Source organism: Nilaparvata lugens, chromosome X (genome assembly GCF_014356525.2).
Source record: "Nilaparvata lugens isolate BPH chromosome X, ASM1435652v1, whole genome shotgun sequence".
Lineage (NCBI taxonomy): Eukaryota > Metazoa > Arthropoda > Insecta > Hemiptera > Delphacidae > Nilaparvata > Nilaparvata lugens.
This window is the reverse complement of record NC_052518.1, coordinates 86201679-86314178: the sequence shown is the minus strand read 5'-3', so window position 1 is coordinate 86314178 and position 112500 is coordinate 86201679. Positions and strand designations below refer to the sequence as shown.

Sequence of the window (112500 nt, the reverse complement as noted above, 5' to 3'; positions counted from 1 at the left end):
TACCGTCTTCCAAACATGTTTGAACAGGTCTAATAATTGAATAATAAAAAATAAAATAAATTAAATTAAATAAATTAAATAATTATTTAATAATTGAATAATATTAAATAATAATTTAATTTAATTATTTTATTTTTTATTATTTAATATTATTCAATTATTAAATAATTATTTAATCTATTTAATTTAATTTATTTTATTTTTTATTATTTAATATTATTCAATTATGAAATAATTATTTAATTTATTTAATTTAATTTATTATTAAATAATTTCAAACAAAAAATAATTATTTAATAATTGAATAATATTAAATAATAAAAAATAAAATAAAGTAAATTAAATAAATTAAATAATTTTTTAATAATTGAATAATATTAAATAATAAAAAATAAAATAAATTAAATTAAATAAATTATTATTTAATATTTAGACCTGTTCAAACATGTTTGGAAGACGGTATACAAAAAACCGTGGGAACTGGATTTTTTGATGCTGATAAAATTACTATAAATACCGGGCTCATTCCAACAGAAATTTCAGTCACGTTGGGGTAGTGGTGGAGATAACATCTCATATAACAAGATTTTTCTACACTAGACTGAATGCTACAACAATTCTTCATTGTGAGGTGTGACCTAGTTCAATGTAAGTATGAATGACCTTCAGATCAAGTTACAAAAAAGTTCTCTAATCACCGGGATTCGAACCTGAGACTCCAGATTGGTAAGCCGCAATGCTATCAACTAAGCCACTAAACAAGATTTGAAATTAATTGATCAAAACGAACTCATAAGTTTGTTATCACAAGAATAGATACTGTAATGATATTATTCACAACTTCACTAATCAGTAATAATTTATCATTATTATGTGGTAGATTACCAAGAGCTACTTTTAAGTAATGTAGATATTTTAAATGAATCTCCTAAAATGCATTGTGAATTTGATATTGTTTTCATAAATTTAAAAACTTTATTATTGGCTCAACTAATTGCTTGTTATTGCATAGCTTGTTATTAAATAATATTTCTATTGTAAGTTCAATCTAATTAATAAATAAAATGATTTAAATTGATGGATTTAGTGATAGCAAACTAATGAGATTGTTTATTACCAAGCATGTTTCCGCGGTCTGATACATATGGGGCCCCAGGTTCGAGTCCCCACAGTATGAATAGTTTTTTGACTCTTTGAAACAACTTTTGAATTTTGTTGAACAAAACTACTCATCAAAATCCAAACTGAACTTGATTTTCTTGGTAGGAAAGATCTTTATAACCTTAGATTTAAGCAGGAAAGATTATTGTTTTATAATTTTCTAAATTAAGCTCAGTACCTTTTTACAGGTTTTTTATTAATTTGAAAATGAATTTCAACAAAATAAATTGTATTATTGATTGAATTACAAATCTGAGCATTTTTCAGTTCCAGTTTATAATTTATTTTAGAAGGAATGTTGGACATTACATAGGTGTTAAAAAATTCTCTTATCAGGTGGATTCAACATTATATTCATACCAAAATTTGAATTTATTTTTTGAAGTGGGAGGGAAATCATGAAGTAAGTTTGGATCAGTTAAATACATCCATTGTTTCATATTATTAAGATCAACATTCTTTGGTAGATAATAAGAACCGAATTTTTTTGCTAAACTAACGATATTCTGTAATATATTAATTAATTCTTCAGCCTCTTGATTTCTACTTGATTTCTCTTGTTTTCTACTCAAATGACATCCAAATTTATCAATACTCATGTTTTTTTATTATACTTCATGTTTGTATATGAATTTTTCATCAAACCATGCTCTAAAGAACCAGGGTTGTGCTGTTTCAGCAGCATACTTTTCATACTTTGATAATAATTGTGGGTCTGACATTGCTTTGAATTGTTCATTATCATTAAGATCAATTTCTGGGATATTATGAGCAACTAATGGGATGAATTGTTTAATCCTTATAAAATTCTGAATCAAATTTCTAATTTCAACATTAATATTATTATTATTCTTATTCTTTTGCAACCCACACCCTTTGTAGGGTTTCAGAAACAACCCACACCCTTTGTAGGGTCTCAGAAACAACCCACCACCAAATTTAGTCTTGGCATTCAATAAGTTTGTTACCAAGTATGCTGATGAGCGCTCTCCAAGGCTAGCATCAGGTGATTTGACTCTTTCCCAAGCCAGGGCAGCTAGTTTCTTATCAGCTTCTGTTCTATTCTGATTAGGATTGCTATAAGCTATATCATGTTCCCGGCATGCATCATCAAGTTTATTTATTCCTTTATCACCTCTCTTCAATCTTTTTTCAAGTTCAACAGGTAGTAAGTCAATTGCTTTGTTCAATATAGATCCGATTATTCCAGATCCAGACACAACCTTCTTCCGTTTTATTTTCTTCAACAATGGTATTTTCTTCTTGATCATTTTTATTAAGTACATTTTTTCAACATGTATATATTTATTTATTCATCTATTTATTGATTGATTCATACAGTATCAAATCTTTGTTAATCTCCAATCTCTGATCTCTGCTTGAAGAAATCTGAGATCTCCAATAACTAAAGATGTCATATCTTACTTAATATTCATTATAATATCTTGATAAATGATATGTTTATCGATTTGTTATTAAATTTACTAAAAAAAGTTATTCCTGTATTTTTTTATAACATCAACAGGTTCTTCATTATTTTTGTAATAAAAAAACTAGGTTCACATTTTCATACAAGTGGGGATCATCATTGACCTTGACCTTGACCTTGAATTTGACCTTGAATTTGACCTTGATCTTGACCTTTAATTTGACTTGACTTCTCACTCTCTCCCTTAGTTTTACTTGCAGTAGATATTTTATCCAAGTGGGGATCATCATTGACCTTGACCTTGAATTTGAATTTGAGTTTTGGTTGTATACCTAGTGGGAAATAATAATGGTATTAGGCCACACCTCTTAGGAAGGGGGAAATTTAATTAGGCCACACCTTTTAGGGGTGTGGGGGTGGGAATTGAATTAGGACACACCCCCCCCTAATAAAAATATTTTCCTCAGTGTTTAATAGAAATTCTTGCTGTAAACATCTCCTCCCTGGTCTATAAATACAGGGCTCATTCCAACAGAGAATTCAGTCGGGGCGGGGTGGTGGTTGAGATAACATCTCTCAACCTTGACCTTGAATTCAACCTTAACCTTGAATTCGACCTTGACCTTGAATTCGACCTTGACCTTGACCTTGGTGTTAAATTGATGCTCAATCGGCACAAATACCCTACTTGTGTGTGTGTGTGTGTGTGTGTGTGTGTGTGTGTGTGGTGTGTGTGTGTGTGTGAGTGTATGTGTGTCTGTGTACACGATATCTCATCTCCCAATTGAAGGAATGACTTGAAATTTGGAACTTGAGGTCCTTACACTATAAGGATCTGACACGAATGGAGCAGAGAAAGGTGAAATCACGGATTTCATTTGCCAAACAGCTTGCCACATGCACAACCATTTTATCGGTCTTATCATTTTCACTGATTTCTACAAGTGCATCATAAATTTCTTCAATTTGATATCTTAGAGGAGTGATTGCGTTTATCCTGCTTTCCCATCTCGTTGTAGTAGACAAAGGTTTCAATGTAAGGCTGGAAACATGCTTTTTTAGAATAGCCCAATGAAGAGTAGATGCTGAGAAAAAATTGTAAATTTTTCCTACTAAAGAAAAGAAGGAGACTGCGAATTGAGAAGCATTGGCTGCATCGTTTACCACTAAGTTTAGTGAGTGGCTGGAACAAGGGACATAAAATGCTCTGGGATTCATTTCCAAAATTCGGTTTTGAACACCCAAGTTCTTCCCCTTCATATTTGCACTGTTGTCATATCCTTGCCCTCTCATATTCTCCAATGATAGACCTAACTCTTCAAGTTTTTATAAAATAACTTCTGTGAGTCCCAAGCCACTGCTATCCAGAACAGGCACAAAGCCAAGGAAATGTTCCCTGATTGCAACATTTGGTGAACTAGAATCCAAATCAACAAAGCGTGCTATAATCGTCATCTGTTCCACTCCGGAAATATCAGGTGTGCAATCTAAAATGATACTGTAATACTTGGCAGATTTCAAAGAGTTTAAAATGTTTTTTTCGACTTGGTCATGAAGGAGCTGAATAATTTCATTTTGAATGTGTTTTCCAAGTAATGATGCTGCTTGTTACTACCACTTGTCGTTCTTCTAATGTGTTCTTGCAGAACAGAATCAAATTTTCCAAATAGCTCAACAAGCTTAAGGAAATTGCCATTGCTCGGGCAAAAGAATTGATCGGAGTCTCCCCTCAAAGGCAGACATTGTTGCGCCAAAAACTGTATTATAGAGATCGGTCTTTCAATCACATTTTTCCAATGATGAGTCTCTGAATTCATGATTTTTTGTGTTTCTTCGTCTATGATTTTCCCCGACACTAGTCTCATTGCAAGTTCTGACCTCTTTTTCTGTGATTGTAGATGAGCTGGAGACTTTGCATGGCTTACAAAGCTTCAGTCATGTGTTCCCAATTATTATATCCATTTCCGGTGAAGTGAATTTTCACATTGGAAAATAATTTGCAGCAAAACAATATACCGAGTTGTTTGACTTAGAATAAACTAACCACTTTCTCTCCACAGTTTCACCATTACACATTTTATAACTGTAGTAGTTAGTAGTAAATCTACAATTTGATTCATCTTTGGGGCACAATTGAGTCTCTGCAACTGTTAGTTTTGGTGGGGTGCTCTTGTTATCAATGTTGTTCTAGCAAAATCATTTAGGTTTTCGGGCCATGTAGCTGGATCATGATCAATAAAATCAGTGTTAACTGTAAGTCCTGTGCCAGTAGTATTGTCTTCAGGTTCAGGAGTGAATGTTGATCGTAGATCTACGACAAAATTGTTGGGTTCAGTGGAGGAGGCAGCAGACGTCGATGCTGATGGTAGGCCTATGAAAATATTGTTGGATTCAGTGGGGAAGGCAGTAGACGCAGCAGATGTGGATGCTGATGGTAGGCCTATGAAAATATTGTTGGACTCAGTGGGGGCGGCAGTAGACGTCAGTGCTGATGGTAGGCTTACACCCAAGTAACAGATGTTGGTTGTAGAGGAAGAAGCAGACGTCGATGCTGGAGATCGGTCCAGTTGGTTATCATTAGATTCCGAAGAAGTAGTGGAAGTTGAGGGATGACCTAGGTGACTGTTGTTGGATTCCAGGGAAGTGGCAGTAGACATATACTTACGCTCTGTACTATTTTCATTACAGTCTAAAGGCTTTAAAAACTTATCTAGAGAAAACTTGAGTTTTTTGCCTTCAACTTTCTCTGCTCTCTTTTTCCTATACTGGCTACCAGAGAGTCGTTTTCTCCCGTCCATGATTTATTTTTGCCTACACAAAACAGATATTTTTAAACTATATTTATGTAACACAAAGATTCTCATTCAGCTAATAACAAGGCCATTATATATATTCCTATTACTAGAAGTAAAATTTAATAGTATTTTCGTACAAGTGACACTCAATTTGCTAAGCTTGGGAAGCAAATTTGGAAATGGGAACACACGCACACGGCAGCACACATGAGACAGGGGCACATGGTATACGGAAACTAAATTTTTTTTGACACCGACTGAGCTGAAGTTATTTGAAATTTGAAACTATAAAAACTAAATAGACTGTAAAAGACTATAAATAAACTGACTTAATCACTGAAATCACTGTAAATAGACAATCACTATTTCACTGACAAGACAACTGTCAAAAGGCCACGGCCTATGCATCTAAAGAAACTCAATGACTGACTGACGACTCTAGCGTCAATTATTGCAACACAGCACTTTGTGGTAATTAAGTGGCGTGTCTCGCTGTAGAACTGCTCCTATCTAATGTGCATCGGTAGTATCTGTTTGAGTAACACATTCATTGGAATAGTTTATTACCTTCGGTAGGTTAGAGGGTTAGGTTTTCTTGGTTTGGGGATTGCAATATACTGGAAGGGGTTGGGGTCCTGGTTAAGGTATGTTTATTAATGTTTCAAAGGTAGAAGTGTAGGTTAGGAGGTTAGGTTTTTGCTTTAAAAATTTCAATAATTTTTTCTTTCAATGGCAATAACAGTTATCACAGTGAACGGAACTGCTCCAACAAATCCGTTACAGTACCAGCACATGCGCATACTCCTCTATACTAGAGGAGCAATCCTACAGCGAGACGCACGTTGGGGGAACCCCGGAGGGGAAGGCAGTGAAATTATATATTATAATCAAATTTTGATTATAAAATGTAAATCAATGCTTGCATTATCGTTTATATTCTTGGGCTTGTTGTTTGGGCAAAATTTAATACATATTATTTCACTATTCACATTTAATATTATGAATTTATTATTTGATTTCATAAATTGGGATAGAAAGGGTTAAAAATTTTCCATTCCTTAAAGAAATTTGCTGCCCCAAAAATCTGCCGCCCAGTCCGCCCACCCCTGGGGTCGGGCCTGCGTAAAACAGTAGCAGAATGACAGTGAGCTCACAGTCCAATAAACAGACTGTGAATGAATAAAGAACACGGAACACTGTTCTGTATTCATTGCATGTGGTGAGCATTGTATGGGTGACTTCTTTTTTGACAGATTAAAGGTGGGCACGTCAATAATTGCCTGTAGTAGATTTGTTTAGAGTAATTTTTTTTCATTTTTCGAATATATCTCTGAAACTATGCATCTTATGAACATTTGTATTTTGTGAAAAATTGAAGCTTACAAAATTACCAACAAGTTTTGTCCTTTACATTTTTTCCACTTATTACTTACATGCAAATATCTTGGAAACAATGTGTTCTATTGACATAATCAACTACATAAAAATGAAGCTTAATAAATTTCCTACAAGTTTTGTATGGTAGAGGTTTTCGATAAATCCTATACTCTTCGAGATATTTATGTTCTACAGTGATGCATTTTCCAAAAAACAGTCTCTCTTCCATATTTTCGCTCTTTCAAGTCTTATAACATTTCAACAATTGATGAAACAAGAATGTGCTAATTACGAGATTGTAGAGCATTCAATTATCTCTCATTTCATGCATGATTCCACTATTTCACGCATTCCCATACGACTGTTGCAGCAGTTTTAGTTTTGAGTGTCAATCTCAAGATTTGCAAGTGACTTTCTATGAATATCACACTATTCTGACATCATAAATTAGTAGTGTGCTTCAGTATGAACATTCATATTGAGTACCTATTGGAACGTCTGCGGAACAAAACACAGGGGGTGTTTCTAAACTTCCTATCAAACAAGGAGCATTGATATCATTCACGAGGTATGATGACATTCAACCAAGCTGCTCTATAGTGAGATTCACTCTAAAATGTCAGCATTAGTGGAGCGTGACGAGCTTCGATGTTATTTATTAGGTACGCTGACACACAACCAAGCAGCTTTACACTAGCAATACTGACTGTTAGAAGTGAACTACCCTTCAGAGTACCCGAGTCGGTCAGAATTGACTGAATGGGAAGCATTGATGTTATTCATGAGGATTGCTGACAGTTGAAAGTGGATCTTCTCACAGTAAGTGGCTAGCCTCTTCAAGAGGCTTCAAGGGCCAAGAACATTTTCAGGCCAGTCTACAACAATCAATTAGTTATGGAAGCCTGCAACTGTGAATAGATTTTTTCATTGGGGGTGAGTTCTTTCATGAAAGACTTACTATTTGGAATACCTTCTTTTTCGAGGGGAAGTGGTCTGGTGGTAAAGTGGGGGAAGAGAGAGATTGCATTGCAAGCTTCACTACACTCAGCGCTACGAGTGTCAAACTCCCGAACTATGCTCCTCCAACGCCAAGGAAGGAAGCCATTCAATTGTTCTTAAGAGGCTATGCTTCCTGTAACGCGAGAAAAGCGCGACGGTAACGCAGCTGAAATTCTGCCCGTATAGTTGGGGCTTTAGTACGAGTATTTGAAGCATATCACTTCTTATTGAAATTTTGTCTTCATTCTAACTCTATTGTTTTCTTTGAGGCACGATTGTGAACAGCTACCAGTATGCCTATCAATAAAAAATGACCAATGATTTGGATTTTGTGTATTCTAAACTTTTAACCACAATAATAGATAACTTTTTATATAACTGAGCGTCAGTATACTTTTCTCTGCAAATGAATAGAAGCAGATTCCATCATATAAGTATTAGAATGAAAATATAAGTGAGCCAGTACCAAATTTAAGTGCTGGTATCAGTGAGTGGTGCTGTGAAAATGAGCTCTAAACAGAACTACTCCCACTTAGACCAGCCGAGCGAGTACTGTATCAATAGTAATAGTTCCATTAGAAGTTATGAGTAGGCCTATAATATTCTCACTGTGCCGTAAACGGATATACTAATCAAAACTTAAACTTGCACTTGGACATTATCATAATTTGCGACCTGCTCCCACTGGATGCGTTCACTTAGGCCTATACGTCGTACAAAACAATTTACGAGTCATAATAGAAAGTATTCAAATTTAGTAACAAAAATAACAATAACCCTACAAAAACAAGCCATTAGGTATTAATGTTGATATATTAAAAAGTAACTTACGATATCATGTGAGTGAGTACTGTACGAATTAGTTATCATTTTGGCAATGTCTTGCTATGCTTCCACATTCATGTCAAATGAAATGAAATGAAATTTATTTCCAAAAAACATTACAAACAAAGAAAAAGAAAAACAATAAGTTAACTTACTTACAGCATTTGCATGCATATATATTACAAGTTGATGTTGAATGTAGGTATAAGGTTACTAAAAAGAAAGAAACATAGCTGCCAGAATAATTACTATGTCTATTCTAAATAATTATGGGTAATATTTAATGGAAAATGATACCTGCATAGTACCTGTGCGGGCGCAGGTATTTATTGAAAAATCAAAACAAAAACACAAAGAAAATTACAAACTAGTTGATATTATCGCTAATGTACTTGAAGCAAAATATTAGTAGAAACTTTCCAGAGCTGAGGTGAGAGAGAATATTTATTGTTTATTGTTTTTGAAGGGATGGATTCAAGGATCCAAAGGTTCAAAGAACCCCACACATCAACCGAAGCTTATTGTGTTCCCAAGTAGTATGATGTTAGTTAGACAAACCAATACTTGTGTTCTTTACAAGCACCAGGATGGAGTTTTTCCCTATACTAGCATCCCATTCATCACCCGGTAGCTTGTTGCAATCCAGTGTGATATGCTTGGCAGTCTCTTCAGACTGATTAGTCCTCGTGACCTACGTGAGTTCCACTCCTGGCCTACTTTGAAGGTCCTTCCTCTGAGGAAGGGGTGGCCAAGTTGCCTCTAGGGCGCCCGGCCACTCTTGACTCAGCCTCTTGACCCACATTTGTGCCTGGAGTTTCACCCATCTCTGGTCTCTTGGGTTTGCTCTTTTCACCCCTCCGAAACTTCACAGGGTCAGAAGCCTCACCTCACCTCTCCCAAGTAGTTTTGCCTAAATGGCCGTCCTTCTTCGAGCAGTTGTGAGGTTTGGTCTCTCCACCCAAAACTCGTGACCTACGTGAGTTCCACTCCTGGCTTCTTTGTAGGTCCTTCCGCTGAAGGAGGGATCGCCAAATTGCCTCTAGGACACCTGGGCACCCTCGACTTAGCCTCTTGACCTACATTTGTGCCTGGAGTTTCACCCATCTCTGGTCTGTTAGGTTTTCTGTTTGCCCCTCCGAAACTCTGCAGGGTCAGAAGCCTCACCTCTCCCAAAAAGTTTTGCCTGAATGGCCGCCCTTCTCTGAGCAGTGGTGAGTTTTGGTCTCTCCACCCACAAAATCGTGACCTATGTGAGTTCCACTCCTGGCTTCTTTATAGATCCTTCCGCTGAAGGTGGGGCCACCAAATTGCCTCTAGGGCACCTGGCCACCCTCGACTTAGCCTCTTGACCTACATTTGTGCCTGAAGTTTCACCCATCTCTGGTCTCTTGGTTTTTTCTTTTTGCCCCTCCGAAACTGCCCTGATGGGGCAGATCCCGTGAGTTTGAAGGCAAGGCAACTTCTGGAGTTGCCTTGATGTCCATTTTAGTTGCCTCCTACGACAAGCATGGATAGTGTGGGTGAATTCTGGTTTTCAACACATTCTTGAGTTCCATGATCAACTCAAAGCTCCTCCAACCCACAGGGGGGGGGGGCAAGAATATGTAAGGAAGAGAGCAAGATATGAATTTACAACAAGCGTTAGACTAGATGAACAACAAAGTTAACATATTAATTGAATTGTAATGTTATGGATATGAATAGTATTGAATTCATGTTAATGGTTTTGCAATTACCAACGATGAGAATTATATTTACACTACATTGCTACTGTACTATGATTATGAACGAATTAACTGAATTAAGATGCTGGCTTTATGATTCAGAGGCCTGGATTCAAATCCCGGCCCGGGCAAGATATTTATCTCAGGCCACTCCCGTGTTTCGGATGGAAACGTTAACCGTCGGTCCCGGCTGCCTAAAAAGCAGTCGTTGGGTCATGTCAGAGGCCCTGAAATTGATCAGTTACGACCTGCAAACTCTGACACCAGACCTGAGCCAGCCAGGTCACTCGATATTATTATTATAACTGAATAACTAAAAACAAAGAAACATGAAAAGGCATACTACAAAACTAAACCAACAGAACAAACAAATCAATTGATGATAAGTTACTCAAGCAATCAAATAGGTGCCAACTGTTTTTAATTGTAAGCAAGTAGTTCAAGATCTTTAGATTCAAGACTAGGGAGACTATTCAAATTCAAAATTATTTATTCCACACTCATAAATACATATACATAGAACAAACAAAGCTCAACATGACAATAAAATCCAACCAAAGAGTAATAATAATAAACGGTAAGTGAAAAAACCACTGGCATAAGATGACTCTTGTTCGCCAGTGGGAGTAGGGGATGAAATTATAATACGCTTAACCTGATTTAAATTGATTTAGCACAGAAGCAAATATTTATACAGAATAGTAAATTATGAAACGAAGAATCGAAACAACAAAAAAAAAAAATTAAAAATTCTCTCGAGTATCTTAATATACTATATAACTATGGTACTCTCTTATTCATAGATATAGTGATTCATAAATACAGTGTAAACAGGGTATATAGAACGCATTTCATGGTGAATGGGAAGAGGGAAAATCATAATATTCTTTTAAAAACCAAAAAAAAAATCACAAAACATTTAAATTGAAAATAAAAAATTCTGGCAAATCGTAATTCCCATATGAAAAAAATAAAAAAATATTCAAATTGGAATAAAAATTCTGGCAAATTGTAATACTTATAAAAAAAAACACAAAATATTCAAATTGAATAAAAATCTTGGCAAATCGCAATTCCTATACAAAAAAATCACAAAATATTCAAATCAAAATGAAAATTCTGGCAAATCCAATCTCTTATGTTATTAGGGACAGTTTTGATAAATGGAAATTCAATGAGATCTGAAGGTAATTTATTAATTATTTTTGGTGCTATATAAATAAGCTGCTTATGGATGATTGTCAGATCTGAGTCATAACATTTATATTTATTTATATTGTATCTGGTTCGTTGATGTTCATTATTAATTTATTTTAAAAAATATATTTTCCCTACAGTTACCTTGAAAAGTGGCCATTCCTGTACTGATTACAGAAAGCAACGAATCACTTTTCTGCTCTAGTGTGCAAAGTATTACTTTGCATACTCCAGATTTGCAACATGGCAACACAAAATAGTTGGTGGGTTATATGGAGGATTAGTGCACAAAAACAAAAATTAAGTTGGTAACAATGACTGTGGTTAGATTTAGATAAGAATCATTTCAATTATAATATAATTATTATAATTAATATTATTAATATTATAATTATAATTATAATCATAAAACCTGGCAAGCCTTGTGATGATGTTAAGAGTTACCGTCCAATTGCTCTGCTCAGTGTCAGCTATAAATTGCTTGAAAGGCTTATCTATAATAGGATCAGCCCAAAAATACTGGAACATGTTCCAATTCAACGAGCAGGATTTTGGCAAAACTGGAACTGCACAGACCAGGTTCTTGCATTGACAACACATATTGAAGCGGGTTTCCAGAAAGGCTTGAAGACGTCTGTTGCCTTTGTGGACCTGAGTGCTGCATACGACACAGTGTGGAGAGAGTGCCTCATATTTAAACTCCTACAGGTCCTGCAAAGTCTAAAAATCATTCAATTGATCAATAAAATTCTGAAGAACAGGAATTTCAGGGTTCTCATGGATGATAGGCTGAGCAGGAGAAGAGTATTGAACAATGGATTGCCACAGGGATCTATCTTATCCCCCCTTCTTTTCAATCTGTACACAGCTGATTTGCCAAATATCAAATCAAGAGTATTTGTGTATGCGGATGACATTGCTATAGCCATTCAGGACAGGAGTATGGAAAAAACAGCAAGCAGCCTGACTCAAGACTTGTCTTTCCTCTCAGCATACTTCCACAAGTGGAGGCTCCAGCCCAACATGAGGAAAACGGAGGTTTGCTGCTTTCATCTGAATAATAAGGAGGAAAGTGTGAAGTTGAAGGTAAAATTTGATGATGCTCAAATGCAACACAATTTTTTGCCCAAGTACCTGGGAGTTACGCTTGACCGCACTCTATCCTATAAACAACATATCCAAAATGTTGCTGAGAAACTGAAAACAAGAAATAACATAATTCAAAAACTTTGTGGCACTACTTGGGGTGCTTCGGCCACAACTTTGTGCTGTTCTGCTGTGGGTTTGGTGTATCCAACCGCTGAATATTGTGCTGCTGTATGGTTAAATAGTGCCCATGTGAATAGAGTAAATGCGCAACTGAACCACACTATGCATTTAATCACTGGGACAATTAGAAGCACCCCCATATACTGGCTTCTAGTTCTCAGCAATATTGCTCCACCGGGGCTCTTGATCTTCTGCTCTTGTACATGAATACAAAAAGATAAAGAGTAACAGGGCACTTCCAATCCATAGAGATCTTCTGGATTTGGGTGATCAGTTCATTGGTTGAAGTCAAGGCATCCTCCCATGCGCATGGCAGAGCAACTGAGCGATGAAAATTTTTCCATGAGAGCAAGCTGGGAGGAAGAGTGGATGGAAAAAACCCCCCTCAGCATCTGCTTTAGGTACTCAGTTGGTGTATATGTGGCTGGATTTGAACTGCCAAGACGGACATGGGCGGCCCTCAACAGGGTTAGGACTGGCCACGGGAGATGCGGGGCCTCTCTTAATGACTGGGGCAGTTTACCTTCCCCTGCTTGTGATTGTGGAGAGGCTAGACAGACGCTGAAGCACATCATTGGAAATTGTAATATACGTGCCTACCAAGGCGATTTAAATGATTTTATTTCAGCTTCTCCACAATCACTACACTACCTTGACAACCTCGACATCAAAATTTAATATATTTACAATATCTTATTAACCTGACAACGGTCTCATGACCAGATTTTTTTCTTTGACTACCTACCTATATGTTTGTGTGTGTCTATATATATATATATATATATATATATATATATATATATATATATATATATGTGCCATATGCTAATAATAATAACGGCTACCCTACATTTATGATAGAAATATAGAAAATATCTAGAAATCCAAAACAAGAATAATGTTCATCTAAATCATAACTAATTAATCATCATTTAGGAATTCTCATCATTTAATAATAAATAATAGTTCTTTTCTATTGATAATTATTATTTCAATTGCAAGCAATGAGAAAAGTAGCAAAATATACATTATAAAATTCGAATTTTGAGGTTAAGCGATTACCATTCAATATCCACATTAATAAAAATAATAAAAAACATAAGAATACTACAATAAATATTCTCTGTTGTCTATGTTATTTTTATAAATATTTTTCAGTCTACTTTCAGCATTTTTCTCGGTAATTTGAGCAAAAGTCTAAATTTCTGAATCCTGTTTCAGTAGTTTTTAGCTGGATGAAACAAACTTAGGTACTATTCTTCCCGCTAGGTAGCATGCTTGTCGGTTCAGCCATCTTGCAGCCATCCCAATCAGCTGTTGGCATGTATTTTGAATGCAAATTTTTTGTTCTATCTGTATTTTTTCTGATTCTTGAATGAATAAAAATGAGAATTTTGGCTGAGAATTTTCAACTTCAATTGGATTATTAATTTTTTAATGAATTAAGGTTGTTATTAATAACAGCATAACACACACACAAACATTTGATGGATTTCAGCCATCATTTTACCCATAATTACTCACTTTTCATATTCAATGGTAACTGTAGGAAAAATTTAATGTGAAATACGTGCACAAAGTTCCTCTGCTGCACTCAAGAAACCTTTCTGCCCGAGCCGTCTCGGGCGTAAACGTTTCTTTCGGTGCAGCAAACTGTCACTTTGCGCACTAGTTGCACAAATAACTATTGTTATTGGAATGGCTTCTTGAGTGCAGCAGAGGAACTTTGTGCACGTATTTCACATTAAATTTTTCCTACAGTTACCATTGAATGTAAAAAATAGGTAATTGAAGGTAAAAATGTCTCATAATTCATCAAATTTTTTTCAGCGTTATATTGTGGCACTTGAATTGCTTATTATGAAGTATTGCAATCATTACACACATAAATGTTCAGAAGTTAATAGAAATGACAATAGACGTGATATTTCAGAGTTATCCAGGAGTCAATTATTTTTATCCCATCTACAAAAAATCATAAATTAGTACTATAATGAAGATTATAATAACAAAATAATATGATTGATGTTGAAAAATAATTCCTTTCTACATAGGTATGAAATGATATAGTTTTACTCATTTCGCTTTAGATCTAGTATTTACAGGGATTTCTAACTTAGCTTTTTCGGAGAGTAGAAGTGAAATTCAAATAATATTCTTCTTTCTTGTATGTTAATTTTTTTTCTTCAATCATGAGTCAATTTTATGAGCTACTGCTGCTGCCTACTATTGTGTCTCACTTCCACAATCACATTCAACACTATCCACATCCATTTTTTACACAAATTATTACGAAAATCAAATAAAAAACAACAAATTTGCATTCAAAATATGCGCCAATGGCTGATTTGGATGATGGAGGTATGAAGAACCGAAAGGCGCGCGACCTAGCGGAAAAAATCGTAACTACGTTCATTCCATCTTTTCCAACTACCTATCTAAAAACAATTTCCAGAAATTATTTTAGATTTACAGTCTCAAATTATGAAAAAATGCTCAAAGTAGCCTAAAAATATTAATAAAAATAACATGGACACCAGAGAATTTTGATTGTAGTTTTTTTTTTTTATTCACATGGATATCAATGAACGGTAATTATTTAACCTCAAAATTCAAATTTCATAATGTGTATTTGCTAGAGTACATTTCTCATTGCTTGCAGTTGCAATAATAATTATCAATAGAAAAGAAACATTATTTATTATTAAATGATGAGAAGTAATTATTAAATTATGATTTACATGAACATTATTCTTATTTTGGATTTCTATAATGAGATTTTATCATAAATGTAGCCATTGAAATGATTCTCATCCAAACACAGTCATTCTAACCAACTTAATTTTGGCTTTCGTGTACCATTCATCCATATAACCCGCTAACTATTTTGTGTTGCCATGCTGCAAATCTGGAGTACGCAAAGTAATCACTTTGCGCACTAGTGCGGAAAAGTGATTCTTTGCATTCTGTAATCAGTGCAGGAATGGTCACTTTTCAAGGTAACTGTAGGAAAATAACTATTTGTTACTCTGAAAGTATTTAAAGACGTTCAATACATACAGCTGGCAGATTGTCATCACTTTAATTTCATTGAAGGCTTGAATAGAAGGGTATATCATGGGTCTATTTAGTATTGTTTTTATAATCATTTTTTGTATTACAAATAGAGCTAATAGATGATAGTTGAATGCTCCCCCCCAAACCACTAATCCATATTGCAGTAGGGACTGTACAATTGCAAAGTAAATTATTTTTAACATTGGTATGTGGAGTATGGACCTCAATTTATAGAAGTTATAGGATACAAACTTTAATCGCTCACACAAATAATCAATGTGTCTTTTCCATTTAAATCCTTCATAAATAATTATACCTAGGTATTTGATGTGGCTGGTTTTTTCTATTTGAGGGCAGTTACATGCAGCTAAATTATTGTTAAAATTCTCACAATTAATGTGCAGTTTAAGTACACAGTTCGTTTCTTCTCTTCCAGCAATACTCCTTGAAAAAGCAATATACTTTGTTTTTCAATATTTAAACTAAGGGAGTTGAAATCCAGCCATCTTTTTAGAGTAGAGACGCCTTTAGAGGCTGTCTCATAGGTCTCATTCCATGTTTCACCCCCATACAACAACACTGTGTCATTTGAATGAATATACTTCCCCTCCATTCAACTCTAATCTTAGTACTTCATTCTCATATAACAGGAAGAGGATAGGTGATAAGACAGTGCCTTGAGGGAGACCATAGCATGAAAGAGGTATTTAACTTACCGAGTCATTGAGTGATAAAATCTGTGCTCTATTTGACAAGTAGCTCTTGAACAATTTCAAAGTTAATCCTCTTATGCCAACCAACTCTAATTTGTCAAATAACTTATCGTGAGACACAGTGTCATAAGCTTTTGCTAGGTCCAGGAAGATAGCTAGGGTTTCCTTTGTTCAAACGATCCGAAACCGCGTTTGAGAATTTGATCAGGGCATCATTTGTACTCTTTTTACTCTGAAAACCAAACTGATTCTCTTCTATTATTTTGTGTTTGTTTAAAAACTTAAGAATCTGTTTTTTATCAATTTCTCCATTATTTTAGTCAATGAACTTAATAAACTAATTGGTCTATAATTTTCTGCAAGTTTCCTATCCCCTGATTTGAAAAGCGGTTTAATCTTAGCAATCTTGAATAAAGTTGGAAAAATCCTCTTTCAAAGCATTTATTTATTATAAAAGTTATCGGCCAAGCTATAAAAGGCGCTATTTTTTTCAAAATCTTACTATTAATGCCATCTATGCCTGGACTAGTATTGCTTTTTAGACTATATATTACATTTTTTACTTCATCTTCTATGACAGGTTTAAAAAAAAACGAGTTTCCTAGACTTGAATTATCTTTTTTATAATTAAATTTATAATCAGTTTGGTTTTCATATTTCGCTATTTTATCTGCATAAGTCTTACCCACATTTACAAAATATTCATTTAATTCTTGTGCATTCAGTTTTATTCTACTACACTCATTTCCTCCCTTATTTAGCAGCTCGTTAATGTAAGTCCATATTTTTTGCATCTTTGCCACATTCATCAATTTTATTTCTATAATAATATTATCTTCAGTGCTGGTAATAAGATTATTCAATAAATTTCTGTAGGATTTGAATTCATTTTTTAAACTTGTATTGAAAGGTTCTTGTTTTACTTTTCTAGCCATTTTATCCCTCTTATTAATCGAGTTGATTAGCCCCTGAGTGATCCAAGGCTTAAGTGGTTTCTTTTTGTGATTAAGCTTAACCTCTATAGAAGCTCTATTTAATTTTTTATTTTATGAGTAAGGTTTTCAACCAACGTGTCCACCTCCTTGTGATTATCATTGTTACTTTCATTATTGTTATCATTATTATTTCTATTTTGATCATACAGAAACAACCATTTTTCATTTTTTAAGTAAGTTTCCAGTTTAGTTAAATCTATTTTAGTAATTATATTTCTTTGAGCAAGAGATTTTTCTTTCGTTTTGTGATTAGAACTTAAATGCAGCGCAGTTGCAAAATGATCACTAACATTTACTTAAAGAATACTAGCAGTTTCTGTTCTAATTGAATTATTTGATGTATTTTTAAAACATATATGATCAATGCACGAGTGACTATCATCAATACTCATAGTTGGTACATTAATAAACGACTTGAAGCCGTTACCACTCATTACATTTAAGTAACTTAGTGTATGTCAGTGAGTTCTCAAAATATCTATATTAATATCTCCAACGAGAACAACATTTCTATCTTTTGGGAGAGAATTCAGATAGTCGTTCAAGTTACTGATAAAGTTATCTGTGTTACTATTTGGTGATCTATATATCGCAACAATCTGTAAGATTAAATTCCTTGCCAACTCAACCAAAATACCAATCATGTTAGCATCCAACAATTCACTATTCAACACCCTAAATTCAAAACCTTTTTTATATAATACATAGGCTATCACACTTGTTCAATTTTGTAGGCTTATTAACCAAACTGTAACCATCTATATTAAACTCAATCGGTTTATTACCATGTCTCTGTGACAATTATAATATCAAACTTCAGTTTAAAGTTGTTTAGTACTACCACAAAATCATTAAAATTAGCTTTAGGATCATTTCTTGCTTTTTCACTTCATCGCAATACTTTTTATAACCGTTCATCTACTTGCCCTTTGATACTCTACAATGGAAAGAAACAATAATAGGTGACACATCCTGATTTGCTGATGGAAAACGGTGAGCAGCGTTAATGTCTGTCTGCTGGCATTCAATTTTCAATTCCCTAGCAGTTGCACTTAAAATCTCCATAATTGAAACAGGAGTTCGCTAAGCTTATATTCAAGTATGTATTTGTCCATTTTTCCCCCTTTACCGACATTCATTTCAATATTCAGGAAGTCTCAAGGAAGACTGTTCATTATTTTATTTGATATGAACATGAATTGTTGACGACATACATCAAGCACGGTCCGATCATTATCGTAGATTATGCTAGAAGATCTTAAGTGGTATACGTGCTCACGCAGGTTGAAATTATTCTTATTTTTCAGTATATAGTTAAGAAGGCTTTTGGTGTACAATTGCCTCAGCGTTAAAACATTGAAATCAATAAAAAGATCGTTACTGTGGTATCGTCTAGGTTTGGATGAAATAGCCCTAATTAAAAACTTTTGAAAGACGAATAATTTATTGTAATAAAGGTTTCTGGCACCCCCCCCCCTCCCCCAGGCAATATTGCAATACTGATTGCCCATAGGCAAAGTATACCAGACGCGCGATTTCCTTATTTTTTAGCATACCAATAGTATAGAATTTGTGAATGAGGTGAGGTATCTCAACCTATGGCATAAGCTCAATTTGTCACATTTCAAAAATCGAATAGTTCTACAAAAATCTGTCATTAGGGTAATTTATGGTGTTAGTAGACTGGCTCATACTTTCCCTATGTTTTAATCATTGGGGAATTTGGGGATTCTTCATTTTAGATACCGGTATATGAATGTGTTGAAAGGGGTAAAACCTATCTCAATCGGGGCATGGGACGGTCAAGCTAGAACAATACAACTGCGACACCCTTTGGCAGGTAGACTTAGCACATTTTCGACCCTTGTGCAATGAACATGACCCTTGTGCATGACCTTGGTGTAACATGGAGTTCCTGCAGAGCTTATCAAGATGCGACAAAGATCTAATCCGTGAAGGCATATACCAGTTTTTATTGATGTACAATCGAATTACTAATCAAAGGATATTATGTAAATATGTTTTTTATGGAGATTCGACAACTTGTTTTGGAAAAACGAAGGGCAAGAAGAAGTTGGCAACAAACTCGTGATCCTGCTGACAAAAATATCTTGAATAACAAAACACAACAATTGAGAAGAGAGATAAGGAAACTAACTGAGGAGTCCATTAATAACTACCTTCAAAATTTGACAGCTGATGCCAGTACAGATTATTCATTATGGAAAGCAACAAGAAGAATTAAGCGACCAATATCACAACCCCTCCAATCAGAAAACCAGATGGTGTTTGGGCAAGAAATAACAGAGAACAGGCAGATTTGCTAATCATCTAGAAGAAATCTTTCAGCCAAACAACATTCAATCTGAAATTGATCCTGAAGAAGATATAATAGATGATTTAGATACTGATCTAGTTTCTATAGATGAGGTTCAAGAAGAAATCAAAAATAATCTGAATACCAAAAAAGCACCTGGGTTTGATCTGATTACACGTGAAATCTTGAAGAAACTTCCAAGGAAAGGTATTGTCATGCTAACATATTTATTCAATGCATCACTCCGATTACAGCATTTTCCTTCAATTTGGAAGGTGGCAGAAGTCATTATGTTGCAAAAGCCTGGGAAATGTCCTCAAGAAGCAAAATCGTACTGCCCAATATCTCTTCTACCTGTAATTTCAAAGCTTTTTGAGAAACTGCTAATGAAGAGATTTGCTCTCATCATAAGTAGCAGGAATCTGATACCAGCCCATCAATTTGGTTTCAGGCAGAAGCACTCAACCCTGGACCAAGTACATAGAATCACTAATGTAATAGAGAATTCATTAGAGGTAAAATGTATATGCTCAGCAATCTTCCTTGATGTGGCACAGGCATTTGATAAAGTGTGGCATGAAGGACTGATCAATAAACTTCATAAAATTCTTCCCACTCAACTTGTAAAACTTTTAAAATCATACATCACCAACAGATTGTTCTGAGTAAAACAAGGTGATGACGTCTCTGAATTAAAGGAAATGAGGGCTGGAGTTCCACAAGGTAGTGTTCTTGGACCAGTTCTTTATGTGCTGTACACAAGCGATCTTCCTGAATTGGATGCAGTGACAATTGCTACTTTTGCTGATGATACTGCAATACTGGCAGAAGGGGAAACAGTACAAGAAGCAGCCACAAAACTACAGAATGCTAGCAACAAATTCAGTGACTGGACCAAAAAATGGAGAATTCGATTGAATGAAATGAAGTCCATTCATATCAACTTCACAAACAAAAATATCAATGATCCGATACAAATAAATCTAAATGAGAATGTAGTACCACACAGCAACACAGCAAAATACCTTGGAATGACTCTTGACGCTAAGTTGAAATGGAAAGAGCATATCAAGATGAAAAGGAGTGAGCTGGGACTCAAATACAGTAAAATCTATTGGCTGTTGGGCAGACAATCACAACTCTCATTGGACAACAAAATATTGATTTATAAACAAATTCTAAAACCTGTCTGGATGTATGGAATTCAGCTTTGGGGCTGCTCTAGAACATCTAACATCAATCAGATTCAAACATTCCAAAACAAAGTACTGTGGAACATGGTGAATGCGCCCTGGTACATAAGGAACAGCGATTTGCACCGAGATCTACACATCCCCTATGTGACCAGTGAAATAAGACGATTGGCAGCCATCATGAGTCACGTCTTCATCAACATGACAACACCGAAGTCATCCAACTACTAGACAGCACTGAATTCACCATGAGGTTGAAGAGAACAAAGCCCTTCGAGTTGGTGTAGTGCTAGTGAAGTGAAAAAAAGTATAAATAAAATAAATGTGTAGCGAAAGAATTTAAAGTAGAAGAATTATAGATTAGAACTGTAGGCTTCACTGGAAGACTTTAGCAATAAAAATTAATATTTTAGGATAAGAAATAAGAGAACAAAATTAATGGTTAGTCCTAGTGACTAGTTTTAATGGAAGTAATAATAATAAAAAAAAATCATTAATGAAGCATTGTAAGTGTATTCGACAGTGTAACAATTTTCAACCTGAAGTCTAATAACATTTATTGAGCCTGTTTGCTAAATCAGTATGAAGATTGGCGTTGATGCCTTAGGGCTGGTTCAGCCTTATTGTCTCTTTTCAATTTACAAACCAAAATCTGGAATGTATTCTTTATTTGTCTCCATTTTGAAGCGATTTAGGTTTTTGTGTATGAGTGAAAAAAGTTTAAATAAGTTTGAGCATATGGACCGACTTTAATCCCGAAGCAAAAAGATTGACACACACTACTTAGGAAGAATCACATCCAAGTTATACGAGGCGTATTCATAAGTACAATTTTGACATAAGAGTGCAACAAGTAAATTTTTCCAAAAATAATTCATCCGCCTGAAAGGCCATATTTAATTCTATTCTACATAATTCTCATTTATATTGAGGCATTTAATGTATTGTAGCTTTTATATGTCACTGTCAAAGAAGCTGTGTTTTTTAGGGGGGGGGGCCTAGGCCCCCCCCCCAAGGATCAGATGAATAATGCAAATGCAGGTACATCTACACGAATCCTTAGAATCTCATACTCTCATGCCTTCAGCTTCTTCATTCCCATTTCAGCCTTTAAAAATGTTTCATTCCAGCTTGCACCCCTAAATATAACAGCAGTATCATCCACAAATAGGAAGAGCTCGCCTTCAATGTTCAGCTTATCAATGTTATCAATGTAAACAAAAATAAAACTGGCCCAAGGGTACTGCCCTGAACCACACCATATTCCACATCACTGACTCCACTCATTTTTGGTCCGATGGAAACCACCTGTCTTCTATTACCAAGATAGCTCTTGAACCAGGCCAAGGCCAGCCATTCACCCCCATAAACTTCAGTTTAGCAAAGAGTATGTCTCTGTCTATCGAATCAAAAGCCTTGGCCAGGTCAACAAAAACTGATAATACCTTCTGGTCTAGATTGATTGCCTCCATGAATGCCTTATTAATTGCAAACAGTGCATCCGAGGTATTCTTGCTTTTCCAGAAGCCGAATTGACGATTTGAAAGCAAGTTGTTATCTTCCAAATACCTCTGAAATTGCAATTTGAAACACTTTTCCAATATCTTTGATACTACACATAACAAGGAAATGGGCCTGTAGTTATTCATATCACTTTTACTGCTAGACTTGTGGATTGGTATAACCTTAGCAATTTTTAAATCCTCAGGAAACACCCGTGTTGTCAGGCTCAGATTTATAAGGTGAGTTAATGGGATCAAGAGAATATCTATATTGTCTTTGATTAAGCTAGCATTGATGTTGTCAATATCTGGGGCTGAGCCACCGTGCATATCTTTAACAATTTTTATTAGTTGATCCTCTGTGACTGTTGATGTCACAGAGGATCAACTAATAAAAATTGTTAAAGATATGCACGGTGGCTCAGCCCCAGGTATTGACAACATCAATGCTAGCTTAATCAAAGACAATATAGATAGCACACACAGGCTGCAGTTGAAACTATAAATTTGTACCCAAATTTTCACCCTGATTGAGTTGTTCATATGACGGGGGAGGCAACTCTGCAGCTAACTTACTTCCAACATTGGAAAAATATTCATTAAAAGCATCCGCTACCTCTCCAATTCTTTCCTCTCCGTTATCTTCAGGATTATTAAGAAAAAGGTTTATGGGAAATTTTTGTTTTTAGCTTTACTTCCATTGTACTCGTTTATTATTTTCCAAAAGGCTTTTGGGTTATTTGCGTTATCAGTTATTTCTTTTTTGTAATAATTGATTTTAGCATTTTTCAGTTTCTGAGTCACAGTATTCCTAAATGAGCGGAAGTTATTAAGCAATTGCTGATCGTGGGGGTTGTTTCTAACAAGTCTACTCATTTTATCCCGTTTTTTAATTTCCATAATCAAGTCGATAGTGATCCAAGGCTTGAGTTTTCGATGGCAGGCGCGTGGCTTAGGAGGCTTTTCAAATTTTTCCTTCAGTTGAGTAATTACTTTTAAAAACTGTGCACAACATGCAAAAAGTAACGTAATATGTGATTCAAATAACATTGTAACTATGATTTTTTGCCATCTAACTTTTATTTTTCATTTTTTCAGGTGACTTGATATGGGATATTAAAACCGAATAATAATGGCCGTTCTTCATAGAGCATTGTTCACGTGGTTCTTGTTTTTAGTATTCTTGATTCTTCTTGTTCTTCGTTTGGATTCAAGGACAAATTGGAACTGGTTCATAGTTTTCATTCCTCTGTGGATTTATGACATTATTCTACTTGTGTATATATTTTTCAACATAATGTCTCTTTGGAAAAATAGACTAGATAGGTTAGCGACTTGTGTCCACAGAAAACTCTGGTATCTGGGTGCTATAATCTTGAAAATGACAGCTCAAATTATCATGTGTCTGAAATTGCAAAATCCGTCTATAAATCTCTCACTTTACTATGTTATGGCACCCGTTTGGATACTTCTGCAATTATTGATAATTGATGTGTTTTGGAGCTTGATCATTGGAAGGACTAGCAGATACTTCTGACGTTCACGAACCTTGTATCCATACTGATGGGAATGTGCAAGATCAAGTGTACCTCGGTGGTAGATTCATCAAGTTGCTAATTAAGACTTCATATACGATCCAAGTTTGCATTGAGTCTAAGTTGCGGACAATCAAAACGAATCACCTCTTAGAAAATATGAAATAATCAAATTGTAGCTAGTCTAGTTTCTACTTCAAATAGAGTATAATTGTATAAATCAATATAATAATCTTCCAGTTGGAAAAAACGATCTCTGTTGAGATATTTCCATTTCAGTTTGAAGTTTTTTGATTGCATTAGAATGTGATTTGTATGATACCCAAAATAACTGGAATTAAAAAATCACAAAACAAAGTGGAAAGGCAAAAAATAATTCTATTTATAATAGTTGAAACTTGAACATTTTTAATTTAAGAAATATTAACATTTTAAAATTACTTTCTTTAGATGGTTTTCTCAGGCACAAATACAATCTTGAAATCTATGTTGGAGATTCGTCATTGATCTTTTTTCTCATTGTGATTATTTGATTACTTTCGTGGAGCTAACTAACTCAAATCAATAGTGTTGACAACGTGACCAATAAATGTGATTTAATTGAAAAGATTTTCATGAAATCCACAATTCCCCAGTTGAGATGTTCCAGCGATCAATAAGGAATCTTCAACATACATTTTAAGAATACAGGAGGAAGTCATAAATTTTATATTTGAAAAATTATATAAAATATCATGAATTTATTTACATTACGCTATAATTATTGCCATTTCTCAAATGACAAGTTTTCAAGTTCCAATTATTATAAATAAAAATAATTTTCCTCCTTAACTTTCATGATTTTTCTCAATTTCCCGTTATTTTGGGTCACCCATACATCAGAAGTACAAGGATCGTTCCACAATCAAGTTTCACCATTTTTTAAAGCTCAGTACGTGACAGGAAAATTCTGGTAATTTCAAAAACGTTCTCCGCACGTTTAGTGGCAATCGCAATACTGGCATGATTCATTTGTCAGTTGGAAGCAATCCAATATGGATCTACCACTTACTTCTACCACCAAATGAAGAATGCCTAGTGCCGTCCGTTTTTTAACGGGAATGCGACTGAAATTCAGTTGTGTATTGTGGCTATGTATTTAAACATTTGGAGAGAGAGTTGCTAATGCATCTTGTCAAACGTAAAGCTACGGTCGAAATCTTCGGACATCTTCGACAATGTTTGAGGCACATGACGTGAATGTGTAACCACTTCGTTGTTTAATGTTATTCTTCCTTCAACAGAGGATTGGAACAAACGAGAAGCAATCAGTTTTGACAAAACAGTTGTCACCATACACATGTCACAACTTGTGATGAATTTCAATCGCAGTTTTAGGGCCAGTTTCCGAGCTTGGGATCTATAAGTTCTGGACTTACAGAGTCCAGGACTAAAATAAGCGCTCGGGTCTAAATCGACTTTCTGAGTCTCGATTTTATCTTCTAAACTCCGGGATCTATTAAGTTCTCGACTTATTTGAGTGCAGGACTTTAATGTGGTAAACATGAGGGAAATTCACAATATTTTGCTGTTGTATTGTTGGCATTATAGTAAAACGAAAACAGCTGATTGCAGCGGGATAATTCAAATGAGCATGCTCTCCAACTATTTTGTGAAAATAGGTACGTTTCGATTTCTTTGTAGGCCTATTCAAAGAAAAACCTAACCTTTTGAATGATGAATGAATAAACATTTAATTTTACGTTATGCTATTATCGATCATTCATCCTAACCAGTGATTTTGGAATAAAAATTTCATTAGGCTAGTTTTAAAACTTATTTGTTTTGAACAAAACTGGAATAATAATTTATTATTGTTATATTAATATGTTGAATATGACATTGATTAATAACATTCAGATTGGAATATAAATTTCAAGGCAATCCTTGTATTATTTTTCTTGAACATTTTTAGGTTATGTCACAGTCGTGAAATAAGCTTAGTTTTTTACGCATAATTCGGATACAATTTTATTGCAAAATAAACTTGCAAACTATAAATTATTAATTTAGATGGACTAATCCAAATAATTTAGGTATTCCATGACATCTATTTGGCTTTTCATCTACTCCAAAACAATAACTGAATTGTGTTTGCTCAGTTAAATCTAGAACTTAAATTTAAACCCTACCCCAGTCGAGGGTTTAAAATCACGCTGTTTTAAGTCCTGGATTTAACGGTTTTTGATAAATCCTTGACTCGGAAAGAGGCGAGAATCTAATTAAAGTCCTGGACTTATAAGCCCTTCACTCAGAAATTATGAACTCTAGGGTCTAACGTGATCTCTAAACTCCAGAGTCAATTTAAGTCCTCGACTACGTTAACGCTCTGACTCGGAAAGCCAATTTTCTGACTCCAGAGTTTAAAGCCAGTTGAAGTCTAGAACTTAGCTAAATCCCGAGCTCGGAAACCGGCCCCTTAAATAAAGGATTACACTACAAATTTTTCATTTGGCAGTAGAAGCTCTATATTGGATTGCTTGTAACTGTCAAATCATGAAAATTTTACAACACTGCCACTAAACCTGGAAGAAACCCTGAAAATTCCAGTCTTTTCCTGCCAGGGATATAAAAAATAGTAGTGTAACAATTCTGAAACGATCCTCGTAATGTTATCATTTTAAAATACTGAAGTAATCAATAAAATACTGATATTTTCAATTTAATACTGATGTACTTGATGTGTTGAATGTCTACAAATTGTCCTATACACTAATCAATTGTTTTAATGCAAACAATAATTCTGCTTTGTAAATAGGACTATATCCACTTTCAATATCTATTAAAAATTAACTAGAAATTGTTTTATTTGTATAATTGTATCAATAAAATTGGTGCTACCAAATAGCTAGAAGCAAGTGCTTGCTGAATTGTTATAATCTCTGGGCTCTTATCCAAATCAATGAGATTCATTGTTGGAATCCTCTAAAATGTTTTACTTTTTTAAGTACTGTAAATAAAATCAAATTTTCAACTGTAAAGGTTTTATTGAATAATGAAATATTCCTTAACTTGTCTCATCCATGCCAACTGACTGGAATAAAACATGTAACTTCATTAATAACGGTTGGAATATAATCTTGTGGAAAATATTCATGTGTAATAGGAAAAACAGAAAATTATCTCCAGAGAATTGCATTTATATTAAAAAATCATACTTGATAGCAAGCTACAATTGCCTAACAGTCAATTGTCACTTGTCTAACAGTGTTTAAGTTTCTAAGAAGTGGAAAAGCGTTACACAAATCTATAAGCAATTTAAAACTTGAAAATATAAAAATTGGAAATTTCCAAGTTCATCTATATTATAAAATCGAATCATCAAATGCTGTTCTATTGATTGAAACTTAATGAGTGAATTCAAATGCATCAATTTTACTGGGAATAAAATTGAAAACTAGTACTGGTTAGAATTTCAGTCTAAAGCAGTTAAGTTTACAATGGAATTTTGATATTTTTCGGACTAGAAGTTCTGTGACTAGAACCTCGCAGTTATCAACATTTAAACCTCAGCAGTTATGTTACAACATATATTTAGTAAAGAGTGGCTGAAGTCTACATGGCTGTTCGGTACACTTTTTTTATTTAAATTGGACAATCTTTTTCAATACAATTTTTAACATCATTATAAGAGTGAGAAAAAGTGGCAAGTTGAAAGTGCTAACTCCGTTTTCTTTCCAGATCATTAACGGTTTCAAATTTTTAATTTTTTTCAATATATTCAGTATAACATTGGCTTTGTTCTAATATCGATTTATGCCAAAATAAACAAGTTATCGTATTCACAACAAATGTTACTTTTTTATTTATGAACGAAATGGGGAATAAAATGTTTCAGTTTGGAAAGATACATTTTTTGAATTTTTAAGAGTTCAGTTAATATAGTCGAAACCGTTTATGATCTGGAAAGAAAACGGAGTTAGCACTTTAACGAACCATAACTCGCTTATTAGACCACTTGAAAGTTTCAGTTGCCACTTTTTCTCACTCTTATTAACAATTATATTGAGAAAGATTATTCAATTGAAATAGAAAAAAGTGTACTATCACGTTCACCCTGAGTAGCTTCAGAGGTGGGTGATTGATACCCAGGAGTTGCTCCTGGATGACTTCGCTCAGTCGTAATGTGGGCGGGGAAAGGAGGCAAGTCGAAGTTCCTCTTCCTTCTTCTTTGTGCCTCAGCTGGCGTGAACAGCACCTCCTGGTGCTTCTGACGGCGTGAAGGTCGCTCTCTTCTCTGATGACACCACTTTGATGTAATTTTGTATTGGCCTTACGGCCTCGGTTCCACTCCAGTGAAGTAGGAAGAGGAAGGATAGACAGGATAGGGACTGCAGACAACGGTCCGCTGTGCCCTGGGGAAATGGAAGGACAGGGACGGCAGACAACGGTCCGCTGTGCCCTGGGGAGATGGAAAGATAGGGATGGCAGACAACGGTCCGCTGTGCCCTGGGGAGAAGGAAGAATAGAGACAGCAGACAACGGTCCGCTGTGCCCTGGGGAGAAGGAAGAATAGGGACGGCAGACAACGGTCCACTGTACCCTGGGGAGATGGAAGAATAGGGACGGCAGACAACGGTCCGCTGTGCCCTGGGGAGATGGAAAGATAGGGACGGCAGACAACGGTCCGCTGTGCCCTGGAGAAATGGGAGGACAGGGACGGCAGACAACGGTCCGCTGTGCCCTAGGGAGATGGAAGGACAGTGACGGCAGACAACGGTCCGCTGTGCCCTGGGGAAATGGAAGGACAGGGACGGCAGACAACGGTCCGCTGTGCCCTGGGGGAATGGGAGGACAGGGACGGCAGACAACGGTCAGCTGTGCCCTAGGGAGATGGAAGGACAGGGACGGCAGACAACGGTCCGCTGTGCCCTAGGGAGATGGAAGGTTAGGGACGTACGGCAGCCAACGGGCCGCTGTACAAGGACAGGAGGTCGGGGACGTACGGCAGCCAACGGGCCGCTGTACAAGGAGCAGGAAGGTTGTGAGCGGAATGCTGTGGACTGGGGCTCGTCCGGCGTTTAAATACTCCCCCAAAGTGGAGGGGATGGAGTTGTGCCGCCACCAGAGGCGTTGGAAATCATCTCGATGCGCGGAAGATGGTGCGCCATCGGTACCTTCCTTATCTCCGCAGTCGGCTAGCTTTGCTGATAGCTGAGCATCTTTCAGTAATATTATTAACTATTTTCTCGTCACAATTTTACTTTGTGACACCCCACTCCTACTTGGGGGGGGGGGAGGGGGTGTTCGTAGCCCTCTATGGCACCACCTTAAAAGGCGTGAGCCATCTAGGCATCACCTTAAGAGGTGTACACCTCCCATGCATCACCTTTAGAGGTGTATGCCACTCACTATGAGCGTCATCTATACTTGGTCTACAGGCACATATTTAGACCGTCCATCCAGTAATCGGATTTTTATACATGGCTTGCTGGCCCGTTTGCGTTTACCAGGTGTCGAGACTCGGTGACAGAACACTGGATCCTTCCTCCTTGAGGGACCTGGTGTGAGTTCCTGGGACAGTGGGATTACTTCATTGATAGTCGCACACTGCATTGGCTCTCCTACGTCCATATCCATTGAGGGTGGCACGGACTCCTCCACATCCATGGCAGTGGGGGGTGGTGTTGTCTCGTTCACATCCATGACCATGGGGGGTGCTATTAACTTTTCCACATCACTCTCGGAGTTACCACTTGTGTTGGTGGCTGAGGCATGAATTGCAGCGCACCGTTCGGAGTCAGTCATCTCATCCCAATGATCCATCACTATGTTGTCCCAGGATGCTTGCCTTGGAACATATGACAACTCTGCCTTGCTATCAATCAAGGCATTGGGTTCGACTCTGTTTAAACCAACCTGCTTGAACCTCCTTTTGTTCCAACTCTTGTTGTCCGGAGATTTGGAGTCTACAGCCGCTATTGTTGGGACTGATGTTCTCTCAGTCCTCAATAAGAGCAATCGTGACATAATTCGCTGACTTCAAGGATTCAATTGGGGAGGATCCCACTCCACCTCTCTCGTGAATGTGTGAATATTCACTTTGTTATCACGCATAAATTCCATGCCTAATAGCAACTCTTGTCCAAGTCCTTCCATTATAGACGCCGCTAGTGGAACTGTTATTTGTTCTATAGTTACATTAGTTGCCAGCTTCCCATTTAATGGGGTAGATCGTCCATCAGCTAATATCGCGTGGTGATGAGTTGGTACCTTCCTTACCATCCCTATTTTTTGGAGAACTTCATAAAGCTCATTACTCATATAATTAGCTTCAGCGCCGGTATCCAGCAATGCCTGGCACTTTTTACCGCCGATTGTCACGGTGATAAATATTCTGTTTTCCCTTGATGACTCTTCAATTACAGGAATCGGAATCCTCTGTGCCGTTTGCATCACTGCTGTCTTGTTCGGAGTTTTATTCTCATTCTGCACATCACAGACACATTTCAGTGCTCTCTTTCCGCTCCTTTTACATGGTGGGATATCGGGACAGTGTGATCTCCAGTGCCCCGGTCTCTTGTATTGCCCACACATGGGTTCAGACTCACTAAGAGATGGTCTGTTACTAGTAGGGGTTATAACTGTCTCAACCTTGAGCCTTGTAATCTTTTTTGTGTCCTCAACCATGTGAACTCTCGAATTCTGTCTATTCTGTTTCTCCTCTGCTTTTATTTGTTCATACTCCCTCGCGAATTTTTCCAATTTGTTGATACTATGAACATCTGATTGCCGAATATACAATTTGTACCATGGGAGGAGATTCTTATACACTCTCTGTAATTTATTCTTGTCTGTAAAACCTCCTCGACGCCTCATGAGTGTCAGTACATCTTCGAGAAATTTGTCAAATGATTCACCTTCCTTTTGCTTCCTTGCCTGAATTAGATTCTCGAGGTCCTCCTCATAGGTAAGTGGGTAGTAGTGTGATCTGAAATCTGTCACAAAATTGTCCCATGATTTCCACTGGTCACGACGATTACGCATCCATAGAGTAGCTTTACCAACTAGTAATTCAGGAAGGGCAACTAGTAGTTGGTTGCCAGTAAGCCCATAGACTTGTTGTAGCTCGTCTAGCCTTTCTAAGAAGCTGGGAGCATCTGATTGGCCGTCGAATGACAGTTTCCAGCTTCTTACTTTGTCACATACCGCCCCTGGGTCCATGAGGGGGTTTGTGTAAATGTTGGTTCCAACTTCAGCATGAGTACCTGTTGCTGAGTGTCCAGATTCCTCACTGCTTCCGCTCACTATTCCGGGTCTTGGGCTGGGATAACGTACAGCCATCTTCTTATGTTGTTCTACTAACAACCTTCTCAACTCGGCAAGTGTTCCAGATGACACTATGCCCCAATCTTGTAGAAGATTAAAAGCTTCATCCTTTTTCAATCTATAGATCCAGGAAACTCTGGGGTCGGCTATCACCTCGCGGTTTATGTCCTCGACTGACTGATCCTCTATCAGCTCCTGGTGCTGAGCATCTAAAACAGCCTCGCCTTGTTCACTCATGATGATTCTCACTTCGTTGCCTCGTGCCCCAAGTGCGGGCGCCAATCTATCACATTCACCCTGAGTAGCTTCAGAGGTGGGTGATTGATACCCAGGTGTTGCTCCTGGATGACTTCGCTCAGTCGTAATGAGGGCGGGGAAAGGAGGAAAGTCGACGTTCCTCTTCCTTCTTCTTTGTGCCTCAGCTGGCGTGAACAGCACCTCCTGGTGCTTCTGACGGCGTGAAGGTCGCTCTCTTCTCTGATGACACCACTTTGATGTAATTTTGTATTGGCCTTATGGCCTCGGTTCCGCTCCAGTGAAGTAGGAAGAGGAAGGATAGACAGGATAGGGACGGCAGACAACGGTCCGCTGTGCCCTGGGGAAATGGAAGGACAGGGACGGCAGACAACGGTCCGCTGTGCCCTGGGGAGATGGAAAGATAGGGACGGCAGACAACGGTCTGCTGTGCCCTGGGGAGATGGAAAGATAGGGATGGCAGACAACGGTCCGCTGTGCCCTGGGGAGATGGAAAGATAGGGATGGCAGACAACGGTCTGCTGTGCCCTGGGGAAATGGTAGGACAGGGATGGCAGACAACGGTCCGCTGTGCCCTGGGGAAATGGAAGGACAGGGACGGCAGACAACGGTCCGCTGTGCCCTGGGGAAATGGAAGGATAGAGACGGCAGACAACGGTCCACTGTGCCCTGGGGAAATGGAAGGACAGGGATGGCAGACAATGGTCCGCTGTGCCCTGGGGGAATGGAAGGACAGGGACGGCAGACAATGGTCCGCTGTGCCCTGGGGAAATGGGAGGACAGGGACGGCAGACAACGGTCCGCTGTGCCCTAGGGAGATGGAAGGACAGGGACGGCAGACAATGGTCCGCTGTGCCCTGGGGGAATGGAAGGACAGGGACGGCAGACAATGGTCCGCTGTGCCCTGGGGAAATGGGAGGACAGGGACGGCAGACAACGGTCCGCTGTGCCCTAGGGAGATGGAAGGACAGGGACGGCAGACAATGGTCCGTTGTGCCCTGGGGGAATGGAAGGACAGGGACGGCAGACAACAGTCTGCTGTGCCCTAGGGAGATGGAAGGACAGGGACGGCAGACAACAGTCTCCTGTGCCCTGGGGGAATGGAAGGACAGGGATGGCAGACAACGGTCCTCTGTGCCCTGGGGAAATGGGAGGACAGGGACGACAGACAACGGTCCGCTGTGCCCTAGGGAGATGGAAGGACAGGGACGGCAGACAACGGTCCGCTATGCCCTGGGGAAATGGAAGGACAGGGACGGCAGACAACAGTCCGCTGTGCCCTGGGGGAATGGGAGGACAGGGACGGCAGACAACGGTCCGCTGTGCCCTAGGGAGATGGAAGGACAGGGACAGCAGACAACGGTCCGCTGTGCCCTGGGGAAATGGAAGGACAGGGACGGCAGACAACGGTCCGCTGTGCCCTAGGGAGATGGAAGGTTAGGGTCATACAGCAGCCAACGGGCCGCTGTACAAGGACAGGATGTCGGGGACGTACGGCAGCCAATGGGCCGCTTTACAAGGAGCAGGAAGGTTGTGAGCGGAATGCTGTGGACTGGGGCTCGTCAGGCGTTTAAATACTCCCCCAAAGTGGAGGGGATGGAGTTGTGCCGCCGCCAGAGGTGGTGGAAATCATCTCGATGTGCGGAAGATGGTGCGCCATCGGTACCTTCCTTATCTCCGCGGTCGGCTAGCTTTGCTGATAGCCGAGCGTCTTTCAGTAATATTATTAACTATTTTCTCATCACAATTTTACTTTGTGACAGTACCGAACAGCCTTGAGCAAAAAATTGAAATTTATATTTGAAAAGTTGCTAAGTTGTAGTTGATAGAAATTTTATATGATTTACTCCTCTATCAACACAGAGAGGTACCGTGAACATGTAAGTAATCAAAGAAGATCCTTTCATTGCAAAAGTGTTTCTTAGTAAAGTATAGGAATTGGACTGCTTATGCGCATTTAGACATGACTTAGGCCTATACGTGGGCAGTGTCAAAAGTTTCCGACATATCCATTAAGATGACAACCCTCATGAACAGGATAATATGGTGTATCTTTCTGCTTATATTTCTATAGATACTCACAGAAATTTCAGCCATTTTGGATGCTCAGTATCTATGTTACTCTGCTCTCATCAGACCAGAACTGTTCAATTCCAAAACGTTAACAGTTCACTGATTTTCCAATCATGAATGCATCGAAATATCATTCAGTAATAAATTTCTGTCAAAACTCAGATTATTTGCGCCAAAACTGAGTTGGAATTGAACGGTCAGAGATAGGTAATGAGAGCAGACATCGACAAGCCCCTTTCAGACCAGGGTGTTAGCATTCTAACACTTTTTCCCTAATGCTATTTTAATTGATGAAACGCAAGAGGTCCTTCCAGCACACATGATAGTGAAGATTTCTACTCTTCTACTGTAATTTTAGATGGGATTTCTTCGATACCTTATCAATTTATAAATATTTTTAAGCTTTTAGAATGGAGTAGAATACTTTATTGGCCATTACGTAAACAGTTTATACAATAGGTTTTTCACTTATATAATATGTGAGGACTCAAAATCGATCCAGTCAGTTATACTTAGGTTCAAAGGATATTCTATAATAATGAAAATTATAAGTAAAACCATACATCATTTGTCACCAAATAAACTTACTAATAATTGTTATTTCCATTAAGATGAGAACAAAAAACTATATTATATAAAATAATATTTATTACACTGTGTGAATAGTTAAGTGATACAAAAGTCTCAATTCAGAGAGTGTTGATTATTAGTTCCTGTAAAATAGAACAATATTTCAGTGCCTGATATTTTAATTTAATAACCTTAAATAGGTTAGGTATTCAGATTTTATAGCATATGTAAAATAGGAAAGAATTCTCTTTCTAATGACATATTATAGAAAGTAAGTTTCTTTCCATGGGTGCTATGTGTTCCAAAAGATTACATAAATCTTATGGAATATAATTCAATATGGCGGTTAATGGGCCTCACAACTGTTATACTTCATCCGGGACCGACAATTCAACTTCACGGAAACCATAATATCTGAATCGAACTGACATCAGAAAAAAACAGTATCATCAGAAAAAGCATAACGAAGGTACTGTAAAACTAATGAGTTTTGCAAATTAACTTGACTGCAACACGAATGTTTGATGGACCAGCACATTATTTTCATAACTCGCTTGCTGAAAACTTGCTTTCCAGGATACATACTCTTTCGGATCGCTAACAGCTGTATCAAGTTTTACGGCAAGGTTTCAATAACTAAAACAGAATAATGCCGCGCTCACCCATTGACCAACGGCCGGTTAACCGCAGTTATTAGAATTTCTGCACTAAAATCCTTCATTTTTGTTAAATGAAAGGAGTTCTGAACATTGTTAATGATTTTTATTTCAAATTACCTAGAAATTCAAGTTGGTCAATAGTCACAAATTTATTAAAGTATGGTATTTATTAAATATAGCTATTCATGTATTAAGAGCGTAAAACGTGACTTGATTGCTTGAGCAAAACAGTTGCGAAAGCAATAAAGAAGTTTAATGCTCGAATTACATAGAGAATTTTTTCTTCAACGGCATTATAAAATTACAAAAAAATAAATAATGCATAGTAATTGTTCAGGTTATGTATCTAAAGGTGCATTTTCGTTTGTGAGTAAATTTCCGCAGTCAACGACAACAATCATTGTTGACATTCATATTGTCCAAATTTCAAATATGCTAAAACAGCTGATCAAATAACTTTTCATTATTTGTCTTCATTATTAAAGAATTAAACATTTCTAATAATATCAACATATTGCCATTTAAAATTAAAAAAACGTATAAGCTCAACCTGCCCCTTTAAAAAAAACATAAATGAACATAATCTTTTAGGTTATGTAGACGAATTGAAATCTACCCAATCTGAAGCTAGGTTTACACTATCATATAGAAACAATAGCAAAAGTGTAGTGTAAGCGTAAACAATAACTTTTTGTTTATAGAAGAGCTAGATGTATCTGCTCTGTCCTTGAAGGAAGGCTGCCGCAACTGTTTACTGCTGTTTGGTGCCTCCTGGATTTAAACCTGATCACCTGATATACTGTACTCATTTGTTGTCAGAGTGCTAGTAGGCTACTGCGCATTACAAGCATTTCTTTCTGATTTATAATTATATTATTGTGCAAAAATGGGGAGTGAATTTGACTGGAATAAAGACAATATTATAAAGCTAGTTGAACTATTCAGGGATTACTCTGTGCTATGGGACGCTGGAAGTGCTGATTTTAAAAATAAAAATAAAGTTTAAACCATAATAAATGGTGACCCGTGTTTCACCATTTATATGGTTTAAACTACCTCAAAGAAAAGCATGAACGCTGCCACCACACTTTTGGTGGAGCGATTGCTGGCACTTCCAAAACGTAGTGTGACATGCTCCCATTTGATTCTATGGTTCATGATGGCAGAGTGTGCTACATGCATAACTAATCGGACTGGAAAGCCAAGTCCGGGATTGGAAGAGTTTTAAAAAGCACTTGTGTTCAATATAACCGGTGTGTTTTCAACCCCAGAGATTGGTCTCTGGTTTCCAACTTTCTGGCATGGATCCTTAACTTTTTGGAGACAATTTTAGGAAGATAGTGTTGTTTGTGGGTATTGAACTTCAGGCTAATGGTGACTCATTTGAGCATACCAGAAAGTGATATTGTTACTCTTGTGCCGCAAAGTACCACTTTTGGGACTGAGAACAAATAATTATTTACATATCGGTGAAAAAGAAAAATGATAAATTGAACTATAATAGTCAAGCGTTTATTAATCAACAAAATCACATAGCGGAAGTATGCATAATATATTTATATTATAATATGGCGTAATGTATTTATATCTTACATATATAATTTACAGCACAATACAATTATTATTATCAACAACATAATATTATAGTGAATTTATTCAACAATTGGAATTTTTCCATTACAAAGTACCATTACTTAGAATTGTATGACAAAGTGCAATTACAATTAATTATTATTTGTTCAAATATTTAGTAATCCAACCTTACACCTTCAAATAGATTTTTGTAAATTATAATAGTCATGGAGAAGTTTGATAGTCCTCCATTGTGAATGACAAAAAACCATCATCACAACATAATTTAGCCGAATTTATCAATGCAAATGCAATATTCAAAGACAATCATATTGATATAATACTCGGCAAAGGCAAAGCAATTGCTGCCTGGTATGCCTTGATCAGGTGAACAAATGCAATAATTACAATACTCATAGATAGCACTGTTGTCAAACTTATATAGCAAAGCAAAGACACACCAATATGATGGGTATGCCTGATCTGTTGATCAGGTTCAGTTTGTAATAAACCATGAATAATGACAAGTTAGGTTCGGCTTTCCTAGAATCTCAAAGAGGTAAAAGAAAGGTTTGAAAGTGACTGCTCATGGAGCAGTAACTCAAAGAGGAGCGCAAGCAAGAGGACGACTTCGAAGAGGTCCAAGAACCTATTGAAAGTGACTGCTCATGGAACAGAAACTGAAAGACAAGCGCAAAAAGAGGACGACCTCAAAGAGGTCCAAGAACCTATTGAAAGTGACTGCTCACAGAGCAAAAACTCAAAGACAAGCGCAAAAAGAGGACGACCTCAGAGAGGTCCAAGAACCTATTGGAAGTGACTGCTCATGGAGCAGAAACTCAAAGAGAAGCGAAAGCAAGAGGACGACTTCGAAGAGGTCCAAGAACCTATTGAAAGTGACTGCTCATGGAACAGAAACTGAAAGACAAGCGCAAAAAGAGGACGACCTCAAAGAGGTCCAAGAACCTATTGAAAGTGACTGCTCATGGAGCAGTAACTCAAAGAGGAGCGCAAGCAAGAGGACGACTTCGAAGAGGTCCAAGAACCTATTGAAAGTGACTGCTCATGGAACAGAAACTGAAAGACAAGCGCAAAAAGAGGACGACCTCAAAGAGGTCCAAGAACCTATTGAAAGTGACTGCTCATCGAGTTTCATATACACTAAAGACCCCCTAACAATAATCCGAAGTCAAATTCTCTGCCTCTCTCATGTATGCTCAATGTAAGCCAGCGCCTGGACTATGTACTCATTTGTTGTCAGAGTGCTAGTAGGCTACTGCGCATTACAAGCATTTCTTTCTGATTTATAATTATATTATTGTGCAAAAATGGGGAGTGAATTTGACTGGAATAAAGACAATATTATAAAGCTAGTTGAACTATTCAGGGATTACTCTGTGCTATGGGACGCTGGAAGTGCTGATTTTAAAAATAAAAATAAAGTTTAAACCATAATAAATGGTGACCCGTGTTTCACCATTTATATGGTTTAAACTACCTCAAAGAAAAGCATGAACGCTGCCACCACACTTTTGGTGGAGCGATTGCTGGCACTTCCAAAACGTAGTGTGACATGCTCCCATTTGATTCTATGGTTCATGATGGCAGAGTGTGCTACATGCATAACTAATCGGACTGGAAAGCCAAGTCCGGGATTGGAAGAGTTTTAAAAAGCACTTGTGTTCAATATAACCGGTGTGTTTTCAACCCCAGAGATTGGTCTCTGGTTTCCAACTTTCTGGCATGGATCCTTAACTTTTTGGAGACAATTTTAGGAAGACAGTGTTGTTTGTGGGTATTGAACTTCAGGCTAATGGTGACTCATTTGAGCATACCAGAAAGTGATATTGTTACTCTTGTGCCGCAAAGTACCACTTTTGGGACTGAGAACAAATAATTATTTACATATCGGTGAAAAAGAAAAATGATAAATTGAACTATAATAGTCAAGCGTTTATTAATCAACAAAATCACATAGCGGAAGTATGCATAATATATTTATATTATAATATGGCGTAATGTATTTATATCTTACATATATAATTTACAGCACAATACAATTATTATTATCAACAACATAATATTATAGTGAATTTATTCAACAATTGGAATTTTTCCATTACAAAGTACCATTACTTAGAATTGTATGACAAAGTGCAATTACAATTAATTATTATTTGTTCAAATATTTAGTAATCCAACCTTACACCTTCAAATAGATTTTTTGTAAATTATAATAGTCATGGAGAAGTTTGATAGTCCTCCATTGTGAATGACAAAAAACCATCATCACAACATAATTTAGCCGAATTTATCAATGCAAATGCAATATTCAAAGACAATCATATTGATATAATACTCGGCAAAGGCAAAGCAATTGCTGCCTGGTATGCCTTGATCAAGTGAACAAATGCAATAATTACAATACTCATAGATAGCACTGTTGTCAAACTTATATAGCAAAGCAAAGACACACCAATATGATGGGTATGCCTGATCTGTTGATCAGGTTCAGTTTGTAATAAACCATGAATAATGACAAGTTTGGTTCGGCTTTCCTAGAATCTCAAAGAGGTAAAAGAAAGGTTTGAAAGTGACTGCTCATGGAGCAGTAACTCAAAGAGGAGCGCAAGCAAGAGGACGACTTCGAAGAGGTCCAAGAACCTATTGAAAGTGACTGCTCATGGAACAGAAACTGGAAGACAAGCGCAAAAAGAGGACGACCTCAAAGAGGTCCAAGAACCTATTGAAAGTGACTGCTCACAGAGCAGAAACTCAAAGACAAGCGCAAAAAGAGGACGACCTCAGAGAGGTCCAAGAACCTATTGGAAGTGACTGCTCATGGAGCAGAAACTCAAAGAGAAGCGAAAGCAAGATGAAGACCTCAAAGAGGTCCAAAAACCTATTGGAAGTGACTGCTCATGGAGCAGAAACTCGAAGAGAAACGAAAGCAAGATGAAGACCTCAAAGAGGTCCAAAAACCTATTGGAAGTGACTGCTCATGGAGCAGAAACTCAAAGAGAAAAGAAAGCAAGAGGACGACCTCAAAGAGGTCCAAAAACCTATTGAAAGTGACTGCTCATGGAGCAGAAACTCAAAGAGAAGCGAAAGCAAGATGAAGACCTCAAAGAGGTCCAAAAACCTATTGGAAGTGACTGCTCACGGAGCAGAAACTCAAAGAGAAGCGAAAGCAAGATGAAGACCTCAAAGAGGTCCAAAAACCTATTGGAAGTGACTGCTCATGGAGCAGAAACTCGAAGAGAAACGAAAGCAAGATGAAGACCTCAAAGAGGTCCAAAAACCTATTGGAAGTGACTGCTCATGGAGCAGAAACTCAAAGAGAAATGAAAGTAAGATGAAGACCTCAAAGAGGTCCAAAAACCTTTGGAAGTGACTGCTCATGGAGCAGAAACTCGAAGAGAAACGAAAGCAAGATGAAGACCTCAAAGAGGTCCAAAAACCTATTGGAAGTGACTGCTCATGGAGCAGAAACTCAAAGAGAAAAGAAAGCAAGATGAAGACCTCAAAGAGGTCCAAAAACCTATTGGAAGTGACTGCTCATGGAGCAGAAACTCAAAGAGAAGCGAAAGCAAGATGAAGACCTCAAAGAGGTCCAAGAACCTATTGAAAGTGACTGCTCATGGAGCAGAAACTCAAAGAGAAGTGAAAGCAAGATGAAGACCTCAAAGAGGTCCAAAAACCTATTGGAAGTAACTGCTCATGGAGCAGAAACTAAGATGAAGACCTCGAAGAGGTCCAAGAACCTATTGAAGTGACTGCTCATGGAGCAGAACTCAAAGAGAAGTGATAGCAAGATGAAGACCTCAAGATGGTCCAAAAACCTATTGGAAGTGACTGCTGATGGAGCAGAAACTCGAAGAGAAACGAAAGCAAGATGAAGACCTCAAAGAGGTCCAAAAACCTATTGGAAGTGACTGCTCACGGAGCAGAAACTCAAAGAGAAGCGAAAGCAAGATGAAGGCCTCAAAGAGGTCCAAGAACCTATTGAAAGTGACTGCTCATGGAGCAGAAACTCGAAGAGAAACGAAAGCAAGACGAAGACCTCAAAGAGGTCCAAAAACCTATTGGAAGTAACTGCTCATGGAGCAGAAACTCAAAGAGAAGCGAAAGCAAGATGAAGACCTCAAAGAGGTCCAAAAACCTATTGGAAGTGACTGCTCATGGAGCAGAAACTCGAAGAGAAACGAAAGCAAGATGAAGACCTCAAAGAGGTCCAAAAACCTATTGGAAGTGACTGCTCATGGAGCAGAAACTCAAAGGAAGTGACTGCTCATGGAGCAGAAACTCAAAGAGAAAAGAAAGCAAGAGGACGACCTCAAAGAGGTCCAAAAACCTATTGGAAGTGACTGCTCATGGAGCAGAAACTCAAAGAGAAGTGAAAGCAAGATGAAGACCTCAAAGAGGTCCAAAAACCTATTGGAAGTGACTGCTGATGGAGCAGAAACTCGAAGAGAAACGAAAGCAAGATGAAGACCTCAAAGAGGTCCAAAAACCTATTGGAAGTGACTGCTCATGGAGCAGAAACTCGAAGAGAAACGAAAGCAAGATGAAGACCTCAAAGAGGTCCAAAAACCTATTGGAAGTGACTGCTCATATAGCAGAAACTCAAAGAGAAAAGAAAGCAAGACGATGACCTCAAAGAGGTCCAAGAACCTATTGATAGTGACTGCTCATGGAGCAGAAACTAAAGAGAAGCGAAAGCAAGATGAAGACCTCAAAGAGGTCCAAGAACCTATTGAAAGTGACTGCTCATGGAGCAGAAACTCAAAGAGAAGTGAAAGCAAGATGAAGACCTCAAAGAGGTCCAAAAACCTATTGGAAGTAACTGCTCATGGAGCAGAAACTCAGAGAGAAGCGAAAGCAAGATGAAGACCTCAAAGAGGTCCAAAAACCTATTGGAAGTGACTGCTCATAAAGCAGAAACTCAAAGAGAAAAGAAAGCAAGATGAAGACCTCAAAGAGGTCCAAAAACCTATTGGAAGTGACTGCTCACGGAGCAGAAACTCAAAGAGAAGCGAAAGCAAGATGAAGACCTCAAAGAGGTCCAAAAACCTATTGGACGTGACTGCTCATGGAGCAGAAACTCGAAGAGAAACGAAAGCAAGATGAAGACCTCAAAGAGGTCCAAAAACCTATTGGAAGTGACTGCTCATGAAGCAGAAACTCAAAGAGAAAAGAAAGCAAGACGATGACCTCAAAGAGGTCCAAGAACCTATTGATAGTGACTGCTCATGGAGCAGAAACTAAAGAGAAGCGAAAGCAAGATGAAGACCTCAAAGAGGTCCAAGAACCTATTGAAAGTGACTGCTCATGGAGCAGAAACTCAAAGAGAAACGAAAGCAAGATGAAGACCTCAAAGAGGTCCAAAAACCTATTGGAAGTGACTGCTCATGTAGCAGAAACTCAAAGAGAAGCGATAGCAAGATGAAGACCTCAAAGAGGTCCAAAAACCTATTGGAAGTGACTGCTCATGGAGCAGAAATTCGAAGAGAAGCGAAAGCAAGATGAAGACCTCAAGAGGTCCAAAAACTATTGGAAGTGACTGCTCATGTAGCAGAAACTCAAAGAGAAGCGAAAGCAAGATGAAGACCTCAAAGAGGTCCAAAAACCTATTGGAAGTGACTGCTCATGGAGCAGAAACTCAAAGAGAAAAGAAAGCAAGAGGACGACCTCAAAGAGGTCCAAGAACCTATTGAAAGTGACTGCTCATGGAGCAGAAACTCAAAGAGAAGCAAAAGCAGATGATGACCTCAAAGAGGTCCAAAAACCTATTGGAAGTGACTGCTCACGGAGCAGAAACTCAAAGAGAAGCAAAAGCAGATGATGACCTCAAAGAGGTCCAAAAACCTATGGGAAGTGACTGCTCATGGAGCAGATACTCAAAGAGAATTGGAAGCAAGATGAAGACCTCAAAGAGGTCCAAAAACCTATTGGAAGTGACTGCTCATGGAGCAGAAACTCGAAGAGAAACGAAGCAAGATGAAGACCCCAAAGAGGTCCAAGAACCTATTGGAAGTGACTGCTCACGGAGCAGAAACTCTAAGAGAAGCGAAAGCAAGATGTAGACCTCAAAGAGGTCCAAAAACCTATTGGAAGTGACTGCTCATGGAGCAGATACTCAAAGAGAATTGGAAGCAAGATGAAGACCTCAAAGAGGTCCAAAAACCTATTGGAAGTGACTGGTCACAGAGCATGGTCACGTAGGCAATGGTTGAACTTGCCTTTTAGTTTTTGTTTTACCAGTTTTAAAATTATTTTATCATATTTTCATAGGAACAAAATAATACGACCTTGTGATGCGCTAGATGTTCTGGGAAATTGTCTTATTCAAGATATTACAATAGGAATATAAGGAGAAATGTAGAAAGTATACTTTTTTAATACCATAGGCCAAAATTAACATTTAACATATGCAATACACTGTTTGAGATACACCAGCAGAACCAACAAAAGCTGCATGCTCAACAGCTCACGGAGCAGTAAATCAAAGAGAAGCGAAAGCAAGATGAAGACCTCAAAGAGGTCCAAAAACCTATTGAAAGTGACTGCTCATGGAGCAGATACTCAAAGAGAATTGGAAGCAAGATGAAGACCTCAAAGAGGTCCAAAAACCTATTGGAAGTGACTGCTCATGGAGCAGAAACTCGAAGAGAAACGAAGCAAGATGAAGACCCCAAAGAGGCCCAAGAACCTATTGGAAGTGACTGCTCACGGAGCAGAAACTCTAAGAGAAGCGAAAGCAAGATGAAGACCTCAAAGAGGTCCAAAAACCTATTGGAAGTGATTGGTCGCAGAGCATGGTCACGTAGGCAATGGTTGAACTTGCCTTTTAGTTTTTGTTTTACCGGTTTTAAAATTATTTTATCATATTTTCATAGGAACAAAATAATACGACCTTGTGATGCGCTAGATGTTCTGGGAAATTGTCTTATTCAAGATACTACAATAGGAATATAAGGAGAAATGTAGAAAGTATACTTTTTTAATACCATAGGCCAAAATTAACATTTAACATATGCAATACACTGTTTGAGATACACCAGCAGAACCAACAAAAGCTGCATGCTCAACAGCTCACGGAGCAGTAACTCAAAGAGAAGCAAAAAACAGAGGATAACCTCAAGGGATCCAAGAACGGTATGAAAGTGACTGCTCACGAAGCAGTAACTCGAAGAAAAGCACAAAAAAGTGGACAATCTAAGAGGTCCAAGAAAGGATTGGAAGTGACTGCTCACATAGCAGTAACTCAAAGAGAAGCGCAAGCAAGAGGACGACCACAAAGAGGGCCTAGAACGGATTGAAAGTGACTTCTCATGGAACAGTAACTGAGAGAAAAGCACAAAAAGAGGACGACCTCAAACATGTCCAAGAACATATTGAAAGTGTCTGCTCACGGAGCAGTAACTCAAAGAGAAGCGCAAAAAAAACTTATGTGTGATAAAATTGTCATAAAACTACTATAATTTATTGTGTAAAACTTTAAATTGTTCTTCAAGCAGTTTGAAAAACTTATAATTGTAGTCATAAAACTCAAACTCTCTAATTGAATATGTATAGTTTTGACTGAAGAATACAACATGAATATATCCCAAGAGCTTAGGCGATTGCACTCAAAACAAATGCCACTGAAAAGTTTATAATAGCATTTGATACATTACACTCAAGTTTTTCATATACATCTAATAATTAATCTCTGGAGAAAAAGCATAATAATCATATAATTTAAATGTTTTTCAAATTTTAGATTAGTGAAATCATTAGTGTTACTACATTTTTTAGACAAAAATATTCATTTACATTCAACATTTTCATGAGTTCTATCAAACTTATGAACTTGAGAATTATCAATCCTGGCATTGTGCATTGTGAAAATCATTACATAATTTCAACATTTGTTCATTGTTGTTCAATCCAACATACAATTCAATAATTACATAATAATTACCGGTACAGAATACATGAGTGACATAAATACATACTCAGAGTTACAGAGCAAACCTCGAAACTGCGTATCATAATAATTATTCTTCAGAGATGGATGTACAAAAATTGACTGTAAATGAATTGAATTTTGTATTAATTAAATTAATACAAAGTGTATGTTGTCAAGAAAACGATTCTACTGAACATATTACAAGCAATACTTGTGATTTATCAATTAATGTACATTGTCATGGTTTAGGTTATAAGACAAGAAGATAGTTTGAACGATCATTTGAAAGACGATAATATTATTTTGACTACAAAAAATAAAAGAGCCAATTTTCTAAAAAAGCATTGTTGCCTACTTTCATAGAATTCAATAATTGGCAGTATCCCATTTAGAGCAATACACATGTGAATACTAAGGAGAAGATGTGTTGTTTTTCAAATCTGTAAGAAGCATCTAGTGAGCAGCATGATCCGGTTTAGTGAGGAGTGAGAGACGATACTGAATCAATGTTTGTTAGTTATATTTGTTTATTGATAAAGTAAAACATCTAATACGATCAGAATATCATGTAGATAGGATCTAGAATATTGTTGATGAAAAAGAAGAGGGGCTCACAATATGATAATAAATCTCTTTCTACAAATATTTTGGCTAAATACTTGAATGAAAATAAGAAGCATACGAGTTCCACTGTTTAGTTGAAGCTCTCAAGATCGAAATTGTGTGTTCATGTTTACTATGGATACTTATCAGACTATCGGTGATCTTCAATTGTATTTACCAGAAAATTTGAGAAATAAGCAAATTATGATCTATAAAGACTACTGTAAAAGTGAAGTATTGAAGAACTCACTGATAATAAAGAAATTTAGAAGAACAATGCAGTTTAATAAGGTTAATTTGATTAGATCATTATTGAACGATCATAAGAGCGACTTTAGTGCTCTTTGTGACTTTAGTGCTTTTCCCTACCATAGAATATGAATGATTATGATTGTTTGTAAACTATTTAATTCATAATTTGAATTAATACTAAATCAATGTTTGTTGATTTTCATATTTTATTGGTAAAGTAAAACATCTATAATGGATAATTAATAATCAAATCATGGATTCTGTCTTCTGATTCAATCTTCGGATTCTGTCCTTCAAAAAACGGATCCAAAATAAATATTTTTGAGAATAAGCTGGGATACCTGCATCGAAGATAGTTATTATTTAATATTAACATAACAACAAACTATCAGAGATACAGCCAGAGAGAGAAGGCAAATAGCCAACCAAACTTGGAATTTGAACTATTCAACAACCCAGGGCAGAGGTCGCCTTTCCCTACTATAGAATGAAAATAAGTATGATTGCTTGCAAACCATTCAATTCACATTCTAATTTTAAAAAAAATTGAAAGAAGTTTATATTTAGAGGAACATTAAAACAAGTTTGTATTCATACATAACATGGATAATAATTAAGATTATAATATGTAAACCATTCAATTCACATTTTTATTTAGAGAAACGTTTAAACAAGTTTCTATTCATATAGAATAAATATTATTATTATTATTATTTGTAAACCATGTAATACTGTAGGCCAATCGGGAATGTTTTGGTGGCTTGGAATCCACCGGGATTTGCGTTTGTGTAATTCGAGTACAAAAGAGAAGCCCAAAAATGAAAATATTCACATACAATATCAGCTCATTGTTGTTACCATATTAAAGACAAAAATCGGAATGTCTTCCCATTTCTTGACTATTTGGTGAGTAGTTATATTTATTTATGTAATAAGTTGGAATAGAACTTACTGTTGGCGATTGAAAGCCAAAAGTGCGAAAATGATCTTTTTCATGTCAAAATATGGCATCTGTTGAGTTTTATAAAGGTATTATTTTGACCCCGGACACCATATTTCAACATGCCGGGAACTGGACCATAGATACAGAAGTAAAAATTTCAAAAAATGGATGATATAGAAAGTAGATTCATTTGTAACTTCTGTCAAAGTCTTAAAGCTGTCAGCCTGCGCTGATGACTATAATCAAGGTTCAAATGTCCGAAAATATTTTTAAAAGGAAAATATTCACAATAAAAATATTAGCTTATAATGATTAACAATGTTACGATTAATTCGAAAAAAGTAAATTATGTCGTAAGGATTTTCATTTGATCAAAAATACAATAGACAATTTGAACTAATTCCACAATGGAATTTGTTAGTTGAAACATGAAGCATGTAGTTGCCATGCTGCTAAACAACACAGCCAAGTCTTCACAAACTTTACACAAACTATTCACTAAAGACTACATCTCTAATAAACACCACCGACTTGAATGTATACAGAATTTACAGTGTTGACAGAGCTTGAAATGTCTTACCACAATGGCAGGAGGAGGTATACCTCCTATCCATTAGGAGGTATACAGTCATAATTCTATAGTTTGTGAAGACAAATATAAGTAGTTAGCACCTTAAAATTTTGCAAAAACTATCAGTTACATACTTTCTGGAGATTGTCCAAAATCTTCGATTTTACTCATAAGCTCAAAAGAGTACATTCACATCAAATGCATAAAATATAACCTTTAAAACATCACTACAATATTCTGATTGTTTATATTGCACTCACACATTAGAACCAGCACTCATCGAAACAAATCAACTTCAGACAATGATCTGCTCCAAAAAGGCATTGCTACAAGATACTGATTTAGCTGAACGCCAATAAGGTTGAATAAACACCCATGTACGTCTTAGTAAATATAAATAGCCTAAGCATACCCCAACTCGCTTAACGAAGTTATGGAGTTGCATACCCCAAGCTGGGGTATTTTAGACAATGGTGAGATGAAAAAAAAGGTGGAACAAATATTAAATTCCAGAAATTAAAGTTTCAGTGGATGAAAATTGAAACAAATTTTTAGCTACAAATCAATAGATAGAAATGCTGCATCAATCCTGATCTTTAGAATGCACAAGTTGAACATGACTACAGTGCATCTTAATGTGGAGGAAAGGATGGATGGATATCTCAAGTAACTATCAAATAATACTCGACATAAGCAATTGCTGCAGAGCCGTTGCCATGACAATATTGCTGGGCGATCGGCGATCTTCACTTTCCAAGTCTAGAAAATTGTCGACAATATGATTGATTGATTGATTGTATGAGTACTTTATTTATGTAGACAGAGACGTAGGGAAGAAAGGAACAACAATTGAAGTTCAGTTGTTAATTGAATAGACACAAACATTCAGTAGTAAATAGTGCATTCTTAATATATTTGTTCCCATCCAACTTATATGTATATTACATGTGTATCCTAGCATATTATATTGAAGAAATTATTCAGTTGAGAGGAAAAAGTAAAAGACATAAGTTATCAGAACAATAAATAAGTTGTTTAACAACTAACTCTTTAACTTAGTTTATATAACTGAAATGATGTTAAAAGATGAGGAAAGTTGAATGCCAATTTCCAGTTTTCCAGTTTCTTGTAGAAGGCTTTAATAGGGTTTAAGCAAATTCCCGCCGAAAAGATTCTTTGTACACAAAAGTATGTATGTTACCGCAGTGAAATATCTGCAAACAAGCAATCATTCACGTTGTTTTGGTTAGATGGATGGACTTTTGATTTCAACACACTTTTTATCATGGTTTTCATGAATATATTTAATAAGTGAAATATGGATTCATTCATGTATGAAGGTTAGTTTAGGTTAGGTTGATTGCGATAGGTCTAAGCATAGCCACTCCGCTGTGGTTGGTGACAGTCGCAAACGAATTTGCTCTTGTGCTATTGGAAACCCAAATGAAATAAAATACCAGTTTTATTTCGATAGGTACTGTATCCAAAAAAAACTTTTCCAGTTAGGTACAAACAGTACTACATCCCAGAAATATACTCACATTTTAATAAGGATTTTGGAGGATGTAATGTCAAAAAAGTGATCTGTGAAATTGAGCTCTCTAGTGAACAATCTCTTCAATATGCTCTCTATTGGAAAATTCCTCTCAATATTCAAATATTTGTTTCAATTATATATCATCTTTCTGCCATTCGATAACTCAAGAACTATAAAATAGATTCCATTGCTGGAGAGTTAGTTATATTATAAACATTGCTGGAGAGTTATATATTATATAAACGCTGGAGAGTTATATTATGTTATCATAAAAAGTCGCCAGGGAGACTATCATTGTGAAATTTCACCGGTATGAGAATCCCTGAAGCCATGGCAAGTGATGGGTGCATCACTGCATCTACTGCGGGAGGATAAACCTCTAGAAAACAACAGGGTCTATCTGGCTCTAGTTGGTAGTACCCTGTGTGGGCTACCAAAATTACAACACAAGGATCTTGGAGAAAAAGATTACAAATTCATCCCAGGTAACTATTGCAACTACTATTTATACAGCTCCTACGGAGGTGGCGCGGCCCGAAGAGTCGGCAACATGAGGGGCCGAGGCCAGGGGCGTGGCAACGGTAGGGGAAGGAGTGGCATCAGTCATCCAATAAATAGAGGCTAAACTTCTTAACAGCCAATAGCTAGAGGAGCCAATGCCAATGCTTTATTCGTTTTAAAAGAAGAAAACTTCAATTAGGTTATTATTGAAAATAGAATGAATTTTCCAAAAATTGATATTATGGGAAATCTGATGTGCTACAAACAGTATCTTTAGGAATGTACTCCCGGGATTCCATGCTTGTCTGCTGCTAGTTCGGTAGTGGATCTCTCACAAGATTTAACGTTGAATATTTATAGAATTATTATTTCTGCGTCAGCAGCATGAATGGGGGCGGTGACAGAGGTAGAGGTGGTAGCCGAGGCTACAGGGGCGGCGACACTTGCGGCATCCGACGTCCGCCTCTCCCACTCGAGAGGGTGTCATGTAGGTGTCGGGGCTGGAGCGAAGCATGCGATACAGGGACCTGAAGGCAACACTTGGCGAGTGGGAGGTCAAGCCATACGATAGCCGTCCGAGGGTCACGCGTATCTCATGTTCGCAAAATGAAAACTTCCAACAAATAAGAAAATCATTCTTTTCTATTCGCAAAGAATCTAAAAGAGAGCCAATATGAGCCATATGATCCTCCTTATTAAGGAAGGGAGTGGACAGTAACTTGAGATAATTAGATAGTTGAAGATAGTTAGAACTATAGTTAGAACTATAGTTAAGTAGTTGAAAAACTTGATGTAAATAAAAGCTCAGGTAGTGACGAAATAAAACCATACATAAGATTTCTTTTCATAGACAAAAGAGTCAGTACTTTTCATTTTGTAACATTTTTTGCGGATACAAATATTGTATTCCTGCAGCAGCATGAATGGGGGCGGTGGCAGAGGTAGAGGCGGTAGCCGGGGCTACAGGGGGGCGACTGTTGGGGCATCCGACGTCCGCCTCTCCCCCTCAAGAGGGTGTCATGTAGGTGTTTGGGCTGGCGGCGGGCCTGCGAGTCAGGGACCTGAAGGCGACACTTGGAGAGTGGGAGGTCAAGCCATACGATAACGCGTGGATGCCGTCCGAGGGTCACGCATATCTCATGTTCGCAAAATGAAAACGTCAAAAAATAAAAGATCATTCTATTCTATTCGCAAATATTCTAAAAGAGAGCCATTATGAGCGAGCCACCTGTCTGCTGTTTTTATATTTATTTCCAATATAGTAAATGCATATTATAAGAATAATATTAGGTCAGAATTAGGATTTTTTACTTCCCAGTTGAAATAATTTATAGATAAGAATTCTTTCCCCACACACGGACCAATAGTCTATGTGGGGAAATATTTATTTCCTGATATTATGCATTGAATTATAATGTTGAAGGATACCCAGCCAAATTAGAACTTGAGCTAGAGGGACCTCCTAGAGGACATAAGCTCGAGTGGACACTGAACTGTGAGGCTCGGACACGAACAAGGGCGAGTGAAGATTGTGACCCGGGTTGACAGCACAGTGCGGTTGTTGATCAACAAACGGTTCTTGGCCCAATACTGCTATAGCTTTACATAAATGACCTTCCCAGTAATATACCCCTTGCTGCTGAACGTCTTAACAGCCAATAGCTAGAGGCTAAACGTCTTAACAGCCAATATCTAGAGGAGCCAATGCCAATGCTTTATTCGTTTAAAAAAAAATCGATTGGGTTTTTTTTTAAATTGATTGGATTTTCCAAAAATTGATACTATGGGAAATCAGATGTGCTACAAACAGTTTCTTTGGGAATGTACTCACGGGTTCCCATGCTTGTCTGCTGCTAGTTGTGTAGTGGATCACTCACAAGATTTCAACGTTGAACACTTTGATTTCAAAGTGAAAAATGATAGAAAAAGGTTCTTCCCTTGAAGTTTGGTTAGTCTGGTCAGCTTGACGGTAAACAAATCAGAATGCTTTGAAGGGTGTCACCGGTGTGAAGTTTTAAAAGCGTGGTCCACAGCATTAATTAATGTATAGGATTGTTTGCAATTTCATTTCAGTCGAAATTGCAATCAATTCTGTTAATATTGGTATAGTGGCACAAGCATCTTGAAATAATGTGCCCTGTGATTTACTAGGCTATAAATTCTTAAACTATTAAGAGTCATTTATGTAAAATTCATTTTCAGTTAACAAGATTTGCTGAGTGTTCAACTACCCAAACTTCTCAATATGATTATGTAACTAAATGACTATTCTTACATATGAGTTTCAAAACTAATAAGCACAATGTCCTGTATTTCATACTGTTGTTGATGTTTAAATAAATGAATAACATAATTATGAAAGAGTGTAACAGTGACTGTATCAGATACAAGTTTCAATATCTGAGACATTCATTCTAATAATATTCAAAACGAAATGTTTGCAGAGGTGAGATCGAACAATTTCAACATAATATTTTGGAATATAATGTGGATGCCGTCCGAGGGTCACGCGTATCTGATGATCGCAAAATAAAAAAGTCATTCTATTCTATTCGCAAAGAATCTAAAAGAGAGCCATTATGAGCAACAGGTGGGGCCATGGCCGTAGGCGGGCAATTAATTGAGTATATAATTATTATGATCTAGGTTCCTCAAGGTGAACAGCGTGATACCGGGAACCTTCAGCATGAGAAGGCTTTTTGAATAATAACATCCCAGATGTGCCAAAAAGTGAAACTCAGGAATCAGGAGAAAAACCAAACCGTTCCAGAGTATAAGAGGCTGGCTTCAGTCCTCAAAATCAAAATAAGAGCCTCAAGGATGGATAAATAATCATTCCAATTCTGAAGAAGGAAATCAGTTTATTCACAGAGAATCACGATCTCCATACATTTGTGGAAAGCTAGGTAACAATACAAATGAATCGGCTGCTGACTCAAATCCAACGTCACACCAAATTGGACAAGTGGAAATTACTGCTCAAATCAATCCGTCCACAGCAGCAATTGGAGACGAGGAGCAAGAAGGGCCTTATTAAGGAAGGGAGTGAACAGTAGCTTAAGATAATTAGATAGTTGAAGATAGTTAGAACTATAGTTAAGTAGTTGAAAAACTTGATGTAAATAAAAGCTCAGGTAGTGATAAAAAAACACCATGTATATAACAATTCTTTTTATAGACACAAGAGTCTGTACTTTTTATTTTGTAACATTTTTTGCGGATACAAATATTGTATTCCTGCAGGAGCATGAATGGGGGCAGTGGCAGAGGTAGAGGCGGTAGCCGGGGCTACAGGGGTGGCGACTGTTGGGGCATCCGACGTCCGCCTCTCCCCATCGAGAGGGTGTCATGAAGGTTTCGGGGCTGGCGGCGGGCATGCGAGTCAGGGACCTGAAAGGCGACACTTGGCGAGTGGGAGGTCAAGACATACGATACCGCGTGGAGGCCGTCCGAGGGTCACGCGTATCTCATGTTCGCAAAATGAAAACGTCCAACAAATAAAAAAATCATTCTATTCGCAAAGAATCTAAAAGAGAGCCATTATGAGCCACCTGTCTGCTGTTTTTTATATTTATTTCCAATATGATAATTGTATATTATAAGAATAATATTAGATCAGAATTTGGATTTTTACTTCCCAGTTGAAATAATTTATAGATAAGAATTCTTTCCCTACACACGGACCAATAGTCTATGTGGGGAAATGACACCCCTCGAGAGGGTGTCATGTAGGTGTCGGGGCTGGCGGCGGGCATGCGAGTCAGGGACCTGAAGGCAACACTTGGCGAGTGTGAGGTCAAGCCATACGATATCGCGTGGATGCCGTCCGAGGATCACGCGTATCTCATGTTCGCAAAATAAAAACGTCAACAAATTAAAAAGCATCTACTAACATTATGGCTTGATATTTTGGAAGAATTTTCTTCCCCTCTATGGATTCAAACATAGACCTTCGTGGACAAGAGGATCTTACCTTTATGGCTACAATACGAGGACAAGGAATGAGTTGAGAATGGATACTCATAGGACGGCTTTTTTAGGATAGTCCAGACCACAATTGTAAAAAAATATTAAACTCTCTGCCACATAGTTTATTAGGTGGTATTCAGGGTATAACCCTGAAGGTTATTTATAGCAGTACCAATTTTAAAATTATTGATCATCCGTGTTTCGGATGGACACGTTAAGCAGTTCGTCCCGGCTGCCTAAAAAGCAGTCGTTAGGTCATGTCAGAGGCCCTGAAATTGATCAGTTGCGACCTGAAAACTCTGACACCAGACCTGAGCCAGCCAGGTCACACGATATTATTATTATTATTATTGATCATAATATTTTTTCTCTTTAAAAAACCCTTAATATATTTTCAATATTGTGTTATATTATATAGGTATAATAATTTACGAGCACATTATGAATAGACCTTATTAGGTTGTTGCTTCTGAAATAGTATTACATTCAATTTAATGATATACCTCGCAATATTATATACAAAAACTTGTCGATATTTTGTTGAGTATTTTGAGTGCCACAATTAAAGGATGAATTTATATTTTATGTTATTACTCTCAGTAACCTTACATTACCTACAGTATAGAGCAAGTCTGCTTGACTTTTATTTTTCAATTTTATTTTTATTCCACAAGTTGATTTTTGGAAAGATGAGTTGATTTTGATTACTGTTTCATAACCGAGAATGAAATGATGCTTTTCATGTAATTTCTTATAATAATATATCTTCACAATAAAGCAAGACAGCTTAACTTCAATTTTCAATGTAATTTTTATTTCACAAGGGTAAAGAAATCTCTGCTTTTTTCATATTTAATACTGAGGTATTTTTGAGGTTGAAAGAAAATTGTTGGCATATAACTGCTAATAAATCTCTATATTTGTTACCAGCAGGTTAAATTAAAAATTATATATATATATATATATATATATATATATATATTATATATATATATATATATATATATATATATATATATAGCACATAACAGAAGACACTTTAAAGTTTGTAATATAAATTAAAACAGGAGGCACGATATAAATAGATTGAAAACTTACATTAGAAATGGGGGAATTTTTCGGATACTGAGTCTCCTTCCTCAACCGAGCAGACTGCAGTTTTGAATCCAACGGTCGACCACAGAGTACGCACGGAAAGTCAATTGTAGCAGCAGAGACCACAGATTACGCGGTGCAGACGGATGGAGAGAAAAAGGGTACAGATTCAGGGGACATTATGGGGTATTTAGGGGGCGGTTACAAACGGGATATTTAAGATTTGAGTGAGTTATGAATAAGGAACCTTTCGCTATATGGAACCTTAAGCTACACTTTTCCTTATTCATAACTCACTCAAATCTTAAATATCCCGTTTGTAACCGCCCCTTAAATACCCCATAATGTCCCCTGAATCTGTACCCTTTTTCTCTCCATCCGTCTGCACCGCGTAATCTGTGGTCTCTGCTGCTACAATTGACTCACCGTGCGTACTCTGTGGTCACACGACCGTTGGATTCAAAACTGCAGTCTGCTCGGTTGAGGAAGGAGACTCAGTATCCGAAAATTTCCCCCATTTCTAATGTAAGTTTTCAAGTGTTTTCAATCTATTTAAATCGTGTCTCCTGTTTTAATTTATATATAAATATAATCCACTTTTTTAATATACCAGTTTTAAATCCAATTTGAATGTCAACATTGAATGTTATATTTGACACAGTTGCAATATACGAAGGCCAATAGCCGTTCTATTGCATGCAAAAAACCTGAAGGCATGAAAGCAAAGCATATTTATACATACAGATATTTTGTATATTCTTATTGAATGAAACAGTAAATAATTATTGCCAGCATAGATTAGGGAAGTGTTACCTACAACAGTAGGTAAAACAATCTCAACTCCTATATCCCATGCATAAGTCAGATTTGGATTGCAATTATTAGTAGTTTTTGAGTTATTGAGAAGGCGATGACAGATGAAAATAGTTATAAAAACAAATCGTAATATTATAAAATGATAGTCGATTGGCCCTAGTTTACTGGCCATTTTATAAGATTTCTACAACACTATCTTAAGTTTCGTACAACTGGGAAATGATAATCCAAGTGCGTCTCCAACTAATTTGAAATAATACAAGATTGTAATCAACTTTTGAAACATTACGAAATAAGAGTTGATACACTTGGAAATGGAGTTGATTTCCAAGATATCAATATTTATTTATAGATTTTTATGTTCAAGATATCAATATATTAACCAAATTTCGGGGAGGGGGGGGGTTTGCAATTACTCAGTAATTTATTTGGAAATATAGTGAGTCTGAAAGACTCAAGTTTAGGTCTCAAATGAGGTGATGTTCAATTATGTAGGATCCAAACAATGCCTACATAAAATGTTCAGTCATTATTGAAATAATATTAATAATGAATTATTGATACTAACAACTATTCAATGGTGTTGGTAATTAATTTCAATATCCTTTGTAAACCTTAAAAATACTGATAGAGATTAATTATCGATTCCGTATAGATTGATACACGGTTACATGTATACTAGATTTGTTCCACCTTAATTTTCAAGAATTGAGTAAAACTATAGAATGAAAAACTGCTGAAGAACTCAAGATGAATTACTGTATCTACATATCGATGGTTCAATAACGAGAAAAAGGTCGACAAGTGAAGTGGACATCAGGTTGGCTGCCCTGCCAGCTAGTGTAAAACAGATTGCAAGAGAAGCAAAACGCATGAGTAGTACTCTATACACCTCACAATTCTGAAATACAGCTTGACTGAACCATCTATAGCTAATGATTCATCTTGAAAAACCAGACAATGTTTCAGATCTGAAGGTAACTAGCCTTTTAGAAAAGATAGTTGAGAAAGTTTTCAATAAGTCGATGGAAGAATAGGCGAGGAAGAAATTCGTGAGACCGACTTACGGCCCGATCGCTCGCGCTAGGAGCCGAGTTTTTTCGGCAGAAATGGTGACGATGTACCAACACTGCTCTGTGGCGCTGGAACTTGTGCCATGCTCGACGTTGAAGAGGTGGCTGCTGTGGAATTCAAAGACGATTGTCCCGGTTGATACTGGTGAGGGCTCAATTTGTGATGCGGCGGATCTTGGTTTGCTGAGGGATGTGGTGTCACCGGGACGACAACTGAGGGTCACCAAAGCGGCTCGAACGACATGTTCACAAAACCGGGCGCCTTCCGGGTGTCCCAGTACTTGTTGTTGTACTCCCACTGTTCCTCTCCGTTCTGGGTACTTTTACTGAAAATAATCAATAAGTACTTAAGAAATGAGACACAGAAACATATGATCATTAGCTTCCATACTTGACTAAAAAACTAAGACTGTTTACAGAATAGAAAACAAGAAATGATTGTTTCAAATAAACATATACAGACTTTTTATCAATGTTGACCATTATTCTAATAAAAGCACAGTCAAATATCGCCAGGTAGAAATTGCGTGGAAAATATCAACCCGGTGTGAAACCCCCCCCCCCCCCGATGATATAATTCATAATATGTATAATTGAGTGGTATAACGTAGTGGATTAGTTGTTGACTTTGAATACCGGGTTCAGACAAGGATCCCTTGTCTGATTAAAATATTTTTCCCGGGGAACCCACCTTGTTTCGTATGGACACGTTGCTCTGTCGAATCTAAAAGCCATCATACCTAAAAACAGTCAATGACAGAGGCCCAGGAATTGACCTGAGAACTCAGAACTCACGTAGTATCGGACCTCAGTCGGCCAAGTTCCTTCGATGTTCATTTAATTTTCAGATAATATTTACTTACTAAATTATTTTATTGCAGTACATAATATCTGTGAAATGAACAACCTCACACCGTTCGTTTCAGGGGTCGATTGAGACACCGCTTTTTCAACTAATATTGAGTCATCGTAAAAATATTTGAAATGGAAGAAAACATTTACTTCCTACATTTTATGATAAAATCAATTCAAATATAATTGGGGAGTTGTCGCTTACCTGAACCATTTCGGCTCATGAGTAGTTCCTTCTTGTTCATGCCTTTTCCTGCGATCTCTTTGTGCTTGTTCCAATTGCAGTTTCAAAGATTCTGCAGCATTCAAATTTCCTTCTTCAAGTAATCTGAAAAAATGAATATGCAATAGTCATCAAGTATTTGAAAATAAAATTTATGAAGAACTAATGTAGCATCATACACAACTAAAGACTATCTATTTACATAAAAGCGAAATGTCCATTCATTCTATCACTCACTCATTCATGATCAACAGAACTAAAAATCTACTAGGCAAAATAAATTCAAATTTGACATGTATGTTCAATTAGCCTTTTAGTGGCAAACTAAGAACGGATTTGAAAAAAATCCAAAGATACGCCCAAAATCTGCGTTTTCCGGCGTTTTCTCAGCTTTTTGACTGACTGCAGTGAGGTCTATGTTTAAAGTCGGATTTTCTTTCATCTGTTTGTATGTATGTAACGCATTTACGGCCACATGCGTTGATAGAATTCTAAGAGATTTGGCAGGAATATTCATTTTTTAACTGCGCGTTGATATATACACAAGGTTTTTTGAAATTTTGCATTTTAAGGATAATATGAAAGGAAAAGGATTGATAGCATTGATTAATCAGTCACTAACGAATTATTCATAATCAATCAGCTAACAAGAGGATTATGAGGATTATTCATTGCATGCATTACACAGGTGTCTGGAGAAGCCGTGTCTATTTCTATAAGGTCTATGGTTTCAATATTTTGTGATGAGAAAACTGCGTGAGGTCTACTTTTCACAGAACTACTAGTTAAGAAGGAAATCACTATTGCAAGTGTCAATCTATTATGCACATGCTTTGTATCTCTCTTTACTTTGTACTTTCTTTTTTGATAAGTAAATTTGATTTCAATTATTATTAATAATCGAGAAAGTCCTGTGGAAATCCAACTTTTCAATTCATAGAAAAATAAAAGGAAATTAAAAAGCAGAATTTTAAAACACGAGGAGAGTGAAAATTGATGAAATGGGGGATGGGGGCCATTGAAACTTGTTAGTAGAACGAATAAAAAACATACCTTTGATCTGGCCGAAACCTTGTGTCAGTAGAAGGCAAATATTTGGCCATCTCAGAGTCAAGTTCATTGAGTTCCATTGCAAATCTTGTGAACCCGTAATACATCTCATAGTCCTCTGGCATGGTACCTTTCAAAAAGTGAGTCAAACAATGAAAATCTAGCGATAAATTCTAGTAGCTTTGAAGTCTACTAAAAAGAAAGAAGTCTACTATAAAAAGTAAGAAATTCATTTTCATATAAATTAAATGTATAATGGTGAAAAATGTCTAAAATAAGACATTGGCATTATACATGTAATAGTGGTATTTATACAGTCAAGTTTTTCCACACCTATTTGATACGATGGCATTGTGTCTCAATGCGTTTTAATACAAAGATATTTGATATAGCAACCATGTTAATCATCAAAACGTCTATTTTTTAATCACAGTATAGATGATTGATTATATTCAAGGCATTGATGTTCCTTCACAATCATGACTTAAATAGTTTTATGGACCGAAGATAACAATTTCCTATAATCTACAAGACATTTCTTGACAAGTTTGAAAGTTCACAATTGACAATAAATTACAGTATTTATAATGATAAAAATAGATTAATCATATTTTAAAACATATTGCAAGAAACAAAACGTCATGGATCATTTTCAAGTGGACAGAAAATGAGAAACAAAATACCGTCATAATTAAATATGCATTACGAATCAGAATCAGTAATTAAGAATAACTTGAGCATTATTGAAAATAAACAATATCATAATTACCCATAACAGTGAATGTAATTTTACGTTTTCACTAACCTTCAAACTTATTCTTACTTTAATTGAATGTTTAAATAGCAAGTTTTAGAATTTACACTCACCGTTTGCTATCACATACCTCATCCCATTTAAATAAAATATCGTGTTCGCTTGGACGAATTCTCAATTCCATTGAAACTGAATATTTTCACATCTTTAAAACTCTCAAAAAGTGAAATACAATACTAGCTGGGCGTAACATAAATATTTCCAGCTTAGTTAACACATTTCGGATGAGAGACAATGGAAGAAAATAAAATTACATATTCAAAAAAACCAACTGAGAATAATTTTAGAATTGAGTGCCGTACGTTAATCAAACTTAAACTACCCAACTTCTAATAATTGGTATGAAATTTCAGTGAAGCATATAGGATCACAATTATTCATCAATATATATGAACCAGGAAAAATAGTACGTTAATTAATAAAGAGTAAATGCAAGTATCAATTAAAATATTTGAGAATGAGTCTCCTAGTGTAATAGCTAGATTTTCAAGCTGGGGTAGTTATTTATTTGGGCAGATTAACTTGAGGATAAGTTTACAAATAGTACCGGCTTTTTTGGACTGATATAGAGTAGGCCTAGTATTATAACATGATAGCAATATGAACATTTTAGAGGAACCATCGCCAAAATTTCAGTTTCTATTTTCAATGAAAACATATTCCAATGAGACTATCTATTATAATGCACAAATTATTTTTCAAATGTTGCCTTTCATCAGAAAGTTAACAGTCGACAGGATTTATAAGCGTGAAAAAATGTGTTTGATTGTTCTAAGTCCAAAGGAAAAATTGATAGAACATACCAGGCCTCCAAATACACTTAGCCGAAGGTGCAACTCCGCAATAGAAAGCTTCACTCCATTTGCCGAAGAGATTCCTCATGACTTTACCGTCATCTTCGTTGATAACTACTCCATGAACTTCATGCCTCTTTGCTGACCAATAACTGGCCTATGGGGAAAATTTTGGGAAATTGCACAAATCAATAAAAATACAAATTGAATAAGATCACAGAAGCAACTTTAGTCGTAGAGTATCTAAAAATATATTTCAATTATTTTTAGTTTGTTTTTGGGCCATTACATTTTTTTGGATAAAAATAATTGGATCATTCTTGGTATTTCCTACCACTTTCAACTCACTAATTAACCAATAATATTCATGATTATATAAAATTTTGGATAATGTATTCAATCTTACTTAAGGCTACTTCATTTTCAATTTGTTTCTTCAATTATTGTAATTCTTTTGTGAAGTAAAAGGGTCTTCCCTGGTGCCCTGATGTTGTAAAAATAATAATTCACCATCGAGTTTTGTATACTCTAGAATGTGTTATTCAATTCAAATTTATTTAAAAAAAGAAAATCATAGTACACGTTATGAAATTTAGGAATTCCCCTCCTACACTATGTAGACTATGTTATTTGTCAATTTTTAAACCGTTTCCTATGAGCGTTACAATAAAAATGGGAAAATATTTTTTCATTTTTAATTATATATTGATACTGCTAAATGTAGTGAGTAATTCAAGTAGTATCACAGTGGGCTGTTCAAGTACAAGCGAATTATTTAAAACAGTAATTAAAATAGAAAATCTAGGAAAGCGAAACCATGAATTTATCAACATTGAACAACATATTAGCTGATATGGACCTTCAATAACACCAACCACTTTGTAGTGATAGCCTACATCAAATATTCGACTAAGCCGATTAATTCGTATTTATCAGTTAACAGTTATTGGTTAAACAAAATTAGAAATAAATTGAAGCATAAATAGGCGGCTAACTAACGTAGTTTTAACCAACGTTCCACTTAATCAAAATATAGGAGTAATTTGAAACTTATGATTTTTCTACTTACATAATAACCAATTACACAAAACATTCTGTCATCTCGAACCTCGCTTCTAATACTGAGCTTAATTATTGATTGATGAATTGACAGTTTGCAAGATTGTAATAGTTATGAAAATCAATGAAATTATTAGAATTATTAGATCATTAGAATTATTCTAATGTAGAGCTCACCTTAACAAAAGTCAGTTTGCATGAGATTCGCTGAGTGGTAATCCTCAGTTCGCCGTACTGGTCGACCCACCTCTGACCCCCAAACAAATTATGCACGCATGTTGTCACCTTGTTCCAACGATAGTGATCTTTTCCACTACCGTCTGGCCTTTGCAATTTCACGTTCACAAAGCCTGTCATTGAAAAATCACAATATTAATAGTCTTCAATAGTCGGCCTAAAAAATATATGTTTTGGACACAATTCAAGCTACATTAATTTGATGATACTTATACAAAAACAATACAAAACTCTTTTCATTAGAATTAGAAAGTTACATTGAAATGATGTGAAACTAGAATAAAATTTATTCAATTGATGATGTAAGAAATATGGCGACTGTACCTAAAAGTTCAAGTAATTACAGAAAAAACCAGCCTGCTCAAACCCAGCTTGCTATGTAATAAATTTGGAAGTGTAGTATTTAGATTTATTTCTCAATGAAAGGTAACATTTTTCATGGAACAGGTCCATAACATACATATTGTTGGTGTCACAATAACTGGATTACTTTGACTAAAAGAAACAAATTGAAAACCTTGGAGCATTATTAATTACTGAAATATCAAGATCCAACTTGAAGTAACAGTATCTTGACTTATTTATTCAAGCTCATTCTGATCTTAGAATGGCAATCTTGAATAATATTAATTAACTCGGCAAATTCATGTAATCATTATTTTGGAAAGATGTGTGATGAATTAAAGTTGATGATTGCGTTTGTAGCTTACCTGTAGGCTGAAACTCCATTGATTTTCCCCAGAACTTTGTTTTGATTCTGGCATCCTGCCAAAATTCAAAGTTTTTCGATTCTGCGAAGCAGACACTAACTGGAGGATGGTGACTAACCTGTAACAAAGTTTCATATTAAATTAAGGAAATAAGCTTTCAATAAAAAAATCACCATTGATCAGACTGAATAAGATCTGAAATATAATAAAGTGAAATAATAAAATAGAACTTTCAATCAATCTGGATAAGGTAATACAAATTTTGGAATCAAATTAACATGAGTGATATTGAGTTGATAAAGTGCATGGGAAATTTGCATTTCCAAACTGCTTCCTATGTTTATTTATCTATTTGATAAAGTAAACAATACAGTAGTCGGAGAAGAAAAAACAGGCTATTGCCCAAAACTTCTTTAAATTCATAATTTTGTCTTAAATTGTCCAAATATTATGTAGGTTAGGTACCGGTATGTCCATTTTATACACTAAATCATCAATCTGAGCATACAAGTTATAATAAAACTCATTAAATTTTCCTAATACTTTTGTTGATTCTTATACTGTGATTTCAATTTCCGATTAGGCAATATCGATTTTCCATTTCCATTTTAAGCAATATCGATACTAATAGATAAGGTCGATTATTGCAATATAGATAAGATAGATTATTGCCTTACAATGGCGGTTAGATTCAAATTTGGTTTAATATGAAAATAAATAATGCTTCAGAATGAAGTGGAGCAGAAATTCCCTTGAAGAAGTAAACTGGTAGAGAGAGCATCTAAATAAAGTAGGTGGATATTTTAAGCTGTTTTTAATGCTTTGTTTTTTTGGTCAATGAACTAAATTAAAACGAAAGAGAAACCTTTTGATGTAATAACAAGGCTTCATCAAACATTAATGACAACTTAAATAAAACATGCAATTGATTTTTCTAGTAACTAGAGCATATGATTATAGATCATATGATCAATATCATCACATTCACTCCACCTAGGAGAATGAATGTTCATAGTCCTTTAAATAAGTTGGAAGCCTTTTTGTCCTTGTGCTTCTTCGATTGCCGTTAGCTTCACTAACGTCAGGCTCTTGAACTGAATGCGGACCCTCCGCTTCTTGGATGTCTGAGGATAAAATTCCGGAATACCCTTCTGACTTCGATTCCGACTCTGGCTCTTGAACTCTGGAAGGATTTGGGAATGATGGTGGTTCTTCTACTTCTTCCGAGCTGGCTATGGGCACAGTGGGAGCTAGATCCCTCGTAGATACTGTCTTTTCTCTCCCATCTGGAAATTGTACGTGAGCGTATTCACCATTTCCTTGAAACAGTGTAACCTCTTTAACAAGCGGGTCATACTTCGATGTTCTCACGTGCTTTCTGAGTAATACGGGTCCTGGTGAGATGAGCCAAGACGGAGTTGATCCGCCATTTCCTGTTCGTCTAGGAAACCGGAATATTCTTTCGTGTGGAGTTTCATTGGTGGATGTACATAGTAGGGACCTGATCGCATGGAGTGCTTCTTGTAGGCAGTCCTCCCAGTGTATGATTGGCAGTTTTCTAGATTTTAGAGTCAATTGAACTGTTTTCCATATTATCCCGTTGTATCTTCAGCTTGCCCATTCCCTCTTGGATTATAGGGTGTTGTTCTGCTGCAAGCAATCCCATTCATTGTTAAGTAGCTCTTGAGTTCCTGAGACATGAAAGATGGTCCTTGGTCTGAGTGAATATAAGCTGGTGTTCCAAACATAAAAAATATTCTTTCCAAGGCCTTAATAACAGTTGTGGAAGACATATCAGGGCAAGGTATAGCTAGAGGGTACCTAGAGTATTCATCAATCACTGTCAGAATGTAATGATTTCTGGTTTTTGAAGGTATCGGGCCCTTGAAGTCCAAGTTGAGGCGTTCAAATGGTGATGTAGCTTTGATCAAAGTTCCTTTGTGGCTGTAAAATTTCGGTTTTATTTCAGCACACACTCTGCATTGATCTAAGGCCTGTCGTACTTCATCAAGGGAGAATGGCAGATTTTTACTTTTTATCCAGTGATAAAATCTGGCTGTCCTGGATGACAGAGTGTTTCATGGTATCTCTGGAGGTTTTGTATTCTATTTGTTACGTTAGCGCACATTCGGGATAAAGCATCTGCTGTTACATTCTCTTTTCCAGGGCGGTAGGTGATGTCATATGTGAAAAGGAGAGTTTTAAGCGCCAGCGACAGATCTTTGATCTGTAATAAGTTGGAAGTGTCGCATTAGAAGAAAGTGGCGCCATTTACGGACGGCTTCAACTATGGCACAAGCTTCTTTTTCTATTGCTGGATGATGCCGTTCTGTTGCTGATAGGGTGCGGGAGAAGAAAGCAACAGGTTTGCCCAATTGTGATAGAGTAGCAGCAATAGCAACATTTGATGCATCGGTTTCTACAACAAAGGGAGCTTCTGAATCAATGGAAACTACCATTGAATCGAGTATAGATTGTTTCATAATTTCAAACAATAAAATGGTAGTTTGATTCAGTGGGAATGTAGTTTGAATTAGAGGCTGTATCTTGTCAGAGAAATTGGGAATAAATTTTGAATAGTGAGAGAACATACCAAGTACTCTTTTCATTGAAGCTGCATTCGTCGGCGGGGGAAGGATTTCAGTTATTCTAGTCTGTTAGGATCTGGGCGGATAGTCTTTTCCTTGATAATATAGCCAAGGAGATTAATTTCTGATTTCGCGAAAGAGCTTTTTTCCATATTTATTGTCAATTCGTATGTGTGCACAGCATTCATAAAGTTTTTCAAGTTTCTATCATGCTCTTCTGTTGTAGTTCCACAAATAGTAACGTCATCAAGATAGGCAAACGTACTTGAGAGATTCTCCTTTTGAATGATATCATCAATAACTCGTTGGAAGGCAGCAACCCCGTTTGTTACTCCAAAAGGTATACGTTTAAACTGATAGAGGCGGCAATCTGCTTCAAAAGCCGTATATAATTTGTCACAATTCCTGATTGGTATCTGGTGATAAGCACTTCGAAGATCAATAGTACTAAATACAGAATATCTAGCAACCTTTTCAACTACTTCTATATTCGGTAGGGGGTATGCGTCCAGTGGAGTAAATCTGTTAATCGTCTGAGAGTAATCTATCACCATACGCTCTTTATGATTGTCATTGGAAGTTACAAGCACTTGAGCTCTCCATGGGGAGTCACTTGGCTCTATGATACCTTCTTTTAATAGTTTATCTACCTCTTGAGTAATGAATTCCATGTCGGTTTGATTGTAACGTCTTGATTTTACAGCAATGGGTTTGGTGTTTGGAGTAATGTGCTGAAACAGCGATTTGATTTGATTAAATTTTCTCCCTGGAGACTCTTTAAAGAGTATAGGAAATCGTCAAGGACTATTTGTCAAAAAAATAAAGGAATATATATAAACATATATTATATACATCACATTCCACAATGTACATTGCAATTTAATCCTCCCAAAAGCCTCATTCTCCATCCATAAATTCTTGAATACTGTAGTAAACCCCGTTTGCTAAATATTTTCTCAATAGCTTTTTGAAAATATCCTTATTCTCATTTTCTCTCAAAGCTGACGGCAGTTTACGCGAAGCAGGTTTGACTTGAGCAGCAGCAAGACCACATACTTTTAGTGGGTCTTTTCTTCCATCAAAAGACATATACAGACCTGAATGATTAGACAATAGATCATGACCGAGTAATACATCACAACAGAGATCTTAGAGAACAAGGAGAATCACATTTTTGAGCTTGTGGCCAAGAATTGAGAGGTTAACTGAGCATTGTCCAACAACTGATGATCGGAGAGAGGTAGTAGCCATACAAATTTGTTCATTAGAGGGGTAAATTTTTAATTTCAGATCTTTTGCAAGTTGTTTATTAACAAAACTACTGGAACTGCCAGTGTCAATTAGCGCAGCTACTCTAAAATCATTCAACAAAGCCGGTACAGTAGCTTTACTGAGTCCTGGAGGTGATGAATTACAGATTTCTGCTGCTGATACTAGTTTATCATTCTTGTGGGTCTGATTTGATCTGCACATTTTTGCATAATGCCCTTTTATTCCACATTTCCTACAGAATATATTGCGAGCAGGGCATTCATTTCTGAAGTGTGAGTTGAAGCCACAGTAATCACATAATTTGAGTTTTTTTTCTTGATTGAGTAGCTTGTGCAATAACAGGCTCAGCCGGAGTTAGAGATTCAACTGAGGATTTGACTACAGGCTGTGTGGAGTTGAGTAGCTGCTTTATAGCAAAGCTATATAAAACTCGAGCTACATATAGCTCTGTCAGCTACATATAGTTCTGCTAGATGTAGCTCTGCTATAAGTAGATTTAACGCTAATTTTATGTATAGCTCTGCTATAATTAACTTTGATGCCATCACTTGTTGCAGAGCTACATATAGTTTGGAATAAACCAGTATCCACTGTTCAGTTCCCAGCCAGATGCCGAAGAAGGTAGTTCTGGCAGCAGCCGCTACTTTCGCCGCAGCTACTGTGATATTTTCAGCAAAGAGAAGAGAAAGAAGATATTGGATAATTTTGTCCCTATTCCAGACAAATTCACTCTCCATCATTGCACAATAATATATAAATCAAAAAGAAATGCTCGCGATGCGCAGTAGCCTACTAGCACTCTGACAACAAATGAGTACAGTATATCTGGTGTAAACCCAGCAGGCACTAAACAGCTGCAAACAGCAGTAAACAGCTGCGGCAGCCTTCCTTCAAGGACAGAGCAGCTACATCTAGCTCTGCTATGAACAAAAATTGACATATAGCTCATATTCTCTTTTATGTTTACCGAAAATTTTGGATATAGCCGGGCTATATAGCAGATCTCCAGTGTTACTTTTTAAACTTGTAGCAGAGCTAGATAGCTGAGCTACATGTAGCTCTGCTCATAGTGTAAACCTAGCTTAACTAATTCATAATTCACGAATTAATCATGGTTTTTGGGAGGAGATTGTGTGGAAAAATAAATTCAACCATGGTTTCAACGGTGAAAAATGGATTCCACAGATTTCAAGCAGGATATTATTGTTTATTGTTTTTGAAGGGACGGATTCAAGGATCCAAAGGTTCAAAGAACCCCACGGGCCAACCGAAGCTTATTGTGTTCCCAAGTAGTATGCTAGTTAGGCAAACCAATACCTGTGTCCTTTACAAGAACCAGGAGTTTTTCGCTATACTAACATCCCATTCATCACCTGGTTGCTTGTCGCAATCCAGTGTGATATGCTTGGCAGTCTCTTCAGACTGATTAGTCCCCGTGACCTACGTGAGTTCCACTCCAAGCCTTTTCGTCGGTCCTTCCGCTGAGAGAGGGCACACCAAACTGCTTCTAGGGCGCTCGGCGCCCGGCCACCTTGACCCACATTCGTGCCTGGAGTTTCACCCATCTCTGGTCTTTTGGGTTTTTCTTTTTCACCCTCCGAAACTCTGCAGGGTCTAAAGCCTCACCTCTCCCAAGAAGTTTTGCCTGAATGGCCGCCCTTCTTTGAGCAGTGGTGAGTTTTGGCCTCTCCACCCCCACAAACTCGTGACCTACGTGAGTTCCACTCCTGGATTTTTTGTAGGTCTTTCCGCTTAAGGAGGGGTCGCCAAATTGCCTTTAGGGCACCTGGTCACCCTAGACTCAGCCTGTTGACCCGCATTTGTGCCTGGAGTTTTACCCATCTCTGGTCTCTTGGGTTTTTCTTTTTGCTTCTCCGAAACTGCCCTGATGGGGCAGATCCCATGGGTTTGAAGGCAAGGCAACTTCTGGAGTTGCCTTGAGGTCCATTTTAGTCGCCTCCTACGACAAGCATGGATACTGTGGGTGAATTGTGGTTTTCAACACATTCTTGAGTACGATGATCGACTTAAAGCTTCCCCAACCCACAGGGGACGAAAGCAGGATAACGAATTGAGTTTCTAACCTGTTCAGCAATGAACTTGAAGCCTTTATCTTCTCTTATGCACTCGTAAGTTTCGCCGAGAAGTGGGTTGAAAGGTTTTGAGCCTGCACGAAAGTAGGACGATCCATAACTAGATACTGCGAATGCAGCTACGTACACCATTCGCTCATAGGGATCGCTCAATTCACTAGCCTTATCTAGCAATTCACTGTACTCAAGCTCCTCACAAAGCCTCTGAAATCAGAACATGGAATTAGAAAACAAGTTGAATTACTAGATCTAGAATGTTTAGAAAAGGATTCTCAGATATTCTCAGATTCTCAGTAGATTGGTTCTGTAAATGAAAAAATTCAATAATGCAGTAGATTGGGTGTAAAATGCACAGCAGTATTGACATAGAGTAAAGATAGCATAAGGAAAATGCTAAATTTTCAGTAACTTTATGTAACTATCTTTATGGTATTGGTTAATGCACAACGTGAACCAGCCTTAAAATATCTGAGGCTTGAATATTATTTCAAGGATTTAAATTCAAATTCGAGAAACTTCGTTGTGATGAATAAACTTGAAAGCTAGTCAGTTATGGGACCTGAGACAATGAATAAATATTAAATAAAAATTTGTCTAACCCACATATTTTAAAAGTAGAAAGACCGGTTTCGGTCGTGACCATTATCAATCTAATATTACCACAATATCTAGAATAAATACCATAATACTCCACAACTACACAACAAATTATGAATAAACATGCGCGTGTGAGAGTGGATCTTGAAGCAGCAAGACCGATTCCCAGTAGCGACTCAGCATCTTTGTCATGGACTGAACTGAATAAGCACTGCACGAGATTCAGTGTTGATGAAAGCATTGTGAACTGGTAATCACGATACTAACATTTAACAATGAATTGAGTCATCACTTATACACGCACACAAGCGACAAGCGCAAACTTTTTGTCATTGTTGGATCTCCTTTTGATGAATCGACTTTAGCATTAGAACAACCAATTTCAATTGTATAATAAACTAGTTCAAGTTACCGCCTACTTGCATACAACTTACAAATGAGACTCATCGTTATTATTTAGTGCTGGTATTATATAATTTATATTTATGAGAAAATTAAAATATTGTTAGAATGATAGCCTACCTGTAACATGTTGAGAGGTTCGTTCAATGCCACCGGCATTGACACTTGTGACAGATCCTTGCCAATATTTTTGCAAAGCAGATTCCATAGAGAAAGACCCTCTGTGTTAGGCCTTGGCGCGGGTAGTTTTGTTCGACGTCCAGTCATATTTGATCCGTTACCAGGGCAGCCAACTAACAAACAAATAAAAGATCAAAATACTAAGGGTTATAGTTGATGTAAAATAACAATGCCTCAACATATTGTATGTTTTATGACAATAAAAGATGATTTGATTAATGTTAATAAGTTTGTAAAGAATAAAGAAAATTATAAAAATATTTCCATTCGTTTTCGATAGTTGATCGATTACCAGGTCAATCAACTTTACAAACAGAGAATAAAGACTCAAGATCAAGACACTGAAGGAATTAGCTGATGTTCATAATTCATGAAAATATAGTGTGAAATAACAATGTTACAAATGTTCATACACTGATGAACAATTACGCCCTACAACTAAAATAATTGATCTTAGATGAAACTTGAACCACCGTTTATTTACTTATTTATTCGAAAGAAAATTATTAACCACCAATGCCTTCTGCAAAGCTCGAATAATGTAGAATACATTTATCTGCACTTTGTTATGAAAAACACTGTAAGTACATAAATGTACCTGAAGTCTTACTTTCTAATGAATGTTTGCTCTGCTGGGAAGAAAAAGAATACCAATTATTCTTATAAGTGTTCACACGGTGATATAATGGATATGTGTGAAGACTCCCTATAATAACCAATTGTATTCTATTTCTACCCAGCATAACAGAAGTTCATTTGGAGGCAGTGCTAAAGGATAAGAGCTCCCAAGAATTCAAACAATTGGAATCTATTTCTTAGCATCTTGGATTGATTCAGTAACTGATTTTTGTCACATTTATTTGCTATGGTTTTTGAGGTAGAACAAATTGACGTTTCTGTTTGAACTAAATAAATAATAAGAATTAAACGAATGATAACCCAATGTTCACACAAAATAGTGCTCAAAGTCACTATTCAAACAGTTTTTTATTTATTGGCTGATAAATTATTGAGGTTTGAAATCAAGAGAATTAAACAGACCGATATGATGGCTATTGAATAATTTCAAATAAAAATATTGACAATTTCCTATTTGCTTTTATTCATTATGGATAAGTACCACAACAACAGTCATACCACAACTAAATTGTTACAGAAGATTTCCTAGAGCACATCTCACCGTTCTGAGCGGGGTTGTATTCAGATCCTCCCATCTCCGAATTCTCAGACGAGACAACGCTTCCGTCCTCGGAGGTGAGCGAGCCTGCCTCCGAGGATGTGTCCGACACTCCGGCACCTGTGGCCGAATTAGCGGGAGGCAAGCTAGCCACTCCCAGTGCGGCCGCTTCCTCCACTTCTTCCTCCTCTTCCTCCTCTACCTCTCCACCCTCGTAATCCTCTGCGTCGAAGAACTCAGACGCCGAGATGCAAGACGAACTGTACGACAACGACTGTTGAAGAGGTTTCTGCAAACATAAAAAATACAAATAAAGAAATTTATCAGAATTATATAAATGCATTATCTTGTTCTTCCATTAGTTGATCACATATTCCGTTACCCAAGATCTATTTTACGGTAGTGATGTTCAATACTTTTTATTCAAATTCATTATCAGTGTTAAGTGAATATAGTCTGTACGCAACAGAAGCAAAACATGAGTCAAAACATAGTGAAGCGGCAAAGGTAGGGTAGAAGATAGCAGGAAGCGAAGACACAAGATACATAAATTATAATATAAAAACTCTCAGCTACCTCCTACTCTGATACACCACTTTCGCCACTCCACTATGTTTTAACTCTCGGGTTTTTGCATACTTTATGTATCAGTTTATTACAGCTCAGTTGCCATTGTCTGTCGATTATTTGATTAGATATTTCGTTACCCTAGATCAATTTTACAGGTCATATATAGTGATTTTCAATTATGTTTATTCAAATTCATTATCAGTGTTGAGTTGAGTGGATATAGTGTTCAGGGAACTATCACGTGTGATAGTGGATCTTGGAGCAGCAAGACGGATTCACAATAGCCACCCACCAACTTTGTCATCGACTAGACTAAACTGAATAATCATTATAGCCTACGTGATTCAGTGTGAATGAAAGCATTGTGAACTGGTATTAAATTAACGGGTCCAGAAATCATCAGTTGATATGAATCATCACTTTTTACATTACATTTTACACAAATTTGAGAGTTTGAATGATTGAATAGTTCATTTTTATTCTGGAAAGGTGAATAGTCTACCATTTGGTTCCCTCTTCTACCTAACCATGCCAATAAAATAATTACGCAGTACAATCTAGTAGTCTATACTTCTGATACATTCCATAGCAAGTGAAAAAGATACAACTGTACAAGACAAATAGTATGTGAACAAAAATAGTCTCTTCCTTGGAAATTGTAATAATTATTATTATTACCATTACACTAAATTGAATAATATTATTCGTCCTCCGTCTACTCAGAAAAAATTATGTGTGGATGACAGACATGGCATAGATGCTTACCACATGTTTGTGTGGTGTCGTTAGGTCATTAATTAGCATGTCACTCTCCCTTGGAGTGCGCAATCCAAGGGTTGAGTGGTCAAGCAGCTTCTAAAGGTGCGTACAGACTGTCGCTCTGCTCCGCAACCGAACGTCACTCCAGCAGAGCGATTGATGATCGACCGGCGAGCAACAGTGGTTCGACCGGGGAACGCGAGAAGATCTAACATCTTCCGTAACGTTCATGATGGGTGCGTGGGCGGTGCGACTGTGGTTCGATGGTGGTAGGAGGGCGGTACGAGGGCGGTACGAGGGAGGAGCGTGCTCGGTGCGGGTTGGAAGCACGAATATGTGTACGCAGCTTAACAATACATGGAATAATAATAATAATTATTATTATTATTCTGATTGTAATTAAATTATTACTCAAGCCAAGAGTTCACAAATTGAAAATAATGAGTCATTATTAATCATTGCATTTATATTCAAACCAAAATGAAGCTTTATCTTCTTCAATCTAAAAAAGAAACCATGGTGCATTGTACCAACTCCCACTGTTGAAAGTGAAGACTCAAATGAGATAAATAAATGTAAATAAATTGAAATGTAAATAAATAAATAATGATGGAAATTTAAAATGTGTAGTACTCACAGCTTCCGAGATATCTGTCAAATCGGAAGCTTCGTGTATCCTATTCAAACGCGCTTTCAAGTCGGCGTTCTGCTGCAATGTTTGATGCAGAGTATGTCTGAGTGTAGCCACGATCACTGACGCAGTATTACTGCTGGTGCCGGCTGCTCCAGTCACAGCACCGCTAGTCACACCAGCTGTCGAGCTCTCAACGTCCAAAGCTGTTTTCAGTCGATCACGTTCAGTACTCAATGTATAAAGGATCGACTTCAAATTGCTGTGTACTGTGGACAAACAGAAACTTGATTAAAAAAGCATTCAACTTCTTCTTCAATAATTATAATAGGTGTTATCGGATGGGCACGTTAAACTGTCGAACCCGGCTGAAGTATGACAGTCGTAAGGCCAATTGACGGCTTAAATTACATATTCAGGTGAGGTGGGACTTTCCCTTTCCACAAGGGACTTCCCACCAACAAAAAAGCCATACGAATTTAAAACGTTGTTGAAAATACAAACTCGTACTTTACATTTCAGTGCTCAAAGTAATTATAGCCTACATTTATTAGGCACACACATTCATTTAGAAGCACGGGAACATTGGGGTACAAAATAATTTACAGAATGTAAGTTCATAATATTACAGACTAGATCAGAACAGTGAGTTATTGAAGATTTGTTTCAACAAGAAATTTAATTGACTTGAGACCAACAAAAACGTTCAACTCATTACCAGGAAACATAACAGAAGAGATAAACTCGCTTCATTGAAGGAAAAAATCATTCTTCTGGCTTATAGAAATTGGAGTGGACTAAGTAAGGACTAAGTGGGACTGTAAATAGATCGAAAATCACATTTATATCTATATCTTTCAACAATATTCAATCTACATGAATTCTTTCAAGTGAATTATAGTTTAATAAGTAATATTTGATTTTAAAGACCTAGTTTCTGTAATAAAGTATTTTTTCTCCCGGAAAAAAACACTTAACACTTACTGTCTTTAGCCAAGATTGTGAAATCACTATGTAGCTGACTGTCGGGAGTCAAGAGAGGGTGATGATCGACCCCGCCTCCAGACAGTGATTGAGGACGAATCACTCCAGCCGTCGCCAGAGAAGGATTGCTACAGCTCAATGCTGTAGTAGCTCCAGGGGACGTAGACAAACCACCAGTAAACGAGCAAGACTGCAAATTTCATTCAAAAAATCAGCTTGAAAGAAGAAAAGGTTCACTAAGTTCATTACAAAATATTAATTAATTGATTTATACACTCATCAATGACATAAACCCACAATCATAGAATGATTGGTAATGAGAAACAGGATCAGCCCTTACCATTTCATTCCCAAATTTTTATTGAAAATTAATCCAATGTGGTTATGCTTCGTCAGCAATTATTATTGTAAGGTTTCTCGATTATTTACACCTCTAAATACAAACTAGCTAGAAAATCTAAATGAGAAAAATCGATCATTTAGTTAAATGGGAAACATGGCAAACTTGGAAAAACTATTACTTTATATCTTTATAAAATCTACTTTGTAGAGCTTTGAAATACGCTTCCAATAGAATATATCAAAATTCAAGTTAGCCTGTTACCTGCTGAAACTCTTAGGGCCGGTTACACAACAGCCGGTTAAGTTTTAATCGTGATTAGTTCCACGAGAACAAATTGGAGAAGCAGTCTTTTCAGAAAATCCTTCTCCAATTGGTTCTCGTGGAATTAACCACGATTAAAATTTAACCGGCTTTTGTGAAACCGGGCCATAGCCGATTTTAATGATGTGCTTAAAAACATTCTTAAAAATTTGATGAGGGAATAATTTGCAAAAACTGTTACGATAAAACTGTATGAAAAACAAAATTAAGTGATTAAAAATGCATAAACATCATTTAGTGATTTTTGATTACCAAGAGCTCGAATTAGTAAGATAGGCTAGTTACCGATAATGGTGACGGAGATTCGCTATTTTCAAGACAGGGCTTGTTCGGACTTGAACCGGCACTAAGATCTACAGAGCTGCCTTTCCCCGATTTTTTCTTTCGAAGTCCAAATTTCTTCCGGTCCTTCTTCACATTTGGTGAGAAACCATCACCGGCAACTCCAGACTGTTGGGGAAAACACATCATTAATAGGCAAACTTGAATGTAATTACAACAACAATAACATAGAATTCTGGTGAGAGAAATTACACCTTTGTCTAGAAATCAGTAAATTCCATTTATTTTAAATATCGCTTATGAAAATCACTTGTAGAGAACTAAAAATTTCTATAAATTAAGTTTAGTTACATGAGGCTTACAGACCGTTCATCGAAAGAATGTATTTATTATATCTTTATTATTCGGGAATGAATTAATTGACAATTTGTTTTACCTATTTACTTTATTTGCTTTGAATGAAAAAATATTACAATCATGCTCGGCTTCTCAGTAGTTCAATAAACAACACTATATCCATTGATTCAATAACTTTATGTATTCAATAAATTTTTATTGGTTTCTTATCATATTTATAGAATCCATAGCTATGGAACGATTTATCAGTTCGATAAATATGGCAACATAGCATGATCCCAAACCGGCTACTTCCGTAAACAAACTTGGTGCCGGTTGCACAAAAGCCGGTTAAATTTTAATCGTGATTAATCCCACGAGAGCCAATCAGAAAAGCCGTCTTATCAAAAAGGCCTTCTATGATTGGTTCTCGTGAAATTAATCACGGTTAAAACTTAACCAGCTTTTGTGCAACCGGGCCTTGATGCTATGGTAACCAACCAAATATTGGTTGTTTATTCCATGCTATGTTGGGAGGTTAAGTTGAAGGTAATTTCTACGGTACTGATATCTCCAAAACAAGATGGCTGACACCAGATAAGGGTGTCTAGCTCTCGGGTAGCAACTAGAAATGCTAAAAAAATATAGTGCAATTTTGGATCTGTTTTATTTTTAAAATACTGGTGACCTACACTTAATTTTTGTAACTTAATGTTTCGATTGCAACCGAAAATTTGATCCATTCCGAAAATTTGACAGATTTATCCATTCCATAAATATTTATAGGCTGGATTTTGGTGCTCCAAGTCTTGCTGCTCCAAGATCCTATCTCACACGCACATGTTTGTTTACATCGTCTTTCGGCTACCTGAATAAACTATTGTCACTCAACCCAATACTGTTAAAGCAAGTGAATAAAAAATATTAAAAATCACTATATGAACCTGTAAAATAGATCGAAGGTAACGAAGTATTTAATCAACTAATCGACAGACAATGGCAACTGAACTGTAATAAACTGACACAAGAATGTGAACGGACATATATGGTCAAAACATAGTGGGGCGGCGAAGGTAGAGTGTATCAGAGAAGGTAGCTGAAAGTTTCTTTTTTAAATAATTAGGCCCTATGTAGCTAAATGTCTCCGCCTGCTGCAACTTTCTACCCTACCTTCACCGCTCCAACAGGTTCTAGCACATTTGAATACACGCAGTATATTCAACACTTTCAGCTACCTTCTGTAATACATTCTACCTTCGCCGCTCCACTAGTTTTTGACTCATAGTAGTGTTTGAACAAACGGCTTCTGTTGCGTACAGTTCCGATCACATTGACTACTCCCCAATCTGCAAACTAGTAGACTTTTCATTTATTTTATTTATTTATTTATTTATTCATGTTCAGAAAAACATTGAAATGTTAGCAATTTCAGTCTAAAAATTGGTAGTAATTTATTTTAAAAAATGAATATCTTACCTCAGCTTCAGCGCAAGATGCAGATTCCAGCTGCACAAGAATCTGAGAGAGCTGATTGATATTTTGCTGCACTTGGGACAGTTCACGAACTACGAGGTCCAATGGGGGATTGGCGTCTAAGAGCCAAGCTGCTAATCGTGGTATGCCTGAGCACTGCTTTACGGAGTTTTCTCTAGTCAATCCAAGTTCTGGAGGGGACATTGTCAACTCTGTCAGACAATAAAATATCATTAGTCATCATAGGAATTAAAATTTATTACACCTTTATTATTCGGGAATAAATTAATTGACAATTTATTTTACCTTTACTTTATTTGCTTTGAATGAAAAAAATATTACAATTATGCCCGGCTTCTCAGTCGTTCAATAAACAACACTATAGCCATTGATTCAATAACTTTATGTATTCAATAAATTTTTATTGGTTTCTTATCATATTTATAGAATCCATAGCTATGGAACGATTTATATGTTCAATAAATATGGCAACATGGCGTGATCCCAAACCGGCTACTTCCGTAAACAAACTTGGTGCCGGTTGCACAAAGGCCGGTTAAATTTTAATCGTGATTAATCCCACGAGAGCCAATCAGAAAAGCCGTCTTATCAAAAAGGCCTTCTATGATTGGTTCTAGTGAAATTATTCACGGTTAAAACTTAACCAGCTTTTGTGCAACCAACCAAATATTGGTTGTTTATTCCATGCTGCTTGTTGGGAGGTTAAGTTGAAGGTAATTTCTACGGTACTGATATCTCCAAAACAAGATGGCTGACACCAGATTAGGGTGTCTAGCTCTAGGGTAGCAACTAGAAATGCTAAAAAAATATAGTGCAATTTTGGATCTATTTTATTTTTAAAATACTGGTGACCTATACTTAATTTTTGTAACTTAATGTTTCGATTGCAACCGAAAATTTGATCCATTCCGAAAATTTGACAGATTTATCCATTCCATAAATGTTTATAGGCTGGATTTTGGCATTATAGTTTATTGAGAGTTTTATGGATTCAATGAGTTTATTAAGCGTTCTAGAAACTCATTCTCATGTTAATAGATTCAAAAATGTTATTGAATCTATAAACAGATTATGGAACGACTGAGAAACCGGCATAAGATACATAGTCAGCTTGGTAATACGATAAAATAGAGTGTATTATTTATCCATGTTTATTTCTTATTTTTAGCCTTCAGACAGTGATACTAGATAAGAATAAAGTGTCTCATATTCTCAAGTCTCTTCTATTATGTCTCATAAGCAATGATGACTTTTTATCGTGAATTGCCAATAGCTTTCTACCTTACTAAAAATACCTTGTCTTGATTATTTCACAAGAGCTTGCCACACAACACTGCCAAGCAGCATGAAGTTTCAAGGCGGATTACAACATACCAGTATCATTCAGCTTGTCCGGTAACCCGATACAGTGATTATATCATTCCCATAAATTTTAATAGGAATATTCATAATCTTTCGGCCGGGCTAGGTGGGAATGGTCGTATTAGAATCCATAAGAATTATATTTTCACTGTACCGGTCACTGAGTCTGGTACTGATATGTGTAAAACCGCCTTTATTAATTAAAATTAGTTTCATACACAGTCTACACCGGAGGTGAAGAATCAGCTTCCGTTGAACCAACACCCTATAGTGAGATTCACGTTATAGTCAGTGCAATTAATAAGAACGCATTTTTGCCGTTTTTCCGTTTCCACTGCCTTTTATAATAGACAGCTATATTCAAGTTATTTTGCTATATCTGATAGAAAATCAATTGTTGATGCTTGTTAATAATGATCAATTATATCTCAAATATATTTGTCAAGAAAATGCATTTTTCATTTTTAATAAATTTTCATGATTGAGATTTAATATTCTGGTAGTTAATTATAGTTCTCCACAGCCTACAAACGATTTGGCAACGGTGCGGAACTGAAAAATGGTAGAGCTATCTAGTTTGTCTAATGATAGACAAGTATAGCAAAACTAATGTTAATCAGGTGCTGACTTTATAACGAGAATCGCACTATAGTCACATATGAATTAAAATCAAGTTACAACTTAAGGAACTCTGACAACTGATCTGATCCACATCACACAATATTATTGGGATGTTATGAACAGACGAATACAGTCAGCAGAAATTCGATTCCTAAGACAAGTCAAATGATGCACAAGAGAGGATCAGATTCGTAATTAAAATATAAGAAGAGAATGTGATGTCCAACCAGTGTTGTTTGATAAAAACATAAGAAATTTGTGGTCAGATAATGTTCTTAAAATGCCACAAGATCGCCTTCCATTAAATGCCCTACTCCACAAGCCATTAACCTAGCGCCGCAGTGCAGGATGGTTTCTCACAGCTTGGCGTTGTTGTCATTTGAGATGGGTGTCTGGCTTGGAAGTGTTTCGGCCGCATTGCAGGATGACTGTTAACAGTTGCCGGAAGATCAACAGCTGGGTTTTTTTCGTTATTTTTCGTGATAGAGAAATTCTGATTGCAGATTCGTTCTCAGCGACCCCAAGTTTAGCCTGAAGGCTCAGAATGTCAACAATATTTTTAAATAATTAAAAATCATCATGAAAAGTCATTAATATGGTAGTACACTACGTTTCTGGAAACTTTTTACTGGTGACTGGAGTTATTATTGACACACAAAAATAGAAATAGGTGTGAGAAAGAAAACTGCTGATGAACGCGAATAAGACCGTCACTCCATTGTTCTATTGTCTCGGCTGCTTGGCTGAGCCTGGCTGGAGGGATCAAATAACCGACTGGATTGATCTTTCGTCTGTCCGCTAGGCGGAACTACGCCGACCATTGCTGGGTGGAAGATGTTACTGCGGCCGCTCGCATTCCCACCAACGCTGCTATTATTTGCTGTCTCAGCGCCTAGTCCGAGTCAGACAAGCATCCAGCCTGCACTGCGGAGCTAGGCTTAGGCAGAAGAAGTATTGGTAGACCGAGGATGAAATGGGCGCCGGAACTGGCTTGAAAAGCCTAATCCGACGACGAAGATGATGATGAACAGACGTTCCTGATCATTGTGTGACACATGTCGACAATATTGAGTTCAGATTGAAAAAAAAACAAACAAAGGTAGAAATAAATATCAATTACTATTGTTGAAATGTGAAAGGGAAATGGGAAAGAAAACTCATTAATAAAAATGTAATTATTAGTTAAAAAGTTTCTCACTTCTGTGATGACTGGCGACCGCTGGGGTCGCATGACCGCCATTGTCTCTTTGAGATTCGACATTTGGGGATCTGTGATCCGAGTGACCTCCGTAGGTGAGAACGTGCTGTCGGTACAGACGATGTTGTTTCAATTGATCGATCCACTGTCTGAATACGTCAACTTGTTTAGCCTGTACAAATTGCAAAGAAACTTGTATCAACTGGATTTTTGTGCACATACAATGATGTGGATATAAATAAAAATATACATCTGAGTACCCTTTTAAATGATTTCTTCACGACATGTTTCGGCTACTAACACCATTTTCAAGTGATTTCAATAGTAGCCGAAACATGTCGTGAGCAAATAATTTGAAAGGGTACTCATATTTATATTTTAATTATAATAAAAGTAGCCCTAAAGAAAAAAGACAATGTTGTGGACTATTCCTCTCAAATTAAGTATTATTATTAATTTTATTTTTACTTTCTCATTTTATAGATGAGAAAGTAAAACAGGAATAGGTTTTTAAATCTTTTCACTTTTTAAATATATTAACTTGTTTGGCATGTACCAATAATTAGAATGAAACTTGTATCAACTTGTTGCAGATGTTTGCACACAAAAAAGTTTTTCAGTTAAACAACAATAAAATTGCACTCTCAAATGTGAATCGATGGAGAATTTGATAGTAATGGCAACTTTCTTCAGTTAGAATAAAACACTTATTAATATTCCTTAACAAAGTATTCAAAGTGAAATTGATCATAAATTGAACACAGTGCATGTCCATACTGTTACCTGTTACACCTGCTCTAAAACATGGGTTTCCCATAGTTGAGTAGGTTAATTTCCGAAAATGCAATTTATTTATATTTGTAGTAAATTTCATATATTGTATTTTTGAATGTTATGTACATTTTGTGAATTAGATTGCTTATTTGAATCTTAATGGAAATACAATTTATTATTATACTATTGGATTTTACCGATAAGGTTTAGTTGCTCTGTTGTCAATTTGGAAAGACTAAATTGAAAAAGCACAGTTTCTTAACGGATAATTGACAACAATCCCACTCAAGTGAATACTGTGAAGGCACACTTGATCATAACTTATTATAATTTTCACTTTAGTAATAAACAAAGACGGATTGCCATATATCAGTATCAATAAATGTGTCTGGTACAGATAAAATATTATTGCCAAAAGTTGTAATGGGACTATTTATACTCGCTCGGTCGTGCTGAGTCGGAATAGTCCAATTAGGAATCATAATCATGTGAATTATATAATCAGTGACTTTGACTCTGATATGTGGGGATCCGCCTTCATGATTTTTCTGATTTGATGAAGTTGCATTTATTTAAATTCGCATACATGATAAAACAACGCATTGATTAAAACTAAACCACTAATCAAATTAAGAAGGTGATGATATTGAGAATAAGAATAAGAACAAAGTATTTAGCAAATAATCGTCCATCGAACTATGGTCAACAATCTGGATACAAGTTCAATATATTGAGACACAATATCGAAATGGTGCACTCTTCCAGGTGCGTATAGATTTACGCGCCGCAAACACGCGAATTTCACTTTTCATCAGCTGATTATATCTGTATTTGTACAGAAACGGTAAGATACAGATATAAAAAGCTTGGCATCAGCTGATTAAAAGTGAATTGCTCGTATTCGCGGTTCGTAAATCGGTACGCACCTTCACCGATTACAGCTAAATTGATATTTCTATCAACAAAGTAATCTTTTATAACAAATTTCCTTGTTTTATATTTTCAATTTCAAAAACAAACTATTTCTGCATATATTGTTATTACACACTACAATCATTGACTATATCGAAATGTGAATCATTAATTTCCTAGTGACCGATTCGGAAATGAATAAATAAAGCTTTTGATCATAATCAATTATTTATTCAATTGGAGGACATAAAACAGGATCAACAAGTAGAATGAGTAAGGAAATACGCAGTAAGTGCCGGATGCACAAAAGCCGGTTAAATTTTAACCGTGATTAACTTTACGAGAACCAATCAGAGAAGGCGTTTTTGAAAAGACGGCTTCTCTGATTGGATCGTGAATTAATCACGGTTAAAATTTAACCGGCTTTTGTGCAACCGGCACTAAGTGTGATATAATAGTTTAATGAATTACCTTCAAGTGATAGATGAATTCCTCAGCATCAATGTCGAGTCTACGACGTTTGGTTTTGGTTGAAATAACTGATAGGCCAATGTCTACTGAACCATGCACTTTGCCTTTAGCAATGTCACCAGGACTTTTTCCATAGATTAATATTCCCTTGTCGACGACAAAGTAACGCTGTCAAAAATAACAGGTGAAAATTCATTATCGAAATTCAGAAACACTAATATAGAATAGAAAAATAGAGCCATAAAACATTAACTAATTTTTTTCAACGTATTAGAATCACTTTTTGTAAAGTTGAGAAGTTGATATTGTGGTAATTATTCATATTGAATGAAAAAGACTAAGAAATTGTCAAAAAACCACAGATTTATTGATACTTAGAAAGACCGGTTTCGGTTATTACACCATTGTCAATCTCTGATAAACTAAAACTAAATACAAGAGCAGCAGAATCTATACTAGTAGGCGAGTACTGCCTAATGGCTTAAGCCGCCATTTTGTCACACCGTTGAGTGGGAGGAGACTGTCTAGATGGGCCAATGGCAGGCATTCATGCCCTTGACCAATAGCAGTACTCGCCTACTAGTATAAATTCTGCTGCTCTTGTATTTAGTTTTAGTTTATCAGAGATTGACAATGGTGTAATAACCGAAACCGGACTTTCTATGTATCAATAAATCTGTGTTTTTTTGAAAATTTCTTAGTCTTTTTCATTCAATGTTAAAATCAATTCACTAGCATGCTTCGATTAATAAACAATGTTTTTAGAATTAAACTTTGTTGAATCATTGTCAAATAAATCCATGTTACTAGTAAAAATAGTGCACTTTTTTACATATTTATGTGTAGGACACTTGGCACCAATTTTGGTATGTTTATAGAGTTTATAAAATTAAAATAAATATTTAATAAGTCGCAATACCTTATGCCATCCTTTGAGTGGCCATTTTCGTTTCTTATGCAAGTAGCCTGTCAGAACTTCTGGCTTTTTCTCAAATCTCTGCCCGTCTTTCAAGCCTTCCAAGATTTCCCACTCAGAACCGCGACGATTTACTCGTTTTGAAGCTGAAACACAAAAAACTGGTTGTCATTTAGGAATGAATCTTAGAAAAAACACTATAAATTGATAACAAGGGAAACATATTACTACTGAGAGATAGAAAATATAGTTTTCATGATTAATAAACTCAAAACCGTATCATTTCAATCATAAAATATTTATTATAATCACATATTTCTGACAAAGATGCTTTCAAGCAGTCGTTCTTCGACTTCTCTGAGGAGGAAGTACACATTTACTCCCGTGATGCATACAACTTTTTTGCACCATCATAGCTTCAACTTTACCTTTCTTATTATCCTTTGTTTCTAGATGATCATTTCTATAATAGCTTCATTTTACTTATTAAATCAATTTTTTGTGATTTGATCGTTCGTATTCCTTACTTAAATTCAATTACATGAAATAATAAATAAAATGCAAGTATAACAACTTTGTAGTCTGTTAAATTCATTTGTGAAATCATATTTTTCACAACTTATTGTGACAATATTGCTGAACAATATTCATACGTATGATATTTTTTTATGCATCTATTATACATCATAGATTATATGTATTTTGAACTTGGTGAGACACGACAAATGGTCTGTGGTGAGTTTCTTGAAAAATTCAACACTTACAAAAATTGGTCGGTCAAACCAACTTGTTCAATCAACAAAAACATGATAAGTTTTAGAAAATAAGATCAACAGATTGCCCTGATCGTGAAAGCAGTAGCACTCCTGACCATCAATCAGAAAGTGCTGAGTTGGATTACCGCTCAAGTGAATAATTTTTTGAAATGTAGCGCTATTTTAATTTAATTCTTATTAATATTTGCAGAAATATTACGCAGAATCTCTGTTAATATTATTTTGCAATCGCAGAAGTTCTCAGGGTAGTTGACAGCAAATAGATTTGGATTTTTGTTCAACAATAAATAATGAATTCATTACTATTTCAACAAATGCAATATTTCTTTCCATTTCCAATGAGGAAGACGACCACTCTACGTAGCCCATCTAGGAATATGTTACCGTCCTTATATTTTGAACTGGAATTTGTCTCAATCAAGCTCGACGGTAAACACCCGGTTAAATAAATTGTAATATTATTATACAACAATCAGTGGTATTAAATCTTCATATTTTATAAGGAAATGTTATCTTACACAAATTATGGAAAAACAGATAAAAGTTGATCGGGTAAAACAGTGGTTAGTTAGCTGGGAATAAAATTAGAACAAACATAAATTCACATTTTAAAATAGTCGACAGATTAAGATTCAAGAATAAAAAACATAAATAGAAGTTTTCAACATAAAACTGTGAAAGAGATTTGTATAAAAAAACTCAATTCTAATAGACTTCGGATGAAAATATATTTATAGGATAATAAAGTATTTTAAGAAATGCAGAAGTCAATAAAAACATATTAACATTTCTCCTACCGCACATAGCTGCAGAAATTCTTTTGATTCAAATTAAATGGAGAGAAGCATCCGATTTGTTTTAGCATTATGAAATATTTGTGTAACACATAAATATAATTATACATCATTTTACATATTATAAAAGCTAGTTCAATAATAAAGCAATAGTGGACGACAGTGGGTGAAATTAAGCATAGCAAATGATATAAACAAATATACTAACAATGCGTAGCTTACCAGCAATGAAAATGTCTTCGAAAAGCCGAAATTTCATCGTATCACGAATTTTGAACTTTCAAAAGAAAGATATGATTATAGTTGCGATAGCAATCTTCGTAAAAACGGGTTTATGATGGATGATGAACATCTTATGTTGTTCGGTTAGCAAAGTTGGCTACTCGGGAGGAGGTGGAAAATGTTATTATCTCTACACATGTCTAATCTAATCTCGGTCATCAATGTGACGTTGAATCTATTCGTGCTCAGTAGCAACTACGATCAGTTCAATCGAATATTCTTGTGAGCTTATCAATGTCAAAAGTCATTTCCAAGCATAAAACTGAAATAAATCTTGTGCTGAATATGGAATCGGCATTTCGTAGAATACAGTCCTTGAAAAATATGAACAGAATGAATAAAGTCATTGTGGCTTCCAAGAAGTAGTTGATAAAAGCATAATGTTGGTGTGTGACCTGTGACCTGTGTGGTCACGAAACCATGGTCCTGTACCAAATAAAACTGTACTCTTTGACGATATATGTGTGTGTCTATTTCATAATGTAGGTGTTTCATTTTAGAAGGAAGAAATTTTTAAAATCTTGAAATAAGTAGCTCAAGGAGTAAACTTTGAATTAGCTGATTACTTGGTAATTGTCATAAAAAATTCACATGTGCTTGGCTTGAGAAAATACTTATTAATTTCTTGAGAAAGTTTTATAACTTTCAGTTAATTTAACACTATGAAGTGCCATGTGATCCGCAACCAACATTTTTCTCTTCTAATATATCTCGACTTCACAGAAGTAGTTGAAAGTATAACAAATTATTTCAGCTTTTCAAACAGGTTATGTAACGTATGCTTAATGTGAGGTATTGCAAAGATTTTCAAGTTGTATGAGTGTGATCTTATCTTCTCTTATTAGGCTATATTTCATGAAAAGAAATAATAGTAATTCCCGCTTGCCCTCAAGTGATTAAAAATCACTCTTGAAGTATTTTGTTTCACTAATTAATTTATATGGTCTCTCTCTATTTACTTTTAGAATTTAAGAAATTAGAGAACTGTTTTCAATACTATTATATTGTGAGGAAACTCTACCCATTTCTTATTTGTATCTGATAAATTCAGGAATAATTTTTTTTCAATATTATTATATTGTGAGCCAACTTTACTAATTTGTCATTTACATGGAGTCAATACATGTCTGTAAATTTCAAGATGGATGAAAAATATAATTTATTCTTCCCAAAAAGTGTTCCAATAAGGTACGGTATGAACTTTTTCAAGTGTTAATCGAGGTGGATGAGTTTCTCTAGTAATTGATCAATTTTGAAGGAGAGATAAAATAGTGATTGTACGATCAATCACTCACCAATCTCCTTTGAAGCCTGAATTTTTGCGACCTGCTCTTGGTTGGACTCAGCTGACAGGCTGTTGCTTTCAGCACTGCCCTCCTGAGGAAACAGAAAAAGAAAAACGCGACTATAGATAATAGACAAATCAAAAGTGTTGAAAAGTGAAAGTCGATAAAAGAAAGCAAACATTAATCAGAAAAGAAACAAAATAAAAATAGCATGTATTATTTGAAAAGCAGATGAATACAACAAAATTATTATATCAATCACTAACTATCAGTTTTGAGTTAGGTGATGATTTTATGCCAAAGAAATATTAGATGGGAAGAAAGAGAAAGCCCAGTCCAAACAAGTTGAGGAGGTAGAATAAGAATGAGGAAACAGAAAGAATACAACACAGGAAAAAACACATAATATAAACTTGAAACTAAAAATGAAATGAACAGAACGTGTGAGTGAAATAAGTGCAAGAAATGGTATATTTATTGGAAATAAAAAAGGTGGATCAAAAAAGCTGGTGCTCGAATGGAAATTGACGAAAATTTGTGCTGTACCTACTAAAGGGGTGATCTAATTTTATTGAAATATGAATCTTTATAGTAAGCATAAGTTCTGTAAGAGGAATGTATACTAAAAAGCATTAAAATACTATTTCACATGTTTGACAATGCTCCAAATTGAGATGAGATTACACATTATCAACATGAATTCTAGGATGAATATAACAATTAATTTTTAACGACAAGAGTTATTTCACAAGTTTCAAGCGAAGAGGTGGATTACATTTGTTTTGATAATGAGATCACATTCCATTATTATGCAATTATAGTTACTTTCATTATATTCTTAAAAACCATTTTAGATACGTTAACATCAAATATAATTTATTGATTTACGACAGTAATATAATGAACCGATAATTACTTATATCGTTGTCCAACTGTACAATAATAAAAATGTTCATTTGTATGATGAGAAGCTAGTGCATTCTAAGCAAACAATTTGAAAACATTTTTCAATTGATAATGTGGATTCCGTGAGCTTCAATTGTGCAGTGAACTGATGTTCATTTGTGCAGAGCATGTTCAGAAAGATGAGTGCGGATGATAATTTGTTTTCTAATAACTAGCCATTTTTCAAACACTTTGTTCAAGTTAAAATATCACTTGAGATTTTCAACAGGAGAGCATTACGAGAGAAATACACCTAAGATAAGACTATGTGATTAGAAGACCCTGTGAATAAGCCTATATTATTGCTGAAGGGTTCCTACAATGTTCCTGTTTGAATCATACATGGTTCTGCATGGGCCTACCTCAAATAAACAACATGTAGCCGGCGTCAGGAGCCTAATTCACTATCTAATAATTCAGCGAATAAATAGCATTTCGCATGTCTATTCCACATTTTACCAAGGCTTCGACGAAATAATGCAATAAACTTGTATGCATTTCATGTCACGATTGTTTACATTTCTCTAGTGAAAAGCAAAATACCATTTAATGATCTTTCACATTTTTCCATCCATACTTTATTTTATTCTTTGCTATTCATAACGTGAATAAAGTCAAATAGCTACATTATGTCGACAGTGGAAAAAGTAATCACAACAGCTCTGTTTGCAGATAAACATCACCTGATGATTATGTGATCTTCACAATAGAAATATGATATTAGAGCTCTAAATGATGGTATAGAATTTACTCAAAAGTAAGGTTAATAAACTAAGGTTAAACAAACTTAGAAACTCTATACTAAGATGAAACTTTTTGGACCTTTGATTTAGTTCATCAAACGTCCAAACTTGATAGTTCAAGTAAGTATTATTGAAATAATTCAGACTAGAATTAGAGGTAATAATATAGAAATGTGGTTTCTGGTAATTAAAGTACATATAAACAAGAAGTAGAAGCTGAGTATTGTATTAATTCAGTTACTGAATACAGTATATAATCTCAAAAGTTACAAAATAATACTAATTTCTCAAACACTTCATTTATTCCATTCTACAATCGTATAAAAATAATCAATCTATTTATTATTTTGCTGAAAATAATTTTTTATATTTTTTGCTGAAAATCATATCCATTGAAGTCATAGGCTTGTATGTGTGTTGTGAGGAATGATGATGTTCATGATGATGATTCTGTATTGATTCTTCAGAGATCAAAGGATCCATGAGCTCCTAATTTCTGGGAGGCGATTTTAAAGTTCATAATGCTGATCTAGCTGTTCTCAAGCAGTTCCCCTACCCCCCAATAATAACTGTAGTAGCCCCCCAAAAACTGGATTAGCAAGATCTATCTGAGCCACCCATCTGATCTAAACGATCAGTCACTTATCTGATCGGTTTGATATGTCTGAGTACTGGGGCAACTAATTCTTATTATTTATTTGGACTGGTAAAAACAGCAAACATCTGTAATGTTCCTACTCACTGTTACTTGCACTGTAGAAGTCTTTTGACAACAAAGAATCAGCAACACACCCATGAACATGGTAATTTTCATTTATACAAGGTGCGCCAGAGAAACTTATTTATTTGAAAAAATTCCCGCGTGGTGAATTGGTCGTGTAGAGGGACAGGAGGGGTCGCATCTGGAGGAGGAATTTCTTAAATTTATCCTCCTCAAGTAAAGAAGCCATCATGATCTGGTCCAGAGAGCAGCGGACCTTTGCAGTAGAGAGCTTCTTTTTTAATGGTCGATCACCTTCCGCGCTCGATTTGAAATTCCTCCCAACAGACTCGTTCCTGGCCATAATTCGATTCATTTCAGGAGTGTGGAAGAGTCGCTAATCCCAGAAATGGACTTCAACGAACCATCAGAACTCCAGAAAATATCGAAAGAAAGAGGCAGTCAGTTGTGCGTTCTCCCCGGCGTTCGGCTCGCAAACAGGCAGCTGCTATGGCAATTTCTGACTCCACTGTTCGACGAATTTTCTATAGACCTTCAACTTCATCCCTATAAATTGGCTGTTGTTCAAGAATTGACTGAACGCGATTTTGTTCCCCTTCAGAATGTATGTGATATGCTGATTGATAATCTGTCTGAAGACGCAGCATTTGACAAGGCTCATTTCCTCAATGCGATTTTTTATGGGGTTATTTGAAATCACTGGTTTATGCCGTCGATCGACCACGGACGATAGCACACCTCAAGAACAACATTCGCGACCCCATTGCTAACATACCGATTGATATACTGCAACGAAATTTCAAAAATCGACTATCAGTTTATGCGCAATGGGGGTCGCCATTAGTCTGATGTCATTTTCAAGACTGCATGGAAAAAAATGAGATATTGTATTCTCATATAGAAAAAAGATTGAAACAATATATAAAGTACTTTTTTTTATTGACCTTTCAAATAAGTAAGTTTCCCTGGCGCACCTTGTAGATCATCTTATTTCCTGAACTTCTGAATATCTATCATTATGTCTCCGTCTTCCTTCTTAGGTTAAACTATTTAGTTCAAGTATTTTTCAATCTTTGTTGAAAAATCAATCATGTTCCTGGGTGTGTTGCTGATTCTTTGTTGTTAAAGACTTCAACATAGCAAGGTAACCGTGAGTTCGTTCACAAATTCGTTTTGCGTTTTCCTTGATCTTGAAGAAGCCTTATGGAACAGAACTGTGCTAACTCAAGTGACCGTTTACTCTGTAACCTCTAACCCAACAAAAACTATTTCTTATATCCAAGCAATGTCTACAAACATTTTAGCATCTGACTTAATAGAGGAAAGTTTATACCTCGACTGTTCGGAACTGATCAATAATTCCGAGTTTTGAAGATTGACAGCATTTGTTTTCAATACACGAAACAAACACACAACTATTGCAAAATAGTGATGCGAAATTCCGGGCAATTCGAGATTGAAGAAATATTTCCATAATTCATAAATTACCAGGAATTAATTATTTTTATGTAAGATGACTAAAAAATGCTACATGTTCACAAGTTATACATACACAGTTATAAAATTGTTTTTTCTTTAAGGCTACTTTTAATATAAATAAAAATATAAATCTCACTACCCTTTTAAATTATTTTATCACAACATGTTTCGGACATTAATGCCATTTTCAAGTCGTGTCATGTTGTGATAAGATAATTTAAAAGGGTACTGAGATTTATATTTTTATTTACACAGTTATAAGCTATATGGAAATAATTAGAATGAATAACTTTAAAACAATGATATGTTCAAAGAATTCAGTAACTTCAAGTTTATAGAATGATGATCATTTCATGATAGCTGTAAGGAGGAATAAGTACTCATTTCCAATTATTCAATTATTGTATAAGTCTACAACTATTATCATGCTAATTATATGTCTCGAAGTTAAATCTGTTTGATATTACATGCCTGTCAGTCAGGTAACCATATTCAAGTTTGATTGAACTTCGTCTTGTGTTGCACAAGAAATTTAATAGTATAAAAATTTTGACAGTAAATAGTCTATTATTTTACATAAAAAGAAAACTACAATAATTTAAACACAAAAATTAAAAATCCAGAACAAAGTACACGGAGGCACTTTACTTTGCATGAACCAGTAAAATCCATAGTATCAAATTTCAGTATCGATACTATCTAACCAAACAATCAATTATTGATTATTTCATACATTAATTAATATCAATACGGTAAGTGATCACTGGTTTACTCAAGATAAAGAATTCTAGCTAAATTATATGCATTGATGTGTGAGCGATTTACTCTGCTTCTATGGATAAATGATTTATTGATTATTCTGTCAAATGTAACTCTTATTGATTAATTTGGACTATTTTAAATCAATTTTTAAAATTCCCCAGATTTCTTAGGCAGGAAAATATTCCCAAATCATAAGTTCCTTTCCACTGGTAATATCCCCGACCCACATCCTTCTTCCAAACTATATATTTTAATGCTCTGAAGAACATTTATTTTCCATCACCCAGTTTCTTACTCATCAAGAATTGAATTTATAAAATATTTCAGTCTGATAACGTATTTTGTTTTCGATTTATCTTGGAAGCAACAGTAGATTTTTCATAAGTATAATGCATTCTGTTACAGGTATCTAACACTAACATGAATGTTGATAGACGTTGTACGTTGTAATCCAGTTGTATCATGTTTGGATTCTGAACAGTCATATAACTTTTTTCAAGAAAAACAAACACATTTCGAAATTATCACATGATCAAAACCAAAATTATTGATGTTTACGTTTTTTTCTGTATTCTGATTGGATAAATGAGAAATAAGGTCAGCCAACTTCAAAGAAACTGTTCAAACTAAACGTTCAATTTGTTTCTGTTCAGCATACCGATTAGTGGTTTAAACGGCGTTCAAGTTTAAACGTATTCACTCTAGACGTGGTTTAAACGTTTCATGTGCATAAGTCTAAATTTTGAGTAAATAGTGGTTGAAACCATCACTAACGTTTTAACTATTAATTACTCGAAATTTAGACTTTATGAAGTGTTCAAAGTGATTTATTATCCAACATCTCGTAATGGGAAGTGAAATTAAAGTGTACAGTATTACAATAATGAAGATAAAACTCTTCTCATTTTAGAACCGATCAAAACCAACCGATAAAATCGTGTCAAAAATTAAACTTTTTAGAAACACCTACCGAATCTGAAGCATTAGCAGCGGCAGGAAGGATTTTCGAGCGGCTTTTCATTTGAGGACTGCGGCGCTTATCGATGGTGAACTGACTTTTAAGGTTGGAATGACTCGACATGTCTTGATTGTTGTTCTGGGTTGCAGCAACGGCGTTTGTAGTTGTGAGATGTCGAAGGCTAGTGGTCATTTTATGAACCACTGCATAGAATACACGAGCCACAGTGCGGCGTTGTAGTCACTCGCTGCACAAAACCAAAGAAAATAATAAATTAAACACAAAAATACAATTATTGGTCACACTTGATCAGGCCTAGACCAGACTAGACAAGACCCTATGATGTCGTACAGCTCTGTAGCTGTGTTTTCTTCCTAAACAGGGAGGCCTAAGTTAAACTTAGTTTGGTATTAATATCTAATATAACACATATATCAGGCGTAGCCTACACCTAACGTATAGAATGTACCGCTGTAATAAACGTCCTTTTAAAATATCAAGAGGAAGTAGTTTAGTAATGTTAGTCTGGTATTTTTCAATTATCTAGAATAATTTGTACCCTACAAGAGTTTATTATATAATTAGGGGTTAGAATCTTGGCCCCTTCTTTAGTTTCACCAAGCAATTGGGGTAGGAAAGCTACAACCACTACTGTATTTTATAGCCTGAGTGAATTTCTTGATAGTCAGATGACTTTTTGAAACTTTATTATGACATGTTTTATAAACCGTTGACACAGTCTATCCAGTAGCGCTGGTCAATGACTTGGAATAAAACTAAAACTTGATTGAAGTATTATCAAGTATGCATCGTTCTATGACCAAACATTCGAGAGGAATAAGACAGAAATGTGACGTTCCACGCTACGCTTAATATGAGGGGAAACAGTCGCTCTCCCCTGAATATGATCAACTAATTATCGGAGTCAGTAAGGGTCCGCCCTAAAGATATATTTAAATTTAAAAGTTGTTTTAATGAACTATAACATGCTGTTATCCTGACCAAACAGAGTGTGGTCTGTTTGACCAACAGTTTCTGCTTTGATGAGTATTATTCTTTAAGCTCTTCAGGAACTTCAGACTCAAACTATTGATAATTTGAATAACACGATCTATCCAGGAATCACCTTCCTGGTCACATGGTAGCATGGTCTTCAATACTAATGATGTACGGTACGGTAATCAATTTTAGTGTATTAAGCAAGACAAACAATAGAACCGAGAGGATTGTGACAAAAACTTGCTATAACAATGACTTCCTATTATGCAATACAAAGACACATTTCTTTCTTTATGAATATGTCACTATTACACAGATCCTATCGTGGTTAAAAACAAAATAATAACTTACATCTGGTGTATAGAGCATTTAGTATTTTAGGTCCATAATGTGTTCACCAAAACCACAAGGACACGTCAAAAATTAAAATGAAAGCTAATAGTAGCTAGTCACAACAAAAAAGTCAGTAATATTTAACATGAAATTATTAAGACATGGTCAATAAAATAACAATTAGATTATTATTGAAGTGATTGGAGTAAGTATCAAGTTAGTCTAGTCTAGGTTAATAACATGGAATCAAATTATCTTCATGACATCTCACCAGATAGGCCTACTGCTATTAGCTTTGTTTCAACACATCAATATTTGTTGACAATCAAAGTTATCTGATTTGGCAAGGTCCAAACAGACATTGAATATAACAACAGTATCTAAAGGTGCGATTCCTTAGCGACGAATCTAAGAATCTAACCGCGCTGATATTATTAGTTAGTTACTAGTCTATAATATAATACTATAGCCATCAAACGGCTAGAATCGTAGTCATCTCTAAGAATTGCACCTTGAAATTCTAGCACCTTAAAATATTGAAAAGTTTCAAATATTCATCAGTCATGTGGGCATAACAAACAGAAAGTCCAAATTTTTGCTGTGATAAAACTGATTTCTCTACACATAATAGCCTAATTTTAAAGTTAATGATCAATGAAATTAGTTAGCTCTACATGTCAAGTATTGTAGGTAAAGATTTTTGTATTAACAAGATAATTAAAGTAGATTTAAACAAGATTACATACGGATTACTAAAAGCACAAATTGCTAACTTGAAACACGCAATTTGGAAAATTGATCACCTTATCCAGAAAAAAATGAAGTATGATAGGCAAAGAAAACGCTCTGTGAGAACAAGAATTACACCACTGGACTATATTGAGCTTATTTTAACCGTGACAATAGCTAGGGAATAAAAATATACCCATAAATAAGATTCCTAGGATTACAACTAGATCCAGGCTACGCATTTTTGAAAACTTGCCGTATTTGTCATCTACTCAAAATAGTCTAACAAAGTGACTGAAACAGATTATTGTTTGTCAAAAATTGGTACTTACAGCTAGAAACTTTCGATGATTAACACAAAATTCAACATTTTAGTAGGGTAGTAGTTTAATTGCACATAAATCACTGCATGATAGACAAAATTTACTCTATGCCATCCAGGGTAGCCTAGACGACACCCTTGACAAGTCTAGAATTGCACACACACCACTCTGTATCAATCCTCATTTGCAAGACCGATTCACAAGCAACAAGCAACCAATGCACTAGCCGAGAAAATCGATGAGTCACAAACACATACTTAATTGCAAAATGATGAGATGGAATGTATATCAACTTGAAAAAGTAACAATTAAAAATACAATTATCTCCTCATAAACTTGATAAACTGATAAGGGACGCATTTAGCTTGCTAATCATCCTTAAACTAGGATATGAGACTATGAGAGAAATGTGAATGCAGAATCATGTTGATCGGTCGTGGAGAATATGAACACGATTGACAAAGAGAAAAAACAGAGAGCACAAACCTGCTTCCAAAGAGGTTAGACTGGTCGAGATAACCTTCCGCAATGCAGTATTGAACAAAATCCTTGACACAAAATAACTGACCTTGAGTTGAATTTCGATTGGTCATTGATAAAAAAACTCACCAAATAATCATATTGGAAGACTAAGAATCAGTGAAACTTGTAATTTAAATCAAATTTTCAAATTATCATGTGAAGCACGTTAATAGACTGGTTCTGAGCGCAGTACGTCTGAATGCATTATTTTTTCAAGTTGAAAGTGCTCGAATAAAGAGTAGACGTTACTGAAAAGTATAGGTGTCTACTTTAAGACAGTGTGAATATCAATATTATCTGGATCTGGATTGCTTGATTTGAAAAAATCACCTCAGAACTGAATACTTATATCAGTTGAACGATTCCTCCTTCAACAAACCCGACTTGGAACACCAAGTCACTAAAACGAACGGCTCCATTTTATTCCAGTCAAATTGTCTTTTTTCCAGGAAAGAATTGTCTAGTCAAATGGTAATTTTTGAGGAAACAGCTCCGAAAGAATTTTTGTCGTCGGATATATATGTATTTTGGGGCGCTGAATTCAAATCTGTAATTTTCTGACACGCCAGAGGACGGCTTCACACCTAAAAACCACAAAAACGCCCAAATGTTGAGACTTTTTTCAATTTTTTATGGAAACCTCGGGTTTAAAAAAAATCTTCAAAATTAAAGACAATAAGATTTAAGTTACATAATATTGAACGTTTGTGCAAGATTCTACAATTTCTGGGTTCGGAGCTAGATATATTTTTAAAAATTGGGTATTTTTCAAGGTTTTTTAAAAATCTGGAAATTGACTACCTAATTTTACTCTATACAAGTAATACAACTTTGAGTATTGCAGAGTAGGCCTAATGATGTGTGAGTAGATATCATAATATGTGAAAGTGCAATAAGTTCTGAACAATATTTCTCAGAAATTTCTATTTTTTGAATTTGGTATGGGGGGATGGAGGGGACAAGCAAAAATATAAAACCATGTCCAACAGCCAAAATACAAATTTTGTATTGTAACAATTTTCGAGCCCCCCCCCCCTAACCTTTCAAATCAATGTTTTGGATCATGATGTTATACAAGGGTTATGTTCTATCAGAATCACCCGTTGGATACACCTAATTTCAGGATTTCCTGGTGGGAAGGCGTTTATAAGTACACCTCAAGGATCAAAATTTCAAACACTTAAAACTTTTGACACAATGATCGGATCTTCTCGTACCACAGCGCATTCTCCTCAGCTCACCAAGGCGGTTCAAAATCATGTATCACAAATGGAATTTGATAGAAAAATGGGAAATTCATGGAAGAATAAGCTGCAAGTATTTGAGGTGTCCTTATTTACAAGCGCCCGCCCACAAGGAAATCCTGAATTTTGGGGTTTACTGTAGCCCAATATCACTTAATATGATATATTTAATTTCTAGGGAGAAATTAGCATTCCAATATTTGAAACTGCAATAGTACTAGTTGCTCAAAAATTGCAATGCCAAATTATACACAGTCTTAACTTTCACACAAATCTGAACAGCTCAAAGTCACGGATCCTTTAATCAAAAGCTTCAATCCTTTTGAACCTTCTTGTCATATTTGAGATTAAATCAAGCTGATAATTGTTAAACCAATATGAAAACCAATAATTGAAAAGGTGGAAATTGTAACATCTTGTTCATTCATCACCTCAATGAAACTATATAGTTATTGGAATTGTGCTTCATGATGTTCAACTTGTTTTTACAATTAAAATAATATAATGTTGATTAAGCAGTAAATTATCGGCACATGCTATCAAATAGCTCAACTTAGCTGGTTAAATCCAAGATTGTAAATATTTATGATATATTTTTTCAAGGACACATCTGATAGAAATGTGCACATTTATCATATTACCAATTATCATAAATACCAAATACACCAGCTACCGGTACCATACTACAGTATATTGTATTGGATACTAAAAAGTTATCAGAGAATTGAACAATAATGTGGAGGTCTTAAATTATTATGTTCAATAATTGTTAACCATACTAATAATTTTATAATTGGTATTATAAGATTATAAATATTTACAAAAAAGCAAAGTACAGTACCCTTCTCTTATATTTATATTTTTCATAACTCACGACATGTTTTGGCTTTAAAGCCATTTTCAATTGAATGTATCAATTGCTTTAAATGACTTCCATTTACTTCATTTTTTTATTTTCATTTATTTGCCTTACAAATGAGACTAATGTAATAACATTGGTAGATAAAATAATAAATAAAATAAATAATAAAATTGGCTTTAAAGAGGAAACATATATCGTGAATAATGAAGCATACAGTATGTTAAAAAAGGGTACCTAATTTGATTTCTTTCAATTTAAAGTAAATATAAGAAACCCTGAACAAGAAAGTGAAAATAATACTTAGTTACTGATACCTATTTTCTAGTGTCAGATTATAATGTCAAATATTAATACAATTGTTGTGCTAATTTCAAAATAAAAGTGGAGTTGAAGATTAGAAATATCAATTTACTCAAGATTTTAGAAATTGATTATTTAGAAATTGAAATCTTATTTGAAATTTATACCATTTGAAGGTCACATATTTTTTGCTCGAGTTGAATTTAAAGACATTATAACATTCCTCTGTTTGCTTAACAGGTCGTTTAATTTTTTAACAAACCATAGTCCAGAAGGATGGAACATCTGGCCCATTCTCCCAGGTGATATAGCATCAAGATATTAATTTTACTCATAAATGATGAAATCTGTAATTATTGGTGTCAGCATTGATTTACCGTTAATTATCGAAATAAATTTACAATTATTTTCAACTTACTTTTATTTAGAAACTCAGCATGTGAAAATAGATGAAAATTACAATATTATGAGACAAAAATGACTCACCTCCCCATCACCAACATACGTTCGAAATTAACAGTTATTATCAAATTATAGCAATCATTATTGCTTAATCCTTTCCTTATTCAATTCCGTAATATTTCAATCATAAATTCAGTCTCCAAGATAATCTTTTCAAATCATTCCAAACCCAAAATCCAAGCCAAGTGTCCATTAGTGAAGAGGAAGAGACAAAAGAACAGCTCTGTCTGTTGTACCGAAATGGTGACTCCCAGGAGTTAATTAAACTTAAAAAAAAGCGGTAACTCCCAGCTTTTTGGGTTATTTGAATGATTATTAAATAAAATACGTTCTTTAATAATTATGATTTATACTCCCTATTATTCATTGTAAATAATTAATTAATTTGTTTAATAATAATCTTTACTAATTTTTGTTAATGCTTTTGATTTTCTTTTATAAAATAAACAATACAAATGTACAGTGTAGGCATTATAGCATTACATATACATAGCCTATACATTTTCTTGGGAATGGAGAACAGCTTCTAGCTCGGTTCCCAACAACATCAGTAAAGTGCCGGTGGGGCAATTATAAATCTACCTTCATTCTGAAAATTTGCTGTTTTTTAGCCTTTGATTAGGCAGACTATGCTATGCCTCAAAAGTCAGAATCCTGATACAAAGCAATTTCATAACATGGGGATACATGTTCATAAAACATAGCATATTAAATTTTTTTAATCTTTTTCTCATTTTTATAGGGTGGCAATATATCTGCCCATCAACACACCAATAATATAGCATAAAACTCAAGAATATGGGGGATTCTAGAACAACAAACAACTTTTTTGATGATAATAAAAATATTTCCACACTCACATCATTTATTTATAAAAGTAAGAAGTAAAAATTTATTTGTAGGTGCTAAAAGTAAACTAAAAAAATTTCAAAGATCAAGGTGTATGGAAAAGGTGGAAGCATGGTACAATACTTAATTGCTCAAGGCACATGGAACATCGAGTCTTTGATTTTTGTTATCCTTACCACTATATAGTACCTGCATTTTTTTGAATTACCTTTTGTAATTGTTTGTTTATAATTATCTGGAAACTTGTCCAGAAAAACTATCTGAAAACGGGCAGTGGCACATATACTGCCACCCACCAAGCAAAGGGGTAAGCAAGTAAGAGGTTGTGAACAGTATTTTGAAGAAAGTATTCAGAATACACCCACAGTATCCTTGCTTGTTGTAGGAGGCGACGAGGCGACTAAAGGAGGCGACGAGGCGATCAAAGTAGGCGACCCTAGTCCCGAAAGGGATCAATGCTGGGCCATCGCAATCACCTGCACACTTCAAGTCAGGGATTCAGAGAAATAAGAGGAGCCTCTTACTTAATTAGGTACCATAGGAAGAAGGCCATATATGTAGTTAAGTCAGTGATACTAGAATGATCATTTATGGTTAAAGACTGGGTTCTGGACCCGATAACTTCACAGGACCTTCAATAAAACATTCTCACTGTAGGCCTATAACTGGATCCTTGCAATATAAATATTCAACAAACGTTCAAAAAAGGGATATTTTCCAATAAAATTCAGAGAAGCTAGAAATATCTCAATACGCTACCTAAAACCGGAGATTTAAAAGAGCCAGAAAACTATAGACCTATAATCTTGATAAGTAACCTTTCTAAAATATTGGAAAAATAATAGAAATCAGAACTATAAGCGTCTTGGAAGAAGAAAATAATTATAATAAATAATAAGCAATATGACCTTAAAATAATAAGTGTACTATAGATGCACATTCACTTGAACAAAATAATTTTTGACAATAATTTTAATTACAATAGAAAAACTCTTGCAGTATTCAACTCATGCAGGATCTATCAAAGGCATTAGATATTATACTCATATATCTAGTTTTTTGTTTGGGCTACTTGTATTTACATAAAACATTTAAATTGAAGTACCTTTTTCAACACATATTTAATTTTTCACAACATAATCAGTGAATGATTCACTGGAAATGACTTCAAGTTGGTACCGTACATGTTGTGAAAAATGAAAATATATGTCATTAAAAAGAGTTCTTTTCTCACAATGTTTATGACAAAATTAGATAGGGCTGGAATAATTACAGGCACAGCAAATGATTCATCTTCATATCGTACTTAACTGAACGAAAACAATATCACGGTCAAACTAGGAAAACCTTTAAAAAGTGAAAAAGTTATCAGGAAAAGTAAGTAGACGGTAGGTATGAAAGGATGGAATGGCGAAGAAAAAGAAGGAAAAGGATGGAAAAAAACAATAGAACCAGGTGGTGAAAAAAATTTGAACTGACAGTGAAAGATTTGACACTGTATTCATTTTCAGTGGTAAAAGCAGGTGAGAAACGTTCAATATGGCAAATGGAAACTTGAGAAAACAAATTGGCTCCAAGAACATATCTTAGCTTTGAATGCCGATAAGGCTAACACATCCTATATCACCTTCTCACCCAATATAACCAGTCACTCATCAACAGATTTAAATTTTACAATTGGGACAACAAATAATTGAAATAGAAACACTATAGATAAATTCAGAAACACTGTAAATAAAACATTAGAAAGAGTGCGAATAATCAAATAGGCTACCTTGGTATACTTCTAGATCAACATTTAAAATAGAACAATCACATTGATTATCTGTGCACAAATTTAAATTTTGTACAAAAAATTAAAACATACAAATGATAGGAAAAGTTTACTTTGCATCCCTATTTCAATACCTACATTATTTCCACCAACACATCACACCAAATTATTACATTATTGTATACACTTTAGATAAAATTATTCATTCTACAAAAATATAATATTATAGCCTATAAGACCACAACTATCCTAGTGGGGGAATTTTTATTGAATTTGAAGTCCCAACCATATGGCCAAATTATATGAAATACATCATACTTCATAAAGATAGAAATAAATTAAATTTTGTTACATATTACACCCCATAATACACGTCCTAACAATAGTTTTAACACAGAACTCATCAAGCTGACCATATGCAGGCACCAATTTACATATTATTGTAGCTAAATTATGAATAAAATTCCAAACGATTCTATCGACAAATAAATCGCACGAAATTGCGACATTGAAATTATGATCTGTACCAACAAGAATAATATTGCAGTGATGAAATTGCCTTCTGCTTACTGAGAGTCTGGAGAATCTCATTATAAATTGATTTGTAATTAGTGATCTAGTATTGTAACTGAGTGCACGGGGTTGTGGTGAGTGTTTGGATTCATTAATATATGGGATCAGGTTTTTAGTATATTGTTGCCTGATCGTTAGGACATTCATTTCTTGAAAAATGGCTCCACCGGGATAAATCCGAGGTTTGCTTGAAACTGCTCAGTTCAAAAATTTCTGTAGAGTGAAGACTTTTTTCAAATGATTATCATATGCACCACCCCACACCTCTAATCACTAGGTGAAAAGGACATGTGCATATATGATAAATATATATTTGTAGGATATGAGATTCTATTTTGACGTATGATATAATATCATCATATGAGAGTAGACATGTGATTAATTCAAAAAGCAACATCGTTAATAAAATAGATAAACAAGTTAGTTTTACGAGAAAAGCTCAATGAATAGATTAAGAAAATGAAAAATGTGAATGTGTGGAATTAATGAAAGTTTCATTGATTTGTATCAGGATATAGATATAAAGAATAATATCCTACATATTTATATTAAGACACAGTTTTCTAACTGGTTTAGTTTTATAAAAAATGTGTACAGGGTACTTCAATTTATTACAAAGATTTATAATGTATGTGCAGTCCATTTCAAATTATCAAATCATGAATTATTGTTTTTTATGACGATATAACTATGTATAACATCACTATTTGTCTACTGTATAGTTAGTTTGACAAAAAAATCGGAATCGTTCTAAAAATGTATTTTATCGAATGGAGATGCTTTTTTTCTTTCCAAATACAGTAATGGTTAAGCCTGGTCGACTCGTCCACATGAATAGCTTTTTAAATTCCTTAACTTGAAGGACTACATCTACATCCACATCTTCGAGTGCATAAGCAATAAACACTTATCCAACTTAGTTGGGTTCTTTTATGCATTTTTCTAATGATGCATAGCTGACATAAGTCGAATAAATCTATTTTTACGGTAATTATAATAGTTATTTGGTATGACTATAAAAGTATTAAAATGTGTTCTGTCCATGTTACAAGGCCTTTTTGATGATTTGTGAATCACATTATTTTATTTCACATGTATTAAGTTAAAAATAAAGGGTTATTTTTTTGGTACCGTATAGTTACTTTTTTCGGGGTTCACATGGGTTCAAAGTTCATAGGAAATCCATCCTTATTCTAAGAATGTTTTAGAAAAGGAAAATGAGCCAACAGCAAAAATTCGAATCAGAAGATCTCTCTGGGGAAGGAAACTCTATTAGACGCGGTCACCCGTAAGTTATAATGACAATTTTCTTCTCTTATTAGAATCAAACCGCGGAGGTTTCTAACACGAGGTTTAGGGTATAACATTCATTGTCAATTTGTACTGCAATTTTATTACATAGCCTACTATGTTTCCTGTTCATACTATGATATACCGGTACTGTATATACGTCCTACAAGTAAGGACAGTATTTCGAGTATTTAAAATAGAATTCATTTTTTGCCTCCCTGGACATTATGACTCTCATAACGAGATAAGCAAAGGTGAATTAGGCCTACATTATATAAAAAACTTGATAAAAATTAACTTACTCAAGTACACAAACTAAATTCACATTTTATAGTACCTATTTGGACGTGTAAGACCTGTGATCTGAAACAATGAAGTCTAAAAGGTATGTTTTGCATTATTTAGCTTTCTGAAAGTCAGGGGTTTGAAAGGTTTTTTTCTAATATACTAGGAGTATACTGCATAAATTACGCAGGATAAATTTCTTAGGAATACTAACTGTAAATCACAGTTAGTACTCACAGAATATTATGAGTTTTATTATTTTCTACATGAAAATAACAATGTCTTCAAGCGGTCACTAGTTTAAAAACTTGAAAGTTTGTAAACTGTTTCTTTCAGTTCAATATATGCATAATTCTCAAACTCAAAGAGTTCATGAGTAGGCTAATTCTCATATTACAAAGAATTACTCATATATTGGACTGAAAGAAACAGTTTACAAACTGTCAAGTTTTTAAACTAGTGACCGCTTGTAGACATTATTATTCATTTTCATGTAGAGAATAATAAAATGCATAATATTCTGTGAGTTTGAAAAGTAATTCAAAGAACATAAATAAAGTATTACAAAGTGGATAAGTAATAATAAAAATCTCTTCTTTTGTGGTGTATGGACGTCAGGACTATTCTACACATGACCCATCAAACCATTCTCTCGGAGATCCTGGTGCTGGTAATAATATTGTTGTTCATTTTCAATAAAAAAATTGAAAACCTCCAGAAATTATATAACATCAATGTTGTCCATTTTCTATAAAAAATTGAAAAACTCAAAAAAGTATTCAACATCAATACCAGTCAGATTATTCAATTGGTTGTTGTTGTGTCTCTTCAGTTTATGTACAAAATTGCATTTTTTATTTGTTCTTTCAGCTCTGTAATAGAATTACAATTTCCATTCAAAAGAATTCGTGTAGAACTGCGTTGCGCAGCATCGTATCCAATAAATGAAAGGTTGTAAATTTTGAAGTGGGTAACATACTTACCAACCTACTTACATTGTGGCTTTCAAGGGATGAGGTAGAAAGAGAGGGTATTTGACGGTGAGGGAGAGAGAAAGAGGTAATCCAGGAGAAATACTCAGTCGACATACCATCGTGTGAAAAATTAGCAGGGATAATTAAAAGCTGTAATGTAGGTAGCCTAATTTGTCCATTATCCTCCTTGAAAACAACTCTGGATACAGTTCATGCTCTTTTGCTTGCGTGTTTATTGGAAGGGAGATATTTATTGTGGTTAAGCGGTCTTTTGATACGATCACGCTCTAACAGAGTGATCCATTCAATTGAATACTTCTTTCTTTGATTGAATGTTCAAGTACTAATCAACTTACATGAACAACCATCAACACAATTAACTTACTGAGCAACTGACCTAATAAACATGATCTATACTGGCTCCAGACGAAATACAGAATCGAAGTTGTTAAAATCTTCTATATATTTTTTATATGTTCTATACCGGTATATTTTATAAAAGCAAAATGACACTGATTCATACACTCACTCACTCATTCATAATCAACATAACAAAAAATCTACTGGACCAAGTACGTTCTAATTTGGCATGTTTGTTCAGTTGGCCTTCCAAAGGCGCACTATAAGAACGGAATTGATAAAAATATAATTTTAAATAATACTCAAAAACAACACAATAACAATGCTCCTTCTAATCAAGAAGGTTGATTGATAGATTGGTTGACTACCCTCACAGTCGAAATTTGTTCTAAACACACAAACTGGATAGACCTATTATGCCCCGGGCTCTCGGTACATCAGTTGGAAGGGTATCTGTTTAAGACTAGTTTAGCTAACATAATTAAGAGCTAAACCACTAATACACTAAATATCATTCCCTGTGGTTCGAAACAGATGTAAAACTTCATTTTTTCCTGTTTTTTCTTTCCCTATCATTGTATTGTTTCTGCTAATCTAATAAATAAATAAATATCACATTACTCACGGATTATCAAACGGTATAGATGATCATTACCCTAAAAAATGTGATCAGTTTATCGATGTAATTTTTAATATTGGATTTTCAAATTTTTGTCTTACATTACTTCAGAATGAAGCCATGTTCAATTTTTTCATATGCTATTGCGATTATTTTCCCAATCCCTTCCATTACCGTATTCCAGACGTAACACAAATATTCAAACAAAAATCATATAACGTGGTCGTGGTGGTATCAAAATTTGAATTTAAAAATTTAAATGAAAATATGCCGAAATATAGTATCTATCTTTAGTTGAGTGTAGTGTGGGTAAGCGGTGATAGACTATGTAATCTGTATTAGCTATTGATCTCACATTATATTTGAGCACTAATGTAACAGTAACATTGACTAAGTAACAAACATAACTCCTTGCCTATTGCTCTGTTAAGGTATGGTTGATGATATTTTATTATTTTCTTAGCATAAACGCCTTGTAGGTTGAGTTGTGGACTTGAAAGTCCTAACTCCGCCTAATAAAAAAATAATATTCTAATTTTTAATTTCAACGCCTTCATGGATGTCTAGTGATTCTATTTTTCACATTTCCGTGGTGATTTTCAAAGATAAATAGAATGGATGATTCCACTCTTATAGTTTTCCAAACTCGTAATACAGAACTGGAAATTTTGACAGGAGAACGGCAAACAGGTTGCAAGGCACAATTCCCAATTCCTACTTCGGAGCTTTTGGAGGCAGATTGACCTAGTCCATGAGATTAGGCATTGTAGTGTTGTAATCAGCTTATCTGAAGCTGATGTACGCTCTATATTTCGGTTGATTCTGCTTATAACTCTCGGCCGATAGCCCCAAATCTCAGTAGTCATTCATCCCAATCCTTCCATCTCGACCTGAAGCAGAACCTCTCTCGTCGAGAATGTTATAGAATTGAATTATATATTTATTATAAATACAGGTCAGATGTTATACAGTTTCGTCTCAATAGTAAACCCTGGCAAGCATTGTAACAATATTTTGCTGATTATAATTATTTCAATCAATCTATGTGGGTAATTTTTTTCAACCTCCGATTGGCCATAAATGGAAGACGAATGTATATAAAAGACTAATTTTCCACCAACAGTTACTTACACTTTAACATAATTGCCGTGACGGTTGAGGCATTAGTCACACCAGTGGACCAGCCTACCAAAACTCGCTTATTAATTTGGAAGCTCTGCCTTCAAAGTCATGTCTTGAGCTTGGAGAGAAGGTATAAGCACACAGAACACAGAATACATTCATAACAATGATTTTTGTTATCTCAATGTTAATGAGTTTTTAAGTCAAGTGTTACTGAGTTACTTTAATGAGTGTTCAATAAGTGTTCTTTACTCCGTGGTTAAGTTAGTAGTGGTCAAGTCAGATTTGTATGATGGGTTATCGAAATTATTCCATTTGATTTGTTGGAGAAGCTGTTTGGTTGCACTAGCATTGTGAGTCCGAGTTGTCATGCATCACGGCGATTTCGGAAGTCATTTCAGCTGACACGTTTCATTTTCCGAGACCATTCACGCACAACATCATCACTCGTAACGTTTTCTGCGTAAACTAGAACCATTTTTCGTTTTTCGTTTGATGTATGCTGAACTATTGCTTTTTTCTTACAAAATTATTGCTGAACTATTATGTTTTTTCGCAATGAATGACCTTCCTACTAATTTTCATTCGGCCAAGTCTGTTGCACAGATGCAAATTTCCTAGTAACGGCTGAAAAATAGAGGAACTTTAGTTGACTGGTAATGCTGTTCTTTGTGAGGTGACCAACTGGTGCAGGGCAGATAAGTAGGTGGTGAATATTACCGAAACAACTTTCTGCATAGCGTTTGCAGATGATGCTGTTGTTATTTCAAGAAGCATACGGTCATTGGAGGAAGTCTTCTTGCAGATCAAAAATGTAACCAAGTTAGTTGGCCTCGAAAAAAAACTAAATATATAGAAATGAGCACCAGGGGACTGAGAGATCCAGGAGATATCAAAATAGGTGAGAGCTTGTTTGAAAAGGTTACAAGCTTCACATATTTAGGAACGGAAATAAACTGCAGAAACAAAATATCAGAGATTGAACGCAGGATAACCGCTGCTTGGCACCGTGCATTCTACGCAGATAGCAAACTGCTCAAGTCAAAATTGATTACCAGAAACACCAAAATGAAAATTTATTTAACGCTCATATATGTCCAGTCGTCAGATATGGATGTGAGACGTGGAAGATCGTGCAAGAAGACTGCAAAGTGCTACTGGTATTTGAAAGATAGCTGGTAAGGAGGATCTACAGTCCAGTTCATGAAAATGGAGAATAAGAAACGATGTAGAAATAGAGGAAATCTTGCAAAGTAAAATTTTTTTCGGTTCGTCAAGGCAAGAAGAATAAGCTGGTTCGGCTATTTAGAAAGAATGACCGAAGAACGAATGCAAAATGTAATGCTACAACATAAGAAATTAGAGGCTGTGAGAAGAGGGAGGCCGAGGGTTGGATGGAGAGAGATCTATGAGCGATGGGAGTGAGAGGTTGGAGAAGAAAGGCAGGAGACAGAAAAGCTTAAAGGCAGATTGTAGAGGAGGCCAAAGCCCACATCGGGCGGTAGCGCCAGGATATGAAAGTAGCCTAAGTTTGAACATAGAGTACCGAAAACTATATCTAATTCATAACTGGTTTAAAACAACTATCCCTGATCGACAGATTGATTTTATAAAGAAATAAGATTACAATCCTAACATTTACCAATTCATTATACAAACATACAAATATTTACAACAGTAAAAATATTTTTTTGCTCCATGAAACTCCATTTCTCTTGTGCGAAAACATTCTCCTTCAATACTTCGATCAAGTTTTAGAAGGTAAAGAATAATTATAGCTTTCTACGTGAAAAATAATTTTGTTTGAAAATTCCACAATATCATCTTAACTAAACATACATCGTCTTAAAAATTTAAAATGCATTATTTCTTACAACAGATGCAATTAGTAATATGACATTATCTACCATTCTATACTAATTAAGATTATTGAACGATCTACTACGTTACAAATTTATCAATCAATAAGGATCAATTTACTTCATATATAGACTATTTACTACTTCTTCCTTTCCAATATCATATAATCATAAAGGTTCTAATACAAAAGGCGAGCTATTTTCATTTTGAAGAAAAGTTCAGTTTGTTGATTATTTATGATGTAATCACAGGAATGTCGCATAATTAATTATTCCTAATGAGTTGAAGCAACTACATTTTTAAGTGTCAAGACTAATTGAAATCCAGCTCGCGGTAAGCCTGTATTGTTTATCCAGTGCTGCTCTGACAGATTCCATGTCTGATAATGTATAATTAAACTTAAGAGCAAAGATGAGAGGGCGCATCGTGAAAAGTGGTTTTCCACTCACCACGTTAACTAATTTACGAGCTCTAGGCTGTAGATTTCTGCGCTACGTTATTAGTAGGATATGTACCTCTTATGAATTCGAAAGTTCGAAAGTTGGGACACTTGACTGAATCATTCTACAAAAGCCGATTTTGGTAGTTTTCATCAAAAAACGCATTCAATCTAATATTTCTAATATATTCAGGATCTAGAAAACAAAATACAGATCGGGCGGAAACTAATTTATCTATTGTCAAAAATATGAGCTGGGGTAAAACTTCAATGGAGGCATGAAACGGTCAAGGGAGAACAATATCCCTCCTTCAACATCGATGGAATGGGGAACAATAACTATCAACTCCTGTCAATATTCAACAACAGATCTCTTCATGCCCCATCCAAATAGTTTTAGTAACATAAGAAATAATTATTTTCAATACCTACTCCAAAATCTAACACTCTGGTCCGCAATTTACAACTCGTCATATGTATCGTTTGAAAAATATCAAGTAGTACTAAGAAAATCAGTTTTTTATACATAAATTTATAAACTTATGTTGATCCTTTGTATTTAAACTTTCAAGTAGCCCTAAGGGGCTACGATTTTTATCGTACTTGAACGATATAAAATTTAATTTCACATTCTCGTTCGGCATGAAATCGTTCACTAATGAATGCCATTGTTTCCTAATACAACACAGCTCAATTTCTAAATTTATTTTAATGAATTATTTTTAGATAGCTATGACATTTATTTGGAAACATTTCAATACAATTTAAGCTCCTTGGGAAAATTTCACTTATTTCAATGAACTTATTAAATGAAAATGATAAAAGAAAAAAAAAGCTAGTAATTTATTTATTTGAATGTAAAAAGTAGATATGACAGACAGACATCTCAGACTGACTTGTACAGAGTGTATAGTAGACCCACCATTACAATGACAGCTTTAGATATATATTTGTATAGCCTACGCTATGAAGTGAATCTCATCTGAGAGTGTTTTCTGAAAACGAGAACGAAAATAATTTATTAGTTCCGTTTTCTACCTTGCCAAACATCTCTAATTTTTAAACGATTGGAGAAGATTTTAGCCTCTAATGAATTAAATTTTCATTATATTTTTTCACCGATAGACAATAAAAGTAAAAGAAGACAAATATGAACAATATTAAATGAAAATATGGAGTTTAATACAACGCCAACTAAATTTTATACACCTCTCAAGCGACTTCTATTCTCACTATTCAAGTACAAGCAACTATAGTACATTCATTTTTTAAGATAATGTATTTTCCTGAATTTATTAGAGGATGGAGTTTGACCATGGATGCATGATTCAAAGTAACCCTTTTCAAAAATAATAATTATAAATTTACTTCGAAAATGTTTCCCTTAATGAAAAGTGCCCTTTACCCATTTTCCAACAGATGATAATGGAATTCGATTGGCTCTTATATTATTTCCTATTTATAACTTCAGCTATCGATTTCCTTCTCATTTTTGTAATCAATTACATTAATTGCTATTGGGAAGTGGAAGTTACATTGGACTAATCCACAATTTAATGTATGGGAGCGAAAGTTGAAAATTGCTGTCATGTAGAATATGTAAAATCTCTCATATTTCACATATGGAATAATATTGAACAAATATTATATTGCTCATATTGAAAAGTTTTATTGCGCGATCAAGGGTAGCTGTACAGAAATGGTGTTGTATGGGAATAGAATATTGCGTCTTAATTGGGAAATGGATACTTGTGTGAGTGCGAGAAAGTGTAGTGGTGTAGTGTGAGTGTAAGTGTGAGTTGTGAGTGTAAGTGTAAGTGTAAGTGTGAGTGTAGTGTAAGTTGTGGATTTTTAGATTGATGAAGCAATACGCTCTGGCACACATTCCAGATTGGAGATGTTCTGGAGAGGAGAAACATACTTTGGCCCAAAGCCCGATATTTCAACCTACCTTCTTCCAACTACATCGCCTTATCTTGGAAGAGACAATCAGTAGAATAGTACGTTCTTTTTTCAAATGATTCTGCCAATTTAATTATTTATGGTGGGAGCTAAGAGGATGCAAAGTAAGAGCAGTCAGAGTGTGTACCGATACATTGAATCAACCAACATTTTATTCTTGTTAAGACTGCATTACTCGCGCGAATTTAGTTTCATTACTCGCGCGGGGTCAAAATGACACCATTTGATTCCAAGTATATTTTTGCATTTCTGGACTAAATTTTCCGCAAATCACTTTATATGATCACTTTTGAAAAGATAGTACGCTGTCATTACTGTGATACAATAACCCCAATTCAGAATAAATGTATCACAATTATATATACAGTAACGTGAACTTGTTTAAATAAAACAATAATTGAGAAACAATTACGTGATTTCTAATATTTTCAAATTGTTTAGAAGTATGAGAGACTCATATAGATAAAGATGAATAAAGCAAATATTACTCATTATTAGTTCATTTGTTCCACGATTTGTTCACTACGAGAGTTTTTTAGAGTTTTGATTCAAATTTCTTACAAAATTATGTTGCACAGTTATTACATGAAAAGTTCTGATAGTGTGTCACTGAAACAGAGTAAAATTATATATTTTGAAAGGAGTTACAAAATTGATACTGAGTGAGAGTTGATACTAATTTATTCTTGAGAGTTTAACCGAAAATACTCACATGAATGAACTGTTTATGTAATAAACTTAAACTATTGCTATTAGGGTTGTTGAAAATAATTGTCCAAAAATGATTTGTTCTATGAATTTTTAGATCAGAATGTCTTATTAGCCTGACTTTTAGACATTATAACATAATTCATTTATTATTTGTAGTAGGTTTTCCTCTCGCTCTGGCATCGCCAGGGAGTTTGTGGGTTTACCGGGTCAATAAGGATTTTCATACCCTCAAACTTCTCCTGGATAAGCGCCTGACAGGTAACCTCTCACAGAGTTGACTTCATCATCAACAATCGTCAGCATTGAATTGAAATCATTACAATTATCTGTATCTGATACAAGTTTACAATATCGTTTTGCTGTCAGATTGTTGAATCAATGTTAATGATTTGAACTGCAATAGAATAGCGGATTGAGCAAGAGAAATTAGAATACGGCGGGTGAGCCTCTATTCAGAGTGTAATCGGCATGGTTGCTAACCAGGATAGGGTGGTAAGTGTAACAGTCCAGTAAGGCATTTTATGCTAGGATATAGACGGACTTAATGAGAAGCGTTAAAATGACGTTGCGCTTACCGCATGTGTCTGACCCAGGTGTTTAACTAACAAGCAGATAACTGGCGCTCGTACATGGACATGTAACTGCCCATCATTTCCGAAACACATCACTCTGTAGTCTGTGCACAGGTGATGCGTTTAATCATGCTTGCTAAATCAATAAAATCATCATCTCAGTCTTGAAAACATCCAAAATCCATTGAAATGAAGCACCTAATGAATACGTTACAATAAAACTGTTAATTAAATGTTGAAATAAACATGTTGAATGAATACAAATGTTGAATGATCACACCTGTTGAAAGCATAGTATTTCAGTTATTAAAATAATTTAATTTTATGCCAACCAATGCTAATGAATGAAATGGAGAGATAAAATTGATTAATGGTTTCAGAGATGTCAGATGAAAATGTTTTATTGATAACTAGCCAGTAGGCTCGCTTCGCTTGCCTTATCCGTCCAGCCAGGGGGGCCCGCCCCGTGGACTCCCGACTGCATCATCCAGAAATGAGATCAGCAGACTCGTTTCGATCGCCTGAATTCTTCATTTGAACTTGCTTCCTCCCGTCCAATAATCAAATACAGACTTTAAGGCTCGATTCAATCACCAGTTGACTAATAACACGCAGGAAAACGCTAGAAAAGGCCGATTTTGACCTTGTTTCTGGCGTACTTTTCAAGCTCTTTCTGTAAAAAATGTTTAGACCCTAGCTGAGCCTTGTACCGAATATGATCATTCCCTATCCATCAGTTCTCGAGAAAGTTGATATTAGCTGTGTGGCTAAGGGTTCACAAAATTTCTGCCCATTTTTAATATGAATATAATTTTCAATATAAATTGATTAAGATATGAGAATAATTTTATTTCAGTCTATTTCTGGACACACATAATAAAGAGAACTCACAAAACATTTATTTTACATTTTTAAGTTCCAATCTACTTAAAAATCAACAACAATACATTGAAAAACTGTAGAAACCTCAAAAGTAGCACAATCATAGAAACTGAACTTGTGTATGGAAAATAAATTTTTTAAGTTCAGACATCTCTGGAAACCCTTTTGCAAAATTTTGAATCCCCCTCTACACGATTTGCCTAGACTTCAGCTGAACCTCTGTAGAACCACTCTTCTAACAGATCTGAATGTTTTCTGTTCACTTGTTCACAAAAAAACTGGAGAACGGCAAAAAAACGCTGGACAAACGCCTATTTGGGAAGTATCTTCGACATCATAACCAAGCACTCTCAATAAAAATTTTGCCCACTTCAGGTGAAACACTGCATTTCTAACTTTCCTGCCAATCACTTCTCATAAAACTGGGAAAAAGCAGAAAAACTCCGATTATGAGCGTATCTTTGACGTAATTTACAACTCCTTTAAAAAAAACCTTACACATTGTTCACCTTGGCTGAACCTATATACTAAATTTTTACATTTTATTTCAATTAGTTCTTGGAAAATCTGAGAAAACGCAGAAAAACGCTGTGGAACGCTAGGAAAACGCAATAAAACGCATCTTTGCGTGAATCTTTGCTCATCTTTCGCCTCCACGCAGATCAACATTTTTAGACTCTAGCTGAACTTCTGTAACAAATTTGCACTTTTTCTGTAAACTAGTTCTAGGAAACGCAGGAAAAGCGCTCAAGAATCGCCAATCTTGGGAAAATTTTGGTGTCATTCCAAAACTCTTCCAATACAACAACATTTTCACATCTCAGCTGAGCCTATGCACCAAATTTGAACATTTCTTGTTGGTTAGTTCTTGAAGAAGCTGAGAATACACATAAAAACGCTGGAAAAACGCATATTTTTTGCGTATATTTGGAAATTTTTAAAAATCCGTTCTAAGTGTACCCTCAAGGTCAACTAAATATACATGCCATTTGAACATATTTGACTTAGTAGATTTTTAGTTCTGTTGATTATGAATAAGGGAGTGAGTGGATGGGTCAGTGCCATTTCGCTCTCATATATATTGGTTACTTCAATCTTCAATCTGTAAATAGATTACTGTGAACAATAAAACATTTTCATGTGAGATCTATGCATTCTTTAGTCTATTCATTTCTCAATCCATTTTATTCATCCATTCATTGATTCAAATTCAAATTATGATTTATTCATTAAAATACTTTAAATGCATCCACAGAGATGTTAAACCCATCTGTTTGTGACTGGTATACAAAATTGGTTGTTTTTAATAACGGAAATTATACTTTTGAGAGGTGACTTAATCAATACAGTCATTGAAAAAAAAATTCGATTCATGCTAGAAGTATTACACCCATAATGCCTACGTTGATTCATAGTGTGAAGATAGAATTTTAATTTCCATTAATGAGAATGTTATTCAAGCCGTCACTATACTCCCTGCCTCTCCTAAATAATTGTGAGCATCGGTATGTGTGCACTGTGCACTATATTGCCGTTCCAGAAAAGCGGAGAGTGCAGGGTCTGAATTTCCCCCACCTCTCAGAGCCAGAATAGTATTGAATCCTCTCCATGAGCTTTTACACACGTAAATTCTTCACAGCCGCATGCTATACGGAGCCTGTAAGGATATCTGCAATATTGCGAACATGTTGAGGATTCTAGGAGAAACAAAGAATAAGTTTCGAGGAATTATTGAGCGCAAATGTGACTGAGGTTTTCCAAAACTCATTGAAGATATTATTCTACTTTACAGAGAAAAGAGCTACAGTATTCGAATAATTCTGATATTTTATATTTTCTGATATTTA

The 112500-nt window shown here is 35.6% G+C and overlaps 2 protein-coding genes and 2 long non-coding RNA genes across 4 annotated transcripts in view; 3 read left to right on the top strand and 1 right to left on the bottom strand.

Annotated features, from left to right (window-relative positions):
* The window catches only part of LOC120354501, a 49261-nt gene extending 23704 nt beyond the window's left edge, over nucleotides 1-25557 (top strand). Inside the window, exon 2 of the long non-coding RNA XR_005573080.1 lies at nucleotides 23652-25557. This is a non-coding gene — a long non-coding RNA (uncharacterized LOC120354501). The remainder of the gene's footprint in view (nucleotides 1-23651) is intronic.
* Nucleotides 25558-36449: 10892 nt separating this feature from the next.
* LOC120354684 (centromere protein C-like) lies at nucleotides 36450-41016 on the top strand. The gene is made up of 2 exons (XM_039442090.1): nucleotides 36450-37674; nucleotides 40823-41016. Exons 1-2 carry the CDS (start codon nucleotides 37194-37196, stop codon nucleotides 41014-41016), a joined length of 675 nt encoding a protein of 224 aa, XP_039298024.1. The 5' UTR covers nucleotides 36450-37193.
* LOC120354500 lies at nucleotides 40115-40804 on the top strand. The gene is made up of 2 exons (XR_005573079.1): nucleotides 40115-40216; nucleotides 40598-40804. It is a non-coding gene; the product is annotated as an uncharacterized LOC120354500 (long non-coding RNA).
* A 13980-nt stretch (nucleotides 41017-54996) lies between the features above and the next one.
* Nucleotides 54997-93298, bottom strand: LOC111053877 (oxysterol-binding protein-related protein 6). The gene is made up of 19 exons (XM_022340810.2): nucleotides 93001-93298; nucleotides 90620-90854; nucleotides 85009-85090; nucleotides 81865-82007; nucleotides 80946-81113; nucleotides 78789-78960; nucleotides 75590-75798; nucleotides 73781-73945; nucleotides 72832-73021; nucleotides 71854-72116; nucleotides 69891-70176; nucleotides 68651-68823; nucleotides 67523-67735; nucleotides 61579-61696; nucleotides 60809-60981; nucleotides 59582-59729; nucleotides 57968-58094; nucleotides 56897-57019; nucleotides 54997-56165 (listed from the first exon to the last, which is right to left on the bottom strand). Exons 2-19 carry the CDS (start codon nucleotides 90797-90799, stop codon nucleotides 56060-56062), a joined length of 3039 nt encoding a protein of 1012 aa, XP_022196502.1. The 5' UTR covers nucleotides 90800-90854; nucleotides 93001-93298; the 3' UTR covers nucleotides 54997-56059.
* Between the last annotated feature and the right edge of the window lie 19202 nt (nucleotides 93299-112500).

Bases quoted from the DNA above. Each gene is read 5' to 3' on its own strand.
- LOC111053877 (XM_022340810.2), bottom strand. From the start codon at position 90,799: ATGACCACTAGCCTTCGACATCTCACAACTACAAACGCCGTTGCTGCA. The intron at 73,946-75,589 runs GTAAGATATTCA...TTTCCCCAACAG, and splicing joins CATCTTGCGCTGAAGCTGAG to TCTGGAGTTGCCGGTGATGG. The intron at 72,117-72,831 runs GTAAGTGTTAAG...GTTTGTCCACAG, and splicing joins CACAATCTTGGCTAAAGACA to TACACAGCAATTTGAAGTCG.
- LOC120354684 (XM_039442090.1), top strand. From the start codon at position 37,194: ATGGAACAGAAACTGAAAGACAAGCGCAAAAAGAGGACGACCTCAAAG. The intron at 37,675-40,822 runs GTTTCATATACA...GACTGCTCATGG, and splicing joins TGAAAGTGACTGCTCATCGA to AGCAGAAACTCAAAGAGAAA.